We start from the raw sequence: 144,179 nt of genomic DNA, 5'->3' as shown, positions 1-144,179 counted from the left end.
TTGAGCCAACCAAGAGATGACTAGAGAAATGCAAAAGGAGTGGCAGTGAAAATAGAAGATATTTGATTGCAAAACAAAGACACTTTTAAAATGTTAGGAGTAAGGGGCAGGATAGAATTTAATTATAAGAGCTGATGATGTAGGGAAAATGTAATTAATATAACTTGAGAGGCAGAAGGTGAGAAAGAGAGTAGAAGTTGAATAAAGCTAGGAGAGGCCTCTCCAGTAGTAACTGGGACTCAAAGGATAACATCTAGAGTGACAAGAAAAGCAACAGAATAATAGATATCTTTTACCATATAAAGGTAAAGAAAGTTAATAGTGTTGACTAAAATTGGGTGAGAAGAAAGATTATAAAGAATTATAAAGATTATAAAGAAAGATTATAAACTATAACAGATATTTTGTAGGGGCTTACAGAACTATGAGTATTACACAGTGGTACAGTTATAAATTAATTATGAGAAAAATAATAACAATCATCTTAAGTATCAGAAGAACTGCCAATAAACACAGAAAAGAATTCAGAATATTTAAAAATATGTAACAGAAAACATAATATAAAATTATTGCAGACAAAAAACAAATATATCTGCAATACCAATAAATGTAAATAAGCTTATTCACCTATTCAAAGAAAAGATTTCACATTGAAGCACAAAGTAGTAATCTGAGCACATGCACATAAAAAGTGACACCTAAAAAAAATGATTCAGAAACGTTCAAATTAAAGGGTGTGCAAAGGTACATTAAACATATGTCAAATCAAGAAAAACATGGGTTATAATCTACATATCAGACAGAGGTGACTTTAGGTCAAAGAGTAGGGGAGACTTTTATTAAAAATTCACAGAAGCGGGCTCCAAATGGCCACATTCCACAGCATTTTTTTCTTCAGACCACTTTATTGTTTTTCTCTTTTTGGCCATCTTAGAAAATACTCTTTAGGCATCTGTCCACCTTGATGATAGCATGGGCACCTTATCGTCATTCATATCCTCAGTAATGCTGCAAAACAACCTGTCTAGGTAATAGGGAGAGTGTCTAAGTTATTGATTACTAAATTAGAGATAAAAGCTATAGAGAACAAGACTTCCTGAAGGCAAGTACATTTTAGCACTTTCTACAGATATTTCTTAATACATTAGCCCTGGCTGCTTCTCAAAATGTATGAAGTGGGCATACTTTTTCATTATACAGTCTCTCCCTGTGAATCTTTTCTCCTGCCCACTCTCAGTCCCTGTGGTTCAAAGATTGTTGACTGCACCAGCTACAGGATTAGGCATGTGATCCAGATGTGGCCCAACAGAGGACCCCATCCTCCTGACCACAGTGATTAGATCATGCATAGGCACATAACTCAGCCTGGACCAATGAGAACATATGGAACTTTGCTGGCCCTGTCCAGAAAGGCCTTCCTTTTCTCTTGGGGTTGCTAAACTCCAGTAAAGAGCCCAGAAGCAACTCAACATAGAGAAATCAGAATCTGAAAGACTCCTGATGACAGTACTTAAAGTACCTGAATCCAGCTATGCCTTAAAATTTTTCCTTGAACTTCCCAGTTCTATGAAAAGGGAAAAATAAGATTCCTTTTTTTGGTGGTTATTTAGGCTAGGTCTGACTATCTGTCTCTTGCAGCTCAAAAATCCTAACAGAAAACTTTTCTTATTTAATTATAAGATATAGATACATTTTTAAGGTTTTAATGCTCTCCAGAGTATAAGTATATTATTTATTCTTTCCAATAAAATCCCCATGAAAATGGAAAGATTATATTTAAGAAAGCAGATATTCAACATATATTCCTTACTTTAATCTCAAATTCTCTGGAGCAGTTAGAAATTTTTCAATAGAAAAACAACACACTGGAGAGAAAAAAAAAAAACACTAGGAATAATTTTTATAATCCTTATTACAAGTTATAAAGTACCATCATATGCTAACAATTTCATTCTCCTACCCCCATAACAAGCCTTTAAGGGGGACGGCGTGTTAACTGTTTTGAAAATGACCAAAGCCAAGTTTCAAAAGCCCTAACTTATCCAAATCACAGAGCTAAGGAAGGGAACAAGAGTTGAACACAAGTATCCCAATTTATTCTTCGTATGTCCATTCCACCACATTGACTTAGATCAGGACAACCAAAATCTGACTGTTCAACTGAAGGATTTATTCTCAATTGCAACTGTTCATTTTCACTTGGGTTCTGGAAATCAAATGGATTTCGTCTTTTACATTTGCAAATCAGTAAATCTTTCTGGTCAGTTTTTCCTCTGCTGGTCCTGTTCAGAAAATCTGTGTTCACATTATACAGAGATATTGATTTTGCTCACCAAGGAATTATTTTTTAAGTATTATTTATGAAGAGTGTAGGGGAAAGCCTCTTTCGTTCATTACAGGAAAGTAAACAGTTCCTACAGAGCTGCCTGGGGCTGCCTTAAGATAATTTAATTTGACACAAAAACAATTTACAGAGTTGATGCATTTGTAAACCCTGTGAAATGGTGCTAGTTGTGACGGTGGATAAAGATGAGGAAAATGATCAAGAGGAATAAGACACGGCTCCTGTGCTGGGGAGACAATGAGTGCAGCATAGTGGGTAAGGGGACAGGGTGTGTTTCTCGGGCTTTAGAGTTGCAAACCACAAAATTCCTTCCATTTTAAGGGGAAAAAGAGTCTGCTTTGCATGTTAGGTGGCTTAAAATATACCTGAGGTGGAGACAGAGTCAGAGCTGGTTGTGTGCAACCAAGAACAGAGTCCGGGGACTGCTTTTGCAGACCCCATTCTTAGTACCAGTGGGGACACACACAGCAGCTGTTCAGAGGCCAGACACCTTGGCCACCAGGCTTTCCTGCAAATGGCTCCCAGGGGGCGAATGCTCCCTCAGGTAGCTCTCTTGTGAGGGTGTTTCTGTTTGAGAGGGTCTAGGTCACATGCCTGTGTCCCTGCTGCAAGGAAGACAAGGAGGACAAATACCTGGATTCTGAACTGAGAATAGGGTCACACATTTAATTGAGGGGAATTTCTCAAACATAGAAAGGGTATTAAAGGGCTCCTGACATTTTCTAAGCATATACATGTCTACAAGATAGATTGGAGGAAATACAAAGGGCAGTTTCTAGCATCTTACATCTTATATCTTACATCTTCTGATGGAAGACATGGCAGAGAGACTTGGAGGTAATGATTTTGAGAAAGACTGTACTTGAAACAGAGCTTAGGCAGCAAAGGTGGACTTCTAGCGCCCTAATTATTCTAATCCCTTCACAAAATGCTTTGCTCTTCACTCCTTGGATATCTCAGATAAAGTCACTGTGCACTAAAGATGGTTTTGAAGCTTTCAAGGTGCCTTTATAGAGACAATAATACTAAAATGTAAACTGTCCCCCCCCATGGTCTCAAACATCAAACTCACAGATGTCAAACTCTAAAACTGAATCCAAGTATACTGAAATAATTTGGCAAATGAATAAAACAAAACTCCAGAATGGAAGATTAACATCTCAAACTCTAATGATGAGGCAAGCAAAGCAGTTCACATTCAACTTTTTGAAGTGATCCCCAAAGAGCTGATTTATGATAGCCCTGAGCTAACATAAAGCTGGTTCTAAAGAAATCTTTCATCCTTGCTTTAAATGTATGACAAGCAGAGCATTAGAGAAAGAGGCCAGACTCTACCAAAGGAGAGGCAGGTTTCATAATTATAGTGTCCTCCAGGGCATTGTATATGATACCAGGTCACAGGACAAAAATCCCTGAGCAATCCTCACTAACACTCTAGCCTGTGCCTTCCCCCCAAAATGACTAACTTCCAGGTGGACTGTTCACCCAGCCAGCTCCTAGTGCATTTAAACATTTTTATATTGGGGGGTTCAAAGAGGCAGTAGGAAAACAGACCATACCCTTGCTTTCCGAATGTCTAACATACATCATTTACATGATAGTTTTATTATTTTTTGAAATTCACTCAGTCAAAAAGAATATTAGTTATTTTAAATGGAATACTATGTAATGATTACAATTATGTCTGTGGGAAAATGCAGAGTACTAAATATTTTCAATATATTAGTTATATTTTTGAATGCACAGAAAAAAACCAGCAAGGATATGCCAAATTTTGGCAATGATTGCATTTCAGTGTTTGAATTTTGTGGGGCATTTTTAATTTGAATTTTACTCTTTCTTTCCTTATACCTTCTTACCATCCTGGATGTTCCAAATCATCTATAAAACATACATATTGCGTTAATAATCAGAAGAATAATAGCAAAGGCTTAGTTTAGGATGTCAAGGTCATGATTATTTGAGTACAATGTAAAATACATGACAATTTATTACTGTTTTGAATATATGTTATCCCCAGAAACTTGTTTTTGAAATAAAATAATTTTAATTAATTGTTTGGGAAGTTTAACTTTCTAAACTGGACTGCTTCCCTATTGAAAAAGAAACAGCAAGCATAAGAAACACTAGTTAACTTTTTTTCAAGGCCTCAAATCAACTGATACTATCATGGACATTGACTAATACTAAGAAGGGGCCTGATTTTTTTTTTTTTTTTTTTTTGCTGCTCCACATGGCTTGTGAGATTTTAGTTCCCCCACCAGGGACTGAACCCAGGCCTTCGGCAGTGAAAGTGCCAAGTCCTAACCACTGGATCGCCAGGGAAATTCCGGGCCTAATATTTTTTACTGCAACACTTAGCATCTCTAAACTACTCTATTTCTGAGCTCTTTTATTTATATATTGTCCTCTGGTCTGCATTTCTGTGGGGCTGTGTAGCTGTGGTCATTGCCCCCCTAAAGCCAGCATTGCTTTCTCTTGCCCTCACTCTCTCCTCCCTGGTAGAAGAGTGGGTGGAAAGAGCATGCATGTTGGCACCATGCAGATTGCATTTGAATTCACATTTGAGCATTTACTAGTGTTCATGATCTAACCATTTAATCATCTGTAAAGTGGGCATGCAGATAAATAATAGTCCACAACAACCCAAATAGTAACCCAACAATAATAGTACCTAGCAAGCATTTAATGTGTTGGAAAATTGAATTAGTTGGGACACATGAAAGCAGCTTTCAAACTATAAAACAATATGCCAATGATTTTACTCTTTTCAATTCTATATTTGTTGCTTTTAATAATAAGCTATGGCTTTAAAAACCAGATTAAACATACTAAGTATAATGAAGAGTAAAATGAAATCTAGTAAATGAGCTTTAAGTGTTGCCTGAATTAAACTAAACATACCAAGTTTTATCTGTTCTAAGACATACAGATTGTTCCACAGTTTCAATATTTCTAAAATTGGGATGTGCCCTGAACCGATGGTGTCTTGTAATTGCTGCTGCCAGATGGCATTGGGGATGTGGTCATTACCTGCCCAAGGACAAGCATCAAAAGCACCACCCTCAACCCTTGCAAAATGGTGTCTGCAGCTTGGAAAAAAGTCCCAAAGTAAAGGGTGAAGCACTCTTTGAAGAAATTCTGCAACATCAGTTTTCCTAGTGGTACAGAGGATGATACTGGAAGAAATGACATGGATGTGGGTGGCAGTGAGGCCAAACAAGATCCAAAAGAGTCAGACTCTGAGTGTGGAGAAGTGTCAGGAAAATTTAATGAATTTTTTTTATGTTTTCATTTTTTAGGTATGTACAAAGAGATGTATAATTATGCAAACTTTCACGAATGACTTAAAAAGCTCTATCAATAAAAAATAAAATGCAAAGTGGTATGAAAGCATGTAGTATTATTTTTATTGACAGCATTTCTCTCTCTTAGTTGTTAAACAACAGTGGTACATCTTACAATCAATGAATAGAATTAAATAGGGTAAATGTCCACTTGTTCATTTTTGTTTTTGTTTTTGTCCTGTTACCCTAATACTTCAGCATGCTCTCTTAGGAATAAGGACATTCTCTTATAAAATTGTGGCACTCTTATTACATCTCAGAAAATGGACAATAATTCCATAATGTCATCTAACATCCACTCTATATTCAACTTCTCCAAATGTCCAAAAATGTCTTTTATAGTTTTTTTTTTTGAACCAGCATTCAATCAAGTTTCATGCATTGCATTTGACTAAAATTTTTATTATTATTAGCACTGTGTACCAACTACTCAGTAGGGACAAATTTATTTTGTTTTAAACCTGCCCCCCTTTATCTTTTAAGGCATTGGTGTTCATTTTGTTTCATCCTGTTTTTATCTTGTGGAACTTTTTTAAGGTAGGAAATAATTAGCAACCTTATCAAAAGATTTGCCCACCTGGAATCTATATTAATTTTTTTTACTGAGTTTCTTATCTTTCAGATGTAAGAATAAATAGAAGGTCATTTCTTCTTTTTTTTTTTTTTAACATCTTTATTGGAGTATAGTTGCTTTACAATGATGTGTTAGTTTCTGCTGTATCACAAAGTGAATCAGCTGTACGTATACATATATCCCCATATCCCTGCCCTCTTGCCTCTCCCTCCCATCCTCCCTATCCCACCCCTAATAGAAGGTCATTTCTAAACTTAACTTTTGAATTGCAACAGAACTAAATTGCTCTCTGGAGAAATGCATATGTACACCAGAAGTTCCATATATCTGGAGAAGCATTGCCTTTTGAAAGTTCAATGTCATGTCCCCTGAGTGTTTTGGGCTTGGCTAATTGTGAGTAACTTCCTTATTTTGATGAAATATTCTAATCTTCCTGCTGCTACTTTAAAAATAGTTCCTTTCATATTTTCTTTAGAGAGGAGTTGGTGCTTTGAATATGATGTTCACATCTTGGAAAGAATAGCATTCCTCAATGAATTAAAATATTCTTTTTCAACAAAGAACTTGCTGTACCGTTATTGTATAAAATGGTTTATTACTGGTATGGGAAAAGAAATGTACAGACTTGAGAGAAGTGTATAGACTGAAGAACAAAAAAAAAATTGAATGTTCAAGATAGTAAGACGGGAACACTGCATATTTCTTATTATGCTTTTCATTTATGTTGAAGCAAAAAAATGAGATTTTGGGGAAAAATTGGATATTAAAAGCCACACGATACCCAATATAGAGTACAACGGAGATTATCAAATTTACCATATTATTTATTTTTGACTAAACAGTTTTCTATCAAGTATCCCAGAATATTTAATTGAAATTGTCTGGCAACTCTAGTGCTGAAAGTATGTTGTATATTCCTATTTTAAGTTGTTCAGAATGAATATTTTGCCTACTTCTAGGTTTCAATAGGATTTTCCATAAGTAAGACATCTAGACAGTAGAATTCTGTATGGGTAGAGTTTTTCTGCTTATATAAACTATTCCTTGTTCAGTTGATAGTAAACAATAAGCTAACCCAGAAATGTGCAACATTGGTTTAGCACAACCTCTATTAAATTATTATATAGATTTACTATGCTAACCAGATTCAGAATGGATTAGTCTTAATTTCCAATCAGCTGATACATTAGTAAATAAGTGGACAGACTCTATCAACAAACATTCCCTTTTCTTCTGTTTCTACTATCCTCCCAAAATAATAATTTTTAAAAACCCAAATATACGATCTTGGGATGGAAGTTTCCTCAGTTATGCTTCTAAGACCCGTCATTACCATCTGAGCACCAGGGCATCTCAGTGGGCAAGTAAAGTCAAGGCCATTTCTATTTTTTGAGGTTCCCACTTGCAGAATAAAGAAATGCCAAAATATGGCTACGAAACTGATGTATGTTAAAGGTTTACATTTAACAAATTAATTATGTTTATGCTCTAGAAAATTCAGTCACTGTGTATGTGACATCTTAGAGATAACATCAAAAATATATTTTTAAGCCTCAACATTATGAGAGACCCTGGACTCCGCAATCACTCTGCAACTTCTGGTCTCTCTTAAGTCCTGCCAATCACACATTCACTTTGTGAAATACATAAACTTTTGATTCCCCTATCATCTTCAACTCCCATAAACTATTTTCAATTGGTCACTGTGGCTTTTTTGTCATATTTGTAATTAAAAATGTGCCACAATAAAGTACCAAACATTGACATCCACAGCAATAAAAAAAAATGATTGAAAAAAATTTATCAATATCTTGTTCCACACATTTTTTAGGACAAATCATTTTATATTTTTTAGTATACCATTTCAATTTCATGGAGACCATCAGAATTCCTACGAAAATGTCCACAGAAATATTGCCATTTTATTTTATTTTTTATCACAGAGGAGATTTCTCTTACTTCCCAAGATATGGGTCATCATTCAATTTCCTGCTTTTACCTCATCCCTGTCCATCAATAAATAGCTGTATCTCCACTGGCTCTTATCATCTCTCTCCAGTTTCACAAGTAAGTTGATCTTATATGAAGTCAAACATAATCCTTCAGGCTGTGCCCTAAATCACATTTTCTTCCTTAGGGACCTCACAATATCTTCCTTCTTTTCTGTACTTTCAGCAACTCTCTCTACTGCTTCCTTTCTCTTCATACATAGGTACATATGAATCTCTCTCCCATTATTAAGAATTAAATGTTCAGTCTGATTTCCAGGGTCTTCTAGCCATCCTTTAATCTCCTTGATTTCCTCTGTAACCAACTACTTTAAAAGTAGTCTACATTTTCTCCTTTCCATTCTGCCCTCACCCTACTACTATGTGATTTCTATCCCTATCTCTCCAGGGAAATTTTTCTCACAAGGGTGATCAGTTATCCCATTTTTCCTAATAAAATAAACACATTTCAGCCTTGATCTTACTTAATTCCTCTGAAATATATAGAAGTCTGAACCAAACCTCTTGAAATATTCTCCTGGAAGACTTCCATGATGCAATTCTCACCTATTTTTCCATCTACATCTCTAGCCACTTAACCTCCGGCACGAATTCATTTTCTCTCAGCTGCCCCTTAAAAGACAGTGTTTCTCAGAGTTCCATCTTTGTCCTTCTTTTCCTCTTACTGTATTTGATCTCCCTGGGTGGCCCCATCTACTCTCTGGATTTCAATTAACACTGGGTTGCTAAAGCACAGATCTATTCTTCCAACCTAGGTGTTTCTCCAAAGTACCTGGCCCCAACAAATGCCTTTTGCACTTCCCTATCTACTTCTTCAGGGGTCACCTTAGTCCCCACGGGATCACTCAGTACTTTTCATCATCTCTCCAGACCGCCTCCTTTTTCAGTCAATGGAACCACCACCTTGCCTAATTCAGAATCCAGGAATTATGCTTGGTCCTTCCCTCTCCCCTACTCCTCACATATAATTGGTCCTCAAGCCTCTTGAGTCTACCCACAAAGGTCTCTTGGTTCTGTCAGACGCTTTTCCCTTGCACAGTTCCTGATGTTTAAAACCTTGCCATTTACATTACCTGCCTACCTCTTCTCCCTGCCCTCAGTTTAATGACCTTCAGTATTTCTACCACAACCCTACCAGGATGATCTTTGTAAAATGAAGAACTGATCAAGCTATTTCTCATTTCCAACACTACTTAAAACCGCTCGTTGGAGTCCTACAGCCTTCAAAATAAAATATCAACCCCTGAGCGTGGCCCTCCCCAGTCTGGCACTGCCAATCTCTGCAGCCTCCTCGCTTAACCACATTTGCTTTGCGGACTACATTTTAGTTATACTGAAATGTGTATACCAAATACTGACATTTCAATCATATTGGAATACATGCTTTGAACGAATCCCTGATAAAACACGCTCTTTCAAGCATCCGCACCTCTGCACGTCATCCTTTCTTGACTCAGCTGGCGCATCACCCAGGAAACTTTGTTTGCTCTCTCCCAAGGGACTGGGGAAATTCTGCTGCTGTGTATTCTCATAGCTCATTGAACTAATCTCAGCTACAAGACTGTCTTGTTTTATGATAGTCAATGCATTTACGTGTATATTCTCTAGGCCGCAGATTCCGTGTTCCTTGAGGGCGTGGATCCTATCTTCTTCATGTCCCCATTGTTCTTCTCAATGACTGGCACACACTATGTACTCCATCAATGTCAAATGAATGAATATAAGCGCTACGTACCAATACTCCTTTGTGGTTAGTCATATGATAAAATCATATGGTCTCAGTTAAACTTATAAGCATTTTACTGTATACAGATGTATAGATAGATGTATAAAACAAAAATAAATCAGGAATTTGTAAACCGATCTCTCCTACTGTAGACATTAATATCCTCATCCATAATTTTACATGTGTGCCCACACACAAACATACATGCACAAAAGCTTCTCACTCTGCAGAAATACAAATTATTATTTTAGGGATCACTGGTAAAGAAAATGATTAATAAGGCTTCTGTGAATGGGAAAGACTTATTGTAATTAGTTTTATGTAACTAGAACAGGCAGATGAAAAAAGTCTAATGCAAGGAAAAAATATTCCATTGGCATTTTTGAGATTATAATTCTCTTTTATATAATATTGTTCTAAAGAGAAACATTATATATGGCTATCTTTAAAACATTATTTTAAATAATCAACTGCATCTCTGAGACTTCAAAGAATATTAAAAATAACAGTAAGACTCAGGGAAAAATATCTTGCATAAAAGCATATAGCTTGTAAATGAAAAAGTCATGAAATGTTGGCATTTTAAAAATTAAGTATATCTCATTCCTTTATTGGAAATGATTGGTTTAATTGAAAATATTGTAGCCTCTAGGGTCTCTTCTGTAATTTTAAAGTCTCATTTAGAGTCTTAAGACAAAAATGAAAAGAATAGTGATTCTATGTGGTACCCACTCATGATGGGACTCTTTTATGTAAGTGTGATGGTACCACAGGGACATCTGCTTCCACCATTAAACTCCTGACAAGCAGAATCTCAGGGAATACAATTTATGCATCATTAAATCATCAGGGTCCCTGATCAATGGAGAAATCTAAAGTTAGATAATGCCAGCCGTGGCTTAACCATTCTGAGGAGAAGGAAACCATCAGGTCACAAGAAAAAGTCCCCAGAAAAGCAAAGCTTCCCCTTTCATATCCAGCCCCACTACTAAAGGGGCTCTTTACCCTACCAACCTGGTTATACCACATCTGCCACACAGACGTGAGGCTAAGAGACGTTAAGAGGAGGACACAGATGTGTCTGAGGTAAAACCACTGCCATTCTTACGAGACTATAGTTCCTTTCACTGGTATTAATTCAGTGCATATGATGCAAATGAGTTTTAGATCTCACATTTAGTTTTCTTAAAAATTAGCTATACAATGAGCAATACATGAGGCATTTTAGATAAAGTAGTATTCTTCTTTATTTCCCTGAAATGTTTCATATCCCAAGAGCAACTTGATGCTTATGTTTAAATGTGATTTTACATTATAAGTATTCTTATTCATTCATGACAAGAAAAACAACTTCTACAACTTAGCTAATGTAATACACAGTTCACACATGTTTTCATTTGTGTTTCATCTGATCTCTACAGTCATGTAAGTATTTTTATTTTTTACTTTACAGAGTTGTAGTAGGCTCGGGGATATTACATTACTTTGGAAGTTCACATACATACTAACTGGTGGATCATAAAATTGATCCCACATCTTTAGACATGAAGTCCAATGTTCTTTCCACTACTTAATTCTATAATGTCCTTAAAGACATAATATTAGAGTGTAATATAGTTTTTCTTCAACAAAGTTTTTCAGAGTAAGTATATTGGGTTATAAGTATATAAGGTTTCAACTGTACTTGCTTTGTTGAGATATGCTTCCTGTCCAAGAAGAAAAGTACCCAAACATTTGATTCTCTAAATAAGAAGTAGAAACCACTATTCTGTAAAGATGAAAGAAAGAAAGAAAGAAAGAAAGACAGAAAGAAAGAAAGACAGAAAGAAAGAAAGAAAGAAAGAAAGAAAGAAAGAAAGAAAGAAAGAAAGAAAGAAGGAAGGAAGGAAGGAAGGAAGGGAAAGAAAAGAAAAGAAAAAAAGGAAGGAAGGAAAGAAAGAAAGAAAAAGAAAGAGGGAGGGAGGGAGGAGGGAAGGAAGTGTAAAGGGAGGAAGGGAGGGAAAGGAAAGGGAAGGAAAAGAAACATCAGATACTTCATTTTAAAGAAAAAAAGGTACATTAGGAGTCTAAAAGATTCCACCTTTTAAATCTTTAGCTCTTTTAACAAACTCTATATACAGCTCTTTGTATATAAATGTGTATGACTTTCTGGAGAAAAGAGTGTAAGTCTTTCATGCCTAGCAGTCTGTTGTAGTATTATCAGAGGAGTGTATCTCCTAAAATAAGGAACTGTTTGTGTAGGAGACAGAAAATAATAAGGCAGAAAGTTCTACGCGTAAGGAAGAGGCAACTGAATGAAGCAAAGGGAATCTTGGAGGGGCTTATTGACACTCATGGAATCTGAAAGATAGGTTGAATTTCCACAGGAAGGGCAAAAGAGGAGAGGACATTTCTTGCTAAGAGAAAAGTAGGAGCAAAGATATGGAAGAAAAATGTATGTTTGGGAAAATGCAGATGATTGTAACATAACAAGAACTTAGATCGTGTTTAGGGGTCTGGTGGGCTGGAGTGCTTCAGGAAGGGCAACAAGTTTATTTTCTTGTTTTGAAAGCAGTTTATGTTAGCTTCAGTAAGAAGAATAACGCCAGAGTCTCTGACCTGAAAAAGATGGTTTGTTTTCCCTTCTTTAATTTACAGAGGAGAAACGTGAGCCCTAAACCTGGTTTCCAGCTCTGCACTTTCTCTTAGTTCTTATTTATAAAGGACAAGCCTCAGATCTACTCCATTATAGGAAGGCTCAGTTAGTGCTTGTTACACTATGTATGCTTCCTGCCTCACTCTCATAAACCACTTGGCAATTTTTCCCACCAAAGAAATCAAAAATTTTCCCCTAGGTATATAGACAGAGCAGACCTCAAAGCATATTTGCCTTTTGGATGGTGTAGATCCTAATTATAACTCTTTGGAATGAGCTAACATCCCAATCTAGCCCATGCTCATTTCTTTTTGAGTTCCTTTTTCTCATCCATCCACTTAAATCATTTCCAGTTCATACAATTCAAGAAAACTGGGTTAATTGAAGTCACATGTGTTGAGAGTAAATTTATTTCAGCTTTTTCATTACTATCTCAGTCCAGCACTAAAATCTTTAAGAAAGAATTGACTATCGTGTGGAACTAATTTTAGAAACTTAAGGTTCATCAGTTAGATGAGCTCTAAAGTCCTTTTCTAAAAATGCTATTATTTTATGTTCTCAAATTCTTTTTCTTTAGAGGAAATAAACTTTCATATACTTCAGTTACTTTTAAATTGCTTTAACATGTTTGAAATTGTCATAGGTTATTAGATACCATGAAGTTGCACCATATATAGGGATTAATTAAGTTCTCAGAGCAGCACAGAAGGTGAAAATCCCATATTCCAAATTACCCTATATGAGTATATATGTATGTATAAATATGTATGTGTAAAATATACTATGGCAATTTAAAATACTGCTTATCAACGATACAGAGAGACAGACAGAAATCCATGACTTACAGAATGACAAACATATAGAGTTGAAAATTAGAAATCTAAAATGCTATTTGATGAAAACTTCCTTATATATTTAAGTACAGGACCCTGAAGTGATGGTAGTATATTAATAAGGAAAAAGTATGCTAAGAAATTACTCTCTTTGTATTAAAAATTACTGTGACTATGTTGATTAGTTATCAGTTTGCTCACGCCTCCGCATTCATTCTATACTCTGAGATGCTGGGGCTCAAAATACACCAACTCTGTTTCCCAGATTCCCATGCTGGTTGGCTGTCTGTGACCTCCCACCAATAGGCAGCACTCTGAGAGCAAACCTGGAAAGTAGGAGGAGGGGACAAAGAATTTCCTTTCAGCCTAGGCCCCTACCACTGTAGCTGCTGTAGCAATGACACTTGACCAAGCCTGCAGCTTCTTTCTGCTTCTCCAAACCAGCCACAATGTGTCCCTTATCTTCACTGTTTCCTCTTTATCCCAGGCTCTTCCTATAGCTATTATTCTAGGCCACAGTGTTTCCTTTTTGCTCTTTCAACTCTTTAACTACTGTGTAGTGATATCCCAAATCAATTCTATTTTATTTTCAATGACTAATGCAGTTTTCATTTTCCCATCAGAATTCCAACTGATGCTATAAAGGATTTCCAATTGAATGCCAGTCTGTAAATGCTTTACCATCTCCTACAATGACCATAGATGGATATGATGAGAAGATTGGCCAAAAAAAGGAAAAAGAAAAAAAAAAAAGTCAATGACAGCGTCCTGCCCTTGGGAGCCAAACAGAAACAAACATGTGCTGAATCCAGTGAGTAAAAGATGTATTTTCCTCCGAAGTTACCCCAGTCAAAACAAAATTCCCTACACATCAATCACTGAGAAAAGAGGAAGTAAAAGGAGAACAGTTTTGTAAGAGAGCTTTCCACTAGAAACTGGGTCACAAAAGGGAGGGGAGGTGGTTTGAGGAACATTTTTATCTTCACTTCAAGAGTTTCAACATTATTTTATGCTTTTCAGCTTCAAAAATGGCCTCATTCATAAAAGTTTTATGAGTAATTTAGGTATTTTCTGCAAAGCAATACAGAATATACAATGAGTTTTTGAGTTCAGGGGTTTTCTCTGTTAGCAACTAATTTCTGATTCCTCTCAAAAGGAACCCCAGAAATTTTGTTGTCTTTCAGCTATCACACTCTCATTTAGCGAAGAATTAAATGAAACCTGAAACCATCATTTTAATGTAATCTTGGGGATAAAGGTAATGTTATGTTAAAGGTTAGATATTTTAGTTCAAGAAAACAGCACAGCACTTAAATGTCTTTTAGAATGAAGGCAATAAATAGCGCTAGTAGGCCACCCATTAAGATATACTTGAGACATAATTTTATGGCTACAGCCAAATTATATGTGAATCATGGCAGAGTCGTTCTAAGGATTTCAGTAAGTTACATTGATACCCCACTGACTGCTGTCAGCAGAAATAACATATAACCTATTGAAAGTAACCAAGGACCTTCAAGACCTCTGAAATAGAGAGACATGTATGGCCCACAGGTTTAAGAGCAAGCTGGGCTTTCCTACTCATCTGTGAATATTCCGGCAGAACAGTTAGTTCATTATATTGATGTTTCTAGAGATAGACTATCCTAGCAAGATAGTTTTGTCCTTGGTCATTTCTGTCTTTTAAAAATAAAATAGTGCCATTTTGTATTTTTAGAATGTACAAATTCTTTCATATCTCTTAACTAATCTGATCCTCGCAGAAGTATCACTCTGACTTGACAAATGAAAAACATGAATGTTCCTGGAGGGGGGGGGGGGCTTAGGCCTGATCACACAATGTGGAGTCGGGAGCCAAGACTAGGAGTCATAATCATCACAGAGCTGGGGAACGTGGTCCTCAATACTCCCAAACAGAGAGGATACACTCGGGGTTTAACTTTCATTTTTTTCAAAGGAAAAAATAAATGTTTTATTTCAGACCTGTTTCAGAGGTATCGGAGGATGAATTATTTCAGCCAGACCCAAGCAAGATTTTATCCTGTATTCACAAGGAAATGAAAACAAATTATGAAGTGACAAAACATTCCCTTGGAGCTAAAGTCTTTCTTTCATAAAGGAAAGTCCAAAGACTAAAAACTTTGGTCTAACACAACCTAGAACTGTCCTTGAATGACTCTTGCGCATAACAATATAAAAGATGTTGATGGCACTCTACAAGCTAGAAAGCACCTATACGCGTCCAAGGAATAAACTATAGCAGATGAGAGTTTCCAAAACCTCAGCATAGTCTAGAGCAATGGTTCTCTGTGGTCCCTGGACCAGTAACATCAACATCACTGGGGAATTTGTGAGAAGAGCAAATTCTTGGGCCCCACTGAATCATAAACTCTGGCAATGGAACCCAGAAATCTGCCTTTTACAAATGCCTCCAGGTAATTCTGATGCATGCTGAAGTTTCAGAACTTTAGGTCTAATGGAATAATTAAATTTAAGGTCAAATTTGAATTTGTAAGTGTCCACCGTGTCATCTAGGGTAAATAATCCAATTTTTCATGGCCTAAATTTATTCTCTGGCAAAATGAAAAAAAAAAACACCTTCTTACTGTATTATTTTAGAATTTGAAATAATCATAATAGCCAGTGCTCTCATGCTGAAAACTCAGCCAAGAAATATCCTAATAAAGAAGAGAATCAAATAACCATTCCACAAGGAAGTTACTACTAAAATAAAATTCCATGGACACCTGCTTCACCTTGAGCAATGCTTGGGCCATAAAAGTTTAAAACCCACAGAGGTTGCCAAAAGACTCCACACGGCAAAGACCATTCTGCAAGAATGCTGAGCATGGTGTATGCACTGAGGCAGAACTCATTTCTCATCCATATTGCATTACTCCCTTGAAAAGTGGATGTACAAGATTTCAGACCATAAATAATTTACCTAAATACCCACGGATCTTCTGAGTATTAGGGCTGTCCTTTTAAATAGGCCAAAAACTGTGAAAATTTGCCAGAGAAAGACAGCTTATCCCCAGCAGCAAAATCTGTTCTTTAGTGAGAGCCAGAGCCAGTAATGGAATGGCTGGCATACCAGGACTAATCTTATCCCTGGAGATGGGAGATTTTCTCATTCTCTTCCCACTGAGTCTGGAGGGCCTCAGAACCTCACTGTGGGTCTTCCCAATTGCTTCCAGAACAGACTGAGTCTAGCTAGTGTCTAGCTTCAGAAATCTAACTTCCTAGAACCTCATGCACACAATTCCAACGGGTCTCCCTGATCACACAGGGTTGAGCTGGGCCCTGGGAACCTCCAGGAATCTTTTTCCTGATGCTCTCATGAGGCAATCCCCCCCACCCCCTCCCCAGGGAGAACATGGCCCTAAAGGCCACTGGGAGTATTGGAATCCAAGATGAAGATCTCGAAGATTCTCCCCCGTCTTCTAGAGCAAGCAGGGACTGTCACTTGACCTCTCAGCTCAGAGCAAATGCCAGCCGTCATTAGCCAGCATTCCTATCGAGGTTCTCGATGAAGCTTATTGGAAATCTATCAGAGCTGACTGTGAAGGTCTCAAAGTCACACCAGGAGCCACAAGTCAACTCTGGTGGAGTTGATGCCATCAAGAACTTGGCTTAAACCTGCAATTAGAGATTGCGTTCTGACGACATCCAGAGAACCTCAGTTCTGAGACCTCTGGAAACTTATCCTAGGCTTGGACAGTTAATATTACTGGACTAGAGAAGCTTCTACGTGAACTTGACCAGATTCTTGGGGAATGTTGGCTTTATGTGAAGAGACACGATATGACTGAATATCTCAGCCTCAGGAGCCAGGTGTTAGAGGATTTTACTACCCAAAACAAAACAAAATAACAAAAACAACAAAATAAACACAGGCTAATCCAAGTGTTTAGGGGCCCAGCTGCCAGGGAAGTCTGACAGTTACTAAAAAACCTCATTCTCCTTGCAGTGGGACACCCATAGAAGAAACACCTCTGCAAGTCACAGAAACTCCCTAATAGTAGGAATGGCCTTCACTTAGTAAGACCCAAATGTCCTCTAAGAATCAGGGACTCTGGTAAGCCATTCTGTAGTCCATTTCACAGGCTATTACATTGGGGTCAGATTTAGCATTAGCTGATAGTGTTATTTCCTTAACAAATGTCCCTGAAGCCAACTATTTCTTAAATAAAACTCATGAGTAATATATGTTTGCTATAGTAATTTAAAAGAAAATATAGTCATTTATAGAATAAAATTTTCTTCCATTCTTTCTGCAACAATCTGGTATATATTTATTCATACTCTTTCATATATATATATGTAAATACATACATACATGGACATATGTATTTGACTGTTGGTTAAATCTTCCTTGTGACACTAACACTAGAACTATACCCATAGCCTATCCAAGATAAATGGTAAGCAGCCTGAGGTGTATTTACTTGGCCAAGCACCTGCACATTATCATCAAGACGCTTTTTCAAGTAAAAAATAAATGATATTGATGAGATACTGCAGTACCAGACAGTGGTACAATTAGCAAGGTATTCAAATCCAGGGCTGATGGCTTCCAAGAGCTCAGCTCTGTCTCTGTGATCACACATGTCCTGAGCGTGTAGTGATTTGGGGATACTGCAAGCTCTGCCTAATAGTCAGAAGACCCCACTCTGTTGGTGTCGTGCATGATTTGTTGTTGCCTTTCATTTATCCTGTCATAGAGTGAAATAAACTTGGTGCTGAGTAAAGCCTATTCCTGCTCTCATGAGTATATCAGTTCAAACCTAAGACCAACACCACTGATCAGGCAGAGTGGGCACTGCAGTCTTAATTTGCATCTCTCTGATTACCATTAAGTTCCTGTCTGCGTTTCTTCTCCAGACTATCTGTTGGTATTTTTTAGACTTTTTCTATGGGTTGTTGTGTTTTTCTAATTAAGTTGTTAGGAAACTTTTTTATATTAGGTGTGGTAACCCTTTATCAATAAGTGTTAGATTGTTTCTCCCAGATGATTGTTTGTTTTGTGACTTTGTTTTAAAGAGGGCCTTTGTTTTTGTTTTAAAGAGGGCCTTTGGCTGTGCATAAGTTTTTATTTGTATGTGATTAAATCTCTCCTCTTGTTGTTATTTGGGGCTTCTGGATTCCTAAGATTTACACAAATAGTATCCTTTATTTTCTTCTCACAGTTGCGTTTTACTTTCTTCTCACAGCCGTGTTTTAAATTTATTACATAATTTATTTGATCTTTTTAAATTTAGACTACAATGCACCATGTACCATCGTATACTGTATACCAATCTTGATTTCCTTCAAAGGAAAGTCAGCTGTCCCATTACCATTTATTAAATGATCTACCTTGTTTTTCCCCTTGAATTGAAATGCAGCCTACTCAGATACTAAGAAAATATATATTTACATTTATACTTAATTCTGTTTCTACTCTCTATGCTGATGTACTGATGTATTTGCCTATTCCTGTTTTTCTTCTTAAATCATACCAGCATTATAGTAAGTTTTAAATCTGATATGTAGGTCTTCATTATTATTTGTCAAAGCCTTCTTCAGTTTCTGCTGAGTATAAGATAGGCTACAGGAATGTATTGGGCAACATGGAAATATAGCCAATATTTTGTAATAACTGTAAATGGAGTGTAACGTTTAAAAATTGCATAATTTTTTTAATTGAAAAATAATACAAAGTATCTTCTTTAGTGTCTATTAGCTAATGATAAAGCTCTTACACGGGGTTTGCAATAATGTAATTTTGAGCAAGTCATGGTCCTACACAAATGTAATTTTGAGTAGGTCACAGTCCTTCTCTGGAACACATTTAGGAAATTAGGTGAGTAGTTCTCAGTGTGTCCCATGGCAGTTCATGTACTTACTCTCCAGTTTTCTGTTCTTTTTCCTTGGTGTTCCTGAAGATTTCTTACTTCAAGCTCAGTTGTGTGCTTTCAGTAGGGTATCAATTACCTCTCATCCAGCATCCCAGGTAGTTGTGTGTGTGTGTGTGTGTGTGTGTGTGTCTGTGTGTGTGTTGTGGAGGTGGGGCTCTGGTCGTATAGTCTGCCATACAGGTAAATAAAACAGAAGTCCTCACATCCCTATGTCTCAAGGAATTTGTCTCTGAAATAAGGGAGTTGAACCAGATTTTGCTCCTCAGTGTGCTCCCTAGAGCAGAAGCCTGGACACTCCTGGGGACAATACTAGAAAGGCAGAACATAAGTCCCCACCTCAGACCTGCATTTTTAATTGGAGTCTTAGGGCTGGTTTGCATATTTGAGTCTGAGAAGCACTGAACTAAGTGTTCTCTTATATCCCTGCAACTCTAGCCATACAGAAGTCAGTAATTAAACTACAATCTTGGTTTCCCTGATTTTTCCAACATGTCAGACTGAATTAAGTCTGGGGACCTGCTCCAAATTTTAAGACCTTCTCTAAAGAGTTAGTAACAGGGAGGGAGAAAGCAGTAATCAGGTTTACTTGGAATTTTCCCAGTTCATGGTGAATAGAGCTGCCATTGTCCTGGTAGCTCGCATGAGTACATGTCCTCTTTGATTTCTTCAGTGATCTCTTGGTTATTAAGTAGTGTATTATTTAGCCTCCTTGTATTTGTATTTTTTACAGCTTTTTCCTGTAATTGATATCTAGTCTCATAGCGTTGCAGTCGGAAAAGATGCTTGATATGATTTCAGTTTTCTTAAATTTACCAAGGCTTGATCTGTGACCCAAGGTATGATCTATCCTGGAGAATGTTCCATGAGCACTTGAGAAGAAAGTGTGATCTGCTGTTTTTGGATGGAATGTCCCATAAATGTCAATTAAGTCCATCTTGTTTAATGTATCATTTAAAGCTTGTGTTTCCTTATTTATTTTCAGTTTGGATGATCTGACCATTGGTGAAAGTGGGGTGTTAAAGTTCCCTAATATTATTGTGTTACTGTCAATTTCCCCTTTTATGGCTGTCAGCATTTGCCTTATGTTCTGAGGTTCTCCTATGTTGGGTGCAGAAATATTTACAATTGTTATATCTTCTTCTTGGATTGATCCCTTGATCATTATATAGTGTCCTTTTTTGTCTCTTGTAATAATCTTTATTTTACATTCTATTTTGTCTGATATGAGAATTGCTACTCCAGTTTTCTTTTGATTTCCATTTGTATGGAATATCTTTTTGCATCCCCTCACTTTCAGTCTTTATGTGTCCCTAGGTCTGAAGCAGGTCTCTTGTAGACAGCATATGTATGGGTCTTGTTTTTGTATCCATTCAGCCAGTCTATGTCTTTTGGTTGGAGCATTTAGTCCATTTACATTTAAGGTAATTATCGATATGCATGTTCCTATTACCATTTTCTTAATTGTTTTGGGTTTGTTATTGTAGGTCTTTTCCTTCTTTGTGTCTCCTGCCTAGAGAAGTTCCTTTAGCATTTGTTGTAAAGCTAGTTTTGGTGATGCTGAATTCTCCTAACTTTTGCTTGTCTGTAAAGGTTTTAATTTCTCCATTGAATCTGAATGAGATCCTTGCTGGGGAGAGTAATCTTGGTTGTAGGGTTTTCCCTTTCATCACTTTAAATATGTCCAGCAATTCCCTTCTGGGTTGCAGAGTTTCTGCTGAAAGATCAACCGTTAACCTTATGGGTGTTCCCTTGTATGTTAATTGTTGCTTTTCCCTTGCTGCTTTTAATATTTTTTCTTTGTATTTAATTTTTGATAATTTGATTAATGTGTGTCTTGGCGTGTTTCTCCTTGGATTTATCCTGTATGGGACTCTCTGTGCTTCCTGGACTTGATTGACTATTTCCTTACCCATATTAGGGAAGTTTTCAACTTTAATCCTTCAAATATTTTCTTAGTCCTTTTATTTTCTCTTCTTCTTCTGGGACCCCTATAATTCGAATGTTGGTGTGTTTAGTGTTTTCCCAGAGGTCTCTGAGATTGTCCTCAAATATTTTCATTTTTTTTTTCTTTATTCTGCTCTGTGGTAGTTGTTTCCACTATTTCATCTTCCAGGTCACTTATCCATTCTTCTGCCTCATTTATTCTGCTATTGATTCCTTCTAGAGAATTTTTAATTTCATTTATTGTGGTGTTCATCATTGTTTGTTTGCTCTTTAGTTCTTCTAGGTCCTTGTGAAACGTCTCTGGTTTTCTCCATTCTATTTCCAAGATTCTGGATCATCTTTACTATCATTACTCTGAATTCTTTTTCAGGTAGACTGCCTATTTCCTCTTCATTTGTTTGGTATGGTGGGTTTTACCTTGCTCCTTCTTCTGCTATGTATTTCTCTGTCTCCTCATTTTGCTTAACTTACTGTGTTTGGGGTCTCTGGTTCGCACTCTGCCATTTTGCTTAACTTACTGTGTTTGGGATCTCTGGTTCGCACTCTGCAGGTTTGTAGTTCCCATTGTTTTTGGTGTCTGCCCCCAGTGGGTAAGGTTGGTTCAGTGGTTTGTGTAGGCTTCCTGGTGGAGGGGACTGGTGCCTGTGTTCTGATGAATGAGGCTGGATCTTGTCTTTCTGGTGGGCAGGACTGCATTGGGTGGTGTGTTTTGGGGTGCCTGTGAACTTATTATGATTTTAGGCAGCCTCTCTGCTAATGGGTGGGTTTGTGTTCCTGTCTTGTTTGTTGTTTGGCATAGGGTGTCCAGCACTGTAGCTTGCTGGTCGTTGAGTGGAGCTGGGTCTTAGCGTTGAGATGGGGATCTCAGGGAGAGCTTTCACCATTTACTATTACGTGGGGCTGGGAGCTCTCTGTTGAACCAATGTCCTAAACATGGCTCTCACACCTCAGAGGCTCAGGCCTGACACCCGTCCAGAGCACCAAGACCCTGTCAGCCACACAGCTCAGAAGAAAAGGGAGAAAAAAGAAAGAAAGAAAGAAAGAAAGAAAGAAAGAAAGAAAGAAAGAAAGAAAGAAAATATAAATAAATAAAATAAAATAAAGTTATTAAAATATAAAAAAAATATTAAAAATTAAAAATAGAAATGTAATAAAAAAATAGAGAAAGAAAGAAGAGAGCAACCAAACCAAAAACCAAATCCACCAATGATAACAAGTGCTAAAAACTATACTAAAAAAAAATAAAAATGGACAGTCAGAACCCTAGGAGAAATGGCAAAAGCAAAGCTATACAGACAAAATCACATAAAGAAGTATACACATACACACTCACAAAAAGAGAAAAAAGAAAAAAATATATATATATAAAAAAATTAAAAAAGGAAGAGAGCAAGCAAATCAATAAACAAATCTACCAATGATAATAAGCTCTAAATACTAAACTAAGATAAACATAAAACCAGAAACAAATTAGATGCAGAAGGCAAACCCCAAGTCTACAGTTGCTCCCAAAGTCCACCACCTCAATTTTGGGGTGATTCGTTGTCTATTCAGGTATTCCACAGATGCAGGGTACATCAAGTTGATTGTGGAGATTTAATCCACTGTTTCTGAGGCTGCTGGGAGAGATTTCCCTTTCTCTTCTTTGTTCATATAGCTCCTGAGGTTCAGCTTTGGATTTGGCCCTGCCTCTGTGTGCAGGTCGCCTGAGGGTGTCTTTTGGGAAGTCTGAGGTCTTCTGCCAGCATTCAGTAGGTGTTCTGTAGGAGTTGTTCCACGTGTAGATGTAGTTTTGATGTATTTGTGGGGAGGAAGGTGATCTCCACGTCTTACTCCTCCGCCATCTTGAAGGTGCCCCCTCAATAATTTAATTAAATTTTAAATGTTTTTCTACTAACTGATTGACAGTTATTTTCTGGAAGAGATGAGAAATTACTGCTAAGCTTGCTGCTGAACAATATGGCAGAAGTTTTCTATGGCATTTAAAGGCTTTAGACACCTTTTCTCTCAACTTCGAAAATGTAAAGTCAGCTGAAAGAAGACAAGGTGGCTCCGAGCCATAGAAGCAGAGGTGGGCAGGAGGAGAAATCTTGCTGCCCTGATTGTTCATTAAATAAAAATGTAACTAAACTTATCCCTTCAATAGAAACAGTATCTAGGGCCTTTGTTTCTTTAGATTTTCTCCTGTGCCTGACTTGGCACTTTTTAGCGCCTTTGCCAAGTGGGTTCAAGACAAGTGTACATATACTTATCCAAATGACTCAGTTTGTCCTTGTTTAGCAGTTTCGGTTAAAATTCAAGTGTTAAAATAGGAGAAAACTATTGGTTAAAGTATGAGAAAGAACAAGAGATGTTTTCAATTTTTTTCCATGTCAACAAGTAAGAAAAACCAAATACAAGGGAAACCATTGTATTTCTGATTTCAGCAAGGTTAAAACAGGCACTAATGTTTTGCAAAGTAAGATGCAAAATAAATTTGTTACTTGTAATCTTAATTTCTAAACAAGATGGAATAAAATCTAATGAAGAATTTGCAAGTATAATAATTCTATTGTTTTCTCATTTTAACAAATAAAACAGCCATTTGAATAAATTAAGAAAAAATAGACAAGCAAAAGGAAAAATATATTAAAATTACCCATAAATCTCACTGCTAAGGAATGACTATCCTTCACATTTATAAGGTTATTGTTTCAGTCTGTTTTCTATTCTAAAATATATGTGTATGCATAGCTTATATAACTTTGATCATAGTATGCCTATTGTTTTATAAGTCTTCATTTCATTAAAAAATAAATCATGAAAATATTTTACAGATTAAGCTTTTATAATGTAAATGTAATAGCAACAGGATGATCTACATGACCGTCTGTCCAATTTTTTTCTTTTTTTCGTTTTGAAATTTTAGACTCACAGAATAGTTGCTATAATAGTACTGTACAAAGAAATCCTAAAATCCTTTCACCTAATTTCCCTAAATATTATTTTACTGCACTTGTTTATCTGTGTGTATGTCTCTCTCACTCTTTCTGTGTGTGTGTGTGTGTGTGTGTGTGTGTATGTTTGTGAATTATACTTTTTTTCCTGAACCATTTAAGAGTAAGCTGCAGATAGGGTGATACCCCTTTACCTCTAAACACTAGTGTGTAACTTTCTAAAATGAAGGACATTATCTTACATAAACAGAGTACCATGATTAAAAGCAGGAAATTAACACTGATATGATACTTCTGATATACAGACTTTATTCAGATTTCTCCAGTTGTCCCTTAAAATCTTTTATAGAATAGGAATTTTCTTTTTCTTATCTGGGACCAATCAAGGATCACATATTGTATTAGTGAATTGGGTAAGAACCAGATCAGGGTGAACATTAAGGTGTAGGCCTATTCAGAGAAAGACAAATATCCTATGATATCACTTATATGTGGAATCTGAAAAAAATGATACAAATGAACTTATTTACAAAATAGAAACAGACTTACAGACACAGAAAACAGACTTATGGTTACCAAAGGGGTAAGGGGTGGGGGAGGGATAAACTGGGAATTTAGGATTAACAGATACACACTGCTGTATATAAAACAGATAAACAACAAGGACCTACTGTATAGCACAGGGAACTATACTCAATATCTCGTAATAACATGTAATGGAAAAGAAACTGAAAAAGACACATACATATATACACATATATATATACACATACATATGTGTGTGTGTATGACTGAATCACTTTTCTGTACACCTGAAACATTGTAAACCAACTCTATTTCAATTTAAAAAATAAATAAATAAATATTTTTCAAAAAGATGAAGATCTATTAAGAAGTTTTTACTTAATCTTATAAAAATTGGGGGTTTTAAGGAGGAGGGAAGATTCTGAGATTGTTTCGTTTTGTTTTTTAAAAGGCATTTCTGTTGGTGAAATATTACAGAAAATGGTTTTACAGAAAAAGGCACTTTAATAAATTCCTGGAATCATGAGAGGAAAGAGGACAAGGTGGAGACTATATGGATGAAGAGGAGGAAAAATAAGAGATGGACCAAAATCCAGTGTGTAAAGGTAAGCGCCACTCCTACATTCCACAATAGGAATAAAACAGTTTAAGTTTGTGATGCCAGACTTTCTCTTATCACTGGTATGAAAATTCACACATAAGAAACAGGACAAGAAATGTTCCCTGCTTTTAACCTATGCTTGCAAAGGATGTTTTAAGATCGAGTCTGCAATGAACATTGTAGTACATGACTCTTTTTGAATTATGGTTTTCTCGGCTGCATCGCATGGGGAGATCAGCTCGGTGCTTTGTGACCACCTAGAGGGGTGGGATAGGGAGGGTGGGAGGGAGATGCAAGAGGGAGGGGATATGGGGATATATGTATACATATAGGTGATTCACTTTGTTATATAGCAGAAATTAACACAACACTGTAAAGCAATTATACTCCAATAAGGATGTTAAAAAAAAAAAAAAAAAAAAAAGATCGAGTTTGTAATGGGTGGCTTATTTCTTAGTGGAAGGAGATAGCCCAGTTTCCCATTTTATTTCTAAAAGTCTTTTTATACTATCACAGTCTCTATTATTATACACCAAATTAAGACAGGCCCTAAATGCTTTACTTTATCCCATAGTCAGAGTAATATTAGAGATCATCCCTAGATTTGTACTTGATTTTAAGGAACCATCTCTTTAGTTATCTATAATGCTAAACTTTTTTTTTTTTATAATGCTAAACTTCTGTCATGTAACAAGCTAAATTAAAGAATAAGCAACAGCCTTATTAATTGAAATGAAAACATATGCTCATATATTGTTTTCCAATCCTGTAAAGCCTGAGAGGCTACCCTAACCAAATAGATCCATCAATTAAATGTGAAAGTCCAACCTGAGAGCTTAGCACATCACAGATTTCAATGTGCACATGACTCTTCCAAGAATTGAGTTAAAAATGCAGATTCTGATTCCATGGGTTTGGGCTGGATTTTGCATTTGAACATTCTGCCAGTGGTGGGGGATCCATGGCGCTGGTTCCCAGATCACATTTTGAATAAGAACGTAGAAATCGATTGCTTACCGCTGGATAATAGATTTTTCTCCTTGAAAATGGATGTGGAACAGCAGGTGGGAAAGGGCACAAGGGTGGGGTCAGGATAAGAAATCTAAGACTTGTCTGCCATCAACGAGCTAGGTAACATGGATAGATCCTTTAATCATTTGGGGCCTCGGTTTCCACAATGTAGAAATCTGCATTAGAAGAGTGAATTGTTTTCTAGGACATAAGGTATGTTTTCAATAAAAATTTTATCAAACTTCAAGGCTTCAGGATGAACAAGCTAAAGTTGATTTAATTGCAGTAAACATATTTATTTAAAAATGGTAAATGTTTTCCTGCTGAGAGTACAATCTCAAATAGTTACCATGTGATTATAAAGAAAATGAAAAACTAAATTACCTCCATGAGAAACTGACCCTTTCTTTTTACGAAGTCACAGGCTGAATGAAACAGTAAACAAAGAACGTGGCCAAAAAAACCATGATCCAGGAGATTAAAATATAGAAATGGATACACTACTTTTCTGCCTCAGGCATGGCTTTCAGCAATATATACACGTTGAATTTGGAATGAAGCAGATTTTCCTTTATTTCATTTCAACATCTGGCTCGGAACTGATGGGAGGTAAGGAAAAATCAGGTGTCAGGTCTCTTGCTTGAAGAAGTGTTCAGATGAGCATTGGCAGAGCTCCCCGAGGAATGAAACTGGAACACTGAAAATCCAAAATTACAGACATTGTACAAAACATTATTTCCTAATAATCTGCAAGTGGTCAAATAACAAGGATGGAGTTTTTAAACTCAGAGACAGACAGAGAGATCGTTTAACTTGGTCGAGGCTTATCCTGGCACATTCATTCACTTGCTCACAATCTTCAGGATCATCTGTGCTCTTGAAGCAGACGAGTATCCGGGGTCACCTTTTGCCAGTTGCCTGAGTCCTGTTGCTTTTGATCACTTTCTCCGGAAGATGTGATGTGATTCTTTCTGCCAGCTCATTCCCCTGCGTCTGCAAACTTGGGGCACCCTGCTCTCATCTCACTAGCAGTGCTGCCTCTGGGTGAAAAGCACTTAGTCCTGCCACAGGCCGCTGTCATCTCCTGACAGCCCAGACTCCCACGGCACCTCTCCGTCTCGTTCGGTGTCAGATTCAAAGCCCTGACCAGCTTCCACTGGCAGAAGCTGCCTCTTAATTGCTATAGATCAAAAAGTACTGAACATGTCCATTAAAATAGAGTGGAAGAGGGCAGAAAAGATCTGGCATTTATGAGGACAACTCATTTCCTGCTGGGCTGATGGCTTTCCTTATGCCTCATGGTCCTGCTTGATTAATGGGCAGGTCATTTCCCACCAACACTACGAATACAGCAACTGATGGCAGCATCTGTCTCCTTTGCCCTGCTCTAGCAGACTTTTCCCTCTCCTATAATTTGTTCTGTTCTTTAGCAAAAGGGTTTGTCCCTAGAACTACCTACATATTTCCAGGAGAGGAGAGCTCCCCAAACTACACACACAGATATCAGAAAAGAAGAAGCCCTATTTCTTTTCATTCACCTATTTGTCCTTTGCTCTTTCCTATTAACATTCTATTGACATGGCTAAAACCTTGATTTTTAGAGCTGCAGGGGGCTTCACTACATAGAGTCTAAAGGATGAGTGAACAGAGGCCCAGAGAGCTGAACTGACTTGCACAAGGCTACACAGACACTCTCCTTCCTACCTGGCTTTCTAGGCGATGCACACTTTCATTGCACAGCTACGTTCCCAGGCTCTCCGTGTCTCAAGAACCAGGTCTAAGACCTAGAGAGGCAACCACATGAGGGGCTGAAAGCCAAGCCTACTATGCCTCATTGGTCCTGCCACTTACTAGTTTCCTCCTCTGTAAGGTGGGAAGTTACAGCAGTAAGACAGTCAGTGTTGACAAAGCTCTCTGGTCTGAACACACAGTGAGTTCTACTTACAGACTCTTTCTTATGTGGAAATTAGTTTTCAGAGGAGGTTGATGGGTTCAGGACAAACCACAAAATATGGCACCTGGGCGTATTGAATATCTGAGGCTGTAGGAGTTCGAGAAAAGAGCAGAATTAGAAAATTCTCCCGACCTTCCCCCCTTGCCCTTCTTCCCTGAAACAGGTCATAAAACTCTCATGTGAAGGTTCCCTCCCTGTATCAGGAGGAAGGGAGATATTCTTATCCCTAGAGATGGGGAGTTTGGAGCTGAGAAATCTGTATAAACAAACCTTGTTAAACTCGCCCTTATCTTCCCAGTTACTTCTTCACCATTTAGTACTTCAGGCCCAAACACCTTCTTCTTGTCAATTTTTCACGGATTTATTGTTTCTTTGTCTAAAAGGTATAAAAGCTTTTGGCTCTGGTCATTTCTTCAGGTCTTCATTCTCTTGTGAACGCTCCCTTGGACATGTGAAAATTCAATGAAACGTGTATGCTTTTCTCCTGTTAAATCTATCTTTGTCAGATTAATTTTCAGACCCTGCCAGAGACCTTAAGAGGGTAGAGGAAAAGTTTTCCCTTCCTTACAAAGTAAATTTATTGTTCACTCAACGTATTTAATGTATCTAAATAAGTTAGAGACCAATGCTCTCAAATTTGGTAGATCAACAGATTGCCAAATTTTCTTCTCCCAGTAAGCAGATTAAAAAATAAATCCACTTATTAGCACATCTATCTTGCAAACTAAAGAATGCTTAAATTCAAAGTAGTAGAAAGGGTACAATTTGAAAAGTAAAAACAATCCTTCTCAAAAAGGAACAATACTTTTGCTTCTGATGAGAAAAACATTGTCAGGGTCAGTGTTAGGACAAACCCTGGAGCTCACATGCCCCTTTTCTCCAGCTCATCTTCTCTAAGAAAGAAGCTCGTTGCTGTCTATAGCCCCCTTCCCTCCCACCTTCCCACTGCAAGCCTCAGGGGCTCTGACTGTGAAGTCAGCTTCCAGGCTTCTAAATGATGCAGCTGCCAGTCACCTGAGCCTTAGCCAGTGTTCTTCAAATCTGCACATACATTCAATTTGCCAGAATCAGGATCCCCAAAATCATCAAAGGTAAAAGATAGGCAAATCTACAAAATGAAACGTAACCTGGAAAAAGAGCAAACCCTGCCTTCTGTTGTAAAATCCATCTGCACTTCTGGGGAATCCCATAAAAATGGTGCATGAGAAACAAACGGAAAGCTTAATAAAAGATCAATGTGGGTTTTAACTGTGTGAACTGCATCCATACGTCAGATGGTCCATACTACTCAGTTTTGTGGAACTCAGACCATGCCTGGAGGTGAGGTGCCCATAGGAACAGAGACAGACTAAGACCGGCAAAGAGGTGACTGGAAGTGCCAAGGCCCTGGGCTGTGTCGTAAAAGGACACTGAAGACCCAGGGACGACTATGTAGGAGAAATGGACCATCAGGGAGATAGTCACTGTCTCCAAATGTCTGAAGAGCTGTCATGAGAAGAGAAAGTAAAACTGCTAGAGGGCATAAGAAGGTCGAATGCTTGGAAATAAGGAAACCAGATTTATGCTTCATAAAAAGAAAACTGTTAACCCTTAAACCTGTCAAGAGTAAAGGAAAAGAGAAGAGGAGAAGAAAGGAGGGGAGGGGAGGAGAGGGGAGGGGAAGGGAAGGAAAGGGGAGGACGCTACAGGTTCTAGCAAGGAGTTAGAGATCCTGATAATCCTGCAGTTTGATCTGGAACATCTCCTGGCTTCTTTCTGGTTTTCTTTGCCCATAATTGAAGTTGTTATTGTTGATGAACTCAGAACACCCTTCCGGTTTGAATATGTTCTGCCTTTTATCAATAAACATGTCTGAGTTTGGTTTTTTTTTTTTTCTCCCCTTAGTTTTGACTACAACAACTATCATTTATCGAATATTTTCTATGAAAAAGGTACTGTAAATTTTTGAAATAGATTATATTATTATCCCCATTTTACAGATAGGGAAACTAAGTTTCAGAGTTGATAGGTAATTTGTTCAAGCCACACAGCTAGCAAGGGAGTCAAAAACTTATTTCTAACCCAAATCTATCTGATGCACTTAAATCCCAGGGTGCGAGGCCTGAAAACAGTTCAAATTTATTACCTTGAAAGAATACTTTTTCTCATTTTGCTCTAGGAGCCTTTGTTGCATTACCAAATTCTATGCCTAGAAATTGACACAAATTCCTGGTTACTCAAGGATTCCTTCGAGATTAGCATCGTAAGATCTTTGCCCTTCCCAGATCTGTTTTCTTTGCTATTAATGTAAACCTCTACAACAACGCCTTCGGTCATGTTCTGGGACTCAAGGCCCACGTAAGTGACACTTTAGACCACCAAGTGTTCAATGTCCTTGACCCTAAAAAGAAAGTCATCTTTCTTTGCACTGCACTTCTCATCTGCTCCTTGGGCTTAAGTCCTTTTCCATATATAAAATATCCTCCTTCTGACCAAAAGCTTTTATTCTTTACACTCACTCCCTCATTTCCTGATCTCTGCACCCTGATCACTATGATCTCTTGGAAAACTTTTCCCTCTTCTTCAAGAATGTTACTCCTTTACCCCTGGGCCTCATCCCAAGATGTCATGGTACCTCACTTATTCTCTTTCTTTCTTTCTGGCCCTTTGACTCTGCTACACATGCCCATCTAAACTCCAACAGTGGATCACTTCCAACCATTCAGATCTTCTGCCTCTACATATGGGTTGCTGATGCAGCTGCTGAGAAGCAAGCATTCGTGAAGATTGATGCCACCATAAATGTAGAGAATCCAATCCCAGCTGCTCTCTCGATCCACAGTACTCAGCAGTTCCTAGTCAGTCCCCTTCATCATTTCCCTTGGCCATTTTTCCAAACTGTCACCATTCTCCACTGGCTTCTAAATCCCACTTTTTTGTTGTAGAATAGAACTTTGCTTCTTATTTCACACTCCTCAGACTTCCAACCTTACCCCCTCATTCTCAGCACAGGAAATTCTCTCCTACTACACAGGAGGAAAAAACAAAAAAAAGAAAGAAAGAAAGGAAGGAAGGAAGGAGGGAAGGAAGGAAGGAAGGAAGAAATGAAAGATAGAAACTCCATCCACTTCCTACCACCAAATCTATGTCATCTACACTCCGTTTTCTTTGGCATTCATATTATATATAACCTATTATATAATGTGATCTCCAAGGCCAAATACAAACATACATATGTATATGTGTGTGTGTGTGTGTATATGTTATACACATAGACTGCCTATGACCATGTGTCTCTGGCTCCTCACTTTATCAGAAATTTATTCTATCAGTAGTGGAATTTCTTTATTAATAGTGCAAATTCTTCAAACTTTTTTTCACCCTGGTTGATCAAACTCTCTAGCTTTGAAACATGCTCAAATCTCTCTGAACCCTACATTCTCCTTAATGTGACTACAATTACATGGAATTAAATCCTATGTACAGAAAAGAGTCTGGAACAGAATGTAGTAAAAATTGTTTGTCATTGTGTTTTGGTAGGACTATGGGTGCTGCATTAATTGATTTAAATTCTACTTATCACAATTCTAAAAAATTCTATAATTAGCATTTAATACTTTCATAAGGTATTGTTTTTGTAAAGAGTATGACTTTTCCTAACTAAACCAGTGTATTTGTTTTTATATCCAGCCAATCCAGTTGATGAGTGCCACGTCTCTAGTACTTCAAGGTTTAAGCCGTCTTGCCAGCTCCGAGCGCCCTCTGCTGGTGAAATGTGGGTACAACAGTCAAATAAGCTGAATTTACAGTTTGGTGAAGGTTAGAAAACACCAATTCGTATTGATCAATCATTTTGTTTTCACTTGCATTATTGTATAAGAGCTAGTTAACATGTTAAAATGGGACTCCCCCCTGTCTCCGTTTGAACTGAGGTATGTAATAGATCTGTGCTGTCTGTTAAGAGGAGCCACTAGCCACGTGTGACTCCTGAGCACTTGAAATATACCTAGTTTGAACTGACAGGCCTTGTGAGTGTAAAATACACACCTTCTTTCAGAAGTTATTGTGGGAAAAAATTAAGCTTAAAAAAATTAAGGTTTGGGAGGTTCTCAGCTACTTTTTCGTGAAATAAACTCTCTGCTCTCTTCTCCTTCTGTGATACCCATTACCCTAATGTTGCCCTTTCTAAAAGAGTCAAGATTGTTTTTAGAGAATTTCCTCATGTTTTTAGATCTTAATTATCTTTTCCCTTCTATCTGTCTCATTTCTAGATTTCTATTTCAAGCTCACTATTTCTCTCTTCCATATGCCCTGCTTTATTTCCAATGCTTTTTAATGCATTCTTCATCTCATTTATTGAGTTCTTTAGCTCCAGAATATCTGTTTGGTTCTTTTTTAGAATTTCAATTTATTTGGTAAAGTATTACTTCTGTTCACTAATTTTATTCCTGAGCTCATGAAATTGCCTCTCTTAGTTTTCTTGTAGTTTGTCAAGTTTCTTCATGACAGCTATTTTGAATTCTCTAACAGATTCAAAAAGTCAGATATTCCATGACTTTAAGTTTGGATTCTGAAGAATTGTCATTTTCTCTTAGTGATACAGTGTTATTGTGGTGCTTCATGGTGTTTGACGAGTTGTTCCTTTGCTGGTGCCTTTTAAGTAGTGAACATGTTTTTACTTTAGATAAAGCTTTTTTTCTAACTTGAATCTAAAAATTCAACAGATTAGAAATTAGAGGCCTTTCTTTTATTTCTCAGTAAGTGGTACTATAGCATAACATTTTGGTTTCCCTTATCTGAGCTGTCTCTGGTTGTATTTGAAAGCCCGCACTTTCCAATCCTCCACCACCTCTGTCAGAGGTTTCACCAAGTGCTCTTATTATCACTGCTTTTGTGCCCCTGGGGTTGTTGGTGCCTTGCTGCGGCTGGTGTTGCTGGCATTGCTGCCTGGGGCACTAGGATGGTGGGCACTTCTGCAGCATTCAAGATCTTCTGAGTTGCAGGCTCTGCTGACACAGAGAGAGAGAAATGGGGAGAAGGGAAGCCAGGGTCATGGGTGCCTCTGCCTTGTCCAGTGTTATTGGGTTCCTGGATGCCACCACTGCAGGCAACCGTCATGGGGCTGGAGTTGTGTGCACCAACTTTCCTGCTGATCCCGGGTTCTCTGGGGCTTCAGGCTCAGCTGCCATGGCCAGGGGACCAGGATTTCAGGCACAGCCTCCACTGTTCCCCTGGTTTTATCTCCTCTATCTGTTCCACCCATCTTTAAATGTACAGATATGTGGAATTCTCTGGCATCCTGGTGTGTTGGACAGAGGCGCCTTTGTTGAGTTGTGGATGTTTTACTGGCTGTAGATTGAAAGGGAGGGACAAAGGAAACATCTCACTCTACCATGATGCTGACTTTGCTCTCCCTTGTTCTTTTATTCTTTATCCTATAAAAGCTTCCTGCCTTCCACCCCATTCTGCAGTTCTCTGAAAGAAGACTCCACTTCATAGTTTGTCCACTTAGTTTGTTAGTATCACCTAAATTGTCTTCTTTAATCATTTTTTAACACTCTGCATAGTAAATGGGGATCCCAAGAATGTCAAGGTTGGAGAGGGCTTTAGGAGCCCTCTTTTCTTTCCATCCATCAATTTATTCAACATAGAAACTTCTATGTTGAGCTCCTACTATGTGTCAGGCACTATGCTAGGCAAGAATAAGATGTAGTCCTAACCAGGGTTATATTTGGTTAGAAATCACTATTTCCCAGTGTAGCCCACTTCACCTTGAAAAATATTTCATATTAGAAAGATTTTGTTTACATCTAAATAGAATTACAAAGGAGCCTGTATGTTTGGAGAAAGTGAGTTTATAGTGGTTGGAGCATAGTTTAATGAATAACTTGCTACTTCCTGAGGCAGCCTAACAGCTTTAACTGTTAGAAGAGTTCACTTGTCCACTTTGTCAAAATCATCCTGGTAAGATGAAGTTTGCAAGTTGGTAAAATGTTCCTCTTTTTCGCCAGTAATATTTTTACTGAAGTTTGACTTTTCTGATATTTATCACAGCTTTATTTTGGTTAGTGTTTTCATGGAACATTTTTGTTTGTTTTTTGTGTGTTTTTTTTTTTACTTTCAACATTTCTGTATCATGTATTTTAAATATTTCTTATAAGCATCATATAATTGGGTTTTCTCAGTCTGACAATCTATGTCTTTTAATTGGAACATTTAGTCCACAAACACTTAATATAACTACTGAAATGTTTAGGTTTGAATTTACCATCTAACTACTGGCTTTCTACTTGTTTCACTTTTTCTATGTTCCTTTTAGATTGATTATATTTTATTATTCCATTTCTCTCACTATTATCTATTTAGTAGTTTTACATTATTTTACCACTCTTTTTGTTGTTATAATAAAAATTACAGCAAGCATATTTGACATATCAAAGTCTAATAAAAGTTAGTATTTTTACCTCTTCCTTTACCTTGCTACTCAGTGTGTTGTTAGACCAGCGGCATAAAAATCACCTGGGAGCTTGTTAAAATTTAAAATCTCCAGCCCCACTCCAGACCTTTTGGTCAAAGTCTACAATTTAACAAGATCCCTAGATGACTCATATATTAAAAATTTGAGAAATACTGCTTTATGGCACTTTAACTCCATTTACTTTTTCATAATTCATATACCATTTTGGTGTATTTTATTTATGTTTTAAACCCACAAGATACCTAATCATTGTTTTAGACAGTCAATATTCATTTATATGTACCAACAAATATATTCTTTTCATTTATGTTTATTCCTTTCTGTATTTCAGACCTTTCATCCAAGATCTTTTCGCTTTTGCCTGAAGTACACATACATCTTTAGTGTGGCTTTTCATAGTTTTTGTTTGAAAATTTATTTCCCTGTCATTTTAAAAACTTTATGATGGACATTTTCAAACATATAAAAGTAGAGAGAATAGCATAAAAAATCTGATTTACCCATCCCCAGTTATTGATATATGGCCTATCTTTTCTTTTTTATACTCATTTATGTCCTACTCCCTGACACCGTATCATTTCATCTATAAATATTTCAGTGTGTACCTCTGAAATATAAGAAATTTTTGTTTACAACACAACCCCAATTTCATTATCAGACCTAAAAAATTAACACTAAATTCTTAATATCAACAAATATCCAGTCAGTGTTCACATTTCACCTAATCACCTTATAGATTTCAGTCTGTTTTCAACTAGTTAAAAGTATTGCTTGTATCTTATACTGTTCCCTTTCTCCATTTTCTTTACAAATATATTTTATTTTGAAGACTTTTTGTTGTTTGTTTTATAAAGTTTCTCAGAGTCTGGATTTTGCAGATTGCAATCTTATGTTGCTATTTAAAATTGTCCTTAATGCCCTATACTTCCTATATATTAGTAGATAAATCAAGAAACTTGGTAATTTTGTTGATAATATTGTTACTTTCATTTGGAGGGACAGAATATCTAATTCTCTCTCTTTTTATGATACCAACTGTTGGTGATCATTGTGTAGATCTATTAATTCTTTGAGGGTTGCAAAATGATTCTATCATTCTATCATTTTTTAAATTTGACTATTAACTAAAATATTCTATAAAGGGAAATTTATCATAATCAACTATTCATTTATTCATCAGTAAGGTAGAGATCTTATTAAAAAAACAAAACAAAACAACAGGCAGGATAAATGCTTGATTATTCCCCATATTCACCAGTTTTCAAAATAATGAGCTGGTCCATAGAATCTGCCACAGGTGATCAGTAAGGGTTGTTTTAAGGGGATAAAGATCATTTTAAATACATAGGTTTAAACATATTTGATGTCTTTCTATCCATTTCAGTTATTATCCCTATTGATGCACAAATTATCCTGTCTTTGGCTGATTGGGGATATTTTGACAAAACCTTTTTTTCTTTGATAGCTTCTTTGCTATCTGGTAGTACAAGATATTGCAGTTTCATCTTGCAAATTTAAATCTATATCTAAAATTAGCCATTTCTCTATGAAAATCTGATTTTTTTTTTTTTTTTTTTTTGGTAGAAAAAAAGACCACAATCTGTGCATGAAGGATGTTAATCGCTACCAGGGTGCTCTTTGTTTCTAGGTTTATTTGCTTTATTTTACTTTCACTTTACAGTTTTCCTTTTACTTGTAAAATTTTGTTTCATAGTGATTTAAAATAAGTATCTGGTTATAACATCAAATCTACAAGATAAGGTATATACCATTATGTCTAGCTTCTACATATCCCCTACACATGTATTTCCTCCCTCCCTATAGCTAACTTTTAAAATTTTTATAAACATTCCATTTTTTCTTATTATAAGGAAACATGCATACATAGTAGCATCACTTCCCCACCCACCCCCTTTTCCAGATACATGATGCAAAACCTTCATGCTTTCACCACCTTGCTTTTCTCATTTAAAAATATATCCTGGAAATGACTCCATGGCTGAGATTTCCCTCGTTCCTTTTGACAGCTAAATTGTACTCCATTGTTTATTACTCCTCTTGTTACTCATGAAAAGCATAGTAAGATAAATTTTCCAACATTAATCTATAAAATGACTCAAATTTGCTTTTTAAGAAAGTGCCCAGAGTGATGGCAGCAAAGTGACTATGTAGGCACCTCCAAGCTCCGAATTCCGCCACAGAAATATCAAGAAATAAGCAGAAACTTTGTCAGAACTCTGGAAGATAGTCATAGGTTTACATTAACCAAGTGAACACAGAATCCAGAAAAAATTAACTTAAAAACAGTAGAAAAGCTTCTAGGCATTTTACTCGCCATTGCCCCGCCCCCCTCTCTGGCTCAGCCACAGTTGGAGACAGCAGCCTCCATTCCCAGTTGGGGGACCCTAGTGCCTGGTTCCAAAGGAAGCAGAGCAGAATTTATTTGCAAATTATTGTGTAAATCTTTATAACTTGACTGGGGGGCTACCTGAAGGAGTGATGCAAAATGCTCATCTCTGTTTTGCCTAAGTTGGAAGTCACTGAGGCTAGAAAAGCAGTGGGCATCATTTGAAAACATTGCAAAGTAGATAAACAATTCACAGGCAACTGGGGCAAGAGATTACAGTTGAGACAACAGATAGCCTTTCTTAGGAGAAAAAACCGGGGAGAGAGTTTCTTTGTGAAATTGGAGCAATCAAAAGCACCCATATTTATGGAGAAATTTAGAAAACCATACACATGCCCAGGGCAAGATGCATGCTCAGAAAAGACCTCAGAAGAACTTAAGCTTTGACCTTGGGTAGATCTTAGACTCAGTGAAAGTCTGGCTAAGTGTTAAAGGAGGGCTTCAGAACAGAGTCAATCTGCAAAGCCTAGGAGAGATTTTTTCCTTTTCTTTTTTTTTCACCTCTGATGTTCAAGAAAATCTCCATCAAACACAAGAAATATACATAACATAAAATATGCCATTTTAACAATAAAAGAATACACCAACAAAATAAATAAATCAATGAAATGATGAAAAAAAAAAGAAAAAGAAAATTGCCAAAGTGATCTTAAGTTTCCCCTGGAGGAATAAATATGAAAGAATAGCCATAGACATATTTTGAAAGAGTAATCAAGGGGAAATGCCTCACTAGATGTTAATTTCATGATTTAAAATGTAGTACTAGACTAGGAACTAAGATAAAATTTTTTTTAAATGAGGAAATACAGAATTTGAATCATTACAATAGTGGCATTTCAAATCCACAGGAAATGAGTCTGTTGTTTAATAAATGACATAGAAAGAAAGTACTAACAAAGTGAGAAAATAAAATACAGCTAAATTATATCAAAACAAACTCCAGGTGAACTAAACATCAAAACCTAAACAAAGTATAAAAATGCTAGATTAATATATAATAGTGGAGTTTTCCACTTGTAGGAAGATGAAATAAACATACTTCTCCCTATTCTTCCCACTAAATGCAATAACAAACAAACAAACAAACAAAAACCTTTAACGTTATATAGAAAACAAACACAAGAAGACTTAAAATGGTAGAGAAAAGAAAGATGAGGGATTTGGGGACCCCAGGAACAACACGGTTTTGAGTTCCTTGGGTTTTCTTTTCGCCTTGTATATATCAGACTTGGATCTGAAGAAGCCAGGAACCTGGAAACACCAAGAGGCCCAGAAAACAAAAGGCACCAACCAAGGGCCTGCTATCTCTAGCCAGAGAACTGGGAAAGGGACAATCTGGCAAGACAGATATGTTTAGACAACAACAGTTCTACTCCAGCCAAACACCGCAGAGAAAAGGCATGGCTCCATGACTACCCTTGCCAGCAACGGCCTGGTGGGAAGCTTAGACCTTCAGCCTTGTTAGGCTGTAGGGAGGACCCTCGACCCCCTATCATACTAGGGTGGTGTCAGAGAAGGCAGAGTAGGGAGCTGGGACTTACATCCCCAAGATGATGAGCCGTCCACCATGCACTCTCCCTGACCACACACACACACAGTGTCAGCGGGGACCATGTGAGGAGTGGACCTCCTCCACACCAGGCAGCAACAAGGCATCCCTCCCCTTTCTTGTTAGAATGATATAAAAGGAGGCCTATTCTCCGTTAGTCACAACTTTCAATAAACCTTGACCTAAACATCACACTTTATGTAAAAATTAACTCAAAATGGATCAAAGATTTAAATATAAAACTTAAAACTACAAACTTGTAGAAAAAAATACAAAAGAAAATCTTCAGTATGTAGGACTAGGCAGAGTTCTTAAGACTTGACACCAAAAGCATGATCCATAAAAGGAAAAATTGAGATATATCACTTGGTACCCACCTCTCCAGGCCAGAAAAGTCCACTGTCATTTACACACACATCTGCCAATGGCAGATATACCTGCAGACACACACACTCACACACACACCCTGCCCCCAGCTCTGTGTCTGAGAGCCCCCAAGGCCTGGCCAGGGATTTGAGGGCAGGTGCTTGGTGGGTCAGCTGGAAAATCTTCCTCAAAGTCAGGCAGACACTGAGAGCACTGCTCGTGAGGGCACAGATCAGGAAAGGAATGACACAAAATCATCAAGTGTGGCAGGTGCACATCACAATTCACATGACCAAAGGCTCAGGAATCGGTCAGAAATATATGTTTCGGGAGTATGAAAAGTAAGGTATACTAGCAGGAGGTTCAAGAGTTCACAAGAATATCTAAAGACCTTTCAATGAAAGAGGCTCATATTTGAAGCTTGGGGATAGAAAGAGACAGATTTGGTTAGAGGAACACATGTTAAGTTGAGGGCAATGTGCTGGGTGCGGAGCTAGGAGCAGCAGAACAATGCAGTCAGGAACACAAGATCAGCAAAGGGAACAAACACTCCGTTGTAATTTCTGGAGACTAATGTACAACATGGTGACTGCAGTTAATAGTAATGTGGTATATACTTGAGATTTGCTAAGCGAGCAGGTCCCAAGTGTTCTCACCACGCACACCTGCACACACAGGTAACTATGAGAGGCGATGGGAATGCGGCTTTGATTGTGGTAATCATTTCAGGGTATACATACATCAAGACATCATATTGTACACCTTAAATATATACAATTTTTGTCAAAAGTAAACAAAAAAAATTTTTAAAGGACACAAGGTCAGGAATGAGGCCTTTCAAGCGAATGCCTAGGAAGAGTTTGTGATTTTCCAGGCTCCCAGTATTGCATGAGGCTCTTCTCTTTTTGGGGTATCTTAAAGGAACCCAGCACATCTTGACAGCCAGGATCCTAGAATATTAGACCTGAAGGAGTACTTACAGACTGCCAACTCTCACTGCAATGAGCTTATTAGTAGAAAGGATAACAGGTGCCCCAAGGTCCTGAACCAAGTTCACAGCAAAGCCAGGACTAGGACTCAGACCTCCTTATTCCTGTCGATTTCCTTAGTCATTGGCTCTACCACAGTGTTTAGTTCATGTTTGTTTAAGCACGTAACTCACATATAATGGGGAGGAAACACGTGATCTTTCTGCCCCTTGATATGTGGGTGAAGTTTCTTCAAATCCCTACCCTGTGACATGTAGTAGTCCAAAGCCCTCTGAGATTTCTCCCAATTTCCAAGGAGTAGAAGGCAGCTAACGCTCTCCCGGCTGTCTTTGAGGAGCTTTCTAGTGTGCTACCTCTCCACACCACATGGCCACAGCCTGACACTCTGACCCAGCCATACCCACAAAACCCACCCAAGCATATTGGGTACCTCCTGCCACAGATTAAGAGGAGCTGCCTTAATTACATATTTAATTTTTTAATTGACTTCTAGGTATGCAAACTTTTATCCCTGGCAACTTTCACCCATTCTTTAGAAACTGAAGGCTGAAATCAACACATCAAATTTCTTCAACTAAAAAATACTGTAACGTCGGCATATCACCGGTGCTCCTTAGGTGTCTGGTAGTGATACACAGTGTAAACCTTAAACAGAGCAAAGAGCAACTTTCCTTAAGCGAAAATTAGTTTATATGGAAAAAGCAAAGGACTTGCAATTTGGGACAAGCAAACTATGTTGAACCATAAGCAAGTCTGGAGAACAAACGGGATGGGTTGTTTCGAACAAAAGTTCATTGGAGGAGAATGGGATTTTGAAGTGGTGGCGGCTTCTCATTGGCTGAAGACTAGGGCAGCTTACTGTTGCCAGGTGAAAGAGGAAATCGTCCTTCTTCCTGCTGAACTATACAAGCTGCAATGCGTGGCACGTGCGAGAGCCCTCCCTTCGTGGCTTCCCAACTCCAATTTTGGATTAGGTTTCCTTAACACGTTTTCACCACAGTACAGATATATAACAGAGATCACTTAGATTCTCTGTAATATTTGCCAGAGAAGGAAGTGAGGTCTTGAGTCTGGCCGAGAGAAACTAAATATTGGGTTGGCAAAAAAGTTCATTCAGGTTTTTCCGTAACGTCATGAAAAACCCGAACGAACTTTGTGGCCAACCCAATAGTTACGTCTTTAAAAATCAGTTTAACAGTCATTGAAAATAGTATCTTATTTTTAAGTAACCTGCTAAATGTCTGCAGAATCAGTTTCCACATCATGGCTAGTCTAGTAAAGAAAATTAGATAAAGAAACACCTCATAAAGGTAAAATGTTAAATGGTAGTTGTTATTAATGTCTATTTTTAACATCCATGGAGTGCATGTGTGGTGCAGACTTGGTTTTTGGCCTCATGGAGCCTTTAATCATTCGGATTATTGTGTGAAGATCCACTTACCTGTTTTTCTTTCAAATACATCAACCAAGCCACCAATCACCACACACAAAACAAAGCCACTTCTCTAACGGATTTTTTTTTTTTTTTTTCCCTAATGGATTTAGACTTGGGAGTACTTGTTGAGAATTTTAATGTACTAGGCAGTATAGTGTTATACATGGTTACAGTAACCAGAATAAGATAAAAAGCTACTGTTATTAAACAAAGATACACTAGGGTTAACTCTGTAAAGAAGAAAAAACAAATGAATATTCCCAGATCTTCCCAAGTCCTTGAATGTGGTAAAGAAAACATGAGACAGAGACCATTAACGTTAACAAATGGATGACTGTATTAAGAGAAAAGGACAAGATTGGTGTTTGCCTCCATCCATTCAGGAAAACAAGCACACGGACTTATACAATACTTTGGTTTAAAAATGATTCATAATATCAATGTTAAACCTGATATTGAAAGAATCCAATGGGTCACAAGGTGTAAAAACCGAACCACTGAAACACAAGCTTGCATAGATGAATGAATGAAGATGTGTAACCGGCACCGAAGGGGGGCTTGAGCACTGGAGTCCGAATGACGTTAGCACCTCGGCCGCCCAAGACACAAGAACGTCTCCAGCACCACGGTTCTCACTTTCCCCAATGAGGTCATGAGCAGAAACCTGTGCTGTATGAAGGTGGATTGAAACAGACTGTTTCCATCAGCCTCTTCCAGAAGCATGCACACATACCCACGGGTACCCAACATCAGTCACCTTAAGGCATCCAGTGTCCCTCACAGTTTCACTTAATCTCTAGATAGGCATGTGATTTGAGGTGGCCTCCTTGTTTCCTGTCCTCAGACTGGCAACTCTATTCCATTAAGGTTCTGTTCAGTTCCATGAAGTAACTATTTCAAAGCTGCCTTTCCCTCTGGGGCTTGGCTACAAACTGATGAGCACTTGAGATAACATGTCACTTGTTTTTCAAACATCTACTTTCCAAATGTCAAAGGGCTTCTTACCAAAGCATCCAAAACCTCTGGGCACTGTGCAGTTACCTCTCTCAAGAGGATACTTTTCCAAATCTTGAGTCAAATGACAGCACCACCTCAAATTTCCTGAGCAACTTGATTTATATGAACAAACTCCTGTACTTTATAATTCGGCACCTTTCAAAATACAATAGTGTGTTGGGATGGATTCTTCTTAAGGAAAACCGCATTACAGAGAATTCTCATTTTGGAACATCATTTTTATATGCTATCACAATACTTCATGAACTAAATACTGGGTTGCCTTTAAGAGGCAGGTGAAAAATATAGCTATATCCGAGAAAGGGCATTTGGCTTTCAGTTTATGGCAAAGCTGAAGGTATAGCCTACGGGGATTTCAGAGGCTAATTCAATAAGAAATTTCAGAAATTCTGATATCAAAAACCCTCTCACTAAATTTAACAGTTAGAAACTCTTTTAGCAATTATGGTCTGAAACTCAGTGCAACAAAAACTTATCCTAAGTATATGATGTGTAATAGTATATTCTCTCAACTGTCTTCTCTTTGCTGTCCTTAATCCTTGCTCTTTTGTGAAGGAAATGTCACTTGACCCCTGTCTTTCAATTCTTCCATTCCTTCTATATGAAACTCAGCAATGAATCATGGGGCACTAAGTTACACAATTAACTCTGTTCTTATCTGAAATGGCTTATGCTATGAAAAAGTTACTCAAGATGAGAGAAAAATTTTCTAGTTTGCTGAGAATACACAAAAACATTTAAGTCTATTAGGAACATATATCTAAGCAGTGTTCACACATATTTAAGGGCAAAGAGAATGATTTTTAGGACCAGACATTTCCACAAATCAACATGATTACTTAGATGACTGTGTTAGTCTGTAGCATCAAATACAACCCTAAAAAACACTCTGGTGTCTCCCCTACCATAGCAAAAGTTTCTGATTGATTTTCTCTTAAAAGTAATAAAATAGAAACACTCTTCATATCAACAAATCTCCCATTTGAGTAAATGTCTCTGTTTTGTTTGGTTTCCTTTTTTTGTTAATGTATGCATTTTAATACATAAGAGTGTTGGTGAAATTCTTACAAAACAATAATGACTGACTTCACACTGCATAAGAGAACCTTTGGAAATATCTTCTACAGAGTCACCATAGAAAAGGAGGACAGTCAACTCTCAATTATTTAGGAAGTGATCACCTGAAGAATCCGGTCAGGAAATTCTCCCTCTCCTACTACCAGCCTTCTTGGTCATGCCACTGCTCATTCATAGATTGAGAGGCGATTTGAAATGGAATGACATACCTATCAGTGTGGACGTCACTCACAGCTTGGTGTGAGGACGTCCAAAGCTTCTGATGATGAGGATGTCTGGGGCTTACCTGTGAATTTTATATCTCAATGGAGAGTTGACAGTCGTTCACATATAGGAAATACAGCACACTGACCTTGGTCAGAATCAAACTAATTTAAGGCAATACTGTTCCTCACAGACGTTGCTGGCATAAAGTGCAGGTCTCATAAGAAAAGTGACTCTGTAGAAGTGAGGATTTCCTACTTTACCCTTTCCTTCTTGATTTCTCTAGAAATAAATTCAGCGTTTCTAATGAGAGTTAAATGGCAGGAGTGACAACAGCCTCAACTCTTCCCTTTAACAGTCTTATGTATCCTCAGGGATAAAAGAGACTCTTCCCGGAGAACTCTGGGTGACACTGTGCCCCGTGCAGCATTATCAGGCCAGTCTCCAGGTTGCTTCTCCCTGCCCAGATGACCTACTATGGACTAGGGAGAAAAAAGGATCCTATCACCAGTAAGATAAGCAGTTATGGCTTTAAGACTCACAGGCACCACCAGATAGGAGGAAAAATGGGATCATTTTATCTAACTTTTCTCTGACTCTGAGCAGTAAGCAATGGACAAAGTACTCTAAAAATCTGTTTTTGTCTTTGTTTCTTTTTCTTTTCGCTCAAAGAGCAGGTTTTGATTTTTGTATGCTTGTTTCTAAAAAGCCAGTATTATCAGAATATGGCACACTATGTAACCAGTGAAATCTACCTGAAGGGTTCCCTTTTCTGTATTAACGTCCCCAACACAAATAGTGCTTTCCCAAAAGGGAAAAAAGCCTTTGAGTTCAAGTTCTATTTTGTTCTCAGTCCTTCAGAAAGCTGCTTACACAGGGGTCTTACGCCTTTATTTGGCTGAGGATATTACAGCCAATCACCACAGTTATCTTTCAAGAAAATCATCACTGAATAAATGAATAATCTTGGTACTCCCCAATGTAATTTTTATATAAAGACGACACTCATTAAAAATCAAGGCCCTAGAGTGTTAACCACTTATGTGGTAAACTGAACGCACCATATTATACCAGGTGTTTCCAAAGAGCAATTTGGCACAAGACAAAATTCAGAGAACATTTGACAGTATTAAAGAAAAATAATAATCAGTTAAAAGTTAATTAGTTTTATACTGAAAAGTCCCAAGATTGTGCGAAAGGTACGGACAAAGTCAGCAACGGATTAATTCACGGTCCAGTCCCGCTGTGGGCCACAGTAGAGAAGAAAAGGAGAAAACAGGTCTGGTTCCTAATTTCCTTGTGAGTCCAGTGGAACACAAGGCCCAAGTTCACACATTTTGGAATACGTTGATCTAGATCCAAGTGGCCACTGCCATTCTAAAAAGGTTTTCCTCCTGGGAGCATCTATCCGTATCTTTTCTAATTTAGATGTTTCTCTATGATCAAAAACCATAGTCTTTTCTGCAGTTCATTAGTCTGTTGCTGGTTGTTGTAAAGTCACTTGGGAAATAGTAAGTCCAAGACTTTGTATGCAAAGTCACCTTCTAAAAATCGCAGTGTTACTTTAAAGCATGTGTAGCAAACGTCCGGTCTCCCAATAAAATTATGTCTAACAATGGTTAGACACTAGAGTCACATTATTTTCAACTCAGAACACTTAATCTTACCCTTATCTAACCTTGCTTCCAGGCGATGACTTACAAAAAGTTAGGCTGGGGCAATGGGGTGTGCATGTCCAGTAGCCTTATGATAAGGCTTCACAACACACTGTGCTTATTCAGTGACACTGATGTTAATGAGGCCTGGTCTCCACAGAACAGAGGTATGTATGGCAACAGAGAGATTTTCCAAGGCCAGAAGTATTAGTTTACATCACAACATTAAAGCATAATACATTGTGGGCCTAAAAATTAAATTGTGTGTGTTCCAGCAGTAGGAACAGAAACAAAATAAATGCTTCCATATTTATATAAAAATGACAAAGTGAAAAGCAGAGAACACAGTGAAGAATGTCTGGCAGTTCCTTAAAATACAATTGTTAGTTGCTTCTATAGTCTCAAAGATAACAATTACACTATTTGAATGAGAGTAAGAGGAATTCAACTGGTTGAATTTGATCTGTCTCCTTACTCACAGGGAAAGAATTATTCTGATACTCCTTAAAGTGTTTGCTTTACAAAAAAAATAAAATTAAATTAAAATATTTTAAAATTCTAGTCTTTTAAAAACCTTAAAAAAAACAACACATTTTCAATACAGATGCTGAATTTGCGTGTCACGAGGGAAATACCACCTTTGGTCACTCACTAAGACAGCTGAAACACTAACATCCTGGTCACGTGTTAACTGACCTGACATTTTTTGAGTAAAATATATCCAGTTAGCATTTTACAATAATAAATATGACTGGATGAAGTAATACATGAGAGGCAAGAGAAATGGAGAATTTGAAAAGAAGAACTGATCATTGTATGAGATAGAAAAATAAACATTTATAAAATAAAAATATGGCAAATGTTGTTGCCCATTTGCCTGATTTTCAAATAAAAATATACTGTATTTTTTTCTTTAAAGCTACCATACAAAACTTTAAAACATGAAGCAAAATCACAGGGCAGACAAAGAAAAATATAGCATTACTGTAAATCAATAATACCTAAACCTTGGATATTGAAACCACCCTCTGGAATTTGATTTAAGGCTAGGATCTCCATTTGGTCTGCCCTTGTCTACTTAAATAAAGACTTTTTCTCATTCATTTCATCCTGGACATTCAAAGTCCTGTTATTCTTCCTTTCCCCAATTTTCCGAAATGACTACATTCGTAAGGATTTTGTTTCTTTCTAGATTATCATTTTCCCAAAACTTAATTCTTAGATATCTTTTACTTAAGTTCATACAGTCCAAAAACTTTATGAAACTAAAGATCTTTCTCAAAATGAAAAACCCAAATCTGCTCTGAGAAACTAGTCTAAAAAGCTTCCTGAATATTGCCCAACTTTAAAGACTATCTCAAAAGATAAGGCAAACAGAAGCCGGAAAAGAATGGATTAACAATTCTTCTCAAGTCACCCACAGATTTCTTTCCTAAACAAACATCACACTAAAATGCCAAAAACGTCAGATTCATACAATGAAAAATAACAGGAAGTCAGGCTGAAAGGATATTATTTATATATATAGCATGACTGATATTTATGTTAACTAACTAGTATGGGAAAAGAGGCATTTCCATGAGGCTAGAAGATGGAAAAAAATTCCATATTTCTTGAAGAGGGGTTTAAAGGTCTGGCACAAAAGGAATCCAATGCCCATGTGTCATTAACAAATGTGTAGAACCAAATAGTTGGATGAAGAACCCCTTTATCAACTTCATGCCCAATTAATCTACTTATTGACAGATATACAAAATAATTTTGAGAGGTTGCCAACAAATGCTGCTATGATCAATCTTACAGCTAGAGAAAACGATGGCAGCATCACGTATATAAACATCTTTCCATTTCCATTCCCCTCGGCTTTATAAGTAAATGTAAAATAAGAGAAGGGATACAAAATTTTTCATTTTCAGTTTTCCGATTTTCAGTTGATTTTGCACAGACTTTAGTTAAAACTTCACAGAATTAAATTGTTGCCAGTAAATACTAATAAATGGTCCAATGCCCAGAGGCTTCAGAAAGCCTTGCTATTGAGGAGGCAATGGCAGCGATGGTGTTAGTGAACGACATCTAGGCCAATCTTCCCAGGAGGGCGTGTAAGGACACGTAAAACCTCTACAGTGCTGGTAGTCTGTTACATATTTCAACTGTTCGAGGTTTTTTTTTTTTTTTAATATATTTTATGGTTGTGATTTTTTTTCCTTTCCTTGAGTAGTAAAAAAAAAAAGCAAACGTCTCTGTCTTTTAACATATCATACACTAATGAACCAAAAAAAAGCTATTTCTTATATTCTTTTATTCTGCATTGCATCCAAACATTGTGTTACTTTGATCATTATCTCCACGAAATTCTAATTGCTAAATAAAGCCTATTCCCTAGATATCAATATTCCATACCTAACGAAAATGGCATTTTATAGAGCTCTTAGATACTATATCCCAGAAAGCATATGCAGCATAAAGGTGGCCAATATTCAGAAGCTAGATTTTCTTGTACTGCCCAAGTGATCAGGAATAACGAAAACATTTTAAATGAATGAAAATTATTTATGGTCTAAAAAACACTTGAGGATAAATCTGAGGAATACAAAATACAGGAGAAAAAAATAAGCATGGAATGCATTCTGTATCATCCAGTAATTTTGCTACAGTGAGTCCGTTTTCAAGGCAGATTCCTAGGTTTTTACGGCTTATAATGGAAACCTGAAGAGAGAAGGAAAAAAGAAGAAAAACGATGAAGGAAAAATCTCTGAGACACTGTTTTTCTCCCTGCTCAGGTAAAATAATTTACCTATATATATATATTTTTTAACATCTTTATTGGAGTATAATTGCTTTACAATGGTGTGTTAGTTTCTGCTTTATAACAAAGTGAATCAGTTATACATATACATATGTTCCCATATCTCTTCCCTCTTGCGTCTCCCTCCCTATCCCACCCCTCTAGGTGGTCACAAAGCACCGAGCTGATTTCCCTGTGCTATGCGACTGCTTCCCATTAGCTATCTATTTTACATTTAGTAGTGTATATATGTCCATGGCACTCTCTCACCCTGTCAGATCTTACCCTTCCCCCTCCCCATATCCCCAAGTCCATTCCCTAGTAGGTCTGTGTCTTTATTCCCGTCTTGCCACTAGGTTCTTCATGACTTTTTTTTTTTTTTTCCTTAGATTCCATATATATGTGTTAGCATATTGTATTTGTTTTTCTCTTTCTGACTTACTTCACTCTGTATGACAGACTCTAACTCCATCCACCTCACTACAAACACCTCCATTTCGTTTCTTTTTATGGCTGAGTAATATTCCATTGTATACATGTGCCACATCTTCTTTATCCATTCATCTGTTGATGGACACTTAGGTTGCTTCCATGTCCTGGCTATTGTAAATAGAGCTGCAGTGAACATTTTGGTACACGACTCTTTTTGAATTATGGTTTTCTCAGGGTATATGCCCAGTAGTGGGATTGCTGGGTCGTATGGTAGTTCTATTTGTAGATTTTTAAGGAACCTCCATACTGTTCTCCATAGTGGCTGTATCAATTTACATTCCCACCAACAGTGCAAGAGTGTTCCCTTTTCTCCACACCCTCTCCAGCATTTATTGTTTCTAGATTTTTTGATGATGGCCATTCTGACCGGTGTGAGATGATATCTCATTGTAGTTTTGATTTGCATTTCTCTAATGATTAGTGATGTGGAGCATTCTTTCATGTGTCTGTTGGCAATCTGTATATCTTCTTTGGAGAAATGTCTGTTTAGGTCTTCTGCCCATTTTTGGATTGGGTTGTTCGTTTTTTTGTTATTGAGCTGCATGAGCTGCTTGTAAATCTTGGAGATTAATCCTTTGTCAGTTGCTTCATTTGCAAATATTTTTTTTGCAAATATTTTAAATATTTTAATATTTTGCAAATATTTTAAATACCTATATTTATATGCATTTCAAGTGGTTCATATTTTGTTTGTTTTTGCTTGTAAGAATACAATTGACTCTCCATATCTGCAGGTTCCCCATCCACCATGGACTGAAAATATTCAGAAAAAAAATTTCCAGAAAGTTCCAAAAAGCAAAACTTGAATTTGCCATATGTTTGCAAGTATTTACAGAGCATTTACACTGTATTACGTATTGTAAGTAATCTAGAGATGATTTACAGTTTAGGGGAGGACGCATGGCAAATGCTATGCCATTTTATACAAGGGTCTTGAGTATCCGAGGATTCTGAGATCCTCAGGGGTCCTGGAGCCAATCTCCTGCAGATACCCAGGTTGTATTTACACTCAGAATCAATGTGTTATTTTAATATTATGTATCAAATGTATGTCAAGGACAGGAAGGCACCTCCTAAAAGTGATGCATGTATATAATTTGAGAAAGAACATTATGAACTTCCTCCAGTTAAACAAGGGATGGTAAAAAGGCCACCAATTGATGAAAATTGTAGTGTATGGGTTGTTTTGATAATATTCAACTAATCTCATCTTTTAAATAATGTTTTTTGTCTTAATGTCAACATTGGATGAATGACAGAATGATAGGGAAGCAGGAGAAGGAGAGCTTTTTAAAAAATACACATGCCTGGCAAAACCTGCCCCCAGAAATTCTAATTTAATTAGTCTAGAGTGGCACCTGTGCAATGGTATCTTGTAATCACCGCAGAAAAGAAAATTTAAGTAAGTCTGGGAAGGCAATCATTAGATTTGGGAAAGGATAATGAAAACATCACCTAATAAATCTTCAAAAACCGTAAAAAAACCTAAACATCAATTGATAAGGCCTAATCTTTGTAAAGTCTGTTGCAATCTGCTTTCATATATTTTACTCATGTAATCCTGACAATGCTGATACCATTAAAATCACCTCCATTTTTAGATGAGCAAATTAATATGAGAAACTACATTTTCATCACTCATTTTATGACTGTCATAAAAATACATATAAGTGAATACATATGGTTAGTAGAGGAACTAGACCCAATTATTCCTTTCATTTTAAAGATCTGGTCCAACTTAGATCTCATATTTTTTCTTCATTTTCTTTGTCGCATTTTTCTTCCATGTGATGTGTTTTGTGTGATGTGTGTATGTATGTGCGTATTTTAATCTAATTAAGAGAATCATAGGCAGATGAGAAACAAGAGCCAAGACAGGAAAAGCCCAGTAGATCTAAGTGGGGGACAGAGTCACCCTTTAAGAATCTGATAAAAGCTATGAACGAACTCTCTCTGGACCCTTGAATAATGTGGGGTTTAGGGGTGCTGATTCTCTGCACAGTTGAAAATCCATGTATAATTTATAGTTGGCCCTCTGTATACACATCTGCAGACTCAGCCAATATGGATGGTGTAGTACTGAAAGATTTATTACCGAAAAAAATCCATGTATAAATGAACCCCTGTGCAGTTCAAACCTGTGTTGTTCAAGGGTCAACTAACTGTACATAGAAAGTCCTATATTCAGCTTAAGGTGTTTGCTTTCTGTTTTTTAATCATTTTTGTTTGTTTTCCAATAAACGAAGACTACTATAATGATCTGCCAAGAGGAAGAATAACATATTTTTCCACTCTAGTGATCTATAAGACAGCATCTGGCTTTTCCACCACAGCATGAGGATTATTAAAACGGACCTTAAACCTGACCATATATACTTTTCTTACCTTTATGAGAAGACTCTGACTTTGAGAAATGACGTGTGGAATTATGCTGGTTTGTAAAATGAGTGTAATCCAAATCCTCAGCCTCTGTCATGGTAGGTGGTAGTGGCCTGAAAAAAAGTTAGAATTTAAAGAGATACTCTAAGGCGTAATGACAACAATTCCACCTCTCACTGGATCACTTGGCAAAAACATTTTCAGTAGAAATACAAAGCCAGAATATTTTAGAATCCTCATGTTAGTTCCTGGCCAGTTACATGACCTTGGATAAATTATTTAATCTTACTGTTCCTTTGTTCTGATGCACATAATTCAATAAAAACAAATATTTTCTGAACGCCTAATATGTGTGAGGCATTGTGCTAAGGGCTAGAGAAACAAAGATTAATGTTATCACTGCCATTAATGAGAAGTATACTTTGTTTTGGTAGGTATTACGAAGAAAAAGAGAAAGAAAGGAAAGGATAGAAGGGAAGAAAGTAATTAAGGGAGAGAGGGTGGCAGGTAAGAAGGGAGGAAAGAGAGGGGACGCTGGCCAACATAGAAAATTTAGAGCAAAGTTCCTTAAACCACTAGGTGGCAGAGTAGAACTTAGAGAAGGAAAGGGCAGTAATATCAATACGTGTGCAACTTTCATGTCAAAACAAGACAAACAGTAAAAAAAAAAATTGGGAAATTTTTAATACTTCAAACTTTGTATTATTTTACTTATATAACATAGATTTTTGCAAACATTTGGCACTGATTAAGATAGAACAAAATCTCTCCCTTTTTTTGGTTGTTGTTTCCTAAAGGCGTGCTCAACGTTTGCGTTAAAGCATGGAACCAGATGACATTAAGACCTGCCAAATATACAGCCATGTTGTAGGATGCTTCGTGTAATTATATATGCAATATGGAAAACATAAATATTTTGAAGTTTGGAAAGTTATGGTCGGTTTGGGTATAATGGGTTCTGTCATATAAGAAAAAGGACAAGTAAGTGTTCAAATTTCTCACCCTGACCCAAGCGGTAGGTATCTCCCTGGGTAGTCAGTGTCTGGAAGAGGTCAGCATCGGATGTAAATTTGTGTATACATTGAGGACTATGCTATGGGCTCTACAGAGACGATCTCAACTTTCAGGATGAGTTTGCGTGGTAGCTATCATCTACATATTTTAGAGTTAGATTAGGTTAGATCAGGTAAGTGATCTAAGTTCACACAGTTGTTTAGTGGTAGAGCCAGGGCTCAAACTCAACTGGACTTCAAAACCAGTGCTCTTAACTACTATACTATGCTCTGCTACATAGGTGTGTATTTTTATCATTAGCATTATCTACATTCAAGATTATACAAACACACACACACATACACACAAGCACACATACTCATACTTTCAAATGGTATGTGGCATATGTTTTTATACTTTCATACATTTTTATACACATATGATAAATATGAGCATAAAAAATAACGTGGCATTTTTCTTGTTTTTCTTTTTGAACCATTTCTTTACAAATATTAGAAATTAAATAAGTGCTTTCCTTTCATTATTCATGGATATTTATAACATTCGTCTTTAAAAAGTAACATAAGACTTGGCACGAACAGTTGAGACAAAGCAATCTGACTCCAGAATTAAGAAAGTTAACTAAAGAAGTAACTTAGGCTCAAGGAAACAGGATTGGTAATCAGGGTGGCAGGGTCTATTTTTTACTCTTTTTAACACCCTCATTAGGTGACTGGAAACTGGAGAAACACAAGCCAACTGGTACTGTCAAAAAAAACTCTATGTTTATTGCCTCACCATCAACTCATCATCAAGGAAAGGGATGCTAAAGAGTGAAACAAAGTATAGGACACCAACGAATTCTCTAGGATCCCCCCTATAAGGATGAACAAATCAATCTAGAATGCCCTCAGTTCTCTTGGTGTGCTGTTTTGTTCAATTTTTGATTACACGGAGAACAAATCTTGGCTTATTGCTTCCAGGGGTCCTACCAAATTATTTGTTGCACTGGAGACAGTTATTTCAGTTAAGGGTATTCATATCCAAAGTTGGAAAAATCCTGTTAACGAATAGTTTGTTTTACAGTTTTTGATGTATTAGGATTACTTGTTTCCAACTGCTCTTATGAAATGATGTGTATCTTTAAGCTAGTGATAAAGCCAAATATGCTTCAGAATTCACTCAAAATTCATTTCTTCAAGAAGCCCTCTTAGACACCTAGACTAGTTTAAGTGTCTCCTTATGCTCTGCTAACAACCTGTGTTTTTCATCCTTAGCATTTAACACAATCATAATAGTTATTTGTATAATTATCTGTTTAGATTATAAATTTCATAAGAGCAGGAAACAACTTTTTTTGACTGCTGCTTACTTTAGTTCTGGACAATTTATTAGGGTGCTCAATAAATACTTGATAAATGAGTAAAGGGAGACAAATATATTTCATATTCATAAGAATACTGTAGGAACTAAATGAGATTTATAAAATCCTTAAGTTTTTCTAAGCGAAAAAGGCAAAAATAAAATACCAAGTAGTATTATTAATATACAATCCTATAGTTAAAACAATTTGGAACTTGGGTTGAAACTTTTTCCATTTACAAAGAATTGGAATCAACTCAGATTGCCAACTGGTTCTCTATTTTTTTAGACTAGAAATCTTATAATAGACAATGAAAATGACTTTTAACCATGACTGTTACACTGAAGTAAACGTCTTGAACGAGTAAGCTCCATGTTTCTCAATCCTTGAAACCATCTCTTTCTGTACAAATGGTTAACTCAACTTCCACCATGATTAAATGTGAAAGAGGAAACCACAGACTCTAACCAGAAAGCCTACATTCTGATATTAATTGTGTAAGATACCTATAATAAGATAATAGGCTTTAAGTTTTAACTATGAAAATATAGGTTCCATAAAATTCTTACTCATTTTTGTTTTGCCATATATATAATCTTTCTGCAAAAGCTAGTTAAAGACAAATATTCCTCTTAATTCAAAAAAGACTTCAGTTCTACTAGTCATAGGCCACTTTTCACTCATTTACAATAGCCATTTTTAACACCGGATCATTTGATTATTCATAATCAAATACATCAAATATTTTAAAGAGTACGTATAACATTCCAGAAACTTGTTTTCAACTTTAATAAATCCTTTAAATAGACATTCCAGACTGTTCTATCATACGCTGTCAAAGTTATTGGTGTTCTAAACAGCCCAAGGACTTCAAAGACTGCAAAATAACTAACTCTAAAGATGATTTTAATTCCCTTTATTAAAAAAAGCATAATATGCCACACCTATTTACCTACTGAGAACAGTTTAGTTACTTCTTATTTTACTTGGCTGTAGCAGGGATGTAAATAAAGCTGAAGCATGTAGTTCTAAAATTTGCTTTAAAAGGCATTTGGCATGTGCATAACTAAAAGCTGGAAGAGGAACCAATTTTATACAATTAGACATACTACACTACTGTTGCCCTAAAAGCTTTACAACCTGATATAATTTTCTGAAAGGTATTTATCTTCTGAAAGCCCACGGATTTAAAAGTAGAGTATGGCATTTTAAGGACACTATATTCTCTTTAAGGAAACAAGTCTGGTAGTTTAAGTGTGAGCAATGAGTGGCAACAACAGTGTATATTTTTCAGTGTGATAAAACTTATGTTTTAATAATTAATAAATATATTATTAATAATCAGGACCAAAACACAAAGTTTCAATAATTTAGAGTTTTCAAAATATTAGATTTAGTGTTACTTTTGTCTTTTTCTATTTAATGTTCTCTCTTCCTCTTCCAATCAATTTCCCTTTGAAAAGCAGCAGAAAGAAATAAAGAAAAAATAAAGGTTGCTTCCCCAGAGACTTAAATGTTGAGAATCTGCAGTGGAAAAACAGCAGACACTCCATAACCATGACCCAAGACTGCTTGAGAGAAGTCAGAAAGTATACATAGCATAGCCACAGCTATTTGATCTAGTGGGATTTAGAACAATCTGCAATGACTCAAATGAGTGTTTGCCTAGGACGTTGAGACTCGCATAGAAATGAATTTAGGTGTATGTAAATGTCATGCACACACTAATGTGACCATGAAACTCAGTAAAAATTTAAAACCTGAGATTTTACTTAGGAAAGTGGTTAATCTCTTCCCTTCCTAGCTGAGGGCAGTCAATTCAGTGACTCCAGAGACAAGAACTTGGTCCTAACCAAAAGTACATCTTTCCTTCTATACCTCAGCTTCTGTAAAATTCTCCGTCTTCCTGATTTGACCTGTTCAACCCAATTAAAAACTGAAAACAAAGCTTGAAAATAACCCTGCAAGACTTGATACCACCCTACAACTGCAGATTTCTGGATCTCCTCTCCAAGAAACAAATGCTCTTTTCAGGCAGCCAACATCTCCTTACTCACCCCAAGGTCAAGTTCCTCACTCCCCTTTTCAGGTGTCATCTTACCGTGCTGGCCTGTCATTCTTAGAATGGTGAGGTTCATCACTCTCTTTTGACTTTGAGTATGCCGATTTCGCTGTCTTGGGCTATGGGGGAAAAACAAGAAAAGAAAAACACACACACATATGGAAAACAGCAAACAAACAGAGAAAGATTAGATTTATTAATTATCTAAATGATGTGAAACTCTCCTTTAGTAATTTCAGGTTACTTACATCCAGTTGAGCAACTTAAAATATTTTTAAATACAGCCACTCGGAGACGAATAAAAAATTTCATCATGAAAGTGTGTTGCAGGTTTTCAGTACAGTCAGATGAGTGGGCTAAACACACACAAACACGATCCCCCATAGAGATGCGCTTGGCCACCCATTATTAACAAAACAGCTGCACAGCAGCTGACGAGAACTGTAACTGATCAGGACCCTATCGGGCCTTCCAGGGACAGATGCCCTCCCCCATATTCTCTGCCTTAGCTCCTCTCTGAAGTACCTAGGTAATAGTATCTGGTGCATATTTCCTGAGTGGTCTTACAGATGTGAAAACCCCCGCCAAATGGAAGATGTTAACTTCTTGATGACCATGAGCACACAGCCCCCAGGCCTTCTAAAAATACTTTCCTGAAACCCACCGAGGAGTTCGGGCTTCTTGAGTACTAGCAGTCCCAGACTACTAGTATGGAGCCTTACAGTAAACGCTGCACTTTCCTTCCCCACAACCCGATGTCAGTAGAGTGGCTTTACTGCACATGGGTGAGCGGACCCAAGTTTGGTTCAATAACAGAACTGGCAGACTCCCAGAGTCTGTGGAATCTAGCTTCATGCTCTTAAGCTTATTTCTGAACATCTGACTTAGGGATGCTAATTTTCAAGCTCAGAAACTAAGGCATATTCATGCCAACTTTTCCAGGAGAGAAACAATTCCAGCATCAGTTACAGAATCTAGAAATGACAGAAGTCCTGATACTGCTAGAAATGTGGTCTTCCCCTTCTTCCTTTCCTGATTTGCAATCTTTAAAAATACCTACTCCCTCATAGTTAACAAAGAACCTGCGTAACTCCTGGTCAACTACTTATGGCTTAATTTACATAACAGAAGCATTTGGGAACCCTTCCACCAAAATGAAATACGTCTGTTAGGAAAAATCCTGAATTACTAAGAGTGTACAGGAGGGAGATAAATTAAATAATTAACATGCAAACAATATTTTCATCTGCTTTCAGACTCACAACTAGGTAGCTGAGCAACAGGCAATAGTAGAGCGATACTGTTATCATGCTTTCTCTGTCTTTGTTTTCCTCAAAACATGCTGAGACTGTGGCAGGATCAGAGACCCAAGGGAGGATTTTGTTTTCGAGAGGGAGGGAAGGGGGGAGGGAAAGAACAGTGCTAAACATCAACCATATCATGGACACACACCCTGGCTGCATCCTTCCAGCCTAGTACAAACTCCCTCCCTAAAAGCCTTTACTATATGAATTCTCACCCCCGCTCCTCTTTTGCATTTTTCGGCCAACTTGACCGTGTATTTGTTAGCTGTCTATAGTTTATCTTCCTCTCTACATTACACATTATTCTGGGGAAAATCTATCTTTGTCTTTCCCTGTAAGTCCAGAGTGGTCCTTTGCACACAGTAGCTAATGAGTAAGATCTGTTCAACTAAACTTACAATCACCATATACAACAATTAGATTACAGGAGAATGAACAGCAGTCGCTGACTATTTTGTCTACTATTTCTGATTAACGAGGAGATGCTTACAGTTCAAGCTCATGCTAGAGGGTTTCGTAAGCAATGATTGCTGGTGATAAGAATGGCCGTCAGTCTGCCATGGATCAAGTGATGTCAGAGGAAACAAGAGACAGCTGGCACATGATCAAGGAGGAAGGACAATATACGCAAACAGGGAAAGTTGAGAGAAGAAGAGAAGGGTACTGTGGAAATTTAAGAGCAAGTGAAAACACTACATTCTCCTGTAAGGCAAGCATAGTAAAACTAAGATTGCTCATGGCCAGAGGCACCTACCTGCATCTCAGTTGGTCTGAAAATGAAGGAAATGAGTTTTTCAACCTTAGCAGTAACTTTTTACATAGTTACTTTCAAGAATTCAATATGATTTTTCATGGTGAATCAACTTTTACAAGTCAGATTCACATATGCGATACAGATAATTTGTATACCCTAAATATATTTGTGAGCTTACCCTAAAAGAGGACTCCCCATTTCAGTTCTAATTGTATTTCTAATTAAAAACAAACAGACAGACCCTACCTTCCACTCGGGGTCATGCTTTCTTTTGTCCAAAGATGATTTCTCCCGTTCCCTGGCTTTCTTGTAAGCTTTCTTTTCTTCAGCCATTAGAAGTCTAGCGATTTCCTAAACAAAATCCAGTCAATATCATTGATTGCAAAGTTGCAGGTAGAAAATTGGGATAAATTGCAATAAAAACTGGGATATTTCCAAAGAATATCGGCTAAACAAATTAACTAACACGAACTCACCTCATCCTGAGCTACCTGAGCTGCTCTCATGTCCACCTGGGTAGCCTATGGTATAGAAAATACAAAAAAGTATAATTTAATTGGAATCTATGTTGTCCATTTAAAAAAAAAATCTTACATAAAAATAAATTGGTACTTGAAACTAGTGGTGATTAACACCCCTGAAGATGATAATCAGTTGGTATACTTTTGTTAGCCAGAGCAGGGTCTATTTTTATCAAATTCTACAGTGGATTCTTAGAGAATTATCAGAACTCAATAAAGGAGAGACAGGGATATGGAATTCTGTTGCTAATGCTTACGCAGTGAGTACAACTGGACACGTTATTCCTATTGTCTTGATTTTCCCACCCATAAAAGAGGTATCAGTTTCTTGAAAGAGAGAGGACTATAATGTCTATTATATAATGTCAAGATTGATTCAATTCACAAAAAACCCACTAATTCACCTAAAATTCTGTATTAAAGTGTGCTCACCAAAATTTCTTCTTCTTGCAGTTTTCTGGCAATTTCAGCATCATACCATTCCTGATCCCTGTTGGTCACTCGTGATGGAGTAGAGACCGCTTCTTTCATCACTCTGGGCTTCGTTCCTAGAAAAAAACTCAGTGCAGTAAGGCTACTGAGTGTGTTTTCTGAAAAGTTGCAAAATTTATGATAAGGAAATTCTTCTTCAGTATCTAACAGTGACAATACTGCCTCCACTCTAAAATTCAACGTAGGGTGTGCTGGAAATAATTGTTTCCCCTAGGCATGCAAGAGGTGATACAGGTAATCCACACATTTAAAACAAAGTTACCCACCCAAAACTGCTTGGTAAAAACTGCCCTCTCACATAGTTTCTCCAGCAGTAGAAAATCATACAAGGAACTATAAGTGAGGCTTTTGCAAAACAGGAAGTGAAAAAAGATTAAGTCCCTGAAATAAAAAGAATTTAGAGAAAAGCAAGTTACTTGGAGTTTTAAAGAGACTAAACTGTCAAGGCTGGAGGAGATGAGAGGCTTTCCATCTTTTTACCTCGGCCCTGCACACCTTACTTCAGAGGGAACAGAAACAGCGTCACCTGGGAGTTATGTGACAGTCCCTATTAACCAATCAGTGGCCCTGCCATGGCTTCTGCTCTTATGGCCTCCAAACCCACTTGCTTTAGAGCTTTCCCATAGCTCTGATCAGCTTAATGTTGCTAAATTTTAGGGAAGATGTAACATAAGTGAAACGTCAGAGGGCACAATGACCTTAGAGTTCTACTGTTCTGAGGAGAAAGGAACACGGGGACTGGTAGAGAATTTTGGCTTTTTACTTTGAAATTTTATAAGCAGCATATATTCCTTTTATAACTTTCAATTAAGTGGTAAATGCTAATGGTTATTCTAAAATTGTGGGTACTTCCTTCTTTGTATCCTTTATAAATTACAATTATTCAAAAATATGACTGTATTACATTCAAAAATAATAAAAAATTTTAATGCAGTGAATAAGATTAACCATCTGGAATAGTGACTCTCAGTAAATGGATTACTAAAGGGAGAAAGAAAATTTACTCCTAGTTGCCTATTTCTTTACATTAGAGGTTCTCAATCATGTCTATATATTAGAATCACTTGGAGTACTTTATATACACATGAAAATTTTTGATCCAAACCCCTGAGATTCTAATATAAGTAGCCTGGGTGAGATCTGGCCTTTGTTAGTTTATTTTAAATCTTACCAGTTGATTCTTAATTGCAATTACCATTAGAACTACTAGTTTGGTGTATTATGTCCATCAAATTAACTGTACATGAAAATAATTTTTATCAAAATGCTTCAGCACATGATTCACTTGCTTTAAACAAAAGAGGAAAAAGGAAAGAAAAAAATACAACTAAATTCAGGGCAAATGAAGAGTTTAAATTATCTGGTGAAGCCTCTTTTTGAACTTTAAACCTAGCTTTGTGGTAAATCCAAAAGCCACAAACTCATCTGCCTTTCCACAAATAAAGACTATTAAACCTGGCTTTCTTACCTTCAGGTCTATTAGCACCTGATTACCCAGAATACAGAATTTACTTCAGCTTCACATTATCTCTAGAGCTACTGAATCGTACGCTAAGCTGGGCTGGTTTTAACGCAGATTTCTGAGCGGTCTGGGACAGTCAGGAAACAGTGGTATACACACTCCCAAGAGTAGATAAAACTCCCTGAGTTATGATTAGCTTAGTCATAACTAGAAGGGAAGATTTCAGGGAAAAATAAGTAAAATTAGATAGGGAGGTTGGCATTGGGAAAAGTCAGTGGACAAGATAGGTTGCTATACCATATGCCCTTCTACAGAAACGGCACTTCCACGAGCAACCCAAAGCCTAGCTGAGGACGACAGGGGAGATCACACTTATGCCCTGCTCTTTCAATTTTGCCATCTGGGGAAAGAAGTACAATGGAAATGTGCTCAGATTTGGAGAACTAAACTTCCTCCACTACTATGCCTCCTACTCTACACCACAAAATTAACTGAGAAAATATTTTGTTTTAATACCAATCAAAGATGCTTGGAAGGCATTCAAATGAAATAGTCAAACAAAGAGTCTTATTTGGTTTGAAAGGTGTTAAGACTGTGACCTCTTGGCAGTTAAAAAGAGAATTACACATGGGAGTTCCCTGGCGGTCCACTGGTTAGGACTCCGCGCTTTCACTGCCAAGGGCTCGGGTTCAATCCCTGGTCAGGGAACTAAGATCCCACAAACCACGCGGCATGGCCAAGAAAAAAAAAAAAAGAGAGAGAATGACATATAGATCAATGGAACAAAACAGAGAGCCCAGAAATAAGCCCATGCGTATATGTTCAATTAATTTATGGCAAAGAAGACAAGAATACACAATGGAGAAAGGACAGTCTCTTCAGTAAATAGTGCTGGGAAAACTGGACAGCCACATGCAAAAGAGTGAAATTTGACCACCAACCTATACCATACACAAAAATTAATTCAAAATGGTTTAAAGACTTGAACATAAGACCCAAAACAACAAAACTCCTAGAAGAAAACATAGGCAGTAAGCTTCTTGACACTGGTTTTGGAGATGATTTTTTGGATTTGACACCAAAAGCAAACTCAACAAAAACAAAAATAAGCAAGTGGGACTACAACAAACTAAAAAACTTCTTCACAGCAAAGGAAACCATCAACAAAATAAAAAGGCAACCTACAGAATGGGAGAAAATATTCACTAATCACATATCTGATAAGGAGCTAACATCCAAAATATATAAAGAACTCATACAACTCAACAGCAAAAACACAATCTGATTAAAAAAATGGGCAGAGGATCTGAATAGACATTTTTCCAAAGAAGACATACAGATGGCCAACACATACGAAAAGGTGCTGAACATCACTAATCATCAGGGAAATGCAAATCAAAACCACAGTGAGGTATCACACCTCACGCCGGCTAGAATAACTATTATCAAAAAGACAAGAAATAACAAGTGTTGGCAAGGATGTGAAGAAAAGGAAACCCCTGTGCACTGCTGGTGGGAATGTAAATTGGTACAGCCACTATGAAAAACAGTACAAAAGTCCCTCAAAAATTTTTAAAAAGTTAGAACTACCATACAATCCAGTAATTTCACTTCTGGGAATTTATCTGAAGGAAATGAAAACACAAACTTGAAAAGATATATGCACCCTGTGCTTACTGTATTATTATTATTTACAATAGCCAAGACATGGAAACAACCTAAGTGTCCGTTGATGGATGAACAGATAAAAAAATGTTAGATACACACACACACACACACACACACACACACAGGAATATTATTCAGCCATAAAAAAGAATTAAATCTTGCCATTTATGACAACAGGGGTGGACCCTGAGGGCATCACGGTAGGTGAAATAAGTCGGAAAGAGAAAGGCAAATATTGTACGATTTCACTTATATGTGGAATCTAAAACAAAACAAAAAATCCTGAGCTGAGAGATACAAAGAATAGATTTGTGGTTGCCAGAGGAGGGGGGGTGGGCAAAATGGGTGATGAGAGTCATAAGACACAAACTTCCAGTTATAAAATAAATAAGTCAAGAGGATGCAATGTACAGCATGGAGACTATAAGTACTGCATTGCATATCTGAAAGATGCTAAGAGGATAGATCCTAAAAGTTCTCATCACAAGAAAAAAGATTTGTACTTACGTATGGTGATGGATGTTAACTAGACTTATTGTGGTGATCATTTTGCAATATATACAAATATACACTTGAAAGTAATATAATGTTATATGTCAACTATACCCCAATAAAAACAAACAGCTATATTTTGAGGTAATATCTCTCTAGGTCAAATATTTAGAGGGAAAAAGAAGAGTTTATTTGAACTCTTGATATATCTTTGGAACTTGCATGCCTCATAAGTAGACAATTTCTACAGCCTGGAATACTAGATTTCTGGACTGACAGGACTGCCCATTAAATGCAGTATACTCCGTACCAAAGGTGAAAAGAGCTTTTGTAAGTATGTAATGAGGAACTTCAGATAGTACAGTGTAAGGCTGTCATTACAGAAAACAGAGATGCTCTAAAATGTTATTAAACATAGTTAATTCAAAGAAGTTACCAAAATGGCTGCCTTCATTGTGGAAACCTAAACATAATTTGGAAACTAGCTTTCAAAACACCAGGTGAACCATACTTTCAAGAGTTCCACATTCATTTCTTAATCAAATTCTTGCTTATCTTTTTCTGTTCATCATTCTCCAGTCTGAGGACACAAGAACCTCCCTCAATAAACACAAACAAAGCTTACCTTTCAAGAAATTCTGATAAAATAAAACTGTTAAAAGAACTGGTACTCAAGATAAACTTATCCCAAACTATGGAATAAGGTAATATGATGACACATGGATCCTGATACCATTCAAGAGTATTTTGTAATAAGCCATTCTGACACTTGGGGAATATCATAGCAGAATGGTGTTTAATGGCTCTGAGAGGTTGGAAGTTGACCGGCAGAAAATTAATAAGCTGTTGTAATTTAATAGCTCAATAGAGATGTTTACCCTCAAAGGTGGTATGGATTTACTGCCCTTTAGAAAATTAACCAATCTTATATTTAATTTAGCAATTTTATTCTGTATTCCATTTTCAACTGATTATAAAACCATGTCCTGCAGATCAATGCTCTTTGAACTGGCTCTCTGTTGTCCTGCCAGTTTCTTCATTATTAAGTTAAATAAAACTTTGGCCTATGCTAACAACTTTAAGAACTGTGCTTTCACAACAGCAAGAATAGACACCAGTATCTAATAATTATATTTTAATGTATCTTCTGACTTATTCTGGGTAGGTGGGGGGGAGGGGCATCGCAAATTCAGCCGCCTACAGGGCCCACGTAGGTAAAGTTTGCAAAGTAAGTTGAATATAAAATGACAGACGCAGCAGCTATGTTGTAGCCATTTTAGTAGCTGCCTAGTCACACTGTTTTTAAACCCTTATGCTATTAAAACATTTGCCTACAACTCCAGTACTAGGGCCTGTGAGTCAGGGTTTGTTTCATATTAGTTCCACCGTTTCTAAGCCTGTTCAAGATACCCTCAAGTATACTAAAAGCCATAAAGATTTAACCAGCCCTCAGAGCACACTTAGAAGGTTGGAGTCACAGAATCAGAAATGTAGAGGTCGATGTAATCACCATTCCTCCCCGGTATCTTTTGGACTCCAACATGTCTTTCTAAATCTGGATCCAGTGTAACTTACCCTACCCCAGGTAGATTTTATCACTCTACCTGGAGTAGATCATTATCTACTCCAGGTAGATTTTATCACTTCTTCCTCTACTGCCCCACAGCTCTTTGTTAAAAGTATATCAAATTTGCAATTGTTTGTCTACGTATCCATCTTTTTGGCTTGACTCATGAAACTTCTGTGGCTCAGATCCAAGCATCCATCCCCAAACATAAAGCCTGAGGCAAGAATATTTGTGGCAGACACTCATTTGGCTTGCTGAACTGAATTTTCATTTTCTTTATCACCAAGTCCTTTAAAAACTTAAAGGACTAACGTGATAGGAAGAGATAACATGAAAGGAAGAACCAAAAGAATCAACCTGAACTTGCAATCTAGAAACCACTTTCCAGACCAGAAGTAGAGGTTGGCTGGGCAACAGTAATGGAAGTAAGTAAGAACGGTCATCTCCTTGGTACTGTTTTCCCAATAATCCTCGCCTCTCTGTAAAACTTCCATAAGAGCAAAACAGAACTAGGGAGATGAGTATGGTCTAATTAAAACACCAGACAGGGCAGTACTATGACTTGCAGTGGTATAGCCACACGGAAGACATCACAGCGGCAGTTTCCAGACAAGAACAGAGAGAACCATTACTATGTCAGTGACGGACTTCAGAGTTAGGCCTCATGGATGCCAGAAATTTGAGGCTTAAGACTAATGTTCACCTCGTTCTTATGTAAGTACCAAGAACTTACCTCATATTGGCACTTCAGAACACCAACTGTAGAGATAGAGTTGAAGATGGTTAAAGCACAGGAAGGAACTCAAGGCAATTGTTTTCAAACTTTAAGTACATAAGAATCACCTCCTGGTCTAAAACAAACCCGAACTGTCATGCTGCGCTCCAGAGATGGTAACATATGTAAGACCCAGAAATCTGAATTTTTAGGAAATAGCCCAGCTGACTCTGATGAAAACAAACTTGAGGCTCACTATTTGAAAAACGCTATCTTAAGAGATTGCCTATCCCATCTCTCACTTTACAGCTGGGAAAGATGAGGTCAAGAAAATCCAGTACTTCCAGCCCCGCAGGTCTTCTAGTTAGGCAAATACTATGAAGGTGGTGTTACTAAACCTTCTGGGTTCACTGAATCAAAACCAGAAACTCAAGAGCATTGATTTGGTATCAGAATCTCTGATATATGGTCTTGGCAAATTAAAAATTGTATCTGGGATGGGTACCTCCACTGCAATCTGGAGCTGGAAGAATGTTGTAAGGAATGAGTGTATTCTCTTAGAAGGCAGAGATTTGAGATTAAGTAAATACCTTATTGTAATATTTGGCTCCAGGATTTATTTCCAAGCCAGGAGCACAAACCAGAGACAAAGGACAGGTTGTTTACGATGCTTATTAAATACATTTGTTTGTATGTATATACATGATACCAGAACTTCCAACGAGGCTGCCCTTTATTACCTGCGTCACGGAGTTGGTGCCGTTCCTCGCTCTCTGAGAAGGGAGGAGCCCTGGGCCTGTGCTTCCTCTCTCTGTGCTCACCTTGCCCATGGTCGCTTCTATATACAGCTTCCTTGCAGTGAAGCCTCGCTTTCTGTGAGGCCTCGGGAGAAAGCTGGTCTTGGTGCCTGGACTGTTTTTCCCAATTGCGAGTTCGATGGCTATGGTTAGTCTCCCAGTCTTCCGATTCAGTGCTCAGAAACACCTCACCACTGATCTTGGGGAGAGGAGGTCTTCGGGGCCTCTCGTGACCAGATCGTTTCCTTTCAGGCTGCTCAGTGTTAATTTGGGGATCGTCCCTCACTTTACCCAAGCTAGAGGATGAAAGAGGTTTCTCTGATGAACAATGCTCTTCCAGTTCTTCCACGTTCTCCTGTGGATGTTTCGATTTCTCCTTTCTCTGCTTCACAGTCTTTTCCTCACTTTGGAGTCTATAAGACTTTGAGAATCCAGAACCCAACTCCCTTGCCCTCCTTGACCGTGGCTGGTCTGAGCGGAGGTGGAGGAATGTGAAAAATAGAAATGCAAGTTAACTTAATGAGAGTATGAACTCACTACAGGACAGAGACAGGGCCCAAGTTTAACATATTTTAAAATGAAGAAGATGACTTTTTCAATTTAACAAACTGAAATGAAGGGATGAGCATTTGCTGGAATGGTTCATGCCTACATGAAGGATTCTGGGTACATAGCCAGAAAGGTAAGAAACTAAAATGAAAGTAAGTGAAAAAAAGTAAATCTGAAAGAAGAGCTTGATCATGATTAGTGAAGAGTTAACACATACTTTAATATTTGCCAATAACAAAAATTCTAGTCATTAAATGTTTAATTCTATTTATAAAACCAATTTGGAACTAGTATATGGGGGAAAAGTGAGAGTTGAGGGAGTCGTATAAAACAGAAAAAGAACTAACTTTGTGATTCCAGTCAGAGACTTTCAAATATTCTTATTGGAAATAACAATAAATCTATGTCAGAATATTGCCAATTTCTACTTAGTCCACTAGAGTGTTGACCCACAGATTTTCGTGTTCCTCTGTCCTTTCCCCATAGGTGGCCAAAGCCAACACTCCCAGCCATGTTACAGTTCAGTGTGGAAGAAGAGGGAGTAAAGGAGAATTTTAAGTGAGTAAATGCCCGTATTATCTTCGGAAAACTCTGTTCCTAATCTTACTTGAAATTCTTCAGAGGAAAAAAATTAAAAAGAGATGCCATAACAGAATACATAAAAAGGAGTCACTTCCTAAATACATTTCAAAAAACTTTATGATATTGTTTTCTGGGTATAAAAATACAATATGTGCTAAATATACAAGTCCCTAAGTTTAACACACACTGCAGAAACCTATTGATAGCACACAGATGGGTGCTTTTTTGTCAGGTCTCATTTAAGAACAAGCAAACTGTGAAAACAAAGGAAGTAAATTAACAATGCACATTGCAAGAGCATATTTATTTTAACATTTTCTAAGACTTTTACTTTAATTGGGAAGTAACAAAAAGAAATCCTAATTCCCTGGAAGATTGCTAAAATAGCCAAGATTCCCTGTTGGAATTAGTCACTTGCTGAACTGCTTTTGAAACAGCTACTGTAATTGGGTGGGATGCAGAAAAAATAAACGACCATAAATTTCCTTAGTTATTAGGGGTTTTGTTTGCTTGTTTTGGGTTTTTTGTTTTGGTTAAAGTGTGTTATTGTTATCTAAGGAAGGAACAGAGGTAGGGGAGACGTGTTAAATGTATCTCTTATGCCATAGCTTCCACTGAAAACTCCGAATTGTTTCCTCTTGAGCTTTCCAGAAGAAAAGAACATTTGCCTCAGAGATGACATCTAAATTAAAATCTGTCTTCTAAAAAGTCTGTAGAGGTATTTATCTTCATAATTTATGGTAAAACTTATTTTTTACAAAAGCAGAAGTGAAACAGAACAATTACTCTCTGTAATAAAATAAAGTATCTACTCTTTTAACCAAACTGTTATTTTAGGAGTATCTTGACAGCTGAGAAAGAATCAATTCACTACTGCCGTGAATTAACATAATACTGACCAGCTACATAAATGGTGACCACAACTAGGAGACAATGGTTTAGTGTTAATACCTATGTTCCCACAGAAAACTGCAGGAGTGAAGCCTGCCTTTAAGCCCAAAAAGAGACAAGAAAGGTTTTGTTTTCAACATGGATGTGTCAAGTTATGACTGTTTTGTTTTTTATTTGTACTTCTTTCTAAAAAGTTAACAAATATTAGTAGTTTTACTTTAGGGAAGTGTGTTGCAAGAATTAGAACAGAGCCGTCACTATGTTTTCACAGAGTTGACAGGAAAAAATATTTATTGTGATCACTTGTGATATCTTTAAACCTGGGAAAGAAAAAAAAAAAAAAAGACAGGGGTGGAGGAATCTGTCTGAATCCTTTAAAACCCAGTCCAGTTAAGGATTGAGACTTTTATGTTTCTTGAGACCAAGTTATTTGGCAAATATAATTAACTTCCTTATAGCCAATACATACATGCATATATATGTATATACGTATACATATATATACACCCACACATGTTTGCATATATATATATGCATATATATATGTTTGCATATATGTGTATGCAAACATTTGATTTGTGTGCTTCCATGTTTGTCTTTCAAAATAAAATGATTTTTGTTTAAATAGACAAAATACTATGTAGTACACACATTACATTAATATATGTATAAATAATAGTACTTTAGAGTTTATAAGTCTTCAGAAAAATTACATTGTTTAATCTTCTCAACATCCATGCGAAGGATTTATTTTTAGAATCTCCATTTTAGAGATGAGAAAAAGGCTTAGAGTGATTACAGTAGCCAACTTCCTTAACATTACAATGTTTCTAAGGAATGGATGAAACGTGAATCAAGGTCTAATGACTCCAAAGACCATGACTTAAAGTCTCTAATATGCTTGCAATACAGGTAAGTGGCTTTGAAAAAAAAACATGGATTCATAAATGAATAAGATATACCATTTCAATCGATATAAATCTGACAGATGTTTTGGATAATTTAAGATTTGTAGAAAATCTATAAATGATTATTCTTAAAAGGTTAATTTATTAAAGTTTAAGTAAAATGAAAGCTAAAACGACCACTCCTGTAATGATTTGCTGTGATTATTATAAGACAGACAAAAATCATATTGCACGCAAAGAAGTACAATTAAAGAATACCCCTTATTTGTTGGGAAAGGACCACTGCAAAGAACATAAGGCTGCTTTGTAAATATGAGCTGGACTGCAATATGGTTTCTGTGGAACTCAACTTAGTCTAACTCAAAGGCATATAAATGAAGATCACGTGTTCAGCGATACATCGTCTCCCGACAACAACACAACTGAAGAGAAATTCCAACAGTACTTTACAGGCACATTCTCAGAAGGTCACTGTTTTCTGTAACCAATCCCCCCCAACTCCAAAAAAGTAGCATATATGCCATTCTCCATAACTTTACAAAAGCAGTTAAATAGAGGTTTGTAAAAATTTTAGGTGTCCCTGAAAATCCACTGAATTCTTAACATAGTCTAGAGAGATGAATCAGTATGTCAGCACTCTGGTCAAAACCACCAGGTTTGAGTCCCAATTCAAGTTAGTATAAGGTTTTAATAGAGGAATGCTAAAATTAGTACTTTAGTGTACTTAATTTACTTACCACCCTAATGTTTTATGCCAGACCACATTTCTAAGATTTTAATTAAAGCTGACGAGTAACTCTTTACCTTCTGACCTCTAGTACAGAAAAATACGGCAATAACTTTTCTTTTTAAATGATGTATCACATTTGATTAGAAAAACCAGCATAAGAAAAATGGCTATCAAAAAAGAGCTGAGCATTTTACATATGGAAGAACAGCACACCAAGCAATAAGTAGAGAATCAACCTGCTTACTGACTGAGTTATAGAGCTGAGCTCTACTGATTAGGGTAGATTTAGAACAATGTGACTGCAAGACTCAAACTATAATAATCCTATCACCTACATATATGTATCTTTCATTCTACTCATCAAAGACAAATACTTACTTACCTTTTATAATGAAATTATAGAAAAGCAATTGACAATTAATTTTCAAGGAACTTGGGGATTACTGACCTTAAAATCTTTACTCTCTAGAAGCTGCTTTTAGATTTTATTTAGCTGGTATCCTAAGTATGGTCTCCAAGCTGAACTACAATAAATACTGACACTAAAAACTATAGGAAATGTCTTTCCTTTGACAGATCTTTAAAAAGGACTGAACAATATTTGCCAATACTCATTTCCCAACACACTTTTAAGATAAAGAATCACCACCACCACAAGTGCCACCACCACACCATCACCACCACCACCACATTGCAAAAGCAAGCACTAGAGAAGGGATCTCTCTATCTCAGAAATTTTTCTATATGGTAATCAAATAGCAAAGAAAGCATCAAGAGCAAAAAATGAACAGAGAATCTTAAAATTCAATTTTGTCATCAGCAGGCTAACCCATTGGCCTAGGTTTAAAAGATAAGAAGCATGGAAAAAAAGCTTTGGTATCCAGTAACTGATAAATGCTGTACCTCCTTTATTATTTGTGCCACTTTGCTGCTTCAAACAGTACTGCCCAGATTTCCTTGAGAAAGATCAAGCCCAGAGACTCATATGCCACTTTTCCACACCCCAGTTTATGTGCTTAGAATGTAATACAGCATTCCAAGTAGCAATAGTGCAAAAGAATGCATGCCAAATTTTGCTAAACTATATTCAAGTTTTAACAGCCATAAAAATGGCTCTGGTCATCCAACTAAAGAACAGATGAATTTATTAGATAAGATAAAATTCCACCACAAATCTAAAGGGGCCCTAGGGTCACTTTACAGACAAATTTAAAGGGGTGTCTTGCAACTGAGTCTAAGGATAGAGTAGGTCATGATGCAAGAACTTACCTCCATCTTCATAATAGTAACTATCACCATAAGCATTGGCTCCCGGGGACTCTGGAAAGTGTTTTTTTCGCTTTTTCTCTTCCTGTAACTCTTTTTCTTGCAGGAGTCGAGCTATGTCCTGCAAATACAAAGAGAAGGGAAATAAATATTACCAGAGGATGAACAAACTCCATACAGTGACCCTACAGGTCAATGGCCTGACATTCCACTGCCAGGCTTTTGTGGCTCTGCCTCCAGCTAGGCTCTCTAGACGTTCCGCTGTTAAGCTCATTCTGTCCAAATGCCACAGATGACTGCTCAATAGGAAGGGCACAAGATCCAGATGAGAGGGAAAGGTTTTTTTAATTGAGTTTAAATCTAACTCAACTTGAAGACATTCAAATGTAATGTTCCTAAAGCTGGCTATAGAACAGAATTTTTTAAATACATATTTACGGGCCCTTTTTCCAAGATGATGATTCACTAAGTCTGAATGAGGAAGAGTACCATAATCTCTAAACTTTTATAAACTGTATTTACAATGTAATTTAAAAACGTTTTTAAAAGAATTTTTCAGTTGATTCTGATTTAGCTTTGCATTAGAGGACCACTGTCTTAACTGTCAATAAAAAAGAGAAAACAGTCTTCCTCCTGTCTCCCCTCTGCTCTATCTCCAGGCAAGTTTTTAGCAGTTACTGAGTGATGAATAATAACATTCTGACTGCGTCCCCTAAACGATTACCGCCCCCCATGAAAACAAAGGTATATACAAATAACTGCAATACAACTAAATTATAAATGCCTCAAAAAAGAGGGTAAAATGTCTATGGGAGCACAAAAGAGGGAATATTATTTCTACTCAAACGGATTAGTTCAAGGCTTTGCATTAATGTTAGGTTTTGAACAAAGAACTGGATTCCAACAGGCAAGGGAAGAACAGAGAACAACATCAGCAAAGTTATAAATATTTTAATGGGCGTCAATCTAGTGAGGCTAAAAAACCTCACCTGGATCATAGGCGCCCTTTACAGACAATCTTAAGAAGCCTGACGTCTGTAATGTAAGGGATGAGGGGTTCCTAAAGGTTTTGAGCTAGAAAGTGACAATGTTCTGAATTTGAAGATTATTTCTACGAAAGGCCCAATAAAATAGCACACAAACTTTGTTCACGTACACTTTTTTGGAAAGAAGATCCCTAGCCGTCATCAGATTCTTAAAGATCTTACAAATATGGCAACAATACTCACCCATGCAAATGGTAATAACAGCCGTAGGTAGTTTGAGGGGCTAACTTCTTTATATTTACAATGAGGAATATAAGATGTGCTCAGATGTAAATGGTGCAAATTTTGAGGCAAGAATTAATCACTATTCTTCTTTTTGTAATTTTCTGAATAAGTCAAAGTGAAGAATATACTAAGACTGCAAGGCAAATAAAATTCATCTGAATGACTCAATTTCTCTTATATCAGTGTAGAAATAAGTTGGATACTGAGGCTAGGTAAATTAGCAAACATTATCCATATACTTGGCTTTTAATGTTCACAAAATAGCCTTACAAATCTGACTTTATGTTAATTACATGCCTAAATTCAAACTTATAAATATACTATTAACATATATCCTTTAACTGATTTCTATGCTGGAAACTTCTCATAAGTCTGTAAAATATATACATATATATTTGACAAGTAATCCATGTAAAAGTACTCACAAAATACTGCAGCTCAGAATGAAAGGTAAAGAACACAATCCCACTTAGAACACAAGTATAATTTTCATGCAAAGAAATCTGAATTTCTAATACTTTGATGGAAAAAAATCCCCTAAACCTAAAGAATATGATGATTTTCTTTTTCCCTTCCAGTTCAAGTCAGAGATGCTTTAGAGACACTGGGAGAGAAACATTAACTACTAAAATGGATTTCTTTGGGCCTGAATTCTTTATCTGTAAAGTAAAGAGTCTGAACTACTCAACCTTAAAGTCAAATGTCCTGACACCCTAATGCACCATTTTAATAAATCTGGGAGTGTTACCAGGTGCCATCCCCTGTGCCAGGTTCAGTGTATTTGATGTCTTGCAAAGCAATATACCAGTCAGTTAGGAAAAGAGAGAGGTGTGACAAGATAATTTATTCTCCCCAAAGTAATATCTGTTACAGAGTTTCCCAAATCCCTATTTAATTTACTGCAAAAGTAGGAAGAAAAATGTAAACACTTCCCTGAGTTGTCATGTTTACTAAGCACCCAACACTCATTTTCCTAAGTGGTTTGTTTTACTGAAAACAAAAAGTTTCCCTTGATATAACTGAATAAAAATATAAAGGAAAATTACCAGGTCCAACTGCCAGTAGAAATTATTCAACTGTACTCCAGGGACTTTATAATTGCTTTGCTGCTATTGAATTTAGTCCTAACGAATACATAGTAATAAGCCTTCTCAATGTGAAGAGCCAAAGATGAACCATAGAGAAACAAAGGTGATGCCCCTTTTGTACAATGCGTTAGCTAGTCAAAAGGAGGGCTCTTAACCAAGTAGAATAATAATAATCATAATGTCTCATGCACCTTAGCACCCAAACCTTTTGCTCTTCTAACCTCTCAGCTCTTTTCTGAGTAAGCTTCTTCTGTCTGAGAAGAACAAGAACAGCTAGCTAGACTTGAGGAGGGAAAGGATAAAGGAGGGAAAGGAATATTGCTGCTGTATTATAAACCGTGGTTTAGCCCAAGTCAGTTTTCTTCCCTGCTTTCCAACATTACTGCACAATGGGTTTAGTTAGGTGATTTCAATATAAAAAAATTCCCCTGAAACAAGCTGAAGATGGCAATTATTAGTCACAATGCTTGGATGCAGCTTAGTCACCCTTGACATAAACAACCTTCTTAGTCTTCAGCTTCCTTCCTGGTAAAGGTTAGCCTAGAACAGCATTTCCCAAGCTCTGTTTCTGAGAACACTGGTATCAAAAGTTTCTCCAAAAAAACCAGAAAGCATTCAATAGAAAACATGTATTATATCTAACTCTTTAAACACATTAGCTCATTTTGACACTTTGATAAAAAGAAAAGTAACCTGTTATCTTCCTGTAACCCAGGAATTTCCAAATTTATTTTGTGACGGATGCCTTTTTGTTACATAAAAAAATATAAACCTTATGAAACTAGTGTTCAATAAAACATAACTTGGGGGAAAAAAAATCTAAAAGAACTCATAAGCCCTTTTGAAGTCACATTCAATTATTTTTTAATTAATCAGGTAGACTTACTTTGGGTTAATAGGTAGAAACAACTCTGTTGCATAGAAGACTTTCTAGTAAATACGTTTATTGAAACAACACTCAGCTCTGGAAAACTGGAAGCTGTGAGCATAAGTAAGGGCACAGGTAAGGATCCCTGGAATGCTAGAGGAAAGTTATTTTAAGAGAAACATAGATTTACTGATTCCCTTCAATGGGTCAAACATTCTGCTAGAGACCTCCTATAGGGAAACAAGATACGTGCTCAATATCGTTAATGTTCTTATCTATTAAGTGCTAGAAGAAAAATGATTAACCTAATGTAAGACACGCAAAGATGAGTGCTCTAAGAGAAGCATTCATACAAACAAGGTGCAATGGAACCCAGAGGAACCCCGCGCATCTTTCTCAAGTAGAAGACAAATTACTGAACTGTGGTGCTGGATCCCTTAGGGTATTTTTATGGTTTATATGATTTTATATCAGGGTTACTTTCCCCTTAAAGTTTTCACCTCTACCATACAATAGTACTGGGATTCAAAATGAGAAAATCTTGGGTATAAAGACAATCTAAAGGAGATCTGAAAATGTGATTGTCAAATGACTGTCAGAAGAACAAAAAAAAGGAAGCCATTCCATTAGATTGCTTAATTTCTTTTATTAATTAGCAATTAATATATTAATATATTATATTATATATATTATATTAATATATTAACATCTAACTCAGTAGGGAACTCAAAGCAGGAATAAACCCAAAAGGGTTCCTCTATAAGACCAGAAAAAGAGAGTAACACCAATTCCATTGCTATAAAAATATCAGTATAACTAGGATAAAAAGAGAGAAGAATTTTCTCAACCAGAAGCCTCCCACTCACTCCCCCTGTCTGGCTATACATGTATAAACCTAATTCTAAAGTGCCAAAACATAGGAAAAAATTTCAGTTGCTAAAATTATTATTATCTGAGCTATTCTCTAGATATTACCAACTTATATAAATATTTTTTTAGAACACAAATTTCTAATGACCTCAAGAATGCTATGAAAAAGTACCATGGCTCACACTAGATTAATTTTTAATGTAAATTGGTTACTAAGTTTATCCCTGAACAGTTCACATTATAAATGGCTCCAAATTGTTGGACTAGTGCCACAGACTTTTCATAACATGGTTGGCCATGCTACTGTTTATTTACGCAAAAAAAAAAAAAAAAAAAAAAAAAGGTTTTCGCTAAAATAGTTTCACATTCACATATATTTGGACCTAGGTTCAAAGACACACATATGTATACATTCACGCACAATTAGCTAAGAGTTTTATTTAAGAATAACTGAGTTAAATCAACTAAACACACATTTCTTGGCTTCATTAAACAACACTGACAAATGCTAAAGCTGTGACCAAAGAGAAAGATCCCAATAAAATTAATCCCCCCATATTAATCACAAACTCATACAGTCCAGTATTACCAAAGGCTACAAGCCCCTTCAACAGGGCACCGAGAGGAAGGAAGGAGGGAAGAGGGAAAGAGAGAAAAGAGGGAGGGAAAGGAAGGAGGGAGAGGCCACAATGCTGGTAAGAATACAAAAGACCTTTTTTAAACTTTTCTACATCTGTCTCCCCAATGGAAATGCTACCTTCCTTACATCTGTGCTCTGTTAAAAAACACAATAAAATTATACCATAACAAAGCTAGACATGCTAATTCACCCACACAAAGTCATATAACTCTACTCATGAACAATGTTGTTCAGAAAAAAATCTGTCCCAAGAGGAAAGGGGCCTTGGATTCTACATCTGGTTGTTTTGGGGGACTATGAACTACCCAAGAGAGTTGACCCCAAAAATCTCTAAAAGAGATTTGGGTGAAAATCCAGAGAGGAATTTTCCACAGCCTTGCCGTTCAGTAAGAACTCATTAGCTAAGCAGACTCTACAAGGAAGCAGAAGAGCACGGGGCGGGGTGAGGAGGGGGAGAATTCGGATAGTTGATGAGTAACAGGCAATGCAAAGTTGCCCAGAAAAATTAGCACAGTTGTCTTAGTCTCCCCTATTAGGCACCCTGGACTAAAATAAATAAGCATTATCATACATCCTTCAACACCAAACTTTACTAATGCAGATTTTGTTTACTTAATATAACAACATACTAGTCAGCTGGAAGTCACATTTTTCTACAACAGAAGAACATTTTGGCAGGACAGCCATCTAATCTAAGGCATCAGTGAAAAGTCAAAAAAAGTCTGAAAGCAGTTTTTTAAAGGCTAGTCTCATTAAACGTCCACAACTGGATTTCTCATCTCTCATTCCACTGCACTGGGGAAGGGGGAACATTTCAGTAGGTCAAACAGTAGTGGAAGGCAATGTAGTAGGAGGCAGTAAAGGCATAAACTCCTGAAGATCCCTCAGATCAGACCATACTAGAACACACCTAAGCCTGTGTATTGTTTCCCCTTTCTAATTTCACGCTTATCTCCCTATAAGAGAAATCAGAGTTGTTGTTAAGGGGCAGAATGGTGGGGAAAACACCTGGCAAGAAAGCAAAAAGGAAAGAGCAACTATTAATTTAATATGTGGCAGAGACTTTATATACATAATTTTATTTAAACTTCACAACAGCCATTTGGGGTAAGTGTGGAGTTATCATGGACTTCTTCAATTTGGAACCTGAGGTTCTACATGGTTAAGTGAGATGCTGAAAGTCTCAGCTAAAAGTTAAATGGGTAAGATTCAAACCCAGGATAGTCTAACTCCAAAGTCTCTGTGTTCTATGTTGTGTCACAGTATATCCAGGTCAGAGGCAGTCAGTCAGGAGACTGAACTGTACAGACATTTCTCTGGCATCTTATTGTAGCTTGGGACCAGTAATTTACTTCTTCAAGACTTAATTTCTTCATCTGAAAAATGCAGTTATTCACTACACTACACACTTTATATAGTATAACAATGAGATTATTGTGATTGCTATTTAGATTCCACATGCGTAAAATAAAGTATTTTGGTTTCCCGAATACTGTTTTTCCCCGAATGGGGTGGGGGGGGGGTGGTAATTACAGGACACCAGTAGCATTTATAAGAAGCCAACTTCATTACTCTGTGATTTTTAAAATAGAAGCTTTCCTGTCTACAAAACATAATCCCTTCTTTCAGTTGCCAGTTTCATCTCCAAGGCAGTCTTGACTATAGAGATGCAACACATCCTGTAGTAAGAAAGAGCTCCTGTGTTGCCAACAGGAAGGATGAAAAGGAATCCTTAATTCCTACTTACAACTCTGATCATCACATAATCATGGTTTGTTTCTTAAAGAAATAGCTAAATACACTCACACCAGGCGTCTCACACTCACCTGGCATTGAACAAGGAGTTCCAGAGGAACAAGGATGGCTCAGTGTAGGAACAGGAGATGCAGGCTGGTTCACTGATAACCCTGATTGTATCTATTTAATAGGGTGATCGTATGTGCCAGTTTGCCCAGGAGAGTCCCAGTTTATGTACTTATTAACAGCACCCCCTTTAACCCTGAAAAGTATTTCTGAGTATGCAAAATACGATATGGTCGTTCTACTATCAAAAATAATAAATCATTTTTTCCTTATTAATCAAGACAATGGCCAAGAACAGCACAATAGGTGTAAAAAAAGCAGAGAATCAATGCAAATTGAAAAGGAACCGTCTGAAATGCTGAAAACATAACACAAAAGCAAGTGATCATTAAGTGCAAATTCAAGTCTTCTCACAAACCATATACTACTGCTAATTTTAGCCATTTTCAGCTTTAAAAACAACAGTTTAAAAATATATACAGAATCAAACAGATCATTGTTTTGAGGCAGCGTATCACAGGAGAGTGAAACCATTAACAAAAAAGAATGAGAGCAATGAACAGTCCCTGACTCCTGTTCAGGCTACACTCAAGGTCTGCTCTCCCTAAAGTTGTGGGAATAACCCGCAGACAGACACCCAGTATTGAGCTGAAGCGTCCCTTAAAAATTCATTTATACCAAGAACTTCAGAACATGATCTTATTCGGAAATAGGATCTTTGCAGATATAATTAAGAGGAGATCATACTGGATTAGGGTGGGTCCTCAATCCAATGACTGGTGTCCTTATAAGAAAACAAAAGGGCAAAAAAGATATAGGGAAGAAGGCCATGTGACAATAAAGGTAGAGACTGACATGATGCAACTACAAGCCAAGGAATGCCAGACAGCCAAGAGCCACCAGAAGCTAGGAGGAGGCAAAGAAGGGTCTTTCCTAATAGGTTGCATGGCCCTGCGAACATCTTAATTTCGATTTGCAGCCTTCAGAACTGTGAGAGAATAAAGTTCTATTGTCTTAAGCCACGTTTGTGGTAATTTGTTACAGCAGCCCTACGGAAACGAATTCACAATTTATGTCAAATTATCCATTATCATCTTTTAAGATTGCACCACTTAAACAACTGGTCAAAGGGCAATAAACAGTGGTTCATGGAGGGCGACCCTTGGACTACGCACCCCAAAAGGGGAGAGTTCTGCTGTCCAGCCAGCAACCCTACACCGAGCCCGTGAATACAGAAAGTCACAGCCCTGGAGCTCAGCAGTCCTCCCCTGCGGGGTGGAGGGGCATTCACTAAGTTGTACCTCATCCTTCTTCTCCTGAATGCGTCGTCTCTCGGCCTCAATAGCCAGCTTCTCCTGAATCTCCTGAGCAATTTCACAGTCTTGTTGTTCACTAAAACACAAAGGTGAAAACAACATGAATAAAGAACATAAGGAGTGACTTTTTCCTAAACACAATTTCCTGAATACTCACTATGAGCCAGTGCATATTTTTATCTCACTTAATCTTCACAATAATGATGCAAAGAGGTTGGTATTGTCATATCCTACAGATGAAAAAACTTGAGGCCCAGAGTAGTGGAATCATTTCCCTAAGATTGCAGAGAAAATAAGTGGTAGAATCAGAATGCAATACCCAGACACTACAATGGAAGGCTCCAGGCTTTTTCTATACTACCATATCACCTCACCCTACTGGGGTTGCTTTACAGAGACAGGCATGTTCCCTCAAAGGAGATGTATACTATGAGAATAAGGTCCACAAATAACCTAATACGTACAGAATATGCAGAAAAAAATTGGGAGTGAGTTCACTAAAATGTCAATAACGCTGTGGACACCTAAAGGTGGTGGTATGACTTTAAAATGATTTTTATAAATTTTTTAATTAGAGGCATTTTTTTTCAGGTTCAATAAAACTTTTAAAAAGGGGGGAAAAAAACCCAGTGTATATTCCCTAGCTTTAGGTCCCAGGAGAAACCTCTGTGGCTGATGCCAGTTTTCTTAATACTCTGGCCACTAAAAAACCCAAATGTTGTAATACTGCTGCTACCACAGTTTTGTTTTGTTTTGGCATTTGTGCATTCAAAAAGATTCAAACAACACCTGCTATCATCCAGGCACCACGCTCAACACTGAGGATACGAAAATAAATAAGTCTCCATCCTGCACTCGGAAGCCCACAGTACATTTTGGTGGGAGAAACAAGACAAATCATTTTGGTGGGAGAAATAGATCCTTTAAAACAGCACCTATGAAACAGTGGTTCCAACAGAAGATGGGGTTTGGATCTCTCAGAGATGGCTACAGGTACACAAGTCTTCTGGTTGCAGATTTTAAGAAAAGTCACTGGGCAGTTTATAACTCTAGAGTGTGACAGTGCTGGGGAGCCAGCCTTTACACAGCCTTTACAACCTTTAACTGCTAACTAGGAGAGAGATACAGGCATGTTTAGAGTTCACTATCTAAAAAGATGCTGGAGCAAAATTACAATTGTGGTTTATGTATGCAGTTCGTTTGCTACACAAATATTTCCTCTTATTCTCCCCCTGCCAGTTGAACTTAAAGTACTCAGTTAATCTAGTCTTGGTTGTATATTCCATGTTTAATGGCAGTCTTTTGTAACTGAAAAGTGTTGGGTGTGGGGGGCAATAGCCTAACTTCTCTGGAGGAATCGAAATCCATACATTCTATTCTAACAAAACTGAGGGGGTGAAGACTATTCTCATTTGTATAAAGAACTGGTCACTTTCAACACGTTTGGAAATAGGTATAGATGAAAGTAGATGTGTGCGCACATGGGGGTATGTATGTATGTGTATAACGCACATACAGGACAGAAAGGGAGGAAGGGAATACAAGACAGAGAGCACAGGCCAGAAGCAGAAATGGCAAGCTTTTTTAGAATCAGTAGAAAAATCACTGGACAAGATGCCTGGAGACCTGATTTCCAGTCCTGCCACTGTTAACCAGTGAATCATGCCCTCTTATGTCGTCTTATGAGCTATAAAAGTTTTTGGACTTAATGACTTCATATTACAGGTCTAACATTCAAGGATTCTGAACCATTCAAACCACAGAATTGAAAATAAAAATCTACTCATTTTTTATTTCCATACCTTCTTTTCGTTCACTTACTTTTTTTTTTAAACTTACCAAAAAGTGTTTATTAATCTAGTTTTAAAAATATGGAATGCTTCACAAATTTGTGTGTCGCTTTGGCAAACGCTCAGAGTTTTTTTTTCCCTGAGTCCCTTAAAGGCAATGGCTATGTTTTATTCATATCTGTGCTCTCTGGTGCCTTTCATGGTGGCAGAGTTATTAGCAAGAGCCAGTAAGAATGTTTATGTACAAAATAAGGAAGCTGAATAAAATCATGAATGAAGTCCTCTCTGAAAATAATAAAATAGAAAAACCCTTCCTCAAAGGCAGCAAAAATAATAGGCTATCCTGTTTATTTAAACATGACAACTAAAGTAAATAGAAGGGTCCCTTCACTTCCTCCTTTACCCCTTCCTCCTCAAAACAATTTTGTGGTTAAATCCACCATTAGAGATTTAGGTATAGGAGCCTCTCTCATAGAAGAAATGTACTCTGTGAGCCTTTAAGACATTAAAAAGAATAAAAAGTCATTTTGCTGGAAGAGACCTTAGACATGATCTCTCCATTTAGGAGGAGACAGAGAAATAACTTTGGTCAGACACTGAAGTTATGAAGAGAACTACGGGTACGATTAAGAGCTTTCCAAAAGATTCTGCCTCTACTTAAAAAGCAAGGGGTTTGGGACTTCCCTGTGGTCCAGTGGTTAGGACGTGGTGCTTTCACTGCTGGGGCACAGGTTTGATCCCTGGTCAGGGAACTAAGACCCCGCAAGCTGTGCGGCGCAGCCACAAAAAAAGAAAAGCCAGGGGTTCGAGGAAAATAGGAGTAGCAAACACTGCTAGGAAACAATAAAGGAACCCAACAGACCTCATAAAGTTCTTTGACATCCAGTATTTCGCTGGATTCCCCCCAAAAGCCCAGGAGGCAGAGGGGACAGAGATCATCTCCCCCCTGTACAGGTAAGGAAAACTGAGTCAGAGAGGTGGACCAAATGACTCAAAGTCATCAGTGAAGAGTGCTGAGTCCACACCAGAAACCACATGTCCCAAAACCTAGTAAAGTATTCCAACAACAAAGACAATTTTTTTAATTCAAAGGAAACTATGGGATAGTCACTGTAGGAATTGTAATCTAATAGTGAAAGGAATCAGAGGAACAGATGGAGAGAGAGTCCTCTTCCCTGCCCTGGTTGCTGACCCCACAGAGAAAACCAGTCAGGGCATGATGCCCTCCCAATCCCCAAGTCCTCACAGGTCTTTGTAGCGCTTCTGCAGCTGAGCCTGAGCTTTCAGATCTTCCTCTTGAAGCTGCTTAGCCACCTGGAGATCATGCTGGACCAAACGGTTCCGCTGAACGTTCGATGCCAAATGATGCTCAACTGGATAGTAAAATTGGAGAGAGGAATTATAAGGCTTTGGCTTATTAATGGTAAACCTGAGAATAAACTTAAGAAGAGCCTTTCCATTAAAAAGGGCTTCACATCCATCATTTCATCTTATGCTCTAAATAACACTATATAATACGCAGCACAGGAGTTATTATTTTCATCTTTTCATTGCAGAAAAAGAGAATCAGAAAGGTTAAGTAATTTGTATTGGGCACAAGATAAAATAGTGGCAGTGCCAGGACTTCTACTCAAATAATCGAAAACCAGGGCCAGTGTTCTTTCTGCTCCACAAGTTGCCACCTTATTTATAAAATACTATTTCAATACTGAATTTTTATACTGACACACGAATTAATGATTCACAAATTACAAAGTCATACGTACTTTTGTATAACACATATAACTTAGATTTACTTTTCATGAGTACATACATAGAAATTCAGAAAAATCTACAATCTAGACACTGCCCTCGCCTGGGAAAAGATGTTCAGGCCTCCTAGGGGAAGGAACCCATCCCTCTGCCAGCCTTCTACACGCCCCCGATACATGTATAACCACTATCTCCCTCCTACAGCACTAAGGCAAAGGAAATGGTTCAAGTCCCTCTTTTCCTCCGATACACCCAACAGTCTTCTCATCCCTAGCAGCTATCTGACTTCAAAACACCCAGAATTTCATTCTTCACAGAGGTGTCATTTGCCTAGACAGATCTCTCAGGATGGATGGGTGATATAGCCCAATGACTCTCTTTTCTCCCTGCCTCACCCTGAGAAATCTGCCTCAAGCTACCACTAAAAAAGAAAACTGAAGGAGCACGCAGAGGGCTATTACTCACTCTCTTGTTCCTGCAGGCTGTGGGCCAGGGTGTGGTCCTCCAGGACAGCAAAATCTCGGCACACTGCAGAGGATGAGGGAGAAGAGCAGACAGGAAGCCTCATTAGTAGAATTTAACATAAAAAGAAAAAGATCTTGTTCAGGACTTCAAAGACTCCATCCTAATACTTTAGGATGACCAACTTTATAACTCGCAATGCACAAAACAGTGACTAGTTAGTATAAAGTCTTCATCCACAAAAACCCACATAGTACCAGCTCAGGGCCAAGAACAAGCTGTCACAAAATAATGGTTAGGTCCCTAGCCTAAGGAAATTAATCACAGAATCAGAACCCAGAGGCCCAGAAATTCTAATCCATTTCTATAAAAAGAGGGCAAGGACTGCTGTAATAATAAGAGACAAGAATGTTTCACATACTGCAGCTGAAAAAAATCTGAATTTTTGCATGGTCAGAGGAGTTAAGCCATCTGGGAGTCAGAGGATCCTTTCCCAGAGACTTATGTGTATCCTGGTGCTCTTAAGGAAAAACACACCTTTATTAGTCCCTTAGGCAGGAGCAGATCTCTACTTTAGGTGTAGTCACATTCTTCAATGGGTCCACACCCTCAGACACGAGTTAGAACTGGTTCTCTACGTCTCTCTAAATATAGAGCTGCCTAAAGGGAGCCTGCAAACCAAAAGACAGTGGGAACCTTGCAGAGTACCAGGCATCTGCCCCTAACTTTGCCTCCGTCTGGAGAGCCAGTCAAGAGCATTTCCTGGACTACTTTCTTAGACACAAATAAGAAGAGATAGTCTTAAAGGTCCATTCCACCGCAAACTGTAATTTAAACTTCTGCTTCTTAAAACAAACATACATATGAAGGACTCTTATCATGAAAAATGCTGTTTTGTTTGTTTTAAGGACGTGCAGTTTAGGTGATATATCCTTACTCTATTCCAAACATGTACCTCACATTAAAGAGGAAAGTTCCCAAAGCCTCAGACTATTACAATGTGTAGGACTCATGAAACTGTCCTCTAGGGCTTACCAGAGTTTACAGATTTCTTTCTGCAGCTCTGACTTTGTCTGTGAAGACATTTAATTAAAACAGAATGAAAAGACATTCCTTTGTCATTCTTAGCGCTTATGTATGTTCACATACACATTCACACAGCCCTGTCCCTCGCTGAGAGATAATGCAACTAAAAAGCAGGCAGAGCTTGGAGACATCAAGATTACTCTGAAAAGGTTTTAAGATGGAAAAATCATTTCTGCCCCAAAATCACATTAAACCGAATATGACCTACTTAGCCCTGGCTCAAATGCAACTACAAAACCAGCAATTTCAATAGAAAGTCCTGTTCTTTTACATCCAATATATTCTCAGCAAATTCTAACAACTTGAGGCCGAGGTCAAAGTTCCCCAATATTTCACAGAATGAAAGTGCTTTCAAGAAGAGCTAGTTAAACCACTTATTTAATAGGTGAGGAAAATAAGGGCCAGAAGGAAGAAAGGGCTTATTAAGGCTATATACATAGTTTGCCGGTGGCAGGGCTGGGAGTCAGTTTCTCAGCAAGCAAGAGCTGTTTCTGCTCCTGACAACCAGCCCTCCTGGACTCTGGTAAACCACAGTCGGAACAGACTGAAAGAAGATATTCTATACTGACCAACATGCATTCTCTAAAACACTTAGCTGATTAACATTAATTAATTAAATGTCTAAGACACGTATGGATTTAGTTCATAGAAAACAAATATTCAGAATGAATATTTTAAAATGTTTAAAAGCCACTTCAATTTATGTTATTAGAGCAGAAAGGTACGCCAAAATAATATATTTTATATGCTTTTAATATTATGCTGAATAAAATAAAAATTATAAAATTACTACAATTTTCCCCGTGGATAACCATGTGAATAACTGCAATAATTTCATGTTTTTTATTTCAGTCAGCATGACATTAAAAATATAATGTTTATGGATACATATACCTGTAGTAAAAATATATGTTTTTAATATCTGGCACTGACATAGTGACCCCTAGAGACACAAGCAAAGGGGCAGGTGTGCCTTTACCATATATATGCTGTTCCACTGCTTTACAAACTAGAGAAGACTGAAGGAAGTGAGGCAAAATATTAACATCTATTAAATTTAGGTGATAGGTTCCTGGGTTTCTATATTTTCTGTGCTTTTTGTAATGTTTTACATATACTGCACTTAAATTCTACAGCTAAATATAAAACCTTTTAAAATTCACGTCTTTATTTCATCAGCAGCACATATAAACCATAAACATGATGACGCATTTGACATATCATAATACACCAAGGAATTTATGAATTTATGATCACCTTAATAATGACTCTTCTTAATCATTTCTTAATATGTAAAAAGCAAGGCTGAAGTATATTTAATTATTGTGATTTGACCCTGAATCTTATTACAGTAGAGGCTGAATTGGTACCCACAAAATATGGGTAAGGCCTGCGCTAGAAAAGAACCTAGAAGATCTTCCATGACTACAAAGATGTACACACACTCATACATGCACAGGGTTGTATTGTCAATACACAGATTTAGCCCTTCAAAGTTTACTAAAAACTTCCAAATGTATCGTCTCATTTATGCAGAGATATTACTTACTTAATCCATAATTTCCTATGCATCCACTCTAGTTGCTTTCAAAGTCAGCCTCTGTATTCTTTGCAATGCTAATCTAATGCAAGCTGGGAAAATCACACCTCCAGCCACCTTGCAAAGCAGTAACCAGTTTGGGAATTACAGAAAACAATTCTCAGCCAGGACAAGTTCCAAGCCAGGAGCTTTGCTCCTCCTCTAATCCACTCTACTTTGAAGCAAACGGCTATGAACAGTACTGAGACTAAACAGCATAAACTCATCTCCCTACGTTTCCAGGCAGGCACATTTAAGACGAACTACTGGACCCTGGGCTATTATCCTGCCACTTCTCAAACTTTTTCCCTCCTATGTTCACTTTCATTCACCCTAATCTCAGGTTATCTTCTTGCCATTAAGCCAACCCCATCATTCTCCATTCCCATCCAGCCCTGCAATCTCTACACCTTCCACACAGTTAGTGCTGGATGTAGCATAAAGTAGGACTTCAGGAGATGCTCATTAATAGAAAAAATGAAGAAATACTGGTCAATAAAGTCAAAGAACAGAGTTCCACAGACAGGAGGAAAACAATGTTATGAATAGAATTAAGCTCTGTCGTCAATGACAGCATCACAGAGAGATGTAAAATTTTTCAGACATTCAAATAAAAACTAGAAACCTCTCCCTTTCTCATAAAAAGAACGGAGCTTTAGTGATTTTTAAAATCCAGATATGTACATATATACAGTGGATTAGTTTATATTAAGGCAAGCAAGTCTCAGGAATGGGAACTAGGATTTATATATCTCCCACCTATTTTCCTTGAAGAGAAAGATGATTCTCATTCATCTGTGGACCCCCCTAAATAAACAAATGGCATAGTACGCACCTAGTAAACACAGTTATTCAACAAACATTTGCTGAATTCTATTATTAGGAGGAATAAGTCATTTACAAGCCATCAAGGAGGTGGAGTTGACAGAAAGGTAAATAAGCATAATTTAAAATTTAATAAAGGTTATAAAGACCTATAGAAAATTCCTTGAAGGCATAAAAGTGGAGCAGTTGTGCTTGTTATGAACTGGGGGTAGGTGTAAGGAGTGGGGGTGACTTGGCAGAGCTGTATCAGGAAACCTTAAAGAAGTTAACATACAAAACCAACCTCAAAGAAAGGTTAAAACTCCTAGGGCAGAAGTGGTAAGCGTTCTTAGCAGAGGGACCAATTAACTCTATACAAACTAGAAGATGAGTGAAGAAGTCATTCCTGTTTTGTCATTTTTTTACCCACATCCCCAAACTTTCTGAAAATAAATTGCTATGAAAACTTAGCAAGCTTCCTCCCACATAAAAATGCCTGGATTACTAATACATTCACTAGAAACTATTTCTTTCAACTGTGTCTGTACTGCCTTTTACGTTCTGGTATAATTTTGTGAATTATTCTGTTTTAGTGTAAATGCTATTAGTAGCAGATGGAATACATACTCACTGCTTCGAGAGCTGGGTTTATGCTTACTTTCCTCTGTTCTGTACACATGCAAACACCCTCTATGAATGAGGAAGATGTTCCAGACACACATTTTGTCTTGAAAAGTTTGGTAAGGACAGGCAACTGCAATTGACATTGATATAATACTTTGTAGATTACAATGCACTTTCACACTTATTCCTCCTAACTGTCTGAGGGTCTGAAGGTTTTATCAATATCCTCATTTTATTTATGAGGAAACTAGGCTCAGAGAAATAAACTGGCTTGACCAAGATAACCCAACAAATGAGCAAATGAACTGCAAACCAACCTGAGCTCTTCTGGCCTCCAATATTTCTGCTCAAAGAACTCCTAGAAGAAATGGGTCTATGTTTAAGTATGTCAGAAAAGAGTGATATTATTAAATACTAATTAAAATAAGACAAATACGCATTAGGTTCTTTGAAATTGAGGATGAAATAAAATTTAGGTAAGGGTGGTGCATGTGTTCAGAAGGTGGGTTCCAGGTCCTAAAACAGAGCAATAAAAATGGACATAGTTTACTTTGTCTCACTATCTCCCAAGAAGAAGTCTCTAGCTATCACGGTTGGCCTGTGTTCACTTCTGAAAAGCAAGGACAAAAAAATTTTGCACAGTATTTCATAGATGACCTATAAGAAAAACCCTAGGTAGTAACTGCAGTGGGAAATTCCAAGGAAAATCTCCCTTTGGGATCTAACCACTTTCCCCTATCTCCATCCAAAATCAATGGCTTTTCTTCCCTTTGGTAAGAGAGTATTAATGAATTCAGACTAATGTGTCTCAGAGTTGTTAAAGACAATTTTAACTAAGAAATGATAACATAGGTAAAACCCCTAAGCCTTTGTCTGCTACCCTACAAGAGAAATGTCTCTCTAATCGATTAAAGAAGTCTCTTCCCTTTATTAAAAGCTTTAATAAAACTGCCTCAGTAGAAGAGAAATGGGATGCAGGTAAACTGTGAATAGACCTCATCCTAATGCCAAATCTTCCACATTCTCAGCCCCAGCAAAGTTTATATACAGGGACTAAGATGACATCAACATCACCACCACTAATACCAACACCGAAACCAGTCTCCAACCCCATCACCACCACCATCAGTGGGAGCTTCTTAGAGGTGCTCAGCTATGGAATGGAGACACTCTCCTAACCACCTGCCCCAATCATGAGCCCCAAAACAACAAACACAGCTTTGAGCCCCTGGTCCCTCTGACAACTGAAATTCCCCACTTTCAGGCAGAAAGCTGAAAACAATGAGAATAATACCCAAGTAATGTTTGAGCAATTAATTTATTAGGGATAAAGCGTAACTGAAAGGTAACCTTTGATCCTTCTCTGACTTTTAGTGTCTATAATTTCCATCTTGTTGAAATGAACAAAACTGAAGTACAGTATGACAGAGGAAATAGAGTGGCACCTCATTTTGGCTGATGCTAAAGAGGTAAACAACACAGGTGTTCCATTCTCATTTTCCTTGTTCCTAGTTAAAGTAGCCAATGGGAGGGCTACTTTTCTGATCAAGTCTCCAAATGCCCTGTTCTTTCCAATATACTATGGTTACTCCATCCGTCTGGGAGATAGAAGAGGCTTCTGCGCAGAGATCTAGAAAATAATTAAATCAGATCCACCTTCCTGTATTTATCGTCCTTAGTATAATTATCCCCCCTTACTAAACTACCCACAAAGTACACACAGACTTCTGCAATTCCTTTGTGAAAGACAAAGGCTTTCATTCCACATATTGCACAAATGACTGGGGCATCAAGTATCATTAACCACTGTTTCAATTGTTTGGGGATTTTTATGGTTATTGGTTTTGGTTTATGCTTTTCCTGGGTGGTTGGTGTGGGCATGAAACACAGAGAATGGGGGAGTCTTGCAAGTCTGAGGGAAGTTTAGTCACCATTACACAGATGATGGGCATAAGAACCCTTTTCTATCTGCCAGCGGTTCCTCTCTATTCTCTAAAAAATTCATAATCAACCTTCAGAAACCTCATTCAAATGTTACTTCTCTATTAATCCAATCCTATAGGACACAGAACCAAAACCATCACAACTGATACTCTCACACACCCAGCAGATTTCCTTATGCTTTTCTTCCCCCCAGTGATTTCACAACATGTAGTAAATATAACACTGGAGAACTAATCATATAAATACATGTACTCATTTGTTTTCCCCATTATACCATTCAAGATCCTGAAAGGTAGGAAAAATCTTACGGATCATTTTCTCTCCAATATTTATCTCAATGCCTGGGATGATGATTTTCAAATAAATCCTTGTGGAAAGGAGGGCTCCTGAGAAAAACGATGACTAGTATAAATGACGCACCACGAAATCTTGCATTTCCACATTCTCCAGCTTACCTAAACAAAGCTAAGAAGCTGCACGTCTACCCACAATGCCTTAAATGACAGTAAAGGGTTTCTGTTCCCAACACCCCAAATTTCAGATGTATTATAATGGACAGGATAATTACCTGATAGACTCCTAGAACACCTAGAAAAGTTGTACACTCAGGCAGGTGGTCAATTCTTGGTTCCTTTAGATGACAATTAAGTACATCACTCAAAATGGTTCTGAAAGTTAGAATAACATGCCAAGGATCACATAGTTAAATATGTGGCATTTACAAGATTAGACCCCAGGGCTATGAAAAATGTCTGTATACATGAGGACATGTTTATTAAGCTAAACAGCCTGACAGGGTACATAGGATTGTATGTGGCATTTAAAAGCAGAATGCACTGTGTGCTAAGGTGCTGGCATGACTTTTCAGAATCTGGAGCTAGTCCCCTGAGCTATTTGTTTGATAAAACTGTCTCATGTCCTCAGAAGTCCTCTATAGTTGCAGGCTGCCAAATAGTCCTGAAAATTAGAAAATGTTAATACATTAAGTATAAGGTGAATGAAAAACAAGTCAAGGATGACAGAACCAAAAAAAAAAAAAAAAAAAAAGTGGGAAGAGAGAAAAGTCCTGAGAAATCTAGTAACAGAAAGACATTTTCAGGGTTAATTATCCTTCCATCAACATTACAAAATGATAGAAAGCTACCCTTTTCATAAAAAGCTCCACAAAGACCAGAACAGTATAACCCAGGATTTTCTGCAAAGTTCTACCAAATATCTGATCTGCTAAAGTCACCACCTTGGTTAGAAGTCTAAAATGTCTTACAGCATCAAGAGGCTTTAATTCAAAATACCTCTGAACATAATAAAGGCCCTGGATGACAGGTTGGGTTCCCAAGTTTCCTCAAATATTTCTAAATTTCAGTCACTGTTCATAAAAAGGTGCTGATTCATCACTTTCTTACAATTATAGAAATTGATCATCAGAGAGGGTCTGAGTAGTTGTTGAGCCCAGCTTTATCCTGTCCAAATAATCATCTGGACTCCTCATAAATATTTAACCACAGGAAGCCCACTTCCTTTCAACACAGTTCCCTTTCGTGTAACTATAAAATGGTCTGTGGAAGGAGGAAACCTGCCAATCTATAGATATCATCCCTGGTCCTAGTTCCAGCCTCAGAGTGCACTCACATTCCCTACAGTGTATGTGGGTGTTTTGTACAAACCACTGGCAATCTTCGGTCTGTTGTTTCATACATACGATAGGTGACCATCCACATGGCATATTATATGGGCTATGCACAGGTGAAGTCCTGAAGGTACTCGCCATGATATGGGCAGAGCCCAGGGCTGATTTCTGAGCCTTTCTATAGTGTACACTGACTATAGCTGAAATACTTGATTTTTCAAGTTAAATTTTATTTAGAAAATACTAGAAAAGATAAACATCAAAATCCTAACATTGATCATGTACCGTAGGACTATAATGTAGCTTATTTTCCTTCTAAAACATTTCTATATTTTCCGATTTATCTACCATGAAATGGAATCTTATTATTTATAATCCCTTGTATAACATTTTACAATAAAAAAAATACATGTTTTTAATCTAATTTAAGCATCTAAACAGTGAAGCAGCAAATATTTACCACAGGAAAAAATAAGTTGCAGTAGCAATGTTTATGGATTCAATTTAATTATACTGTTTCCTTAAGGTTAGAGAATAAGTTTTTTTGTTTGTTTGTTTGTTTTTAAGGAAAAATGTATGCTAACAAAAACAAAGTCTACGTAAGACCCCAAATTTGCATCTGATCTTCCTGAGAACCAAAACAATCAGGGAAATATGAAAAGCTGTTCAGTTCTCATTATTGTAAAGGAGAAATAACACCAGTTCCTGACTGGAGAGAAATGTCTTATTAGTACCAAACACGAAAGCAAGTTCAGCCACCATGTTGGAACTTAAGTAGGAAACACTGAGTTATATAATGTACTCCTCAATAGTTCAAGCATGAGTTTTAAACACGTGTCTACATACACACAAACATATGCACACACCTTCAACAAAAGAACAAGACTGAGCTCAGTAAGGAGACATTTTAAAAAGCAAAACAACTGATTTAATCCCAACATTTAACTCTGATGCAATTTATCAAAATAGGTTCCTGAGCTTTTTTTTTTTTCCCCCTAATCCCCCCAGTTCAAAGTTAAATGAAAGCCCCAGTAACCCAAACCACTTGTTTGGCAAGGAGATATAGCTAACCACAGACACACTAGATTGCAGGCAAGTGGGTTTTGAAAACGCTGAGATAAGTCCTCAAATCAGAAGTACTACTTTAATATCACAGACCATCTGCATCATTATCAGAGACCACAGAGTAACTGGGTAACTTATTGGAAAAGTGAAAATGGCTAGGTCAGAAATTTCCATCTGACAGGGTAAAAGACTGAGGGTGAGAGGAATACTGAAAAAGGGAAGGAAGGTAGCAGGGTGGAAACAGCAGTTTTTACTCATCCTGGTAGAACTGCTGGATAGAGATAAGACTTTCCATTAGGAAATATCTGACTCAAGTTTTCATAAATGATTAAAAATACCCACAAACACAAACAACCTCACAAGCTTTCTGGGCTACAGGCATAAACTTTATGGACTGGTGCTTTGAAGCCAAACCTTTTTGTGTTGGCAGTAACAGAAGAAAAAAGTTACCCAAGAAAAATTACAACTCTCCAAAACCCCAAGTGAGGTGCATTCACATGGTCCAATGTTGGATGGAACAGGCATTAGAAAAGACTGCCCTAAACTGAACCAAATCTGTATGTTCTATCCATCCATCATTATTCTATCCACTAGGGTCACAAAAATTTTTTTCACACTATATATGGTAGCCACTAGTCACACATAGCTATTTCTTTAAATTAACCAAAATTAAATTATAAAAATTCAGTTCCTCAGTCTCACTAAAAACATTTTCAGTGCTAAATAGCCTTATGGGGCTGGTGCTTACCATTTTGGACAGTGAGGGATACAGAGTATGTCCACCTTCACAAAAGTTCTGTTGGACCACACTGCCCTAAACAATAATCACAGTATGACAGAAAGCACAGTGTCAATTTAGACAACCGGACCACTCAGCAGCATTTAAAACCATTTTAATCGTGTGTGTGTGTGTGTGTGTGTGTGTGTGTGTGTGTGTGTGTGAGAGAGAGAGAGAGAGAATGCATATTTATATTTTAACCAACAGATATAACTCGCTTTGCCAGTATGGACAACCAAGGGTCCTGAATATATTTTTAGTCTTGTAGTAGCTACTGATTTAACTTCAGAGTGCATTATTTCTCCTATGCTTCTTTTTCCTCAGGCTTAAGGTGGTGGTAGTTTTGCTAACCTCAGCCAGTTGAAAAGAATTAAGAGTTGTTGTACATCTATCAAGTAACCACTGTGCAGATACAGTCACAGAAACAAAGTGAACAAATATCCTCTTGGAAGGGAAAGTGAGCTATTAATTCAATATAGTTAAGGGAATTCGATTCTGTGAAATACAACTACTACTGAATAACCTACCAGATCTCTAATACCTTACAGATCATTTACCAAAGAACTGTGGATTCTCATTAGCAAATTATGCATTTGTGAATTTCAATTGGCTTGTAAAATTAAACTGATCATAATCAGAGGAGCCTTCTCCTAAATGTACTGTCTTTGGTGCCTTCCTTAAAGAACAATTACATTTTACATGGGTGTTCCACTTCAGAACAATTCAGGAATATATGAATTTACACAGCAGCTAAATAAATAATTACTCTTACTATCACAAAAATGATTAAAAAGGAAGCACTCCTGCTTTAAAATGATTCAGTTGATTTCTAAATAGATTTATAAAATTTCATAATTAAACATAGAAAGATGACTATCAAAATTACACTTAGGAAAAAATGAAACTCTTAAACAGTGTTAGAATTGTGTAGTACACTGCACAGAGCATTGGTAATGAGATATTCAGTGAATACTTACTGCATACAGAGGCACTACGGTATAACCAAGAGTACGCTTACCTAGATTCTAATCCTAGCTCTAACACTCACTAGATGAATAATCTTGAACAAATTAATATCACTTATATTTGCTCCCCTGTAATATGAGAGTAATAATAACAACTGTAAGTACTTAAGCATTGCAGGAAATTTTCTTTTTTAAAAAAAGTACTCACAAATTATTCTGATGAAGATAAACCTTCTATGTAGAAAACAATAGACCACTGATAACCACAGGAGTCCTCAAAAGGGTAAATACCCTTAGACAAGCAGTAGCAGACAATTTTTTCAAACTAATTTTCCACTATGAATATCCTGGTAGTAAAAATTTATTTCTTTTATTTTCACCCCATGTATCCCTAAAGAACTCCAACCTTCTGTTCCTCTATTTGAATGGCACTTTTCCTGGCACTTAAGCCCTCAAATGGTTTGGCAGCCCTCAAATGGTTTGGTTTCTCTGTTTGCCTTAGCCTAGAAAGAAAAGCCACCCATCTCCTTAAACCTCTGTAGGATAAACCCAGTCATGCCCATTAAAACCCAAAAGATCACATCAAGACAACTTAAGTACAAGTTTACACCAAGGGAAGAAAAACCATTTTGGTTTATTGGCTTCATATGACAAGTTTCCTTAAGTACTAGCTACTGCAAGTTCTATTTATCTTTGAACTTTCAACTTCTCTTCTGCAAGTAGATACTTTAGCTAGCACTTTCTTTCTTATTAGGATTAGTAAACTCATTTCAATTTCAAAAGATTGAGAGTACAGTAATACTCAAAATTTAAAAAAAAAAAACTTAAAAAATTGCTCATGGGATAAGTTGGCATGGGAAAAATATTCTCTTACAATCTTGTTCCCATAAAGCAAATTGCAACACTCACAGTTCCACTGTGGTAACCATTTGTCAGAACTCTACACTCATTTCCAGTAATCTTGGATAATGTAAATCTGAAAGTATGGACATAAAATAAATGGACAAGTCTTGAGATTTCTGGAATTCTACTCTGATATGCTGCCATATGCTCAATAATTGGTCACGTTTACTGACTAGATTGTGTTTTTCTAAAAGGTATCTTGAGATCATGGGTACATTCCTAGGATCAACTCAGTTTTTATACTTACTAGGGGAATGCCTCCCCAGAAGACCAGGAGAATTCTCTTACAAGCAGGCTTACATTAAAAGCAGATTTCGTCTCCTAGAAATACTCTATACAGAAGAAGGTAATGACCCAACAGAAAACTGGAAAAAACAAGCCTGTGTTCCAAAGCATACCCAGAAACTTCCTAAGCAGATAACAGGGAGTTGTGCATCGATTTTAAGAAGGGATTCTGTCAACCACTTTGGTTCTCCATATAGTTCATCAGAGGGGATGAACTTTACTTTATTTCTTTTCTTTTTGAGAAGGAAACCTGTATTCACCTTAGTGGTATTTAAGTTAGATGTGAACTTTTGATGGTTCTCTGTTACCAAAGAAGGCTGGACACTCAGTTAGTGCTATGGGAAGAGAGAAGCAAAAACTGAAGTTTAGTAATAAACTCCAATAAGAACGAAGCTGAGATTTCTTCAACGATACAAAAGTGAACAGAGTACATAAAATGGCATCATGGTTCTGATTTGGATTTTGCCTAATGTTTAAAGAGTATTTCAGAGAAGAAAAAACAACTTTGGAGCTATACAGATCAGGATTCAAATATTGCTTTCTTATTGGCTAAAAGATCTTAGGCAAGTTATTTGATCTCTTTGAGCCTCAGGTTCCTCATCTGCAAAATGAGGATAAATGTTGTGAGGACTAAATTAGGTAAGTGAAGGGCCAAAGAAAACATCTGTCACTCAGTAAAAGGAAGTTCAATAAACGGAACTTCCAATTACTACTGGCATCATCAGAGTTAATGAATTCTTATAATTAGTTATTTTCTATTAAGTACTTCTTTTAGTCAGGTCTCACTAAGTCCCTGATTAACACAGATCTATCACTTCCGTAGTATAGAATCTATAATGGAATAAGCAATCACTACTTCCTCTTATGAATGTATGGAAATGTTTCCTGGCAAGGAATTACAATATAATCAACAGTTGACTACATTTCAATAGCTCTTTCTAACTTCATGTTTTCTCATGAGGGAGAACATGTTTCCTATACGTACGCTTTGTGGGCCTGAGTTAAAAGGAAATCAATGTGTCTAAAATGTTTAATAAGCTCCACCACTCCAAACTTTTTTCAGTTGAACGTCCAGGATTAGAAAGCAAAGTAGAATTCTATGTGAAAGTCATGTAATTATAGTTTACTAAAATAGAAGAATCATCAAAGTATCACCATCAAGAATGGTAGGAGAGTAGACTGTTGAGAAGAAGTGTAGCCATCAAAACCTAAACAAAATATTAACATGTAAATTTAAATTACAGCATGCCTAAAACCAGATGAATTTTCCTAATTTCTGTTCCTTGAATACGCTAGTAAAAGCTTTCTGCCAAATCCACATGGCACTTTGGTACCTTACTATGAGAAATGTAGATATCTCTTTCCCAATTTATAGAAATATAATGGCCTTATTGTAGCATATAAGGAACAAACAGGTTGAAGTACAAACAGCCCAGTTCTTCATTCCAGATACCGGTCAGAATTTTAGTTCTGGCTCTGTCAGCAGCTCACCAAGTGACCTTTGACAAGTAACTTTTCAAATCAGAACCTCAGTGTCTTGACCTATAAGGAAACAGTCCAAATTATTTTTAAGAGCTCCTCCAACTTAGATATAGGGTAGTATGAAATTTAGTTGATTCAGTATAAGTAATATATATTTGTCTCTTGGATACAAGCACATCATCTAAAACGTCATAACCACAGCTCTGTAAAAGACCATCCATACAGGATGACTGTTATGCTAACTTTCTCCTGTACCAAATATTGCTTTCTTCATTGCTGTTGTTGGTTTTACTAGTTCTACCGTACAAAATGGCAAACATCTGCTTTTATCCATCATATTTTATGTATAGTAGCCTTCACCACCAATAAATCTTAAAATAACCTTTTGTTCAATCTAGTGACTTATAAAAAGGTAGACTTATCCTGTCTCAACTAGCAGTTCTCACAGAGCCTTCAGTATCATGGTATAATGAGACCATGTTATCATTCATTTACTGTCCGATGAACGCAACTGTGGACTGTACTATTTACTAAAAGGTTAACCTGGGGCCAGATGAACAGAGTACAGCCTGGGAAAGCGAACACCCTCAATATTCAGAAGTCTTCTTGAAGATCACCAAATTTAAGTTCAACTAGAATGTGGTCTAAATGCCTTGGATTTCTCCATGTATTGTTACTGAAACTGGCTTCAGTATAGTATATTTGGTTATCCTATAGTATATTTGGTTATCATGTAATTCCCCTGAAGAGGAAGTGAAAGAAAATCAGGGGCAGCCTGCATCTGTGAACAGGAAGACAAGCTGTCCAAATACCTTTCTGCTCTAGAGGATTGATTCACTTGTCTCACTTGTTTTTTAAGAATTCAAAGTCATTTTGATGATTTTAAAAAACTGCTATAATATCTACCTAGAAGTATAAATTGGTTTTTGTAGCACTGCATGTTTTTAAAACAGTGTTAACTTCTGATACACCATATGAAGCTGAAAGAGACTAAACAGTATGCCCTAATTTAGAAAACCATCCTAAATAAGTATGAATTAAACATATCCACCCCCAAAGCAAAAATTCTTGAGCTCTTTTGCTCACGCTTTCCCACCCTCTCTTGATCATAAACCATACCAGGTTTATAATCTGTACATTCATGTTTTTCGTTTCCAACTCAAAATATTCAGATTCTTCACAATCAGGAACTCTATAATCAAGAACTTAAAAAATACATGTTACATGTGACCTGTTTAGTTAAAACTTTATAAGAACTTTGACCCCTTTACCTAAAAATAACTCTAAAGGAGAAAACAGTAAACGTAAAAATTCTGAATAGAACCCAACACCATCTAAGAAACTAATTGGATCTTTTAGTAACAGCAACAAAATGATACCATATCACAATCCTGGAAAATGTACACACTTGAACAGGGTCTTACTTAACTAAAATCAATCCATAAACAGGTAAGATCATTGCTTCCAAAGGAACCTACTATGTCTTTTGGCCTTGAGTTAACCTTAACACCAATCAGTCCCCTACAGACATTTGATAGATGGGGAAATTTCATGCAACAAAAAGTAAAAGTGATTGCTTCTAATCCTCTATTCCTATCCCAGTGAATTCACGCAAACCATCATAGCTCTTATTCTAGTGTCATTAGTTCAGTTAGCTCAGGTCAGTCTGCCCACTGAACATAAGCTGTCAGATACTCTGACAAGTTTTCTGGAGTATCTCCTATGTGTAAGGATCCCCAAGAAGTACTGAGATCAGTCAGCTACCAGTCTTGTCTTGATAGAGAGCTTGCAGACCAATACAGAGGATGAGACATGTTGCTTAAGGAAGTAAGTTAAAGAGATACACAGGAAAGAAACAGGGTAGACTTAGCAGAGAATCAGCATTTGAGCTGGGCCTGGGGAGGTGGTGAGAGGATGAGAGGATAGAAATACGCTATATTTGGATAGTATAGAAGGAAATACCATGGAGAGGATTAGGGCTCAAATAACAATGGTCTGGAAAAAGGAAAAGTTGGAGTATTATAGGGTAACTTGAACAGTAATATCACTGAGGCTGAATGTGTAACACCACATTTTTCAAAATACTTTCATATCCATTTCTTCAATTAACTCTCATGGAAAGTCCACATATTAGACATAGTAAATATTATCTCCAATAAACAGATAAGGAAACTGAAGCTTAGAGATGCTGAGTATTTTCTCTGAGTCCTTACATCAAATGAGTAGGAAAGATGAGATGTGAAACCAAGGCTTAACAAGTCCAGGTTCAAAGTACTTCCCCTTTCCAAAGAAGTCAGTCTGCTTAAGTTAAATTTTATACAAGCTTGCTTTCAATCTGGACAAATTATTTAATGTATCAGTAAACAAGAGCAAATACTGCAAAATAATTCTAGGAGGAGCTCAATTACTGAAAAGATACACAGCAGAAATGTACAGAGTAAAATGGTAGCCTCCTACTCTATTTAAGATGAAGAAAATGATAGTTATATTACATACTGACAAGTAAGTAGGAATCAGAAATGTGTGCATTTCTTACCTCCCTTCAACTGCACAAATCTTTTCAACACCCATTCTCCACATTCAGGGGGAATAAATGGGGAGAACCAATAAACAGGAAACAAAAAGAAAACTAACTAATTAAAAGTAGAATTTTCGGAAACCCACATATGAAGAGCTAAATGAAATCTTAATTATTCCTACTACCTCCAATTGAGCAGATTTCACTTAGTAATCAATTATGAAATAGAGAACACATTAAGAATCTCAAGACAGTCTACGGGAAACAGGTACCCTTCAGGTTTTAAGTGTCAACAAAAACTTTACATTTCATATCTAGAAAGGGTTTTTTAACAAGGAGCTCACTTAGTCAACATATCCAACTGCCTGTGGTATTTCAGCAATGTCTCTTGCAGTTGTGTGGTCACCAGCATACACCTATTCTGGTAAAATTATTAGAATCACCCTTTTTACTTACAAAGTGTCTGGGTTTGGCCTATAAATTATTTGGCAGCGCTGCCTTTAAGCCTCAGTAATTATCCTAATTTGGGAAGCTTGAGCGCCACTGCAACCAAGTTCCTGGAATTCGGGGATGTTAAAAGCACAGTAAACTGGAGTCTATCAATAATAGCCCCCTAACCATTTTCTAAACCTCCAGCTTGTCCCCTCCAATATACACACATAGCCAAAATGATCTTTCAAACATTAGTTCTGTGGAGTTTTAATGGGGTAACTACAAGGGGAAAAGAAAAGAAGAAATGCTTCATGGGTACACTAAAGCTCAATTTCAAATAATGAGGTCTGACCATGGAAAACTGGGAAAACAACAGAAGCAGACATGGCAAGTTAGAATCCAGCAATCACTGACAGGATGAGGAACCGTTTGTAAGCAAAGCCAGAAAGTGATCTGTAAATGCAGACACTGAGAGTGCACAGTCCTTTCCAAAATAGCTGCTGGCAGATGTCAGGCCAAACTCAACGTGCAGATGAGAGGATATGAATCTTAATCAAGTCTCTTGTTTCTCTTCCTCTACTTCTGGTTTCCCATCTAGACAATAAAAACGTTTTGAAAGTATTTGCCAACCCTAACATTCTGTATTTTGCCGAATTTCATAATATGAAAGACAAAGCTAATACTTTAAAGTATTTGGTGGGAAGTGCTACTCAAAAATTAGTGAATATAATACCTAAAGTGAATCATGGACTCCTCTCTATAGTCAACAGGCAAAAAAATTTGTTGATGGGGAGGCAATGAAGAGGGAAAGATATCCTTGTAAGTCATTCGTGCTTTTACTATATGCAGTTAAAAGTCCTGGAGTAATGTTAATGGAAAGTGACTCAGTCTTTATGACTCATTAGAAAAATAAAAGCCAAAAAAGTCCAGTGGGGACTCCCCTGGTGTTTGGTCACTGAGAAGCTGTATCAGGACTAGAAATGCTCATCACACACTAAGCCTTCAAAGTTTAGTGGTAAATCAACCTAGGTACTTCTGATACAAGTTTCCAAGAAGACAAAGTGACACTTCGTTCACGCAAATGTTCATAACATGTTTTGAAGAGAGCCAGTAACAAGTAACGAGCTAAGAATCATAAGCAAACTTTTTAGAAGTTGAACTTGTTTACTCATGCACTTCACTCATGAAAGCCCCACAGATCCTTACTCAGAACTGGCATATGGATTATTCTTACTTTACATAAGAGTTCTACCTTGATAATCAATTGTGAAGTCCCTAGAAATTTATATGCAGAGCACATTTTCTTCTTAAAAAAAAGTAAAATAAAAATCAGGATGTAAGCCTGTATTTTTAAAAGTCACTACAAAAATAAAACATGCTACATGAGTTCAGCCAATAATAGTCCCCAACAGCGCACCACTATAATTAAAGAAAAGTTTTGATAAATGTTCATAGTGATAACTGAAATATCAAAAAAGATTAAATAGGGAAGTTTTTTAAACGGTTTCACTGAAATGGTCCCAAAGAAATTATTGTTTTTCCACAAAGTACCAGATAGTAAAGAATTTAATCTTTGCTAATCATAGTCTCTGTTATAATGACTCACTCATCTCAGCCTTCACAGCATGAATGCAGCCACAGACAATATGTAAACAAATGAGCAAAGTTATGTGCCAATAAAACTTTAGGCATTGAAATTTGAATTTCATACCATTTTTACCTGTCACAAAACATTCTTCTTCCTCTTTTTTTTTAATCATTAAAAAATGTAAAGACTATCTTTAGCTCACTGGTATAAAAACAAGCGGTGGCCCATAGGCCATAGTTTGCAAACCCCTATCTTAGAGGAACTAATTTCAATTACTAAAAGGAAAAAAAAAAATGCTGCCCATTCTTTAACCCTGATAAAGAAATGAGTTGCCATTGCAAAAGCTTAAAAAATCAGAGTAGGATAGGATCAATTCCTGCATTAGGGTGGCCACAGTATTCTTAGTCATATGTTCCAAATGTCCATTGTAAGTCCAAGAGTATAATCTAGGTATAAAAAACTACAGATTCCTGGGACCATCTCCAAGAGATTCAGCTGATATCAAGTAGGGCAGGAATATGTTTATAGCAAAGCTCCCCACATCATCCTAATGTTGCACCAAGGCTTAAAGACCACCGACATCTTCAAAATATTTATCTGATAAAAGACTTGAATTCAGAATATGTAAAGAACCCTCAAAACTCAATAAAAAGAAAACAGTCTGTTTTTTTTTTTAAAGGCAAAGCTTAGAACACACACTCCTTCGACAAACGATATGAGAATAGGAAATAAGCACAAGAAAAGAGGCTCCAATCATTAGTCATTAGAGAAATGCAAATTAAAGCCACATAAGATAATATTACACTGTTAAAATTCAGATCACACAGCTACGAAACAACAAAACCAGAATTTAAACCCTTAAAAAAATAGTTAAAAATTAAAAAAAATATATCTTGACAATGTAAAGTGCAGACAAGGATGCAGAGCAATTGGAGCTCACATACATTGCTTGTGGGAATGCAAAATGGTACAGGCCACTTTGAAAAAGTTTGGCAGTTTCTTATAAAGCTAAACATACATTCACCATATGACCCAGTAATCCTACCCTAGGTGCTTACCCAAGAGAAATGAAAACATGTTCACCTCAAAAAAAACCTGTATACAAATGTTTACAGAGACTATTTATAACCACCAAAAGTGAAAACACCCCAATGTTCGTCAGCCAGTGAATGGATAAGCAAATGGTGGTACAGCCATACACCGGAACTCAGCAATAAAAAAGAACAAAATTACTGATACACACATGATATCAGATGTATTATGCTAAGCGAAAGAAGCCAAACTCAAAAAGCAACTTATTGGATGATCCCATGTATATGACATTTTTGTAAAGGCCAAACTATAGGGACAGAAAACACATCAGCGGTTGGTGGAGGTGGGGAAAAGGGTGGAACAGTCTGGGGGTTATGTTAACTGTTCTGTATCTTGATTGCTGTGGTGGGTACAAGACTATACATTTGTCAAAACTCAGAACTACATACTAAGAAGGATGAGTTTTTACTGTACGTGAATTATACATCAATGAATTTGACTAAAAAGAAAAAAACACTGATATAGAACAAGCAAGACTGGTTTTACATTGGTTCTGGTTTATCAGAAAGTTTTCAATGCTTTTATGTCAGTGTATGGTTACCAACTATCATGTGAAGACCTACATATCTTAATGTGTGTGTGTTTATGTGTTTTAATGATAATAATGACCAAAAAAATAGTTCTTTTGAGTATGCGTGTTTGTCGTGTCCTTTTTTTTTTTTTTTTTTTTTATTTATTTATTTTTGGCTGTGTTGGGTCTTCGGTTCCTGCGAGGGCTTTCTCTAGTTGCGGCAAGCGGGGGCCACTCTTCATTGCGGTGCGGGGACCGCTCTTCATCGCGGTGCACGGGCCTTTCACTATCGCGGCCCCTCCCGTTGCGGGGCACAGGCTCCAGACGCGCAGGCTCAGTAGTTGTGGCTCACGGGCCCAGCCGCTCCGTGGCATGTGGGATCTTCCCAGACCAGGGCTCGAACCCGTGTCCCCTGCATTGGCAGGCAGATTCTCAACCGCTGCGCCACCAGGGAAGCCCTGTCGTGTCCTTTTAAAAGTAGTATCTAGGAACTCTTTTGTACTGGTTTCTAAATTCAAACTTCTGGGAATAAATAGTCTAAATAATCCCCAAGGTATATAAGACCAATGATCCTTTGTAGATCTTATTTAGGATCTAGGGTATCCTAATTTTACAGGTTTGAAGCACAGGACACTTTTAAATAGGTCATCAATTAAAAACATTAATCCAACAGCCCTTCCAGTGGCTACAACTGAAACTGCAAATGTAGCTGTGATAAGGTTTATTTTTTCCCCTTATAGGTCAGGGTAGTTAACTTTAAAATACACTCCTGTACTTAGAGAACTGGAATTTCAAGCAGAGTTTACTTAAGTTTTGTGGTATCACACTGCTTTTTGTTACTGAGGCAAAAATTCATTTATCTCAATCAAAACTCCTATGTTCCTGAAAAGAACTAGAGAAAAGACAATAGCCTATGGCTTTCTTTATTTCCCTAATATGTTTAAACTTCTTAAAATGTCCAAGCCTCTAAACATTAGCCCCTTCAGCTGAGTGTACCAGAGAAGAAATGCATTTTCTAGGTAGAAAAAAACACTGAGGCAGGAGTATGACCTCCTGTAGTTCACCCAGTAATTCATTTGCTGAATCGAAATAAAAACCTAAAAAAAAAAAAGCTTTTAATTAAAAAATGAAATGAAACCTATGTTAACTCATTAACATTCATATCAAACATTATCCCTAAAATAAGTTGAGAAAAATCTCTGGAATTGTTTTGTCATTCATTATTTTTATCCACTGTTTTAAATGACAGTATTAATGAAATACATGAGGAATGATTCTTAGGCATCTACAGAATAATTTAAAAGAAAGAGAAGAAGAGGGAGAGGGAACAAAGGAAGAGAGAGGAAGGGAGGAGACAGGAAAGGAAGGGGAAGGTGGGAAAGGAGAGAGCAGGGAAGACTGAGCTGTGTGAATACTCGGTTTTGAACTTTTCTAATTCTAGGCCCCATGTGACAATTTTTAGATACTTTGCCTCAGCGGTTTGATACAACTCACTTTCCCATCCTGGCTCTAATCTGGCTGGCCTAGATCAGTGGTTTTTAATACTTTCTACTCTGAGATCCTTTTTTAAAAATAGCAATTAACTTTACAGTTTCCCACAAGGGAGAAGTTGTCCTTTATGTAGTTGTTAGTTTAAAAAAAAAAAAAAAAGCATTTCTCAAATCATTAAGATAATCTTTATTTTACAATTAACAGCTAATTTCATTTTTTAAAAATCACTGATTCATTTAAGAAGGTACTGCATACCTGCATATAGCAATAAACTGAAAGATGTTTTTTTCCCTTATGTGAGAGGCATTCTGGGTGCACGTATGGAATTTCAAGGGTTCTTTACAACAACTCGTTGAACTCTACAGGACTGCCTCTCCACCACAGCGAAGATCAGAGAAGAAAAAAAATTAGAAAAATAGATTAAAAATTTTTATAAATTTAATAGTGGCACTAAGATACATGATGCCCATGGTTAAAAGGCATTATCTCTGCCCTTGAAGAGCTTATGCTCTGAGGACCTTCCTGGTAGCACAGTGGTTAAGAATCCGCCTGCTAATGCAGGGGACACGGGTCGAGTCCTGGTCCGGGAAGGTCCCACACGCCGTGGAGCAACTAAGCCCGTGCACCAAAACTACTGAGCCCGCCTGCCACAACTACTGAAGCCCGTGCGCCTAGAACCCGTGCTCCACAACAAGAGAAGCCGCTGCAATGAGAAGCCCGCGCACAGCAACAAAGAGTAGCCCCCGCTCGCTGCAACCACAGAGAGCCTGCACGCAGCAACAAAGACCCAACACGGCCAAAAATAAATTTAAAAAAATAAATTTATAAAATAAATAAATAAAATAAAATACAAAAAAAAGAGCTTATGCTCTGAGAAGGAATATGAAATTATGCCAGAGATAGGATTCCTAAACTAAAAGGGAGCATCTAGTATTCATGATTTACTCATTCATTCATTCACACATTCAAATATTTGCTGAATCTTTGCTGGCTATGTGAAAGACCTGAAGCCAGATGAGGGTAAAGAAAAGAAGACACAAACCTCCTAACTCAAGATCTAGCTGTGGTCTCATTAAAACACAATAACAACAACAACAAAAAACTGCTGTGGAATTTTCAAGAAAACAGAAAGTGAGTTTGCCCTGGAGCCAGATAATGCACCTCTCAGAGACCAACATCACATTAGATACCTAGTGTGCATGTGATATGCTTTAGATCTCTGGGACTACTTGGTTAACCTACTGCACCAGACATAATTTTTTATCTTTCCCCTTAAAGTTCTGGATTTATGCCATTAATTTAATTTACCCCATTATGCCACTGGGGTGTCCTGGACCTAAAATGAATCAGTGCTTTCTAGGCATATTTCTGAAAATGTATTAACTTTTGTCTTTCACTAAAGAAAAAGGATTTGCTCTCAGAATAGCTAGCTACCTTTATTTCAAGAAATGTCTCTACCAAGTGCACCAATTTCAGATGCTAATCATGACTGCACTCAGGTGCACACGTGCCTGCACACACACAGAGTTAACTAACTCTGGAGACGGTGGAAACTTCCAGTTGAAGGACAGTAAGGATATATAACACATAATAAAATTTCTTACTGCTGAAAGGAAAGAAAAAAGGTTAGCCCTGGTAGAAGATGGGAGGGTTGATACACAAGTGCTCAATGGCTGGAAGTGGGAAAACACTAATGACTAAAAAACTGCAAAGGAGTTAATAAACTTTAAAGGGTCTAGAAATGGCTTTGATGGACAGGCTACAGCACTCAGACCAAAACTTGAAGATAATGTGAAACCTCTGTTAGATGGGGGAAAGGGCAAGATTAGTGATTGGTGAGCAATTACAACTAAGTAGAGAGATGGGAATCAGACTGGAGAGAGCAAAAAAAAGTGGGGAGTCTGGATTGCGGTTTCAGAAAGAAGATTCAGAGTAGAAGCTAAAATTTACCAAAACTCTAAGCTTGTTAACTAATGAAAAGTGCTCTTTTTTTGGCGGGGGGGAAGCTCTGATCTAAACTAAAAAAACTTTCGGAATATTGTTGGAACCTTTGTCTATTTGAGAATACCTTTGTCTAGCATTCACAAATTGCATGATGCATTTGAGTTACACATCTACTGATAAAAAAGTGGCTAAGAATTTTTTCAAATCTTGTTGCAGAGAACCTCAAACGTTTCAAAAGAAATAAAGCATTACTACTAAACAATGGTAAAAGTATTTCCATTACAAAAAGTATTCAGATGTTCCAAATATGTTTTTAAACCAGAAATAATAATGTGTGTTGACATTTAGTTAGACTTAATTCTTTTCACTGCATAAGAACTCACACATGTCCCTTTGTCTCCTATTTTAAGAGAGACTTCCCAACGTAAAAATACTTCTGTAGTTATTTTTTTCAAAGGTCTGTCCAAATGATGAATATCTTTGGCCATCTTAAAACTAAATAAGCAAGCATTCAATTTTAACCTAGAAAAAACAAGTTTTCAAATAGTCTCTTTCCCTGATGTCAGCTGCTACCCATGACCTCTGTTGAGAAGTTCACAACAAAAGTCCCGGGGCTCCCCATCCCCTCCTAAAGAAAAGGGCAGTGGGAAGGGACAGACATCCACGGCATTATTCTTCTCAATCTCTACTGGAATCTACCCCATGATCCCAAATTGTAATTGTATATAAAGGTTTAGATTGATAGGAGAAGTAGAGGAGACAGATTTTTAAAACTGGAGTTTAAAAATCTGTGCCAGAATATTAAGCAAATTATTACTAAACTTTCTTTTCAAACTGAGTTGGAGTTTCAGTATTAAGAAGTCTCAATGTCTGTGTATGTTTTACCCAATCATGGACACCAACTTTATTTTCTTTAATTAGGGTCCAGAAACATCATTACGGAGCAACTGGCCATAATTAAGAGTTATATTAGGGAAAGATACACTTTATTCGATGTGAATACTTCCCAGATCAAAAACCACACCACCATTAGCACATTCCTAGTATAGTGTATCACTTCCTTTGATGATCTTTGAACTAGAAAAATCAGATGCTTACAAAGACAATAATCTCAACAATTTTGGACCACCTTCAAAGTAAATCAATACTTAATTCTAACTTAATGAAACAGCCACATAAATTTCCTTACCACTTTTCCACATCATGTAAACCCGACTGCCAAACACCATGTTGTGCAAAATAAAAGCAATCCAAATGTGTTAAACTCCGGAGTTTAGCAATGGACAAATTTTGCATTTACAGATGGAAAGTGTTTGTTGAAACCCTTAAGAAAGAATATACTAGAATAAACCATTCATGTCTTGGTTAGAAACCAGAAGACCTAAGAGTAATATAAAAGCATGCACAGAAAGTGAGTTTCAAGTTTGTTTCAGGTCACTGACGTACAGGGAGCCGGGTAAAATCTTAGCACTACATGACTAATACTTTACATATTAAGGTTGTGTTTGAACTCCAATTCTCATCCTACTCCTCACCCACCCCCAAGGAAGCACTACACACTACACAAGGATCACTTTTTCTCTAGAGACGTCCAACACACACACACACACACACACACACACACACACTCTCTCTCTCTCTCTCTCTCTCTCTCCCTCTCTCTCTCCCTCTCTCTTACCAGAAAGGTTAAGTACAATCTCAAAGACCTGGACTTTCAAAGTGTAAATTTGCCTTTCCTATCACTCAGGCTCCAGACTTGACAGTGTTAAGAAAAGTTCATTTACATATGAATGCCAGAATCTTCACCAAAGCCAGGTTAGGAACTGAAAGGTTGAAAAATACTATTTGATAAAAATCTCAGGCCTAAGCTCTAACATCCTTCAGGAACAACAGGACAGGCCCAGCCCGATTAAAAATTCTACATAAAATCAGCAACACTGTCTCCTAGTGTTTGGAACTCTGGGACATAAAGCAGTCAAGCTTTCTTCGAATTCTGGGGTCAGCCTGAGCACCCACAAGCCCCTTTGAATCAAATCAGGTTGGCAATGAAACAGTTCCAAGAAAGCAAAGATTCTTATTTTCAATTCCATATTCCCAAGACAACTAAGACCACAAGAGTCAGCTGAAACAAATAACATCCACTACAAAGACAATCTCTGCAAGCCCGGAGAGCACTCTGGGACTTCCATGCTTCCCAGGGTCAAAATAACAGCCAAAGATCACTAAAGATTAAGGCAATCCAGCACCCAAGATCTCAGCTGAAAAAAAAAAAAAAAAAAAAAAAAATACTAGGTCTGGATGAAGACGAGGAACAAGAAGTCAGTGGGATCCTTGCTAGAAGCCAAGCCAGACCAATACTAATCAATCTTGATTTTTCTGGACCTCAGTATACGGAGCCAGTAAAACTCAAGGTCACAGTGAGTCCCCTGCTCCCCCTCGCTTAGTGCTTTTTATGAGAAAATGCTTATTTATAGCAGCTTCCCATCCGCTGCTCGCGCTGGGCAGTGCCCAGACTAAACTTTTAAACCTGGAGGAAGGTGGGAAAGTCAGCCAGCCAGACGCAGGGCTAGGAAAAGTAGACAGAAGGAGGGAAAGAGTCAAGTTTCAAAACAAAGGCTCCACAAGGAACTGAACGTCAACCCCTCCCCACTTCCTAGCCTTCAAGTTAGCCAGGCTGGGCCTGAATTTTCAGGAACAGAAATAAGTCAGATGTACCCAGCTCTGGAGCATTCACTAAGGGCATTTCTCTTCCCGAGAACCTTTGCACAACCACTTTTGACGAGGGTGGTGCTGACCTCTCTCCCACAATCTCCTTTCGTAGGAGAAAACTGAGGCTCAGAACGAAAGTGACTTGCCCAAGGTCCCACAGCAGAGCCTGAATTCAATTCCCTCCCGGCCAGGGAGGGCCGGCACCAGCTGAGCGCCGAGCGAGCGCCGCTGGGGCCGCCGAGACGACGCCCCCGCCGGGAGGGACGCTGGGCTGGGAGCCGGAGGGGCCCCGGCGCGCGCTCCACGGCCCGGCCCCTACCTTCCTTGACTCCCGGCAGCTTGGATTGGTCGATGCTGACTTCAGCCATGTTGGCCCGGGCTCCGGACGGCCCTTCACCTCCCGCTTCCCGGCGGCTGTCGGCACCGAGCTCGGCCCGGCGCGCAGCAGGAGCAGCAGCAGCGCCCGACCCGGCGCCAAGTCCGGCCGGCAGCGCGCGCGGGCCCGGAGGACAGAGCGGGCCGCCGGGCAAGGACTGGCGACAAAGGCGGCGGGAGACGGGCCCCGGCGCAGCAGGCTGGCGGCCCAGCTGCCCCGCCGCAGCCACCTGCTCCCGCGCCCCCGGCCCTGATCGATACCAAATACCCAGAGCCCGGAAATGGACCCGGGCCGGCCAGTACGGAGGGAGAGAGGAGACAGAAAGGCCGGCGGGCGGGCCCGGGTGGGGAGGGGGAGGGGGAGGGGGAGGGGGAGGGGGAGGGGGAGGGGAACTGCAGGTCTGTAACCGCAATTGCGAGTGGCTGGCGAGTGCTGATCGGCTCCCGCGGCCGCCTCCCTGCTGTCTCCTTTGTGCCGAGTGACGCGCGCCCGAGGCTGGGGCCCGGCGGTGCCCCCGCCCCCGCGCCCTGCCTCCCTCCCGACGGAGGGTCGCGTCTGTCGGTGGGGGGCTTTGTGTCCTGAAGGCTTCCTCAAAAAGGCCGCACGGGTCCCCCAGAACACAGTCGTTACTGTCGCCGGTGTAGTCCCCATGCTGTGAGCTGTTTCCACAGGATGCTTTGCTGTGAGACTGGCTCTCTCGGGCACTCTTTGCCTCCTGGGATTAGAGGAAAGATAATACATGGGCGTTAAAAAAAACCTCTACTACAACGTACAGAAGTAAAGAGCAGCTGATCAAAATCTGGGCCAGTTAGGAGACGAGAGTGCTCACAACCAGCCGGGGGAACTGAGTCATTCATTCATCAGAAATGCATGAATGTCTACCAAGTGTGATTTTAGGTTCTGAGGGTGGTAACAACGTGTGTCAGACATCTCTCTCTTCTGGCATGTCACACATTGGTCTATAATTGTGACATTTTTATCTCCCCGAAATAGACAGCATCTCCTGTCTGCATCTCCTGGCAACAGAATTCTCCCTCCCTATGGGAAGCCCTCCTCAGGAGGGCCCTCCTCTCACAAGCTTGTACAACCGAAGAACCTCTCCACCATCAGCAAGCTTCCTCCCTCATCCAATACATTCATCTAAGGATGGGTGTGTGACCAAGACAGGTCAAGCAGAATACTTCTCTGGGGTTATTATATAAAGAAGGACAGATAAGCATTCTGTTTCTTGTGGGGAGGGTTTGCTCTTCCTAGTAGACAGTGAAGCCAAACTGAAGACACGAGCAAAGATAAGAAGACATAGAGATGAAGGGGGTGTGTTCTGATGTTACCACAATAGCAAACCAGCTGGTTCCTGGAGCAGCTGGGATTCCTGCTGCTCTGGATTCTGGGATTTACCCCCAGCATCCTCTCAATTTAAGCTAGTAATTTTACTATCTTAAACTAGTAAAAGTTGATTTTCTGTCACTCACAGCTCAGAGTCACAGTATGAGAGGCCACATGTAGGAGGTTTTATTTGGACTTGACATTGCCTAAGGCCAGAGAAAAATTAAGAAAGATTTTCTAGGCCAGAGGGTGGCAAACCGTGGCCCATAGGCCAAATCCAGCCCACTGGATTTGAATGACTGCTTTTTATGTGTTTAAATGATTACATTTAAGTGGTTATAGAAATACAACATAATATTTTCAATTTTGCCTCTTAGGACTCAAATTATAAAATATTTACTCTTGGACCATTTTCAGAAAAGGTTAGACAACCCTATTACTAGGCAGAAAGAACACCCAGTAAATTAAATGTGTAAATAGAAAGGAAGTACTATTAGAAAGGTAGTTTTGTGAGGATTTTTGACTTGCCTGCCTCCTGTGACTTTTTTTTTAACTTCCTGTGGTCATAGAGAATATTTATAATAGCAGTATTGTCTGTTTCCCTCCCCAAAACCCATTGTCTTCACTGCTCTGTCATGCTCTGCCCTCGGAGGCTGACATTTATGAATATATCACCAGGGCTTCCTTGCCCTGTGGCTTCTTCCTTTTGAGTTAGACCAATGCACAGCACTGGCAGAAGATCAGAAAAGGGAGGAGAGAAATATCAGGGTGTGTATTACACTCCTTTCCTTTATGCTAGGCCAAAATTTTGGTCATACTGTGTCCCTCTGACTACAATGCCTGTCTAGAGCCCTCCTTCCCATTGTTCCAGCTCTCATGGGTCTCTAATAATACCATTTCTTTCCAGTGCCCCTTCAGGCCTAGGATAGTAATGGCTTCACTACTGTCCCCCTAACCATACCCATGCCTTTGTAAGTAGTCCCTGCATTTTATTCTTTCCAGTTAAACCGTTTTGTGTGTGGTTTCTGTTTCTTGCCTAGACTCTGACTAATATGGTTAAGATATGCCAAAGGGTCATTGCTTTGTTTTCCTTAAAAATATCTACATTTCTTATGATCTTCATAAGATCATAAGCCATATTCATCTATTCATATGATCTCCACTTCCTAGTCTCTCATTCTTTCTTGAACCTATTCCAATCATACTTTTTAGCCTCACCGCTCCAAAAACAGCTGTTTTTATTAGAATTAACGATGACCTCCATATTGCCAAATCCAGTGGTCAATTCTCAGCCCACCTCTTATTGGCTAACTATTACCATGTAATAAATATGATTCTATTCATCTTCTTGAAACATTTTTTGTTTTGGTTTTTGTATTTTTGCTTATCTCATTTAGCTCCCAAGACAGTTCTACACCACTAGCCACTTTGTTCAAAAATGATCCAAGCCAATGAAAGCTCATTTTGAGGGTTCTTCTGGATAGTGGTACCTGCCAGTTATTGGAGATAGTTATAGGGTAGCAGCTCCACCCAAATTGTTTCTAATAGGTTACAAAAATATATGTCCAAATTCATATATATACACACATTTATTAGCAAATAGGTACAAAGTCATAAAACCTGCTCTGAAAACTTAATACAGTCCCAATTCCTTATCCTTTTATAGGCTCTAACTACACAGTCCATAAAAGATTTGTGCAAACACAGACATTATTTTGGAATCTTACGTTGGGTATCGTTGCACAGATTAACGGCTGAAAGGCTCTCTTGGTTCTTATACCCTCTTCAAACAAGAGTGGGGAATTTCTTTAAAATATTTCAGTCAATCCACATATCTACATATTTCAAATGCCCCCGATTTTAAATGCATTTCTAATATTCATTAAATTATGCTATAAAAGTTCTGTTATTAATCTAAGATTTTAAAAACTAGCTTAAGTTCTCATAATTTTCTTTGGAGTGTAGCCTTCTGGTAAAATCCTAGGTTACAACACCTGCAGTTTGTGTTCCTAGTTAGGCAACTGACCACCCCTAGAATGTACACCAAAACTAAACACACACACACACACACACACACACACACACACACACACTCCTATATCACATTCTTTGGGGGTTCCTCCCCATTTCCTAGACCTTTATTTATTTATTTTTTTGGTGGCCACGCCATAAGGCATGCAGGATCTTAGTTCCTGGACCAGGAATCAAACCCGAGCCCCCTGCAGTGGAAGCACGGTGTCCTAACCACTGGACCGCCAGGGAAGTCCCTTCCTAGACCTTTAAATGCTGGAGTGTTTCAGACAGCACTTCAGTTCTCAAACTATTCTTTCCTAACTATTCTTACTACTTTGGGTAATTCATTCAGTCTCTTTGCTTTAATTATTAACTCTTGGGTAAGTGAAATATGGAACCATTTTGACTGACAATTAATATGGTTCAGCCTAATATTCTGACAACTCCAAAATTTATATTTTCATCACAAACTCTCCCATGAGTTCCATATTCATGTATCCTACTGCATATGTTTCATATTCATTCGAAGGTTTAATTGGCTGTGGTGTCAAATACTGTTGAAAAAATTAGGGCAACAAGGACTGGAAAAGAGGACTTTTGATTTGACATCTAGGTTATTTACAAGGAAAGAGCAATTGTAGAGTTGAGAGCCAGTAACCAGATTACAAAGTTTAAAAAATTAATGAGGGTGTTTCAGTAAAGATGGTGGATTGAACACATGTATCTAATTCATTCTCTCCTGAAAACCCACTAAAGCCACACTCCCATTGAAATATCAGTCAATTTTTAATTTTTTTATTGAGTTATAGTTTATGTACAATATTATATAAGTTACAGGTGTACAATGTAGTGATTCACAATTCTTATAGGTTATACTCCGTTTATAGTTATTATAAATATTGGCTATATTCCCCCTGTTGTACAATATATCCTTGTAGCTTATTGTATACCTAATAGTTTGTAGCTCTTAATTCCCCACCCCTATGTGGCCCCTCACCCCCCACTGGTAACCTCTAGATTGTTCTCTATATCTGCAGAATCACCTACATTTTATAATACGTGTCAGAGAATGTCACTCCTTTGCACTTAAATCTCTAGTGGCATCTCATCTTTAGAATACAATCCAAAGTGCTTACCATAATCTACTAAAATCACCCCTACCACTCTGATTTCATTTCCTTCCTCTTGTACCCTAACTCACTGGCCTTCTCTCACCCTGACATCTTGCCCTTCCTCCTTGATTTTCCTCCTAGGCCGTGCATATTCTTGCGACAGGACCTTTCACTTAACTGGTCCCTCTTCCTGGAAAGCCTTCACCCCACCCGACCCCTTGCCAAACAACCTCATGATGTGCTCCCCCAATTTCATTCAAGTATCTATTCAAATGCCACCTTCTCAGAGAGACATTTCCTGACCTTATCTAAAATAGTAATCCAATCCCTGTCATTCCATATCTTGTCTTTTTTTTCTCTCCAAATCAGTTATTCCTGCAGATATTATTTGTTTATATGTTTATTTATTATGTCTGTCCAGTCTAGTAAGAGGATTGGAACTTTGCCTATGTGAATTTTTACTGTATCCTAAGTACATAGACTAGTGTTGGCACATAATAGCTGTTCACAAATATGTATTGAATACATTGTTGAATAAAGCATTTGGTAAAGAAGTATTAAAGCAGATCATGACCGTGCTGATCAAACAATATTTTTTAAAGTAAATTTTTTAATGTTTTTTTCAAAAATGAGTTTTAAGAAAAAAATCTAGACCTTACTAGATAGTAGACATCATTAAAAAAAATTTAGAGAAACAACTGGGTTAAAAAGACAGAAATCTCATTTTGCCAAGAGGAAACGTTAGCTTATATACCACTATGTCCTGAAGTCTAACTTTTGTTTACAGGGCACTTATTTGTTACATATAAATACATTTCCAGTGTGAAAAAATAAGGAAAATAAAAAATAAGTATGGATACCACTGTCATTTGGGAGATTTTTCATGACTACCACGAGAGTGCAGGCAAGAGACAGTAATGAAGAAAGTGAGTCTTTATGGAGCCAGAGCAAGGGATTCTCATCCAAGAGACTTGGCAGGGACTAAGGTAGGATGTCAACAGGCTTCATATCCAGGGATATTAAGCACACTGGCATAGGTTCTGACTTGTGCAAGGAGGATCATGGTCTAATACAGAGCTAAAGCAAGATTCAGCAGTGTGAGCTATGGTAAAAGGTTTCTAACCTCTGGGGGACAAATACCTTGTATTCTGGAGTTACTTTCATAAGTTCCACTAATTTATATATATATATTAGGAATTATCTGCAAATTGCATAAATTATAAATCTCTCATAAAGCATATTTCTATTTTTTAAATGAACTCAAGTGCATTTGTGATTCATATACAAAAATTTATTTACAAATGTTACTAAGATCAGCATAAATTTCTGTGAGTATGTATTTTTTTCAACCAAAGGTGACTAAAAAAATTTATATATGGAGGAAGGTCTTAATTAAAAGGAGATCTTCAACCTAGAAAAGATTGGAATCCACTCTTAAAGATGAACCACATAGTCAGTTTTTCTCCAGGAGACCCATAATTTAGGAATCTTCTTTCCACATGTTATTTTCCCCATGAGACCTATAACTAAAAGGGCAGGACTATAAATTCAAATTGAGAGAAGGAAACAGGATGAACCTGTGTAACTCAAGCTGTCAGCAGTGTAATGGTCTTAGTAGATTCTTGGGTAAACACATCTAGGGAATTCCTGTCCTATAACACATTTATGAGATTTTTCAATATTTTGCTTGGCTCTATGTGGAGAATGCTTGAAGTATGAAAGCTGTTCAGTTCTAGAGAGAGCTGTATTAAAGATACAAAAATATGAATGAGAAGTTTACACATTGATTACAGTGGCTATCTCTGAGTGGTGGGAGAAGGGGAAAGAATAAGGGATGCAGGAAACTGTGAGTAGTAGATTACATTTGCAAAAATGACCACAATATTGATTCCTATCACACATGCCCTCTTGCACTATGATGTTGTAGAGCTCCATCAAAACATAGAGTCTAATTCTCCTCACATTGAATCTGGGCTGGATCTGTTACTACATTGACCAATAAAACGCAGCAGAAGTAATATTCTGAAACTTGAAAGCTCTGGCATTAAGAAGACTAGGCAATTTCTGTTTTGATGCTCTGAAAGAAGTAAGGTGCCTTGTAAGAAATCTGACTATCCTAATATCTCCTTGCTGTGAGAAGCTCAACTAGCCATGTGGAGAGGCTATCTGTAAGGGAATAAAGATCCCCAGCCTGAACCCCTAGTGGAGCTCCCAATTGACAGCCAACACCAAGAGGATTGCCAAGCATTTTGGATATGGATCTTCAAAACCCATCTGAGACATTCCAGATGAAGCCAGGTGAGACAGAGCTAAGCTGTCCTCACTGACCTGAGCCAATCTGTTGAATATTGAACAAAGAAATGAATGTTGCTATTTAAAGCTAAGAAGCTGTAGAGTGGTATATTATATAGCAATAAATAACAAAAAAAGTATGTTTCAGTTATATCTGTAAAGTTTCAGTTCTTTGAAAAGCCACATATTTGAGACAAATATGGAAAATGTTGACCTTGGTCTGTGTGTGGTGATATTTTCCATTTTTTTCTTTACGTACAAAATATTACATATTTCATAATTCGAAATTTAAAAGCATATTTATACTTGCACTTCTTGCTAGGATAGAGTAAATAGTTCCAAACATTTCCATCCATAAACAAGTATAAAGCTGGAGAAAATGTATGTGGCAATGTTGACAAGTCCTGGGCATTAGGGAGTATGATCCCTGAGAGAAGAGAAATACATGAAGTGAGCTCCCATGCTCTTATTAACTTTGTAGCTTGGTACAATTTTCCAACTTTTATAAAGGGAGTGGAGTCCAAGCAGAGTCTCTCTGGGGAGGCATAAAATAGAGTACAGGGCTGCTGATACAATTAGAACTTGTGGGGTAGGGGACTGAAGAAGCAGGAGCTGCACACAGGAGTTCCCAAGTCCTTGGTCAAAGCCTGCACTGCATATCTGCCAGATGAAACCCTATGAGGCCTAACAGAAAGCAGTTTCCACAGAATGGAGGATGGAATGGCCACTCTAGAGGGCACTAGATGCTGGGAAATGTTAAAGACCCACTCAGAGTGGAGAGACCTCATTAACATGTCTGGTATTCAGGTAAACTACCAAAGAGGCCATAAGTTTTGTGGATAGCCTACTTTCAAAGGATATTCTGTAGCTAACCTAACACAGCCTAAAACCAAGCTTTGACAGAAGAAGAGCTTCTAGCAAATAACTGCCTGCCGAGACAAAACTCAACAATCATTAAAAAAAAAAAAAAAAAAAAGGCAATTTAATCCAGACTCCTTACAAAGTATCATTCAAAATATTCAGGAAAAAAAAAAAGTTTTCCCACCAAAAATTAGTAGACATGTAAAGGAGTAGGAAAATGTGATGAATAATCAAGAAAAAAGCCATCAGAGGGGACAAACACCAAGATGACCCAGATGTTACATTTAGCAGGCAAGGACATAAAGAGGCTATTTTTAGCTGTTATTAGAAATATTTTTAGGGACTTAAAGCAAGATATGTGATCATAATGAATAAATGACTAGAAACTCTCAGCAGAATAGAAATTACACAAAAAACAGTGAACAGGTATAGAATTTTAGCAGATAAAAACCAAAAACATAAATGGAAATCCTAGAAACAAAAAGTACAATATGAAGTGAAAAAAAATCACTGATGGACTTAATAATATTTGGAGATGACACATTCAGACTCAGTGAACTTGAGAGCAGATGAATAGAAATTATTTCATATGAAAAAACAGAAAGCAGAGTTTTTTAAAAAAGAGCCTCAGGTACCAGTGGAATAATACCATACTGTTTATAACACAGGTACGTGAGGACCCAGGAGAGGAGAGAAAGATAATGAGGCAGGAAAAAAAACAACCCTTGAGAAAATAATGGTTGAAAGTTTCCCAGATTTTATTTCAAAACCTCAGTCTACAGGTCCAAGAAGCTCAGGAAACCCCAAGAAGGAGAAATAAAAAGAAAAAGTACTTAGACCACTCTAGTCAAAGTGGACGAAAACCACAAAGGAACAGAAAATCTTCAAAGCATCTAAAGAAAAATGGCATATTTTATATAAGGGAAAAGTTATATAAATGTTGCCTGACTTCTAAGCAGAGACAATACAGGCCAGAAAATAATAAAATTACAACTGTAAAGTGATAACAACAACAAATATCTGTCAAATGAGTATTCAATACCTTACAAAATTGTCCTTCAAAAATAAAAATAAAATAAAGATATTTTCTGAAAAATGAAAGCTCAGAAAATTTGTAACCACCATATCTACACTACAAGAAATACTAAAAGAAGTTCAAGAGGCTGAAGGAAAGGATAACAAATGGAATTTCAGATTTAAAGGAAAGAAAGAAGATCTAAATGTGAGGATAGGTTTTCTGAAGACTAACTTCTTTTCTTTTTTTTCTTTGTTTCACTAAAAGACAATTTATTGTTTAAAGCAAAAAAAAAAAAAATCATTATAAGGTAGTGTTTATAAAGTGTGTAAAAGTAAGATTCATGACAACAGAAGCACAAAGTAATGGAGGCAAAAATGCAATTAAAGTGCTATGAGGTTTAGGTGTGGAAAGACTTGAATAAGCCAGGAGGAGAAAACATAACCCAATTTATTTTATGTGTCTTGCATAGCACTGAATACAAAACCTGATAGAGATATTATATGAAAAGAGCAATATAGACCAATATCCCTGATGAAGTTAGATGCAAAATTTCTCAACAAAATATTAGTAAATCAATAGAAATATACAAAAGGAATAACACATAAACACCAATTGAGGCTACTCCCAGGAATGTAAAATTAATTTTATATTTAATAATCAGTCACTGTAATTCAACAGCTTGATCATCTCAATAGAAATTATCAAAAACAATTTTGACAAAATGGAACAGCAATTAATAATTTTAAGAAAATCAACTCTTATCAGACCAGGAATAGAAGGAAGCTTCCTCAATGTTTTAAAAGGTATTTATGAAAAATAAAGAAGAAAAAAATAAAGAGCTTGGTGAAATATTGCACTGTTTTCTCCTAAGTTGGGAACAGTGAAAGGATATCAATTCTCCCTATTTTTATTCAACATTTTACTGTGCAACACTCCACAGTGAAATAAGAAGGATAGAAAATAAAGTTCACTCAGATTGGAAAAAATGTCAGCTTTATTTATATTTGATTTGATTGTTTACAAAGAAACTATTTAGAAGCAAAGCAACTATTGGAAGTAATACATTTAACAAAGGCATAGAGTACAACGTCAATATGCAAAAATCAATTGTATTTTTATATAGTAGCAACAATTAAATAATAAAAAAATTTAAATCAGTTTCCTATAGCATCACCCAAAAAACAATAGGTAAGAAACAGTATCACATTCCAAAGGAATTGAAGAGATTTGAGCCACCATCAAATATCTAAAAGATGTAGCAATATTAGCCACCAGCATTTTTCTGATCCATTCATTTGTCTGACCTCTGTAAAAACCATGGGTCATGGCGGATGATGGGAGACTGCTGTAACCTTAACCAGATTATAACTCCAATTATTGCTATCCTACGAGACATCAAGAACTGGGAAGTGTAAGATTTTACTCCACTTGCAAGCTAATAAGTTAGCCTGTCACAGTTTCTTGGACACTGGCAGAAAATAGGAGATTCCTGGGTTAGAGACAAAAATAGTGTATTATTTACAGAAATAGCAGTAGACAGAGTATCAATATTTGCACCAGTTCCCCAAACCCCAGTTCACACAGGATGATACAAAGACAACCAGGTGATTCCTTCACACTCAATGGGGTGTATTATAGGAAAGGAACCTCAAGCTTAAGGATCCTGAATCTTTTATAATGGGAAGTAAGCCTGGTTGACCTTGGCCTTGATGGGAGATACTGTCTTTCTTATACTGGACTGTAAATACACCTACTGTTGGCTCTGAAAGGGGATGCTTTCTCTATCTTCCAAGGCTGTTTACTATACAATCATCCTTTGAAAGATAGTTTAGAATAAAGAAAGTCGTGCTTTGTGACCACCTGGAGGGATGGGATAGGGACGGTGGGAGGGGGACGAGGGAGGGAGGAGATATAGGGATATATGTATATGTATGGCTGATTCACTTTATTGTGGGGCAGAAGCTAGCACACCATTGTGAAGCAATTTTACTCAATAAAGATGTTAAAAAAAAAAAAGAAAGTCAGTGTCTCTGCTTACAAGTTACGCAGATATGTGGGATACCCATTGAGAATTGACTCCCAATAGCTGATTATTATCTTTATTAACCCAGTCTCTGACATTTGGTGTGCTCTTATCAAATTAACGATCCATTTAGCATAGAAGATCAAGCACAGTTTGCCTTTCCATGGTTATGTTAACTGTAATACTCTTTTGGAATCTAGTCCTCAAGTGTCTTGACCATGATGGTCGTTCTCACATTCTACAGAATATCCCAATGGTCTACTCTATAGATGACATCATTCTAATCATTCTAATTGACCTGGTAAGCAAGAATGAACAAGTATTCTCAATACTTTAGTAAGACACATATATGCCAGAAAGTGGAAAGAAACCCTACAAAGATTCAGGAGTCATGTGTTTTGGGTCTGGTGATCTGGGGCACACTGAGTCCTTCCTTCTAAAGCAATGGTTATCAACCGGGGAAAATTTTTGCCCCCGAGAGACATTTGGCAATGTCTGGAGACATTTTTGGTTTTCAAAAATCAAGGTGAGTGGGTAGCATCTAGTGGGCATCAGGGGTAGAAGTCGGGGAAATAACTAAAGTGGGCAGAAGCCATGGAAGCAACTAAACATGCTGTAACGCACAAGAAAGCCTCCTCAAACAAAGAAGTATTCAACACTAATTCTCAGTAATGGCAAGATTGAGATTGCTTTAAATGAAAGTAATAAATATGATTTTGCCTCTTGCAACTCCTACATGACAAAAAAAGATATAGCACGTGTGAGCCCCTTTAAATTTTGGGGGTAACATTTATAGCAAATGGTAATACTACTGTGACCTTTAACTGTGACTTAGAGGCTGCATGTTTTGCATGTGGCCCTGTACAAGAGAGTGTTCTGTAGTGGGTCCATGTTGCAATTCAAGCTGCCCTGTCACTTGGAACATCTTTTATTTTTTTATTTTTTTATTTTTATTTTTGGCTGTGTTGGGTCTTAGTTTCTGTGCTAGGTCTTTCTCTAGTTGTGGCAAGCGGGGGCCACTCTTCATTGCGGTGCGCGGGCCTCTCACTATCTCTCTTGTTGCAGAGCACAAGCTCCAGACGCGCAGGCTCAGTAGTTGTGGCTCACGGGCCCAGTTGCTCCGCGGCATGTGGGATCTTCCCAGACCAGGGCTCGAACCCGTGTTCCCTGCATTGGCAGGCAGATTGTCAACCACTGCGCCACCAGGGAAGCCCTGGAACATCTTCATGTGGCTCCTCTTTACCTCTATCCCTGGCCCTAGCACTTGCTTCCAATCCACAGAGATTTTAGCAATAGCTCTTGCCATTCCCATGATGATAAAGGTCCAACTATTTCTACTTCTCCCACAAACACAAATGAATGACCCCCTGCATAAGGTACTTGAGGCCGAAATCTCAGTCTCTGTACACCATTGCAGAATCTAATCTGGGAGACAGAGGTTTGGGTGAAGCAGAAGGGAATAGCTTTATTTCTTTGCCAGGCAAAGGGGGACACAGTGGGTTCCTGCCCTCAAAAACTACGTGTCCCCACCTGGGTGGATTTGGTGAAGGGTTTTATAGCAATAGTTTGAGGGTGGGGTTGCTGACAAGATTAAGGTGTGAGCAGGGCCTGTACTCCCTAAATGTCATCTTAGGTGGGCAGTCTCCTAATCTTGATGAGCTTCTCTGGTCCTTTTAATCTTGCCTCAGGTGGTTTCTTGGCTGTTCCTACCTTGAAAGCAACTGTTCGAATCTGCCCTTTGGAACTCAGGGAAGGTCATGGAGGCTGAAGTCTTGCCTACAAGAAATGGGGGACAAAAGGGCCTCTGTGCCCAGGAGCCTCACAAGGCCCCGCTCGGTTTCATACTGATTAACAGGGAGAAACAACTGTCATGGCTTACTGGTGAAATGAAGTTGAGGAGGCTCTAGCTTCCCTACTGGAAACCTTGGGGAATAACACAGCCTGAATATTCAGGAGAGGGAGTGCTCCATGGAGTAGACCAATAAGATACAAGAGATGAGATGGAGGTAACAGAGAACCCCTTGCCCTACCAATCCACCAAGGACTCCTTTGAGGTGCAGTGATCCCTTGAAGAGAGTCCAGATATATCCTGCAGGACTCAGGTGAGTAATCGGAGACTGTGACCAGCACAGCAACACATTACTCTGTATTTGGTTTCCCTCTTTCCATGCCTTACTTTCCCTTTTCATCTCGTGCTCCTTTGTACCATTCAGGAGGCAAATGGTACCTCTAAACCTCTTAGGGTTTTTGGCTGGGACTCAGAATTAAATTGACATAAACAGATTAACAGGAGAAAAACATAAAAGTGAATTTAATATGAGTTTTACATGACAGAGAACCCTCATAAGTAACTGAAGACCCAATGAAGCAGCTAGATTTGAAAGCATATATATACCGAATTGGGCAAAGAGTAGTAAATCGTGAAAATGTGGCAAGGTAGTGGGGCTAGAACTAGGATAGTTCATTGGGTAGAAAAGTGACCAGAAAGATAAGTGTAGTTTAACAAGGTTTATTTTTATAGATTTCTCTCAGTGCTAAGAATGCTACTTTCCTCTTGGTATTAGGAGGGCATGTTCCATAAGTGGGTTTATCTCCTGCCTTCAGGAAGAAAAAGAAGAGGTCACAGTGCCCTTTCACCTGATTTTTTTCAGGTGTCTTTAGCTCAAAATAATCCTTATGTCAAAATGGTATATTTTAAGGTGGCATATTCTGTCACCCTTCAGTACCCTCCAATAAAACATCTGCATGTAATTTTGCCTCAGGTTTTCTTTTCTAAAGTACTCAGGCTAAAACACAGTATACTAGAATGTGGAGGAAATGTAGTCAGCAAGGCGACTATAAGGATAGGTTGAGGCTAGACTATAGGGATAGGTTGAGGCTAGATATGGAGAGCCTTCAATGTCAAGCTTAGCATTCAAAGCAAGCTCAGGTTCCAAGAATCTATGATTCTGTATTCACACAGAGTGGTCGGAACAGAATTCTGCCTCAATAAATGACTCAGTGCCTGTCCAGGCATTCATTAGCTAATTAAACTGGGAAGTGAAGATTGCTGATTCTTTCTCTTCATGTAATTCCTATGAGTCTCTCGTTCATTTAATTTCATGGGTTGCACCCTCGTTCCTGTCAGTAGCCCATCTCTCATGTGCTGGAGAGGAAAGGTCTGCCAGAGGTGAAGCAAAGCTTCTTTAGGGAATTAGTTAATGAGAAATCTGCAGCAACTACAAGCATGAACTTTCCCCATGTTTACTGGAGGGTACTATTTGGTGCTCAAGCAGCTAAAGAACCCCAAAGCAGGTCTTTTGAACTATGATCAATATCTCCATGGTGCTTTAGGCAATTTCTGAAACTACAATGGAGTCTAGTGGCTATTGTATGTTTCTGAATTGCATACAAGATAAAACAAGAATAGATATAAACTAACAAAATACGTGACAAGTAGATCCTTGCAGGACATTTGGTCCTGTCCAAAATGTCCATAAGACATTTGATCCATTAGATATTTGGTCTATGCCAAAATGTCCTTATATTTGCAGAACTATTTGATCCTGTCCAAAGCCATTTGGCACGGACCAAATATGCTGATGGATATTTTAGATAGCACCAAATGTCTACTAGCCCAAATAGATTATTTGCAAATTGTAAATGTGCTAGAGTTAAATCATCATTTTACCTAATCTATAGATGATGAAATCAGTGAGCAGGTTGAATATGTCTCTGAAGTTAATTTGTGCTCTTTATGTTTTTACAGCAATGTAGTTTTTTCTTTGTCTTATATGGTAAGTGAGGGAAAAGGTAAGCAATACACACATATCTTGTGTTTGTTGAGTTTCTGTACAATGGAGTTTTGAGGTTAAAAACAATATGTGAATATTATATCTTATTAGAGGTGTCTTAATTTGCTTTCTGCAAAAGCATACGTTGAGACAAGGATTCAAGTACAGGTAGTTTATTGGGGAGGAAATGCCAGAAGAGATAGATGGGGAGAGAAGAAGTGAGCATAGGAAGGGAAGAAAGCCGATAGAGTATGTTATCAAGCAAGATACCATTGTGGACAACTGGACTATAATCTACTAGGGAATTTGGGATGATGGCGAAGAACATGCTTCAGAGTTTTCCCAATCAAGGTCAAGAAAGCTAACATAATTATTTTTCAAATCTCTTTCACTGGATGAAGGCTGTTTCAGGAGCTCTACTAGATTTCATTTTAAAGTCATCAGCTAAGTCTTTCTTCTGAAATATATCCTTCACCAAGTTGGACCTAAATGAGTATGTCCCATACTATTCTATGTCTGGCTACACAGAAAACTACAACTCCAGAGGGCTTGGGTGTGGGTCAATCACATGTATATAATACTCCACAGACAATGAACAGTTGTTGATTGTACCATCAGCTTGAAATACTGGGAAGAACAGCGGATGAGGAAGAAGATAAAGAAATCAGGACTCACCAATTATCATGACATTTACAAGTGGTGCATCACAGATTGAACTTAGGCATTCTGAATCTTAGTAATAGTTTCTTACCATTATGGAAGACAGCTTCTTGAATGATTTTATCCCTCATGTCTCTTGGTTCACTGATGGTTACATGGTTGGGGATAAATTGGTACTTGTGAAACAACTGTGAGATTTTTTTAAAAAAGAGAATATGTTCCTAGATACTACTGTCCCAGTTCTTGTCTTAAATTTTCCCTCCCCAGAGACATTAATCTGTTCATGGGATGTAAGGGGTGCTTGATGAAGATGTCGCATAACAAAGCTAAGTATGAAGTTGAATCTCAGCAGTCAACAAAACTGATTGTTTCTCCATCCCCCAATTTCCAGGGACTCTTTTCCTCTCCACTCACACTTCCTAGCAAAGCTTCCAGTAGCAGCAATAATTCTGAGTTCATCCTGTTATAGTACTTAGTGGACTTAAGAACAGCTGAGCTAAAAAGTCATACCCAGGCAGGAGTTACAAATTATACAAGTCAGGATAAAAGCTTCATAAATATTGATTCCACCTAATGGTTTGTGTCAAAGGAAGAAATCTCATTATGATAATGGCATTTTCTCCCTAAATCACTGCTCTTTTCACTGAGGTTCTCTAGGTGTATTAAGTTCATCAAGAATTTAGTTAATAAAACTGAATTGTTCAATATCTAACTTCATCCATTACTTACTGTATTGACAACATAGATTTCTCACAGTGAAATCTTGAAAAATATCGTGGTGCGAAATGAAAGGAAATTTGTTGTTGGCAAGGAAGCATTGTGAAACAACCAAGACTGAGCAAAATGGGTTGTCCAAGCAAGCATATTTAAATGACTTTGTTTTCCATTCAACTCTTCAGGTCACCAGTTAGAATGAGACAAATCCTTTTGCTGGTTTGATGAAGGCTTATATAAATTCTTAAATTTGTTTAGCCACCCAAAAAGACTTCCTGGAATCCACCAAAAGGAGAGGAGATTGCTCAGTCAAGGAGAGGAAAGTGACATATTGTGGGTAAGCAGAAAGTCACTACTATATAAATGGAAGAAAAGGAATAATAAACTAGGACACACACACACACACAAAATAGATTTACTGAGAAAAAAGAGTAACCATTCTAAGTTAAACAAAGCAGTGATGATATCATAATTTAAATCAATGATTTTTTTGTGAGGCTACTGTGGATCTATTACTGTGTTCAGTATTACACTGGGTCTGAAAATGTATGACAAGAACCTTGAATTATCTTTTCTTTAAGATGATTTTTGCATGCTACAAATAGCTTATAAGAAAGTGTTCATTAGAGAAAGAAGAACAAAAAAACCCCCAAAGTTAGCAGAAGGAAAGAAATCATAAAGATCAGATCAGAAATAAATGAAAAAGAAACGAAGGAAACAAAAGCAAAGATTAATAAAAGTAAAAGCTGGTTCTTTGAGAGGATAAAAAAAATTGATAAACCATTAGCCAGACTCATCAAGAAAAGAAGGGGGAAGACTCAAATCAATAATGTTAGAAATGAAAAAGGAGAAGTAACAACTGACACTGCAGAAATACAAAGGATCATGAGAGATTACTACAAGCAACTATATGTCAATAAAATGGACAGCCTGGAAGAAATGGACAAATTCTAGAAAAGCACAAACTTCCGAGACTGAACCAGGAAGAAATAGAAAATATAAACAGACCAATCACAAGCACTGAAATTCAGACTACCATTTAAAAATTTCCAACAAACAAAAGCCCAGGACCAGATGGCTTCACAGGTGAATTCTATCAAACATTTAGAGAAGAGCTAATACATTTTCTTCTCAGATTCTTCCAAAATATAGCAGAGGGAGGAACACTCCCAAACTCATTCTACAAGGCCACCATCACCCTGATACCAAAACCAGACAAACATGTCACAAAGAAAGAAAACTACAGACCAACATCACTGATGAACATAGATGCAAAAATCCTCAACAAAATACTAGCAAACAGAATCCAACAGCACATTAAAAGGATCATACACCATGATCAAGTGGGGTTTATCCCAGGAATGCAAGGATTCTTCAACATACGCAAATCAATCAACGTGATACATCATATTAACAAATTGAAGGAGAAAAACCATATGATCATCTCAATAGATGCAGAGAAAGCTTTCGACAAAATTCAACACCCATTTATGTTACAAACCCTCCAGAAAGTAGGCATAGAGGGAACTTACCTCAACATAATAAAGGCCATATATGACAAACACACAGTCAACATCATTCTCAACGGTGAAAAACTGAAACCATTTCCACTAAGATCAGGAACAAGACAAGGTTGTCCACTCCCACCACTGTTATTCAAGATAGTTTTGGAAGTTGTAGCCACAGCAATCAGAGAAGAAAAAGAAATAAAAGGAATCCAAATCGGAAAAGAAGAAGTAAAGTTGTCACTGTTTGCAGATGACATGATACTATACCTAGAGAATCCTAAAGACGCTACCAGAAAAACACTAGAGCTAATCAATGAATTTGGTAAAGTAGCAGGATACAAAATTAATGCACAGAAATTACTTGCATTCCTATACACTAATAATGAAAAATCTGAAAGAGAAATTAAGGAAACACTCCCATTTACCATTGCAACAAAAAGAATAAAATACTTAGGAATAAACCTACCTAAGGAGACAAAAGACCTGTATGCAGAAAACTATAAGACACTGATGAAAGAAATTAAAGATGATACAAACAGATGGAGAGATATACCATGTTCTTGGATTGGAAGAATCAACATTGTGAAAATGACTCTACTACCCAAAGCAATCTACAGATTCAATGTAATACTTATTAAACTACCAATGGCATTTTTCACAGAACTAGAACAAAAAAATTCACTATTTGTATGGAGACACAAAAGACCCCGAATAGCCAAAGCAATCTTGAGAAAGAAAAACGGAGCTGGAGGAATCAGCTTCCTGGACTTCAGACTATACTACAAAGCTACAGTAATCAAGACAGTATGGTACTGGCACAAAAACAGAAATATAGATCAATGGAACAGGATAGAAAGCCCAGAGATAAACCCACGCACATATGGTCACCTCATCTTTGATAAAGAAGGCAAGACTATGCAATGGAGAAAAGACAGCCTCTTCAATAAGTGATGCTGGGAAAACTGGACAGCTACATGTAAAAGAATGAAATTAGAACACTCCCTAACACCATACACAAAAATAAACTCAAAATATATTAAAGACCTAAATGTAAGGCCAGACACCATAAAACTCTTAGAGGAAAACATAGGCAGAACCCTCTATGACATAAATCACAGCAAGATCCTTTTTGACCCACCTCCTAGAGTAATGAAAATAAAAACACAAATAAACAAATGGGACCTAATGAAACTTAAAAGCTTTTGCACAGCAAAGGAAACCATAAACAAGATGAAAAGACAACCCTCAGAATGGGAGAAAATATTTGCAAATGAAGCAACTGACAAAGGATTAATCTCCAAAATTTACAAGCAGCACATGCAGCTCAATATCTAAAAAACAAATAACCCAATCCAAAAATGGGCAGAAGACCTAAATAGACATTTCTCCAAAGAAGATATACAGATTGCCAACAAGCATATGAATGAATGCTCAACATCACTAATCATTAGAGAAATGCAAATCAAAACTACCATGAGGAATCACCTCACACCAGTCAGAATGGCTATCATCAAAAAATCTACAAACAATAAATGCTGGAGAGGGTGTGGAGAAAAGGGAACTCTCTTGCACTGTTGGTGGGAATGTAAATTGATACAGCCACTATGGAGAACAGTATGGAGGTTCCTTGAAGAACTAAAAATAGAACTACCATAAGACCCAGCAATCCCCCTACTGGGCATATACCCTGAGAAAACCATAATTCAAAAAGAGTCATGTACCACAATGTTCATCGCAGCTCTATTTACAATAGCCAGGACATGGAAACAACCTAAGTGTCCATCGACAGACGAATGGATAAAGAAGGTGTGACACATATATAATGGAATATTACTCAGCCATAATAAGAAACAAAATTGAGTTATTTGTAGTGAGTTGGATGGACCTAGATTCTGTAATGCAGAGTGAAGTAAGTCAGAAAGCGAAAAACAAATACCGTATGCTAATACATATATGGAATCTAAAAAAAAAAAAAAGTTTCTGAAGAACCTAGGGGCAGGACGGGAATAAAGATGCAGACGTTGAGAATGGACTTGAGGACATGGGGAGGGGGAAGAGTAAGCTGGGACGAAGTGAGAGAGTGGCATGGACATATATATACTACCAAATGTAAAATAGATAGCTAGTGGGAAGCAGCCGCATAGCACAGGGAGATCAGCTTGGTGCTTTGTGACCACTTAGAGGGGTGGGATAGTGAGGGTGGGAGGGAGACACAAGGGGGAGGAGATATGGGGATATATGTATATGTATAGCTGATTCAATTTGTTATAAAGCAGAAACTAACTTTGTAAAGCAATTATACTCCAATAAAGATGTTAAAAAAAAAAAAGAGTGTTCAGCAGAATACTGCAACAGAATGTTTAAGGGGAAAGGATCTCAGACATAACTAATCTCAGCATCTTACATGGGGGAGACTGGAGCCCAGAGCTTGGAAGTCCCAATATGATATTGTAGAGCAAAATGTATTACTTTTTTTTTTTCTAAAGTAGGTGACCAATGCACATTTAACCTGGTTGGATAACAATGCAAATATTTCTTTAAATACATTTTATGATGAATAATGTTTTCTTAAAATTAATTTCTTAGTAAATAGACATGGTTTAAATAAAGATAATGAATGGTGGTATAATTATTCATTTTAACCAGCATTTATAACCATTATGGAACACAGCTTCTTAATGCTTTTATCCCTCATATCTCTTGGCTCACTGATGGTTACCTGGTTGGGGATAAATAGGTACTTGTGAATTAACTGTGAGATTTTTTTAAAAAGAGAATATGTTCCTAGATACTTCTGTCCAAATTCTTGTCTTAAATTCTCCCTCCCCAGAGAAAATATGTGGAATGCATCATGCTAAATGTTTTATATCTCATATTTTGTCTCTTAATTCTTACCACAGGCTGGAAGATATATATTAAAATGAAAAATAAGAATTACTATCCTTCTCCTCAAGCAAATCAGATTTAGAGGGCAATCCAGACACTGACTTAAGGAGTAACCAGTATGATGCCACAAGTACAGTAACACATAGAATTATATTATACTATAAGTATATGGAAGAAGAAGCAATTTATTCTGCCTTAAGGAGTTCTTGGAATTCTTACTTGGAAAAAAAGAATCTTGAACTTCTGATTTTTTTAAAGTAAGTTTCCCAGGTAGGTTAAATGAAGGATAAGGATCTGCTAGACAATGGGAACTGTGTGAACAAAAGAATGATCTCTTAAAAGTATTCTCCTATCTCCTTTGCATAATGAGGCAAGTTCTAAACCAGCTCTCAGAGTAAGAGAAAGAAAAAAGCTGAAATCAGGTTCAGAGAAGAGCAAATAGGACTCCTGAGATTAGTTCCTAATAAGAGTAAAGTCAGGAAAATGGCCAAACATAGATGAATTACTCTGAGTCAGACACTTATAACAGACAAAACCTTTAGATTAATCTGCAGTCCAAATCCCAAAGTCACACACAAGGAGAAAAGACAAAGAACTTATAGGGAAGCTCTTCATTTGAAGAGGTTCTCATAGAAAAATGCTTTTTGTTCCTGAGCTCCGCTGGATGAATCCTTGATTCAGATTCTAAGTGAACTGCAGCATGCCTGCCAGTTTCCTTTTCTAACATCACTTGGTTTCCAACACTGTTCTTCCTCACCGATAATGACATTCTTTCTCAAGCATAGCAAACACCATTATAGTTTATTGCCTGGTCTATATACACATTAAGGTGTTCATATATTATTAGTTAGTTTCCCTATTAATTCAAAGTCATGTTCAGTTTCCCTTCGCCTCACGTGCTCAGTGCCAGCTATTTCCTCATTTAGGAGAAAAACAAAGAATACTATATGCCAGCCTTTGTCTTCTCTTGTCCTCTTTTCCTCTGGTCACGGAGAGTCTCAATTTGGAAATCTCAGCCCTGCCTAGTTTTAGAGATACTCATCCTTCCACCTTTCTTGAGATAGCCCTATTCTATGTCTAGAATAGTAAGGAGTCTTCTTCCCTCTAGCAGGTGGAGTTTGAACTAGTCAAACTAATGGAAAGCACCCAAGCACAAATAGGACTACAAATGGACTCATTCTTCTTATCTATTCATTTGTTTAATCATTAGATATTTTTGGGGAGACAATTGTGGGCCAGGATTTCTTCTGGTTGCTGGGGATATAGTTATGAACAAGGCAAACATAAATCTTACAAACATATTGAATCTTATAGTGCAATGGAGACAGACAATGCACAAAAACATACATGAGTAATCGATTTAGGGTTAAGATATGCACTATTCAGAAAAGTACGGCACAGTGAGAGGCTGTGATGGGAGGACACACCTAGTCTGGAAAATCGGAGATTTTGCTGAGGAAGTGACAATTTTAACTGAGGCTTAAAAGGGAATGTGTGTGTGTGTGTAAGTCGAGAGAGGAGAGTGTGCCTCCCTGCAGGTCCAAAGTCCTCGTGGCAGAAAGTAGTGACATTTTTGAAGAAATGAAAGGTCATTGTGGCTGAACTGATTTAAGAGAAAGATGGGTCTGGACAAGATGGAAGATGTAGGTAGAGGCAGATAGTGCAGGACCTCATAGACTGTATTATGACTTTTGATCTTTATCCTAAGTGTAATGAAAAAGACTGAAGGGTTTTAAGTAGGAGTATTACAGACAGGTATTTGCAGTTCCAAAAATTACTCTAAAAGCTTTCTGGAAAATGGATTGAAGGGGACAAAAGTGGATGTGAGGAGACTTGGTAATAAGGGTACTTCAGTAACGTAGGTGTGAGATAATAGCTTCTTAGTCTAGGGAGGTGGTATGAAAGATAGAAATGGAAAGATTTGAAAAAATACCTATGATGTTTAGACAGAACTTTGCAGTTGGTTGGAAAAGATGGAAAGGAAGAGAAAGGAAGTGGTTTCTTGAATGAATAACTTGGTAAATGGCCCTGCTACATACTCAGGTAGTAAACATTGGAAGAGAAGTGAAACATTAGAGTGAAAAATGAATGATTCACTTCTAGATGTGGTTGAGAAAATTGTAAGAAGTCCAGGTATGGTAGTCAAAAGCAAGGTGAGGTGAGAGGTATACATTTTTGAGTCACTGGTATGTAGATAATAATTAAAGTCATACATTTCCTAGAAGAGATTGAAGCATGATGAGAAAAGAGATTCTAGAATCAAACCCTGAGCAAGTTCATCTTTAAAGGTCAGAGGAGGGAATGGTAAAAGAAACTGAAGAAGAATGACAAGAAAAGTAGGAGAACACAAGGGAATTCTTCAATAAGAAGGGTGTGGTAACCAAGGAGATTCTGAAAAGATACCCAGGAAAAGGAAAACCTAAAGTGTTCACTGCATTTAGCAGCAATAAGATTATTGGGAAGGACTATTTCAGTGGAGTTGGGAAGAGGGAAGTGAAAGCAAGATTGAAATAGGCTAAAGTAAATATATGAGAAAGAACTGGAGGCAGGAAATTACTTCAGTAAGTTTGGCCATGGTGGGGTGGAGAAGCTAGGAACTGTAGGTGGAAGATTATGTGAGTAGTCTAATAAAGTTTATTTGCTGTTTGTTTTAAGATGGGAGATAAAAAAGGTTTGATTAAATGTTAGTGGCACATGGAGGTCTTGATCCATGATAGAAGGATAGACTGTCTTTACAACTACCATCTCCATGGTAACTGAAAAAAGAAGGTGAGTTTAGAGACGTTTGTTATAACCAAGGGCCCCTGTTGGCCAAGGAGTCTACTCTTTAAAATGAGGCCCAAACCTCTTTTTTTTTTTTTAACAGTTTCTTCCTCTGATCTCAATTCTAAGAGTCTGGCTTCCTGCTGCTTATAACATCTTTAAGCTTAGAGAATCCTTTTTGTTACAGAGACACTGCTAATTTAATTTTGCATCCTCTAGTAGAGCCTGGATTTTGAACCCAGTTTCTCATCTCTTTCTGTTCCCATAGGCTATATTTCATATGATTTCTTGCTCAGTGATGTCACCTCAGTTGCAGTTCTGAATGCTGTTCTGTCTTGCATTAAGTGCTACAAGTGAAGAAGCATATATTCTAAGTTCCCAGTCTGGACCAGAATCTAAGCCCCTACTTAACTTCTACTCAGACGCTTACCATGCTCTCAATCATTATCAAAAATGCTACTTGAAAACAGACTAAACTCCCACATTATATTGTGTTGGTGCCTAAAAATTCCTGCTGCCATGCTCATCCACTGGAGTAAAGTCTTTTCTGGATATCAATTCTTGTTGGTGTTCAGTATTAGTTGTATATGTTATTATTACTATTACTCTCCCCTGGATTCTGCCAGAGAGGTCTTTGTATCTCATGACTCTTCTTGATAAATAAGTGACAAATATCTCAGTGTTTTGTTTCTAGATTTAAAACTTATATAATCAAATTCCAAACTACTGATAATCTTACAGAAATAAAAAAGGCATATAAAGGAATACTATGAAGACTTTTATGCCAACATTTAGATAACTTAGATGAAACGGGCAAATTCCTTGAAAAACACAGACTGCCAAAACCAAATCAAGAAGTAGAATAGACCTATAAGAAATAAGAAGATGGAAGTAGTATTTCAGAAAAAATCCCCACAAAAAAAGTCCAGGACCAGATGACTTCACTGTCAAATTCTACCAAATATTTAAGGAAGAATAAACACCAATCCTTCAGAAACTATTTTTTTAAATTAATTTTTATTGGAGTATAGTTGCTTTACAATGTTGTGTTAGATTCTGCTGTACAGCAAAGTGAATCAGCTATACGTTTACATATATCCCCTCTATTTTGGATTTCCTTCGCATTTAGGTCACCACAGAGCATTGAATATAGTTCCCTGTGCTGTATAGTAGGTTCTCATTAGTTATCTATTTTATATATAGTAGTGTAGATATCTTAATCCCAATCTCCTAATTCATTCCACCCCCTTCCCCCACTGGTATCCATAGTCCATTCTCTACATCTGTGTCTCTATTTCTGCTTTGCAAATAGGTTCATCTGTATCATTTTTCTAGGGTTCACATATAAGCAATATTATATGATATTTGTTTTTCTCTTTCTGGCTTACTTCACTCTGTATGACAGTCTCTAGGTCCATTCACGCTTCTGCAAATTGCACAATTTCATTCCTTTTTATGGCCGAGTAATATTCCATTGTATATATGTACCACATCTTCTTTATCCATTCCTCTGTTGATGGACATTTAGGTTGCTTCCATGTCCTGGCTATTGTAAATAGTGCTGCTATGAACATTGGGGTGCATGTATATTTTTGAACTATGGTTTTCTCAGGGTATATGCCCAGGAGTGGGATGGCTGGGTCATATGGCAGTTCTATTTTTAGTTTTTTAAGGACCCTCCATACTGTTCTCCATAGTGGCTGTATCAATTTATATTCCCACCAACTGTGTAAGAGGGTTCCCTTTTCTCCACACCCTCTCCAGCATTTACTGTTTGTAGATCTTTTGATGATGGCCATTCTGACTGGTGTGAGGTGATACCTCATTGTAGTTTTGATTTGCAATTCTCTAATGATTAGTGGTGTTGAGCATCTTTTCATGTGTTTGTTGGCAATCTGTATATCTTCTTTGGAGAAATGTCTATTTAGGTCTTCTGCCATTTTTTGATTAGGTTGTTGTTTTTTTGATATTGAGCTGCATGTGCTGTTTGTATATTTTGGAGATTAATCCTTTCTCAGTTGCTTTGTTTGCAAATATTTTCTCTAATTCTGAGGGCTGTCTTTTTGTCTTGTTTATAGTTTCCTTTGCTGTGCAATAGCTTTTAAGTTTCATTAGGTCCCATTTGTTTATTTTTGTTTTTATTTTCATTACTCTAGGAGGTGGGTCAAAAAAGATTTCACTGCAATTTATGTCAAAGAGTGTTCTGCCTATGTTTTCCTCTAAGAGTTTTATAGTATCTGGCCTTACATTTAGGTCTTTAATCCATTTTCAGCTTATTTTTGTATATGGTGTTAGGGAATGTTCTAATTTCATTCTTTTACATGTAGCTGTCCAGTTTTCCCAGCATCACTTGTTAAAGAGACTGTCTTTTCTCCATTTTATAGTCTTTCCTCATTTGTCATAGATTAGGTGACCATAGGTGCATGTGTTTATCTCTGGGCTTTCTAACCTGTTCCATTGATCTATATTTCTGTGTTTGTGTCAGTGCCATACTGTCTTGATTACTGTAGCTTCATAGTATAATCTGAAGTCAGGGAGCCTGAATCCTCCATCTCCGTTTTTCTTTCTCAAGATTGATTTGGCTATTCGGGGTCTCTTGTGTTTCCATACAAATTGTGAAAGTTTTTGTTCTAGTTCTGTGAAGAATGCCATTGGTAATTTGATAGGGATTGCATTGAATCTGTAGACTGCTTTGGGTAGTATAGTCATTTTCACAATGTTGATTCTTCCCAACCAAGAACATGGTAGATGTCTCCATCTGTTTGTGTCATCTTTGATTTCCTTCATCAGTGTCTTATAGATTTCTGAGTACAGGTCTTTTGCCTCCTTAGGTAGGTTTATCCCTAGGTAATTTATTCTATTTGCTGCAATGGCAAATAGGATTATTTCCTTAATTTCTATTTTTGATCTTTCATTGTTAGTGTATAAGAATACAAGCAATTTCTGCGTATTAATTTTGTATCCTGCAACTTTACCAAATTCAATTAGCTCTAGTAGTTTTCTGGTGGCATCTTTAGGATTTTCTATGTATAGTATCATGTCATCTGCAAACGGTGACAGTTTTACTTCTTCTTTTCCAATTTGGATCCCTTTTATTTCTTTTTCTTCTCTGATTGCCATGGCTAGGACTTCCAAAATTATGTTGAATAAAAGTGGTGAGAGTGGACATCCTTGTCTTGTTCCTGACCTTAGAGGAAACTGTTTCAGGTTTTCACCATTGAGAATAATGTTTGCTATGGGTTTGTCATATATGGTCTTTATTATGTTGAGGTAGGTTGACTCTATGCCCACTTTCTGGAGAGTTTTTATCATAAATGGGTGTTGAATTTTGTTGAAAGCTTTTTCTGCATCTATTGAGATGATCATATGGTTTTTATTCTTCAGTTTGTTAATATGGTGTATCACATTGATTGATTTGCATACATTGAGGAATCCTTGCATCCCTGGGATAAATCCCACTTGATCATAGTGTATGATACTTTTAATGTGTTGTTGGATTCTGTTTGCTAGTATTTTGTTGAGGATTTTTGCATCTATGTTCACCAGTGATATCGGCCTGTAATTTTCATTTTTTTGTGTGATACCTTTGTCTGGTTTTGGTATCAGGGTGATGGTGGCCTTGTAGAATGAGCTTGGGAGTGTTCCTCCCTCTGCAATTTTTTGGAAGAGTTTGAGAAGGATAGGTGTTAGCTCTTCTCTAAATTTTTGACAGAATTCCCCTGTGAAGCCCTCTGGTCCTGGACTTTGTTTGCTGGAAGATTTTTAATCACAGATTCAATTTCATTACTTGTTATTGGTTTGTTCACATTTTCTATTTCTTCCTGGTTCAGTCTTGGAAGATTGTACCTTTCTAAGAATTTGTCTATTTCTTCCAGGTTGTCCATTTTATTAGCATAGAGTTGCTTGTAGTAGTCTCTTATGATGCCTTGTATTTCTGTGGTGTCAGTTGTAACTTCTCCTTTTTCATTTCTAATTTTATTGATTTGAGACCTCTCCCTTTTTTTCTTGATGAGTCTGGCTAAAAGTTTATCAATTTTGTTTATCTTCTCAAAGAACCAGCTTGTAGTTTCATTGATCTTTGCTATTGTTTTCTTCAATTATATTTCATTCATTTCTGATCTGATCTTTATGATTTCTTTCCTTCTGCTAACGTTGGGTTTTGTTTGCTCTTCTTTCTCTACATGTTTTAGGTGTAAGGTTAGGTTTTTTATTTGTGATTTTTTTGTTTGTTTGTTTCTTCAGGTGGGATTGTATTGCTATAAACTTTCCTCTTAGAACTGTTTTTGCTGCATCCCTTAGGTTTTGGGTTGTTGTGTTTTCTTTGTCATTTTTTTCTAGGTATTTTTTGATTTCCTCTTTGATTTCTTCAGTGATCTATTGGTTATTTGGTAGCATACTGTTTAGCTGCCTTGTGTTTGTATGTTTTACAGTTTTTTTCCTGTAATTGATTTCTAATCTCATAGCATTGTAGTTGGAAAATATGTTTGATACGATTTCAATTTTCTTAAATTTACCAAGGCTTGATTTGTGACACAAGATGTGATCTATCCTGGAGAATGTTCTGTGTGCACTTGAGAAGAAAGTGTATTCTGCTGCTTTCAGATGGTATGTCTTATAAATTTCAATTAAGACTATCTGGTCTAATATGTCATTTAAGGCTTGTGTTTCCTTATTAATTTTCTGTCTGGATAACCTGTCCTTTAGTGTAAGTGGGGTGTTAATGTCCCCTGCTATTATTGTGTTATTGTTGATTTTTCCCTTATGGCTGCTAGGATTTCCCTTATGTATTGAGGTGCTCCTATGCTGGGTGCATAAATATTTACTATTGTTATATCTTCTTCTCGGATTGATCCCTTGATCATTATGTCATGTCCTTTCTTGTCTCTTGTAATGGTCTTTATTTTAAAGTCTATTTTGTCTGATATGAGTGTTGCTACCCCAGCTTTCTTTTGTTTTCCATTTGCATGGAATAGCTTTTTCCACCCCCTCACTTTCAGTCTGTATGTGTCCTTAGGTCTGAAGTGGGTCTCTTGTAGACAGCATATATACAGGTCTTGTTTTTGTATCCATTCAGCCAGTCTATTTTGGTTGGAGCATTTAATACATTTACATTTAAGTTAATTATCAATATGTATGTTCCTATTACCATTTTCTTGTTTTGGGTTTGTTTTCGTAGGTCTTTTTCTTCTCTTGTGTTTCCCACCTAGAAAAGTTCCTTTAGCATTTGCTGTAAAGCTGGTTTGTTGGTGCTTAATTCTCTTAGCTTTTCCTTGTCTGTAAAACTTTTGATTTTTCCATCCAATCTGAATGAAATCCTTGCTGGGTAGAGTCATCTTGGTTGTATGTTTTTCCCTTTTATCACTTAAATATATCTTGCCACTCCCTTCTGACCTACAGAGTTTCTTCTGAAAAATTAGCTGATAACCTTATAGGGATTCTCTTGTTGCTTTTCCCTTGCTGCTCTTAATATTTTTTCTTTGTATTTAATTTTTGTTAGTTTGATTAATATGTGTCTTGGTGTGTTTCTCCTTGGTTTATCCTGTATGGGACTCTCTGTGCTTCCTGGACTTGGGTGACTATCTCCTTTCCCATGTTAGGGAAGATTTCAACTATAATCTCTTCAAATATTTTCTCAGATGCCTTCTCCTTCTCTTATTCTTCTTCTGGAACCCCTATAATTCGAATGTTGGTGTGTTTAGTTGTCCCAGATGTCTCTGAGACAGTCCTCATTTCTTTTCATTCTTTTTTCTTTATTCTGCTCTATGGCAGTTATTTCCACCATTCTATCTTTCCGATCACTAATCCATTCTTCTGCCTCAATTATTCTGCTATTGATTCCTACTAGTGTATTTTTCTTTTCAGTTATTGTGTTATTCATCACTGTTTTTCTTTAGTTCTTCTAGGTCCTTGTTAAACATTTCTTGTGTCTTCTCAATCCATGCCTCCTTTCTATTTCAGAGATCTTGGATCATCTTTACTGTCATTACTCTGAATTCTTTTTCAGGTAGATGGCTGATTTCCTCTTCATTTATTTGGTCTTGTGGATTTTTACCTTGCTCCTTTGTCTGTAACATATTTCTCTGTCATCTTATTTTGCCTAATTTACTGTTTTTGTGGTCTCCTTTCTGCAGGCTGCAGGGTTGCAGTTCCTCTTGCTTCTGGTGTCTGCCCCCTTGTGGGTGGGGTTGGTCCAGGGGCTGCTGTAGGCTTGCTGGTGGGAGGGACTGGTGCCTGAGCTCTGGGGGGAGAGCTGAGTCTTGTTTCTCTGAAGGGCAGGGTCGCATCAGGTGGTGTGTTTTGGGGTGTCTGTGAGCTTAGTATGACTTTAGGCAGCCTGTCTGCTGATGGGTGGGGCTGTGTTCCTGTCTTGCTGGTTGTTTGGCATGAGGTGTCCAGCACTGGAACCTGTAGGCAGTTGGGTGGAGCCGGGTCTTGGTGTTGAGAAGGAGACCGCTGGTAGAGCGCACACCAATTAATATTCCCTGGGGCTGAGAATTCTCTGGAGGTCAAGCATCTTGGACTCAGTGCTCTTACCCTGGAGGCTCAGGCCCAACCTCTGGCCAGGGAGCCAAGACCCGGAAAGCTGCATGGTGTGGCCAAAAAGAAAAGAAAAAAAAAAAAAGAAAGAAAGAAAACAAACAGGTAAACAAAACCCAAGACCTATGGTAACAGCAAAATCAAACAACAACAAAAACAACAAAAAACCCAAAGAAAACAAAAAACAAGAGAACAGCCAAACAAACAGAGGAACTCCAAAACCAAAACAAGCAATAAAAACAAAATTAACAAAACCAAAAACAAAACAAAAACAAGAAGCAAACTAAAATAAAGAAAACATAAAACAAACACAGAAAATGATCAAAAAAAGCAAAAAACAAAACAAAGACCGAAAACAAAAACAAGAACAAAACACAAAACAACAAAAAAGTAAAGTAAAAATAGAAAAATAAAAATCTAATAAAAATTTTTTAAAATAAAAAAAAATAAATAAAAATTTAAAAATAAAAAAAACCCCAAACCAACAACAGAACAAAATGAAACAAAACAAAACAAAATAATAATAGTAATAATAATATTTTCCTGAGGCCTCTTCTGTCAATATTCTTGCACCCACAATGAGCCACAGCTAACCCTCGCATCCACTGGTGGCCCTTCAATACCTCTAGGTCTCTGGAACTGTTATGAGCACTGTGGGGGCAGCACAGACTCTAACCTCACCCAACTCCCATGTGTACTTGTCCCCAAAGTCCACAGCTGCTAAAGCTAGACCAGTGTCAGTTGTGGGAGCACTTGTTTTCTATTCAAGTATTCCACAGACACAGGGTTTACCAAGCAGATCATGGGGATTTAATCCATGGCTTGTGCAGCTGCAGAGAGAGATTTCAGTTCCTCTTCCTTAGTTGCACAGCCCCTGGGGCTCAGCTTTGGCTTTGGCCCCACCTCTGCATGTGCACCACCCTCAGGCCTCTGTTCCCCACCCAGGCAAGAGGTGTTGAAAGCAGCAGCTGATTGGGGCACATACTCACTCAGGCCAGGGAGGGATAAAGTGGGCACAACTGGGGTGTGTGTGAAATGCCTGCGACAGAGACTAGCAGGAAGTTGCAACATACTGGGGAGCACTCGCTCCATTGGGAGTACCTCTCCGTGCCCGCGAAGGCAGGGGCTGGTAGGTCAGGAAGGGGGTCACAGTGGCAGTCCCGCCCCTTGCACACCACTCAACAATGGCACCTCATTTCCAAGGCAGACCACGCTTCCTCTAGGAGCATTCCCAGCTGCGGAGCCCCTCACTCCCATCCCCTCAGGTTGTCTCTGCACAGCCAACAGCAGTCCTCTCCTTGGATCTGCTCTCATAACCCCACAGTTTAGCACTCAGCCCCTGACAGCACTGGTGGCTTCCCGTCTCAGACTGGGGTGCCCAGGTCTGATTCTGGAGGAGGCTTTGGCATGCGCGGCATGTGCAAGCCCGCCAGAGCCTGTGCAGTCAGAGGAGGCCTTGGTTTGAGGGGTGGGTGAGCCTGCTCAGATGGGTGCCCCTACCCATGCCCGTGGGGCTAGTGGGTGGAGGAGGGGGTTGCAATAGCGGCCCCACCCCTTACATGCCACTCTACAATGGCACCTTGCTTCGATAGTGGCCCGGGCTTCTTCCAAAAACTTTCTTGGTTGTGGAGCTCCTTACTCCTGTCCCTTCAGGCTGTCTCTCCACAGCCAACAGCTGTCCCCTCCCTGGGTCCACTCTCCAAATACTACTTTCCAGCACCCAGAACCCCTCCACACCAGGAGACACATGACTCAGGCTGGGGGTGTGCAGGGCTGTGACATGGACCATATGCGCAGTTCTTACTTTGTCCTGCCTTCCACAGACCGGTTGCTGTGTTCCCCTCCAATCCCCTGAAGGTCCTTTGCTGTCCCAGCTGAATTCCCTGCTGTGAATGGGCTTTTCTGAGTGTGGGGACCTCTCCTCACCTTCACTTCCCCACCAGGGGTGCTGGTCCCTTCCCATTTCCTCTTTTCTTTTTTATTCTTTCTTTCATCCCACCCAGTTGTGTGGGAATTTTTCTTGTACTTTTAGGTGTCTGAGATCTTCCACTAGTGTTCAGCAGGTCCTCTGTGAGAACTGTTCCATTTGTAGATGTATTCTTGATGTACTTGTGAGGAGAGGCAAATTTGCCTCCTCCTATTCTGCCACCTTGACTCCTCCCTCCAGAAAGTCTTAAAAAAGTGAAAGATAAAAGAACACTTCCCAATCAGTTCTATGATGCCAGTGTCATCTTGATACTAAAGGTGGACAATGACATAGCAAGAAAAGAAAATTACAGAATATCCCTTATAAATATAGGTGTAAAAACCTCAATAAACTACTAGCAAACTGAATCTAGTAACATATTCAAAGTAATCAAACACTATGAACAAATCGAATTTACCCCAGGAATGCAAGTTTCATTTGACGTACAAAAATCAATCAATGTAATACACCACAGTAATAGAATAAAGAATAAAACCACATGACCATCTCAATAGATGAGAAAAAACATTTGACAAAATCCAACACTCCGTTACAATAAAAACACTCAACAAACTAAGAGTTGAGGGACTTTCTTCAACCTGGTAAAGGGCATCTACAAAAAGTCCAGAACTAAGATCATACTTAAAGGTGAAAGATTGAAAACTTTTCCACCTAAGATCAGGAGCAAGATAAATAGATCTACTCTCACCATTTCTATTCAACATTGTATTGAAGGTTATAGCCAAAACAATTGGTAAGAAAAATGAATAAAGTCACCTAGATTAGAAAGGAAAGAGTAAAATTGTATTTGTGGATGACACGGTCTTCTAAATAGAAAATCTGCAGGAATCTGTAAAACAGACAAACAAGCAAACAAAAATGTTAGAGCTAATAAATGAGGTCAGCAAGTCTGCAAGAAACAAGATCATTATACAAACTCAATTGTATTTTATACTCTGGCAATGAACAATGCAAATATTGAGTTAAGAAAATAATTCCATTTACTATAGCAACAGAAAGATAAACTACGTAGAAATAAATTGAATAAAATTAGTGTAAGACTTGTTCACTGAAAACTACAAAACAACTTTGAAAGTAATTAAAGACCTAAATAGTTCGAAAGATATTCTTTGTTTATGGATTGAAAGACTTGACAGCAATATTTCCTAAACTGATCTACAAATTCAAGGCAATTCCTATCAGAATCCCAGTTGCCTTTTTTCACAGAAATAGGCAAGTTAATCCAAAAATTTATATAGAAATACAAGTGATCCAGAAAAAAAAGAAAAAAGTTGGAAGTCTCACACTTCCGGATTTCAAATCCTACTACAAAGCTACGTTAGTCAAGACAATTTAGTACAAATATAAGGATAGACAAATTGAATAATGAAATAGGATTAAGAATCCAGAAATAAAACCACATATCTGTTGTCAATTGGTTTAGAGAAAATGATGAGACCATTCAATGGGGAAATTTCAACAAATGGTGCTGGGACAACTAGATGTCCACATGCAAAAGAATAAGCCTGGACATTTTCCTCACATCATATGCAAAACTTAATGCAAAATGGGTCAAATGCCTACATTTTAGAGCTAGAACTATAAAACTCTAAAAGAACCCATAGTCATAAGTCTCCATGACTTTTGATCAGGCAATGGTTTCTTAGATACCATACTCAAAACACAAAACGATAAAAGAAAATATAGATAAGTTGGACTTTATCCAAATAAAAACTTTTGTGTTTCAAAGGACACTATCAACAAAGGGGAAAGATAATCGACAGAATACAAAATATGTTTGCAAAGTATATATCTGATAAGGAACTAGTATCCAAAATATGAAGAAGTCTTACAATTTAAGAATAAAAAGACAAATAACTTAATTTAAAAAAATTGTCAAGGTATTTGAATAGACATTTCTATTTAATTTTGACAAATAAAGCCCATTATGAACTCTTAAAAAAAATCCATGTACTCACTTGTCAGAATGCCAGAGCCTCTGCTTTTGCCTTCTTCCTTCTGCCTGCTGTTTTCATTCACTCATTTAACTATATGTCGGGAATTTTACCAAGAACTAACAGGGTCAGAGAGGTCAAAATGAAATTGTTCAATTTTTCTACTTACTGGAAAGAGAGCCCAAGAGTTTAATAGAGTCAGAAAGTAATTATTCAAATGTGTTTGAGTCACCATATGGACCCTGACTCTTCCTGTCGCTCATTATGAGAAATAGATAAAGTGTACGTAAATCTTAAATCTTTCTGTAAATTATAACTTGACAATGTCTTTGCTGACAAAATAGAAATGTTATGTATATGCTATAATTGAAATACAGTTTAAGTGATGAAAAAATTGCTCTTGAAAATGCAAAGTGAAAGTGTCATAAGTTTCTTAAAATTGGGGTCTCTGTTATTGGCACAATCAATCACTTTTCATCTCTGTTTTTCCCCACTTGTGGGCAAGAGACAACTTGGGTTAAGAGTGTGGCTTTGCGGTTGGGTAGGTCTAGGTTTCACTTTTGGCTCCACAACTTTCTCCCTTTGCTGGAAAAAGTGAAATATGACAATTACATAATTATTGAAGGACTGTGGTGGGAATTAAATAAGATACTGTATGTGAAATTCTTAGGACAGGGCCTGACATGGGATGATTGCTCAATGAATGGCAGCAATAACCTTGCTATGTTACAGTGCATACTAATGGCTCCAGGAACAAATATGCTGACTTCATTTACCTGTTCAATACAATCAATAGTGAAAATTTGTTTTTCTTTGAACAATTAATTTGGCTATACATTCATGAGAAGAATTTAGTAGAATAATTTGATTATTAGGGAGAGAGGGATGAACAATTTAATGAAAGGGCTTTGTAAGCTTTTTCCCAAAGTGAATGGATGATCATGAAAAAGGAACTTATTTTTCACCACCTTGCCAACATCAACTAAGATATAACAGAAGAAAAGATTCAGACGATTGTATCAGATTTCCTGAAACAAACGTTTCTGGAACAAAAGTCATATATATAAGTTTGTTTAGAAACAAGTCATCAGAACCCAACCCTATCAGAGAAGGCAAGCCAATTATTTTGCCTCTTTTAAGAAGGCAAACCCCATAAGAAATGGGGTTCCTTGTTCTATATAACAAAATTAAAGAAAATCAGAACAATCTTATTTACATTTAAAAATATTTTTTTTTTTAAATTAAGGAACCATGAGCTAAACATGTCTTTAATATTGGCTCGCTCATATTTAAGTTTCTCATTTCATTGAATAATTTATTCTCAGGTCTTTCTTCATTTTGGATTATTAAATTTATCAGTATATTTTATATAAAATTTATCAGATTTATTATCTATATATTTTATATATGATTTTTCTTTTTTCTTTACTATTTAACTTGTAACTATTTTTCATCACATTTGTATATTCTTTGTTCATCAAGTGATACTGATATACCATTTTCCATATTGATATAGTTTTTAGAAAATAGTTCAAAAAGCTAATCTAAATAACTTACTGAATAAACTATGATAGATAACATCAAGGTATACTTGAATGACAGAAACATGATAAACTTTTAAAATCAGGTTTCAAAGACAACGTTTATTCTTAACTTTTTAGGCTCAAGAAAAAACAGACATTTAAAGGGTTGCAACTATTCTTTTCACTTATTTAGCTTTATAACTAGCTATAACGTTGAAGAGCATTATCCCATTTTGCCTTTAAATTACCACATGTTTCAGTTATTATTTATTCACACAGCAACTATGTTTTCACTTATTTTTCCTTTAAGTCACTCTGATACTTGCAAATAGGAATAGAAATGACTATAACAATAACTGCTCTCAAAGTATTGACAATTTAATAGTGGAAGCAGACACGCAAATGCATAACTGTAATAAAAAGAATGGATATTTGAGTTGTGATAGATTTATCAACAAAGTGTTGCAGCAGTCCAAAGGAGGTTAAAAAAAATATGTAGCAGGGGGAACTATACTCTTGTAATAACCTATAATGGAAAAAAATCTAAAAAATAATATATATGTATAACTGAATCACTTTGCTGTACACCTGAAAGTAACACAACATTGTACATCAACTATATTTCAATAAAAATTAAAAAAAATGTTATGGACATAAGGGGAAAAAAGAGAGAGAGAGATCCAGAAGACTAAACAGAGCTGGTGGCATTTGATCAGAGGCTTGAGGACTGAGAAGGTAAAATGGTGGTGGGATGAAGAGTCCTGGCATACAGAAATATATCAGCAAAGCTCTGGAGTGTAGCAAGTGCAGGATATGTTCAGGAATTAGAAGCCTAATATAGCTCTGCACAAAGACATGTAGTGGAAAATGAGTCTGTGAAGAAAAAACAGTCCTGCCTATCAAACTAAGTAGTTTAGACTTTATTCAGAAAATTTATTAAAGCAGTGGGTGAAAAGTTTGGTTACTGCACCTCCTTAACATCATCATGTGCTGCAGTTCATGCACGTGGAACCCAGTTTTAGAGCAAATACACCTTAAGTCTCTTGGGAGAAGGAGTAAATGCCAAGGCCATTGGTCATTATTGCATCTTCGGAGCCATAAAATTGGAACTATAGATATGCTGAAAGACTGACTTAAAAAGAAAACCAACACAATTAAAGCAAGTATTAGAGAGAGTAATTGATGGGACATTTGCCAACTTTGAATTAGATTCAGCCTTAATTTTTAAAAGTGCTGCTTGCAGCAAAATGAAACCATCCTTCTCCAACAGAGTGAGATGTTAATGTTCCCATTATGATTCATTTCAAATTTGAGCTCTT

General features: G+C 37.5%; 1 protein-coding gene across 1 annotated transcript; it reads right to left on the bottom strand.

The window, feature by feature from the left end:
* Positions 1-41,855: 41,855 nt before the first annotated feature.
* On the bottom strand, positions 41,856-119,887 carry CCDC50 (coiled-coil domain containing 50). Its single transcript, XM_068545654.1, has 13 exons — positions 119,819-119,887; positions 107,874-108,645; positions 82,131-82,193; positions 81,160-81,286; positions 78,109-78,199; positions 70,271-70,388; positions 65,285-65,812; positions 58,581-58,696; positions 58,104-58,148; positions 57,874-57,978; positions 55,609-55,688; positions 51,158-51,264; positions 41,856-48,201 (listed from the first exon to the last, which is right to left on the bottom strand). The coding sequence occupies exons 1-13, from the start codon at positions 119,885-119,887 to the stop codon at positions 48,182-48,184; spliced, it is 2,241 nt and encodes a 746-aa protein (XP_068401755.1). The 3' UTR covers positions 41,856-48,181.
* Positions 119,888-144,179: the final 24,292 nt, after the last annotated feature.

Source organism: Eschrichtius robustus, chromosome 6, assembly GCF_028021215.1.
Source record: "Eschrichtius robustus isolate mEscRob2 chromosome 6, mEscRob2.pri, whole genome shotgun sequence".
NCBI classification, from domain to species: domain Eukaryota; kingdom Metazoa; phylum Chordata; class Mammalia; order Artiodactyla; family Eschrichtiidae; genus Eschrichtius; species Eschrichtius robustus.
This window is presented reverse-complemented; position numbering and strand designations above follow the sequence as displayed.

Bases quoted from the DNA above. Each gene is read 5' to 3' on its own strand.
- CCDC50 (XM_068545654.1), bottom strand. From the start codon at position 119,887: ATGGGAATGGCAAGAGCTATTGCTAAAATCTCTGTGGATTGGAAGCAA. The intron at 58,149-58,580 runs GTGAGCACACTT...TCTATACCATAG, and splicing joins TGCAAGAAGAAGAAATTTTG to GCTACCCAGGTGGACATGAG. The intron at 55,689-57,873 runs GTAGGGTCTGTC...TTTCCCCCATAG, and splicing joins AGCATGACCCCGAGTGGAAG to CCCAAGACAGCGAAATCGGC.